Source organism: Capsicum annuum, chromosome 10 (genome assembly GCF_002878395.1).
Source record: "Capsicum annuum cultivar UCD-10X-F1 chromosome 10, UCD10Xv1.1, whole genome shotgun sequence".
NCBI lineage: Eukaryota > Viridiplantae > Streptophyta > Magnoliopsida > Solanales > Solanaceae > Capsicum > Capsicum annuum.
In genome coordinates, this window is record NC_061120.1 from 99,509,946 (window position 1) to 99,654,124 (window position 144,179).

General features: G+C 36.5%; 1 protein-coding gene and 1 long non-coding RNA gene across 25 annotated transcripts in view; one reads left to right on the forward strand and one right to left on the reverse strand.

Annotated features, from left to right (window-relative positions):
* Positions 1-33,837: 33,837 nt before the first annotated feature.
* Positions 33,838-112,338, reverse strand: LOC107845531 (DNA mismatch repair protein MSH5). 24 transcript variants are annotated; one of them, XM_016689905.2, is made up of 35 exons: positions 112,089-112,337; positions 111,885-111,952; positions 110,746-110,777; positions 110,297-110,391; positions 110,075-110,155; positions 109,929-110,001; positions 109,343-109,406; positions 105,019-105,173; positions 104,782-104,883; positions 104,683-104,710; positions 104,548-104,579; positions 104,401-104,458; positions 104,096-104,182; positions 103,617-103,673; positions 102,908-103,009; positions 102,772-102,816; positions 102,099-102,176; positions 101,942-101,992; positions 101,768-101,849; positions 80,048-80,121; positions 79,862-79,961; positions 79,484-79,580; positions 79,321-79,410; positions 79,149-79,213; positions 78,998-79,056; positions 70,384-70,460; positions 69,942-70,028; positions 55,783-55,844; positions 55,367-55,428; positions 53,085-53,138; positions 52,898-52,983; positions 40,834-40,865; positions 40,739-40,762; positions 34,274-34,389; positions 33,838-34,206 (listed from the first exon to the last, which is right to left on the reverse strand). In XM_016689905.2, exons 1-35 carry the CDS (start codon positions 112,114-112,116, stop codon positions 34,120-34,122), a joined length of 2,490 nt encoding a protein of 829 aa, XP_016545391.2. In that variant the 5' UTR covers positions 112,117-112,337; the 3' UTR covers positions 33,838-34,119. The 24 variants fall into 24 exon arrangements, 14 of the variants coding, with proteins under 14 accessions (XP_016545391.2, XP_016545388.2, XP_016545387.2 ...); XM_016689902.2 differs by having other exon boundaries at positions 69,942-70,079; XR_007045814.1 differs by lacking the exon at positions 40,834-40,865 and adding an exon at positions 34,674-34,745 and having other exon boundaries at positions 69,942-70,079; positions 104,782-105,173; positions 112,089-112,338.
* A 31,054-nt stretch (positions 112,339-143,392) lies between these two features.
* LOC107845796 overlaps positions 143,393-144,179 on the forward strand; it is a 3,650-nt gene continuing 2,863 nt past the window's right edge. Inside the window, exon 1 of the long non-coding RNA XR_007045822.1 lies at positions 143,393-143,633. This is a non-coding gene — a long non-coding RNA (uncharacterized LOC107845796). The remainder of the gene's footprint in view (positions 143,634-144,179) is intronic.

Here is a 144,179-nt window from a genome sequence, read left to right on the forward strand (position 1 = left end):
ATTTTTCACTCCTAACCACGACACATCAATTTTAAACACCAATAACTATTTCTTTTGGGGATTCAATTTCACCTTTTTCTTCTTGTTTCTCAAAGTCCTTAATCAGTTAATTTTTCATTAAAGCACTTAAAAGCTTTTTGGATCAAATTATGGTCTATCAAAAAAGGGATTAGGCTACTTGTGCGATTAGGCTACTTATGCGGTTTCCAAAGAAAAAACTAAAGGCTCAACGGGGCTTACTAGGATTATGCAAAAGGGTAGGTAAAAAAGAAGGTATAAAACTAGGCTATCAAAGAAATGCCTAAATCATCTCCTAAACTCACCTTCTTTATTTTGCTTCACACACACACCAGGCAAGTTCTAGACATCACATGCAATACGGAATATATAAATACATCACACGCACATGGAACATGCTCAACTCACATAGGATCATCATAGACTCCCAACCAAATAATAGCATAAATTTAAATTTAAGCCAACAAGTACAAGAGACACAAACATGAGCCTAAGAGTCTCAAAAATAACAATTCACTAATTCAACATGCTTTTATCAAACATAACACTTGCACCATATAATCAAAAATAGCACCAACAAGAATATCTTCTTTATTCCTAAACCAAAAAAAAATTAAATTAAGCCCAAAATTTGGAAATTTTCCCACCCCACACTTAAAAATCCACTTTGTACCCCCAAGTGAACTTTTAAAGTATGAGATAGAAATACTCCCTGAGGCCTCTAGGACTAGCTAGTAGCATCTTTAAATATCAAAAAGGTCTGGGAACCCCATACTCAGTCTTCACCATGTTCCTTAGCTCAGGTTTTTGGTATTCAGACTTCCCATCAACCTGGGACTCAATCAAAATAAAAACTAAGTGAAGTAAAACTAAAAACTAAAAACTAAAAATAAAACATACCTTCGCTTGGATTGTCTCTCAAGAAGCACCTAATTTAGTATCGCGGCATGACCCAATCAACTTTTTCCTCCACCTTGAGGATATAAATTTCACCCCCAATATTGTATCCATCTTTTTGCCTCGATCATAAGGAGGTGGTACAAATACTAAGGAATCGAGTAATAGAATGTGCATGGTAAACCACTCGACCTTAAAGTGATGTCTATTTTTACGTTGCTTGTTTGGTGCAAAATCAAGAATATAGGATTCTTGTTCCTCATCTTCACTCTTTTACTATTTTAAATGATTCCACAGACAAGATATCATCTAAACATAATGTCAAAAAGTGCTTTGAATGAGGCCCAATCAATCCCACGTCTAATTTTACACAATCAATAACACACTCACTCTTATTCACCTGCTCAATTTCAGTCTCAAAAGAAAGATGACAACTGAACGGCTGAGATTCATATGGTGATGGTAGTATCTCTTTAACTTGTTCAATAATTTTAGTTTTCAAGTATTCAGACTTCCTTGAATTATCAGTAACTTTATCTTCAATAGGTTGGGAAGTCAACCCTATATCTACCTCCTTAATTATCTTTGGAGGTTCTTTATTGAGCTTTGTACCATTCCTCAAAGTGATTGCAGTTACTTGTTCACTGTCACTTGGAAAATCACCTTAATGTCTGGTATTATGTACCTATTGCACTTTACCTATCTGCATTAGCAAGTTCCTCATGACAATTTGCTGATGTTCTAAATTTTCCCTATAACTCTTTATATCTGTTGACAATTGTGCTTGATTAGCTAAAATTTGTTTCAACATCTCTTCCAAATTACTCGTTTGAAATAGGGCCTGGTAATTCTGAACCTGTGGATGTTGAAACTGTTGTTGCTGATTTTAGGAATTCATATAGTATTGCTTTGATCATAGCCCACAAACATTACTGAATCGGGGTTGACAACACATATATCTTCAGAATGACCACTATTTCCACAAACCATACACCATGAAAAATTGTCATCACTCGCAAACCATCTATCCCAAGCTGCCATGTCAAGAAGTGTGATAAAAAATAAAATAAAAAGCTAAAAAAAACCTAAAAAACTGAACTATTTACAACTCAATGTAGCTAAACTAAAAATAAGATAGTTGTCAATCTATAAGTCCCCGGCAATGGCGCCAAAAACTTATAGCATCCAAGCACACATGCAAGTGTACATGGTCTACCAAGTAATATAGTGGCCTTTAAAAAATCTGAACATCATTTCCACAAGGACTTGGTTTCACCAACTATCCAATTCTAGTTTAGCGATTGAGAAAAAGTAAACAAGAGAGTTTTAGAATATTGTAAACTAAAAATAAACTAAACTAATGCGGAAAAGTAAATGACTTTGGGCAATCAATAGATAGAGACCCAGGATTAAGGCTTAAGAACAATCATACTATGCTATTGAACTCCATTCGTTCGATTGCTTACCGTGGTTGTTGATTTGTAGGGTTAATCGCATGATCATGGTCTCCCGACCTCTAACCGTTTACCTAATATGGAAATTACAACAATATCATTGAGTGGGGAAGTAATAATCTAATTAAGTGTTTTAAAGCTATCTTCCTAAGTTTGAATCAAGTAAGGCTTCTAGGTACATCCCTGTCCTAGATGCTAATTTGAAATCCTTATTTTATAAAGGACTACGAACCTTACCTTGCTTATCCCCATATTCTATCTTCTTATTCCCCCTCCCGAGATCATAAGATCGACAATGAATATATTCTGAGGATAGCTAATCCTTAAAATAGTTAAAATAAGGATTAACAAACTACCATAATGATAAGCGAATTAACAAACTTAATTCAAAACAAAATTATTCATGATCTTGGCCTTAACCCCAAAAAAGAAGCTTTTAATGGAAATATTCATCAACCAATCCCTTGGATTGATGATACAAACCATAAAGAAACTAAATTGAAGAATGATAAAACCTAAAAAAAAGTTGTGGTAGCCTCCAATATCTTCCAAGAACGTCCAAAAGTGAATAATAATGTTTACAAAGATGTATTTATAGTGGAAAATAAGTCCCAACCTGTGTAGGAGTTATAGTGAAACTTTTACCTTATTTAGAGAGTGTTCACGCCACACTGGCTACAAACGGGAGTGGAAGTCACGACACACAAGCTGGAAACGAGAGTGGAGGTTGTGTCGTGAGGCTTAAAAATGGGTGTGGAGGTCGCGACGCGCCCGAATCGCGAGGACACTATTTTGGTCCATTTTAAATCTTTTGGATAATAGCACACACCTATTGGCCTATCCTACTATCCTCACACTCACTGATCTCATTATTTTTCAGTCATTAGGTCATTTAGGTTTGGATTTTGAGTGTTTTGTGTATCCATTGGGTCCATTTTTTGTCTAATAAATTTCGTTTTGCAGTTTGATTCTTGTTTTGTTGTTAATTTTTAATTTGAAAGTTGTTTTTATCTTTCTAACTCTATAGAAGCATGTCTATGAAGACAAACCGTGCTGAATACTTTATTGATCCTAATGATTGGATGAAATCAGACCCTCGTTAGAGAGGGAATTAAAATTATCATACAATTATAATGAGCTTTTGAATGACAATCAGTTGTCATTGTTAGAGAAAGGTGTTTTTGGGAATTTGATGCAATTAGGTAATCTAAATTCATCAGGTATGCTTTTACATTACATGCTTTTATCAAAAGTAAGATGTAATAAGAAGAATTCGATGGCATTTTATGTCCAGGGAAGTTACATTGAGTTACACTTGATGTATTTGGTCTTGTTACTGGGTTGTCGACTAAAAGTTCAAGTAATGTATTATCATCAATTAGGGAAAAAAAGGTGGTAGGCGTCTGTTGAACACTTACTTTGATGGTCCTAAAAAATTTAAAATGGAGAACTTGAAAAATTTTATGGAAACAAGGAAAGGTGAAGTGTAAAATGATTTAGACGTTGTCAAGCTAGCTGAAATATATATTTTAGTACGCGTGTTGTTGGGGGGAGGCCTACCAAGGTCATCTATGATAATTTTATTATGATGTTGGAGGATGCAGATTTATGTAGAGAGTATGGATGGGGTGAATTGTCTTTCGATGAAACTATAAGTTCATTGAAAAGCTCACTAAAACCAACAAAAACCACTATCTGATAATCATATCAGCTTGTTGGTTTTCCATATGCATTTATGGTATGGACATGGGATATTTTTCCCAAATACAGAGAAAAAAATGTGCAGATAGTCTCTGAAAAAAATATCCTTTGATGTTGCGTTATGTGGCATGTACTACTCCATAATACACAACAGTAGTCAAGTTTTTTAAGTCAAAAAAATCAAAATCTCCGGTAAGTATGTACACCTATTTTATTTTTATTTTTATTTGTTTAATTAGTGTGTGTGTATTGTAATTTCTGTTATTTTTTTTTTTGTTAATAGAAAGGTGCGGTTGAGGCATTCTCATTGGAGCATGAGCTGCCAAGTAATAATGATAGTGAAGACAAGCAATTTAGGGGTTGGTTAGTAGGGTGTATACGAATAATGAAAAATAAGGTGTATTAGTAATGATTTATTAGCAATGCTTGTATTTTCCTTATGCATTGTTTGGTTCGATGTACTAAAAATAACGTGAATTACATAATTTCTAAGAATTTTTTTTTACATAATACTTTCAATATATATGTTAAAAAGGATGTGAAATTTTTTTTGAGGGATAATAGTGTCTTTAAGCATGTTAATGCATGCATTAGATCCATTGCATTACTAATGCCATGGATTTTGACGTATTAGTAATGCACATCTAAATACACAATAGAATGTATGACTAATCCAAGCATTAGTTATACATAGGGTAAAACGATATACCAAAAAAGGTACTACTAATACACATTAAACTAATGCATGCATTAATCTTCCAATACACTTTACCAAACGAACCCTTATTGTGTTAAATCAGAAACTTGATGTATGCATCGGTTCTTTCTGTCTAATCCATCTTATAAACTTCTCTGTTAAATAGATTATTTTTAATTTTTCATGTATTGTGTATGCAGAAACTTCAAAGCACATGTTCGAAGAATTTTAAAAAGATTCTTGATGAGAACAAATTTTTGAAGTCCGAGTTATCTGAAATCAAAACATTACTGTTGAGAAAGTGTAACGCCCCGATTCTGTACTCCGGCCACTACATAGTGCTCATAATCCCAAAGGAACACAAGCTAACCCATGAATAGTACCTGCTGCATTAACTGAATAACAATACTGTAATTATGTGAAAATTAGGTAAAAACTTACCATAAGGTTTAAAGCTATAAATAAATATTGAGTATGGTACATCAATACTAAAACTGAACATATGTCTATAAATACTCAATGTCTGAAAAACCTCTACTATCTGAACAAGGAGTGGATGGGACAAGTCCCCAACTAACTCTAACTACTGAAATAAACTGAGTACTGAAATAATAAATTTATACTCGAATAATGAGGACTCACTACTAGTCTGCTGCTGATGGATCAGGCTTCTATGTATGATCGGGAGCCCGTGCATCTGAAATTATGATATAAGACATCATAGCATAAAAGAAAGGTATGCGTCCATACTTAGAATGTACTGGTATGCTAAGTGAGATAGGCTGAGATACATGGGTTCATATACATGAACAATACTGACAGATTAACATGCGTGTAACTGAAAGACAGTACATGCATAAAATACATAAACCGTAATTGAGGTCATGGTAACACTGGATACTACATTCAGAATCACAAGTTTACTAATACTGTATTACTATTAACTAAGTGACTGTATCTGACAGTCTTGATTCTGTGGAGCTATTTTGAGTTCCGTACTAAACTGAGTAACTGTATCTGATAGTCCTGATTCCTGTAGAACTAAACTGAGTTCTATTCTAAAGACTAAAACTGAGAATATAGGAGGTAATCATCTAACCAACATACCTTTTTCTGAATGAATTAGGGTCCAACCTGTAACCCAGTTGGAAGGGTATTAGTATCGTGCCACGGGTAAAGACAAACTGAGTCACCCTCATTTGGAAGGTGCTTTAAATGAGAACGGTGGTACCCTCAACTGGCAGGTAGGACACTTTATCAATCCTCAACTGAAAGGTTGATGTCTCAACCTATGCTAGCTACATATTTTTGGAACACAAGGACTGCTTCTAAGGATCACACCCCCTGCTGGCAGGTGAGTCCCCATCCTTGGGTTTACTCGGTGCTAAATCCTACTCCCAACTGAATAGACACTGCACTGAATTCTAAACTGTGCTAGGCTAGACTGATCTATTACTGATTCATACTATTTGACTGAACTGAACTGAGTTCTCTGGATTCCACTAACTAACGAAATATTACTGAATTCAGTTAACTGACTAAACTCTACTGGGTTCTGAACTGATTACTAAACTACTGATCATGATACTACCGAGTCCATTCTGTAGCTACTATAGCTCTAGGTAAACAACTAGATTTTTGGGTATTATATACCCCAGGACGCAATAGCATAGACTATAAGACATAGCACAATCTTGACACATGATAACTAAGTACTTGATCACCATTCATTTATTGAAGCATTTTGACAAACACTTGCATAACATAAACTTGTATACATGCTAATATGATGGGACTTAACTATTCAACTCACATGAACGATCCACCAAACACTTGGAGGGCATAGTATATGCACACAATACTTAACAACATGGGGGAATTATAATTTCAAATACCAAATTCATAATTTAAAGGTTTTAACATGAATTATCATGACGCAAACACACATAATAAACAATTTCATACAAATCTTGCAACTAATCATGGATTAGGGACTCCATTAACATGGAAATCATGATCACATTCAAACCCAACTTGCAATTCATCAAACTCATGAGCTTGTAGTAAAAATGGTTTCTTGAACTCCAAGGGTGGAAGGAAACCCTTGGATGAACATTTGACATACCTCAATGCCTGGATTCTTGAAGATTGGTGGTGCAATCCTTGGGAATTGACTCTTGGGTTAATAGCCCTAGGGTTTGTTCTTGAATGATTTTGAGAGAAAAGAGTGTAATTTGCTTTGTGAGGGCTGAATTTCGTGTTTTAGGGGTTAATTCGAAATGGGGAAATGTCCCAAATACCTCTTTGGATGCTATTTTAATTACTAAAAAATGTGCCCAGCAATGCACAGACCTACGCATCGCATCAAGTCTGCATTGGCTCACTGTAATTTGTAATAGGATCTAGAAAAGTACTCATCAACGTGATGGGTGATGCGGCGCATCAAGATCGCATCGATCCACTGGTTTGGACTTCCAGACGTGCCTCAAACAAAGTCTGTAAAATCCAAAACTTATCTGAGAACACCTACTGATATTCCTGATCATGAATTAACCTAAAATTTGATATTGAAAGGTCATAAGGGTTGTGAAAAAGGATCACCAACTTACGAATGCTAGAATAACTCTAAGTATGAACACTTAGCTGAATTTTTCTAAGTCTGGGACCCCTTACTAGCTTTTACAGGACTGAATCAAGCTTAGGATTTTATGGGGTCTTACAATATGTCCCTCTTGGGAACAGTCATCCTCGAATGAGACTGACTAAGCTGAGAATACTGATAGACTAAATTTAGATACGAGACCTGTATAACTGAAGCATGATTTCATGACTAAAAATTACTGATAAACTGAAATTTCATACTAAACATGCATATCTGATGCATGAGTACATAGATGAACATGATTCATGAATGTAGGACTGGGATTGTTAATAAGTGGAGTTTCTCATGATGAACAAGTATATCTGATGCATGAAGACATAACTGAATATCAAACGGTAACTGGTACCAAGTCTATAAAGGAAAATTTGAGCATGGAACTGAGTAAGTTCAAGGAAAAACTGTTACCTTGGGCTGAGTCTGAGTTTGTAAAGAAGAGGTGAGGATACTCGATCCACATATCTTCCTCTGCTTCCCAAGTAGCTCCCTCACCCGACTGGTTACGCCAAAGAACTTTGACTAGAGGTGTTTCTTTATTCCTTAGTCTGCGAATCTGATAGTCAAGGATTTTGATGAGAATCTTCTCATAAAAGAGGCTGTTATGAACGTCTATACCCCTATAGGGACTACAACTGCTGGGTCACCTATGCATTTATTTAGCAAGGAGACATGGAACACTGGATAGTCTAAAGCTAAATTTGAAGGCAACTCAAGATCGTAAGATACCTTTCCAAAATGACTGAGAATTCGGTAAGGACCGGTATATCGGGGACTGAGCTTCCCCTTCTTGCCAAAAATCTTCACTCCTTTCATAGAAGAGATCTTTAAATACATATAATCACCAATCTCAAACTCGAGATCCTTTCTCTGCATATCTGCGTATAATTTCTGTTAGCTCTAAGCTATCTTAAGCCATTCCCTAATCAACTAAACCTTCTCTAAGGTGTCAAACACCAAGTCAGGCCCTACCATTGTGGCCCCTTCTACTTCAAACCAACCAATGAGAGACCTATATCTCCTCCTATAGAGCACCTAAAATGGAGCCATCTGAATGCTGGAATAATAGCTGTTGTTATATGCGAACTCAATCAATGACAAGTTGTCATCCCAACTACCTTTAAAGTCTATCGCACATATTCGCAGCATATCCTCTAAAATCTGAATGGTCCTTTCTGCTTGACCATCTGTCTGAGGGTTAAAGATTGTACTGAGGTAAACTTAGGTACTAAGACCCTTCTGAAATACCTTCCAGAAATGAGAGGTGAACTGCGTACCTCTATATGAGATAATAGATAATGAAACTCCATGCAATCTGACCAACTCTCTGACATAGAGTTTGGCATAGTCCTCAGCTAAAAAGGAGGTATGGACTTGTCACAAAATGTATATTCACCCTCTCCCACTTCCTAGTGGGGATACTAAACTGTTGCATAAGCCTACTAGGACTCTGATGCTCAATTTTAACCTACTGACATGTTGAGTACTTGGCTACAAACTCTACAATGTCTCTCTTCATCCCACTCCACCAATAGATCTCCGACAAATCATGGTACATCTTAGTCGCCCCTGGATGAATAGAGTAATGTACACCATATGCTTCTGCAAGAATCCGTTGTCTTAGGTCATCTATACCCGGGATACATAGGCGACCCTGACAATGCAGAACACTGTCTCCTTCTTGGAAGAAAACCTCTATCTTCTGATCTCTGGTTGATTCTTTCAACTTAACTAGACTGGAATCCCTATCCTGCTTTTCCTTTACTTCAGAATCCAGGGATGATTCTTAACTATTTTGCACCCATACACTACCTTCTGCTGAATCGACTAAGCGAACACCTAACAGGCAAGCTGATGAACTTCCTAAGCTAACTTCTTCCTACCATCATCCATGTGAGTAATACTACTATAGACATCCTACTAAAAGCATCAACCACTATATTGGCCTTGCTCGGATGATACAGGACACTCATGTCATAGTCTTTTAATAACTCCAACCACCTTCTTTGATAAAGATTTAGGTCTTTCTAAGAGAATACATACTGCAGGCTCTTATGGTCAGTGAACACATCAACGTGCACTCCATACAAATAGTGTCTTTAAATCTTTAAGGCAAATTCTACTATTGCTAACTCAAGATCATGAGTTGGATAGTTTTTTTCATGAGGCTTAAGTTGTCTAGATACATAGGCTATGACCTTATCTCTTTTCATCAAGACATACCTCAAGCCAACTATGGAAGCATCATAATACACAACAAAGCTATCTGAACCATCTGGAAGAGTCAAAATTAGGGCAGTAGTGAGTCGAGTATTCAACTCCTGAAAACTCTTCTTACAAGAATCTGACCACTGAAATTTGACCTTTTTCCGAGTCAATCTGGACATAAGGGATGCAATAGACAAAAATCCCTCAACAAACATCGGTAATAGCCAGACAAACCTAAAAAACTCTAAATATCTAATGGATAGATGGATCTGGGCCAGTTTCTTATTGCTTTGGTCTTTTGGGGATCAACTCTAATGCCATCACCGGAAATGATATGGACGAGAAAAGCTACTGACCTTAGCCAAAATTTACACATACTAAATTTAGTGAATAGTTAATGGTTTCTAAGAGTTTGTAATACTATTCTGAGATGGTCTACATGATTATGCTCACTACGAGAGTAGACAAAGATGTCATCTATGAAAACTATGAAGAACATATCCAAGTACTGCTTGAACACACGGTTCATCAAGTTCATGAAAGCTGTTGGGGAATTAGTAAGACCAAATGGCATGACTAAGAATTTGATGTGACCATACCGAGTTCTAAAAGATATTTTCAGAATGTCACATTCTCTGACTCTGACCTGATGATAGCTTGATCTAAGGTCTATCTTAGAAAAGTAATTGGCACCCTAAAGTTGGTCAAACAAGTCATTAATTTTTGGAAGTGGATAATTGTTCTTGATCATGACTTTATTTAGTTGACCGTAGTCTATACATATTCTGAGAGAACAATATTTCTTATGCACAAATAAAATTGTTGCACCCCACGGGGACACACTGGGTCAGATGAATCCCTTATCTAGGAGATTTTTCAATTGTTCTTTTAATTCTTTAAGTTCTGTTGAAGCCATTCTATATGGCAGAATGAAGATAGTCTGGGTATCAGGAAAAAGGTCTATTCCGAAGTCAACTTCCCTTTTGGGAGGAACTCTGAGAAGATCTTTGGGAAATACGTCTAGGAATTCACACGCTACTGACAGTGATTCAAGATTAGGGGTTTCTAAACTATAGTCTTGGACTCGAACGAGATGGTAGACACATCCCTTAGATATTATTTTCCTTTCCCTAAGGTAGGAAACAAGATGACCCCTAAGGGCTGAAGTACTACCCCTCCACTCTAGGACGAGCTCATTTAAAAACTAAAACTGAACAATTCTATTTCTGCAGTCAACTAAGGCATAGCATGAATGAAGCCAATCCGTGCCAAGAATGACATCAAAATTTGTCATCTCTAATTCTACTAAATTTGCTGAAGTAACTCTCTAAGATACCATAATCAGACAATTTTTGTATACCCACTGGGGTTTAATGGATTTACCCACTAGGGTGGAGTTTGAGAAAGGCTCTTCTAGGATTTTGGGACTGACTCCAAAGTTGACACCTATATATGAAGTTACAAAGGATAAAAAAGCTCCTGAATCTAGCAAAGCATAAACATGTAAATGATAAACTTGTAACGTACCAGTGACTACATCAGGAGAACTTTCTTGATCCTGTCGAGACTGAAGGGCATAGATTCTATTTAGGCATTGCCTACTGGTAGCACTGGAAGCGGCACCCTACTGATTTGGGCTACCAGACTGAGCTGAGGGGCGGTTATGCTGACTCTGGGAACCTGACTAGGGACAATCTTTAACTCTGTGACCTAGCTTTCCATACCCAAAATATATATCACTGCCAGCCCAGTAGATACCCTAGTGGTTTCTACCACATATCTAGCAAAGGGGATTGGTTTGGGCACTGCTGACACTACCCTGAGGCTTAGGGCCTGGCGCCCTATCTCTGTTGCCATCTCTGAATTTCGGCACTGGAGTACTGGCTGAGGATGGATCTGGAACTAAGGATTTCAAGTGGAACTGAGAATGATTCCCACCCTCTAACCTAGGCTGAGTAAAGTTGAAACTGTCGGTTCTTTCTCTCTTATTCTCCTTTTCCTTCTCCCTATTCTTATCCTCCTTTATCTACTGAGTATGGAACATGAGCTTGGATATGTCCATCTTCTTAATCAGCATTGCTATTCTACACTCCATGACCACACTGCTAGAAACCCCAGACACAAACTTACTCACCCTGGACCTGTCATCTGCCACCACATGAGGAGCTTATCTAGCTAATTAAGTAAACTTGAGAGAATACTCTTTCAATGTATTGTTTCCCTACTTCAGATTAACAAATTATATAACCTTCACCTCCCTTAACTCCAACGGGAAGAACCTATCCAGAAAAGCAGTGGAAAACTCCTTCTACCCTATGGGCCCTGCATCTGTGGCCCTTTCTGCTTTTCACTATTTAAACCATGAGTGAGCCATATCCTACAAATATATGTGGCCAACTCAGCACTCTTAATAGCAGTCACCCCCATAATATCTATAACTTTTTGCACCTGATCAAGAAATTCCTGAGGGCCCTTATTTGACTTAGACCCAGTAAAATAGGAGGGTTCATTCAGGTGAATTCTTGAACCTTGGCTATAATAGTATTGGCCATTGGGTTGGTCAGAACGGCAGCTGGGCATTCATTTTGGGCTACCACAAGACTCTACTAAATGTGTCTTTTAGACTTCCTAGTACTCTGTTGAACCTTAGACTCTGATACCAAACTTGTAATGCCCCGAGTCTGTACCCTGGGCATTATACGGTGCTGAAATCCCAAAGGACCACAAGCTAACCCATGACTGGTACCTACTACATTAACTAAATAAGAATATCGTAATTAGTAAAAAAATTAGGCAGAAACTTGCCATAAGGTTCAAAGATGAAAATACATACTGAGTACGGTACATCAATACCAAAACTGAATGTCTGCCTATAAATACTCTATGTTTGAAAAGCCTCTACTATCTGAATAAGGATTGGATGGGACAAGTTTCCAACAAACTTTGACTACTAAAATACTGGAATAGTAACTCTGTCCTCAAATAATAAGGACTCACCACTAGTCGGCTGCTGATAGATCAGGCTGCTAAGTATGATTGAGAGCTCGTGCGTCTGAACCTATGATATAAGACATCATAGAGCAAAAGAAAGGTATGTGTCGGTACTTTAAATGTATTGGTATGCTAAGTGAGGTAGGCTAAGATGCATGGGTTCCTATGCATGAACAATACTGACATATTAACATGAGTATAACTGAATGAAAGTACATGCATGAAATACGTAAACTGTAACTGAGGTCATGGTAACACTGGATACTGTGTTCATAATTACTGGTTTACTGATATCTGAGTTTACTGATACTGTATTACTGTTAACTGAGTGACTATATCTGACAGTCCTAATTTTGTAAAACTATTCTGAGTTTTGTACTGAATTGAGTGACTGTGTCTGACAGTCCTAATTCCTGTAGAACTAAATTGAGTTATATTTTGAAGACTAAAATTGAGACTGTAGGAGGTAATCATCTAATCGATATGCCCCTTTCTGAATGAACTAGGGTCCAACCTGTAACCCAAGTTGGAAAGGTCTTATTACCGTGCCATGGGTAAAAACAAGCTGAGTCACCCTCATCTGGCAGGTGCTCTAAATGAGAATGGTGTTACCCTCAACTGGCAGGTAGGACACCTCTTCAACCCTCAACTGGAAGGTTGATGTCTCAACCTACGCTGGCTACGTAGTTTTGGAACACAAGGACTGCTTTTAAGGATCACACCCTCTGCTGGCAGGTAAGTCCCCATCTTTGGGTTTAATCAGTGTTGAATCCTACTTCCAACTGAACAGACATTGGAATGAATTCTAAACTATGCTAGGTTAGACTGATTTGTTACTATAAGACATAGCACAATCTTGACACATGATAACTAATTACTTGATCACCATTCATTCGTTGGAGCATTTTGACAAACACTTGTATAACATAACTTGTATACATGCTAATATGATGGAACTTAACTATTCAACTCACATGAACAATCCACCAAACACTTAGAGGGCATAGTATATGCACACAATACTAAACAACATGGGGACATTACAATTTCAAATTCCAAATTCCTAATTCAAAGGTTTTAACATGAATTCTCATAATGCAAACACATATAATAAATAATTTCATACAAATCTTGCAACTAATCATGGATTAGGAACTCCATTAACATGGAAATCATTATCACATTAAAACTCAATCATGAAATTCATCAAACTCATGAACTTGTAGTAAAAAGGGTTTATTGAACTCCAAGAGTGGAAGAAAACCCTTGGATGAGCAATTGACACACCTCAATGCCTGGATTCTTGAAGATTTGTGGTACAATCCTTGGGAATTAAATCTTGGGTTGATAGCCATAGGGTTTGTTCTTGAATGATTTTGAGAGAAAAGAGTGTAATTTGATTTGTGGGGGCTGAAATTTGTGTTTTAGGGGTTAATTTGAAATGGAGAAATGTCCCAAATACCCCTCTGAACGTTGTTTTAATTACTGAAAAATATGCCCAGCAATGCGCAGAACGATGCATTGCATTGATGGTGTCGATGCTATGGATGACACACCACATCAAGTCTACAAAGGCTCACTAGAATTGCACTGAGAGCAGGGAAAAATACTCATCGACGTGATGGGCGATGCGACGTGTCGAGATCGCGTCAATCCACTGGTTTGGACTTCCAGACGTGCCTCAAATGAAGTCCAAAAAATTTAAAACTTGTCCGAGAATACTTACTGACATTCCTGATCATAAATTAACCTAAAAATAATATTTAAAGGTCATAAGGGTCATGAAAAAGGATCGTAAACTTACGAATCAAGCTTAGGATTTTATGGGGTCTTATAGAAAGCTTAAAGCAGATGGGGATATTCTATCCCATAAACAACTGGATAATCTCTAAGGTGAACCAAGTCATAATAAAATAGTTGATGATCAATCTGATGATCCTCACAGACCTAAAAAAAATAAGAGATCTATAAGTAAATAGTTTTCTGCCTTATCTTTTTTTGTTCTTGTGGGAGTTGGGGAACATGCTATCATTATTGTGAAGAGGGTCACACTGCATCTAACTATACTTCAGCTAGATGTAATAAACCATGTTTTATTTGTGGGAGTTTCGAATATAATGCTAAACAGTGTGCAAAGGTTAGTGAAGAAAATTGCTTACTCTTCAATTGGTCTATGTGACCTTATACTGCTTATGCTATCCTAATTAGTAGTCTTATAAACATCCGTTAAATTGGTCAAGGTGAATCTATCATACTTATATTCTATTATCAACTGTAAAAGATATTCTGTACCTTCTCAATCTATTCTCCAATAGTTAAGTCCTCCAATGAGATTTCGTAATCCAAGTAGTCAGTATCCATGTCCACCTTACTAACAACAGTAATGTTGGTGCTTCCATAGCTACTAACACTGCTTGTGTTGTTAATATTAAATGAAGACCAAGACCCTAGAGCTTCACTAGTGGTTTTCTGATGAGTTTCAATAACATAATTGTATGGTCTAAATATATTAGAATTGTTAATATGATTTAAATAACATGATTGTATGGTTTAAATGTATTAGAACTGTCAATATGATTTAACCCATTGTCTTGGTCATGATTAAGCCAAGGTTACACAGATCGTGTAGTTATTGACTCTTTCTCATTGCCTTTCCATGGCCATGATAAGCTATTCTTCGACATTCATGCCTCTTCCTTCGAGGTAATAATCTTAGAAATCACTTGTTTTCCCTCACTATTATCCCCAGAATCTCTTGAGAACTTTCCTGAGAAGTTATCTACTTTTAAAAAATTAGAAAATACTCTAAATGGAGATGGGTTAACATCTCCCATAGTTGTACTCGCTCCACTTGAATTTGCATCCTCTCGGTGATCTGAGAGAGAAATATTAAAAGGTGCATGGTCAGAATAATCAATGACCTAGGTTCCTGGAAAGAAAGATTTGGTAATACATACGTCTTGCTCTAATTTTTTTATCACGACCCGAACTGAGGCCCTGGTCATGAGGAGCATCCCGAACCATGAAGGCCTGGAAACCCTTCTAACTTGAAATCATATTCACCATTCATACACAAATAAGAAAATAGAAAAATTATTACAAACGGAATCATGGTCATAAATCTGATATAAAGTTAGCAATGGAGAATGAAATCCAAAACCATCTAACAATATCTGCAAACCGTTTACGAAATCTCTACTACATGATCACTAACACAATCTAAAAATTGGGACAAGACCCCCAGTAGACCAAAACCATAACTAATAATAATTTTCGGAAAGTAAACAAGCATTCTGAAATATAGAAGGCTCACCAACTGAACACTGTAACTCTGTCTGATGAAATCTACTACTTATCTGGACCCCTAGACTGAGCCTCAGAACCTGAGAGGTAGGGGGAAGGGGTCAATACAGATGCACTAGTATGCAAAGAAATCCAAAATAACAAGTTTGCATAAATATAAAATATTTGAGAGCGGGTTACAAAACGGCATGTATAAAATAGTTTCAAAACACATGGGCACTTTTCTCCAAATCATAAACCATTCTTGACAATACCGTTTTTGATCTTTGTATTACTTCTGAGTTAGGTGGAACTCTCCTAAAAGTCTAATATTCCATGGGCTATATGAAATCTGCCATTGACTCGGTGAGGAAGCCCCCAACCCAAGTGTGCCGCAAGGGTTGGAGTGTCTGAGTCTGATATGCCGTAGGGCACTAGGAGAGCGTATAATAATATACCTGGATTGGCAAATTGTGATTTTGGGAAATGAGTTATCTGAACTCATGTCTTATTCGGGGAACTACCTAAGCTCTCTTTATGCCCAATTTTATCCTGTTCTGAATCATGAATATTTTTAGTTTCAACATCTAAAAATCAGATTTCAAACATGTGTTCTATTCTGTTCTGAATTACTATGGCTTTAACTGAGTTGGTGTCCTCACACCAAGACTTGGAAGTCCTAATTCTAAGCCACATTGTACCATGCATGATTCTTTCATGAAAACTCAATTCAGACCACCCAAACATGCAAATAGTTTAAGAGATTTCATGTTCCAAAACATAAATCAAAACTATGCAAGAATCCTTCAAATATATGGTGGTCATGTGCTTTTGGAAAAATCATGCACTCTTTCGTTATATGAATATTTTCAACATTTATCAACATAACTACCCTCTCTTTTGAAATCAAAATCACAGTCCAATTATAATAATACTTATGGCATTTCATATAATGCTTTTCAATAGTGCATTCAAGATAATTCATAGCATATGATAAGTAAACAAAATCATAACAAGAGATGAATTTTTACATGAATCATGCTCTCAATTCAATCATCAACATTAAAACACGTACATATATACATATATCAATTCAAATCAATTTGGGAAGGCCTAAAGACTAAAACAATATCATCAATGTTTCTAAAACATGAATATATTCATAAATCCGAAACTCTTTTCTTAAAATCATGATTTCTATGCCCATGAGATTTTTAGGAAAACCCGCGTACCTTAAATTAAAAGCTTTCGAATGAACTCTCGCGTTAGGGATGCTATACGAACAATTGATGGGTGCTTCTTGTAGACTTCGCAAATGGGGATTTTGAATCTTAAATAAATTTTGAAATTTTACGGTTGAATTTTGAGGGATCCTGATTTTTATTTTAGGACTAAGGGGTTTGATTCTTGAGCAATTGGAAGAAAATGACCATATTTTGATTAATTGAGGATTAAATCTCATTTTAGTGTATTATAGGGGATGGGAGATGTCCATTTTACCCCTAAATAAATAAAAAATATTGCAGAAATTTCTGCCAGTTGACAGGCTGATATATTGAAGTAAAACGGGCATAACTTTTGACTGAGATGTTGGATTTGGATAAAATCAGTGGCATTGGAAAGAAGACTCAAACAGATTTTGTTGGATATATAGCATCTCTCTCAGTTTATTATACACAAAAATTTATAATTGTTTGAAGTTGACCCTGAATCTGCCCCTGAAATGCGCCCTAACTGCTAGAGCATTTCAAAGTCATTTCAAACCAGTATGTTTTTCCCCTAAAATGCACCCAAGACGTACTATTGACTTGCCCCATCGTATATTAACAAAAAAAATTAAGAAACGAAGGTCGGGAAGGTCGAAAATAAAATCCTCAAGGATAGGGAATTCAAAATGAGAATAAGTCTCTTTGACACTTAGAAAAAAAATTTTAAGTCTTCAACTCTATAAGAAAGCTCTACGATATAACACATAGAGGATTTTTACGGGGCGTTACATTATTCTTCTTTAATTTTACCTTTTTTGGTTGTCTGCTTTATTACGCATGTTTTTTTCTCTTATTGATTCTTCCTCGTAGGAAAAAAAAAGCAACGAGCTGAAGAAGGTAAGAATGTGGAAGGTCATACAGATGAGAAAGAAAAAGCCACAGAAGAAAGAGTAATTAATTTGGGGCCTCTAAACATGGAAGACATGAGACAGACAAAGAATCAAGTAACCCAGTCCTTATATTGGCAGTCCATTGAGTATTTATAAAACACAAGGATGTTGAACCACATCACAAAGATATTCATGTTCTCGTTTGATTAGACCATACGAAGAACTTAGATCTTTCTTTAGTTTTATTTTGGTCCTCGTCTGATCTCATAGATACTCTTTGCCCATATTGGATAAGAAATTGTAATTTTTGCTACACGAACTTTTTTGGATAGACTATCTTTATAAAGAAAATAAGGTTCCTTGTACTCTCTCATGAATAATACAATATATCTTTGATTTTGAAATTAAGTTTCATGTTGGTAGTTTTACCCACAGAAGTTGCAATCAGCTATTCTACTTTTTTATTAGTGATAATATTTGGCTGATTATAGGATCATGATAGAATCTCAAACAAAAACAAAAGTTATGAAAAGAAGTGAGGTTCTAATCCCTGTATTAGTCCAGACTGCTTTGTAGCCTGATCTCATGGGAAAAACCCTAAAGTTTCCAGAGAAAAGTCTTGTGGAGCGGTAAGGGCAACCTCTTACCTCCACACATAGATAAAGGAGATGGCCAAAAACATGAAAGAAAAGATAGGTTCCAACAGATATTCAAGGAGCTTAGTTGTAGATGAAAAATATCTAAAACCCAAAAAGAAATTTCTTTCAATTATTTGGACATCTGGTTTAAAAATTTGAGATGTTACAATGGCAATTTTGAGCAAATCAATAACCTGGGTTCCTAGGAAGAAAGATTTGGTAATACATGCATCTAGCTCCTAATTGTTCTTCTTCAACTTTACCTTATTGTGATTGTCTACTTTATTACGCATACTTTTTGTTCTCTTATTGATTCTTCTTCCTTATAGGAAAAGAATGTGGGAGCTGAAGATCTTCTACCTTTTCCTTTAGAAGAAGAGTTCTCAAAATCTTCTCTCTATTCTCAGCTGCAAGTAAACTGACCATAATTCTGCTCGATAAAAAATCAAATTTTGAAAAAATATGTCATGGTAAGTCTTCCCAAAAAAAACCATAATTCTGTAACTCATCATATATTGAAAAAGTTTGTGATATTTATAAATATTTCCTTAATGTCAAACTATAAATATGAACCATTGTACACAGTAATATATCTGCAAAATAAATTTATTTTTAATAAACCTTCAAATGAGGCAAGGCTTCCTAACAAAGTTATTTGTGTAAGCAACATATCTCCAATGATAGATGACTTCTTATCACTAAGAAAAAATGATAATTATTCCACTAGTCTATTTGTTTAAACTGATGCACAACTTGTTGATGTTGTCCAATAGGGCGTTGGTGGTATTAAAGTTGATGGGGAAATATTGATGGAACTAAGAACTGTGGGGATGTTGATTCAATAATCAATAATGTTATTTCTAGTGTGTTTGTAGCCTCTTCTAGTTTGCCAACATCTCTTGATGTCAAAAATACTCAAGCTGAGAGATCTATAAGTGTCTCAAATTCCAATTTACATGCTTCTTTGCTTAAACTAATTCACTATAATATGTTTGTGATTTTCAACAGGAGTTTGGTGGTATTAATGTTGATACAAAAGACATGGTTTCTTATGTTGATGGAACTAAGAAGGTTGTGAATGTTGATTTAACAACTTGTGATGTTGAGATATCTGTAAGATCTATCTTTTCATTTTCTTTATTAACTTGTGGTTTTTTTGTATCAATTTTAATTTTTCCTCTGTTTTCCATCATGAGGAACAACAAAATACTCATGTTTCTCCTATGAAAATTAAAGACTCTCTCAACTAAAACCTAAAGGCTCTTCAATGAAAAAACAAACGTACCTTAGGAGAAAAAAGGGCAGTAAATTAGCCATTAGTATTGTTGCTTCTGAGTTGAATTCAAGGCAATCTTCTATGGAAGCAAAAGTAAATGATGCCACTCCTAAAAAATTAGTTAGACAGAAATTTGTAGGACAGTTAGCCAATTCTTTATATATGACAGATTTTGATTTGGGTACATCCCAATCCATTTTTTATCAAAAGCATCCTTTCAGTTGTGACATTAAAGCATTTGATAACCTGTCAAGATTGAACAGTGATTTTTGAGCATTCATCAAGTGTGGATTGAATAAGTCAAAATAGTAGGTTTACTATCTTTAAGCTTTTTATTTTGTCATTTTTGTACTTATGGTAATGCATATATTCTGATTGTATTTATTTTTCATGTATTTTAAGTGCCAAAAATATATACATTAAAGAAAAAGATGTGTTGCACAAATTTTTAATGTTTGGCTCTTGTGCTGTGGATTCGAAGGAATGGTTTTATTCGTTTGCAGCTTGTGGTCGGCCTTTGAATGACACGGTATTATCACTTGCTATCCTAATCTATATTTGTAATGTGTGCCTGCCTGTTCTATTCAACCTTATTGTTCTTTATATCATATGTGATTATTTGCGGTTAATGTATTTTGGCTTGTCCTTTGTTTTGTTCCCCCCTTTCTGATAGTAGGTTGAACATGCTTACAGTATTTCTTGTTTGGCTATTTGTAATGGTTTCATTTATTCTGGTTCTTGGGGTAAGAGTTTGAAAGTGTGGAGAACTTCTGATTTGAAGTGTTTAGAGTCAATTAAGGCTCATGACACTGGTTTTGTTTGTTGTAATACTAGATCTCCTATGCCAGAACGAGTTACTTTTTGCCTTTCATTTGAGCCCATTGACATTGTTGTTTTCTGTGTCTCTCTTTTGGAAACACCAGATACATCCTCCATTAGGTCATTCTTGATATTATATATACATCTCAATGTCTGATAAATCTGTCATGAAAAAGTGCTCGTTGTTCCATTTGAATAGATGAGAACAAGAGTATTATGTATTGTCAGTACATACTTGTTCTTACCCAAAGTATATAGATAAAGGTTGTTTTGGGTTTTGCACGAACATTGTAACAATGATCCTTCCAGTGATATAGAGTTTATAAAAAAACTACATAAATATCACAATGTGTATGGACAAATAGACTTTCTATTCCATAATGCCAAGAGGTTTCCTCATATATAGACTGAAATAGGATTCAATGACTTCAAATCCCCCACACGAATAGATCTAAAATACTACTATATGCTCGAAGAATTTCACGCTCACTTGTGCAACATGCTTTTCTTTGTCAACTTTGTTTTCTTTGGAGATGCATTCAATTACAACATTCAATAAGAAACTGATCAGTGAGTATCAGAATTTGTAATGCAAATTGCTGATGCACTGATTAGTGAAAAAGGCACACTAACCTTCTGTTTTACCAAAGCTTCATAGTCGATCCTATCTTTTCACTTGCTATTCAAAAGTTGAATTGGTCGGTTTCTAACATATTTCCCTGGAACCAGAATAATGTGTACCTCATCAATTAGAAATTCGAGCTATATGTGTCTGGTAGTGTGCTGCGGGTTAAATAACTTACACAACAACGCATGCTTCCAGTTAGCAAAAAAAGCCTAAGAGAATCACTCTGCTCAAATACTCACTAAAGATCCCCTCTCTTATTTTTCTTTACCTAATTTGACTTGGTGCTGGTCATCCAGTTAGTCTTCTCGCGTGGAGAGAATGTAAGCAAATCTTACCCTACCTTTGTGTGGGGTAGAGTCGTAGAGATGTTGTTTCTTGTACACCCTCAAATCAAAAAACATGGTGCTGACAAAATCATGTGTAACAATTAAAAGAATCCACTATTGGAAAACATAAAATATTCTAAAGAACTTACCCTGGCCATGTTAAAGGAATGAAATCTTGAAAATTCTTTTGTTTAAACATCATCATTCATCTCATTCCCAAGGTTGCCACAGGATAGACGAAAATCATCTGCATGACCCCAATAATCAACTTAGTCAACTGTGTAATAGAACTGAGTCAACTAACAACCATCTTATAACAAAAACAGAAGAAGACAAGACTATAAAAAAACATGTAACATGGTAGATCAATATGAGGTCATGTAATCACAATGCGATTAGTTTTTTTTTTTTAATTTGTACTACTTAACTTGTAATTTACATCGATTGAAAATAATAACATTTTTCAATCTTGAGAATGGTGCTTGTGGCAGTTTTAACTGTTGCACAATGTGTTGTTAGCTCGAGATGGAAGTTGTGAAGGTTTAAGTGTTCTAATTGTTTGAGGTTTTTGATTATCTTACTTTCGTTACTTCTTTATGTAATGAATGTGTTGTAATGCTCTTATTCAGTGTTCTTTTTATTTTATTGCAGCATTTGGACTCAATATTCTACTACATGAGGAAGAAGGCAAAATATGAACCTAATATTGTTGTGAATTTCACTACAACTGATTTGGTATTTAGAAACAAGATTGATGCTCTTTATCAAAATTTTGTGGAAAATGGGAAAGATTTTTATACCATCCCCAAGAAACATGAGGTTGAGGAGTATATCAGAGGCTTCTATTATGATGCAAACATACTGTGGAACAAGGTTAACTATGTGTTATTTCCAATTTATGTTCCACAAGAAAAATCTGAGCTTGGATACTGGATTTTGGGAGTTTTTGACTTTACTGATTGGTGCATTTATGTATACGAATCCCAACCGTATTGGCGTAGTGATAAAGTTGTTCAAAAAGTGATGTTACCTTACCAAACACTGATACTGTATTTTCTGTAAAAGGTCAATTTCTATCTTGAGAAGGGCATTGACAAATCTGAAAATAACACTTTGCTGATTAAAATGATTGATGAGCTGCCACAACAAACTCAATGGTATCTTATTGCATTTATTTTTTAAATGTTCATTTCACTTCTTTTTTTGTTGTTTTCATATATTCATGTAATATATTTATTTTGTATCACAGTGATTGTGGAGCATTTGTTTGTGCGTTTGCTGAATATGTCATTCATGGTAGAAATATTCCTAAAGAGATTGACATTGGTTATGTTCGCATGAGGTATGGAGCTTTGTTGTGGGATTATGGAAAGAGAAAACTACAAGCTGGTACAAAAGACAACACTACAGAAAAAGTTGGTGGATAATTTGGAAAGGAAAAGAGGAAGAGGATGCACCAGGAGGAGTAGTTTAGTTTTGTAGTTATTGAAAATCACTGCACATGAAGCATTTTTAGCTATTTTTATGCGATTATGTAAAGTTTAAACAATCTTTTAAAATTGAATCGGCTATTTTTGATGTGATAACGTAAAGTATACAATGTAGAATCGCTACTGATTCATTTGTTAGTATCTTTATATATTTATGTTTTATTATCGAAGAATATTTTTTTCTTCTCCTTGTGGAAAGTCTTGCCCTGAGGAAAGAGTTATTGAGTATCTTCTAAATTAGTAAACAATATGGCAGGGCCAATTCATGCCTATGAGGTATAACTTATTCCTATGGGGGCTGTCTTATCATTAATTATGTGCGACTGCTACATGAGTAGTTTGATCATTATGAACTTTTCAATCACATTTGTCCTCAATTAAATGACATAAAATAAGAAACCGTTTAGACCTTGTAATCTAAGCGTCATCTACTCCTCCTCAGTTGTTGGTTCTCTACTTTTATTTATTTGGTTAGATGTTTGGTTTGTTGATTGGTATCATATTTTTTTCTACTCTTAATTGAATACTCTCCTATGTTTTTCTTTTGGTAAATTTTAATAGTTATTGCTTTTGTTCTTGGTTTATAGTATTTTAGTTTTTGGTCTAGAAGATTGATTCTCATGTGGTTGTAAGATTGTAATATTCCTATAAACATATTTTGTATAGTAGGGAAAGAATGTTCTTTAAAAAATTGTGAGTTGAACCACCTTTGATATTTAAGTCTTGCCTCTAGGGCAAGAGTTATAGATCATCTGCCAGATCATTATAGACTATGCTAATGTCAACTCTTTCCCATGGGGCATAACTTGTTCCTTTGGGGTCTAAAAATCTTGCCTCTTGGGCAAGACTTATAAATTATCTACCAAATCATTACATATTAATCTAGTATCAACGCTTGCCCATGGGGCATAACTTATTCGTTTGTTGTATTAATTTTTGCCTCTAGGGCACAAGCGGTAGACATTTGCCACGTTATTACACACTAAGCTAGTGTAAAATCTTTCCCATAGGGCATAACTTGTTTCTTTGGGGCTAAAGTCTTGCCTCTAGGGCGAGTTTTGTAGATCATCTGCCAAATAATTACAGAATAAGCTAGTGTCAATTCTTGCCCATGGGGCATAACTTGTTCTGCATCTTTCCTTCAAGGCAAATTTTAAAGTGTATCCCATGAAATTATTTACATCACATCTCTTGGGGGTGTGGTCCTTCCCTGAATCCTGTTAATATAACATATTTTTACACATCAATATATAAAAAATCTAACATGCTAAGTAATTTTTATGAATAATCAATAAGAAGGTATTGAGTTAAATACTTCACCACAAGTTAAAACTTTAAATAAATAAGAAGACATTCGTGATTGAAAGTCAAAAGTACTTGTAACTAACTAAAATAGCGAATCAAAGAATCCTATTATAACTGCTATTTTGATCCAACTTCTCGGATAAAAAGTAAAACTAAAGATTTTTTTTATTTTTCTTTCTGTGTCTTCTTACATATGGATGAAGGATAGGAGTGTAGTGACAATTTGATCTGTTGTGCCCGGTTGTTTTGCATCTCAAACATCTGTAGTTATTTCTTGAAGATTCGGTTCTGGAAGGATATCTAGCTGTTTATCTTTTCCCAAGCAGAACCTTGGTATCTGAGGGTTTTGTGATCAGATCCTTTATGCTATCTGGAACAATCCATGATGTTGTGCTTCAACTGGTAGGATTTCTCCTTGGTATGTTTGTAGCCAAGATTGTCTTGAGAACCAATAAGAACAATAGCTAGACTTGTTCAAATGTTTACTGTTTATCGCTACAATTGCATGGGTGCATCGCATCTCAACTGTTTGAAATACCAAGCATTGACAAGTCCTATTCTTTAAGTCTACAATATATTCAACTCCTTCTCTTACAACAAATCTTGTTGCATCAATGGGGTCTACCTATAGATAAAATGATAAATAAATGACAACTTATATTTATTGTAATCTTGAAATCTATAGGATATGATTAAGAAAAGAGAAGAGAAGAGTGATTTAGTCATCTATTTACAGGAGCAGACCAATTATACAGAGCTTCAGCAATCAAATAGATAAAGCATAAAATCATAAACAATCACACATCTAACCTATGAGCAGAATCAACATTGAGGACATCCAACCTGTGAGCAGAATCTCAACTATAGAAAATCTCAGATATACAACCAACACTAAATCACAAATAAACATGTTTCTAGCATATGAGCAGATAGTCAACTACATAAAATTCACGATCAAACATCTAACATCAAATCATAAACAATCACACATCTAACCTATGAGTAGGAATCCACTATAAAAAAAAAAACTAACATCCAATGCACATGTTTGCAGTTTCTATATACGTGGCCAATGCACACGAAGTTTGGAGTGCCCTTATAGGCATGAGATGCCAGAGATCGAGGAGCTGTTAGAGCAAAACATTAAGGACCATTACTATGGGTATGTACAACTGAATCTTTATCCTATTAATTTGAACGTTTTTTGTGTTCTTAGGTGCTCATATGACAATTTTGATATTTAATCTCCTGATGGAAAATTGTCAATATATGCAGGCTGTTTATGGTATATTCTCTCATTACTTGTTTAAGCTACTGTGTTACATATGGAATGGTCATCCAAGAAATAAGCTTTCAGAGTCAAATTCCTTGTATTATATGAAAAAAATAGAAGCTTGCTCAGGAACATCAGCTGATTCAATAGTGTGTTTCCCATATATGAGCAGGAGAATCGACTACAAATAAACCGAGATAAAACAGATATTGCATCTAACCTATGAGTAAAATCAACTATGATGGTGAAACATCTAGTATATGAGCAGAATCAGCCATAAGAGCAATCAACCATACATAGGGGACGAATCTTGAGGCAACTAAAAAATAGCTACAATCAAGCATACAACATCAAATCACAAATCAAATACAACCAATGAGCACAATCAATTCAGTTGTGGAGGTTATCCTTTTGTAAAGATCATATTTTTAATAGCATGTGGAGGTTATTCTTCTCAATTATCTATTAATTTGGTTGTATATTTCCCTATTATCAAAATACAATTTCAATTACTTACTTTTAATTTCAAGGCGGCCTGAATCTTGTCAGTCACCTCCACTTCCACCCAATATGTGATGTCATGAAAGTTGCTTAGCACTTTCATTTTTCTTTCATAAAACCATCTTTGTAACTTGTTCTGAATGTAATCGATCAGTCCCAGTATTGGCAGTTGCCTTGCTTTTCTCAGTACCACATTCATGGACTCCACATTGTTAGTCATAAGCATATTGTACCTTTTATTGGTATGAAACGAACGAGCCTATCTTTATAGTTCTTCTTCTTTCAATTACTCTGCAACAACTTTATCAACTTTTTCTATCTCATCCATGAAAGTATAAAATTCAGTGCGTTTGTATGTTATTTCTGCGTTGTGGAAGAGTGATAGAACCACAGCTGAGAAGTATCTTTTTCTTAAATTCGTCTCCATGTGATAGATGCATATCCCGTGTGGACACTCTAGATAGACATTTGCAATGGATGGGTGACGATCTGATAGAATAAATAATATTTCACATACCCCAATTGCATTTCTTAACTGGTTGAAAAATCAGTTATAAGACTTATTATTTTCTGAGTCTGCAATTCCAAAAGCCATAGAAAATATGTTGTTGTTTCCGTCCTTTGACACTGCTATCATGAGAACACCACGATATTTTGACTTTACAAATATTCCATCTACTATTATTATCGGACTACAGTTGGTCCATCTAATGATTGAAGTGCGATAAGCAAAAAATGCATCCTGAAACCTATGTTGAGCAAAAGAATATTAGTAACAATTTGCATTTGATATTTATAATCACAGCACAACAATTTTCTGAACTAAGTCTTGCCCATGAGGCAAGAGTTGCGTATATGTTAATAATCTAAGCAGTGCAATTAAAGAATAACCTTTTGCCTCTTTGGCAAAAGCTTTCAATTTCAACAGTATGTAGTTGTTCTAAACTAAGTCTTGCCCATGAGGCAAGAGTTGTATATATGTTAATAATCTAAGAAGTGCAATTAAAGAATAATCGTTTGCCTCTTGGGCAAAAGTTTTCAATTTCAACAGTATAACATTTGTACCTATTCTAAACTAAGACTTGCTCATGAGGCAAGAGTTGCATATATGTTAATAATCTAAGCATGCAATTAAAGAATAAATTTTTACCTCTTGGGCAAAAGTTTCAATTTCAACAGTATAGCATTTGTACCTATTCTAAACTAAGTTTTGCCCATGAGGTAAGAGTTGCATATATGTTAATAATCTAATCAGTGTAATTAAAGAATAAACTTTTGCCTCTTGGGCAAAAGTTTTTAATTTCGATAGTATAGCATTTGTACCTATTCTAAACTAAGTCTTGCCCATAAGGCCAGATTTGCATATATATTAATAATCTAATCAGTGCAATTAAAGAATAACCTTTTGCCTCTTAGGCAAAAGTTTTCAATTTCAATAGTATGGCATTTGTACCTGTTCTTATCATCCCTCTTTATGTTTATGTACGTGTCTGGGTTATTTTCTTATATCATGTGAAGATACGATGGCAACCTGTTGTAGTTCTCTTCTGCAGTTCCTCTTGTCATCGTATAGGCATGTTGTATCACTCGCCATCCTTTGTTGTAGGATATGATTATTCTGTATTTCCTTCACATTTCATCTACCACAAAGTTTGGTGTGATTACATTACTAGAGTTACGCACAAGCTCTAGTATGTTGTCACATATGACCTTTGATGCTGCATTCCAGTGGTTGGACATTATGAAATCAACCGAGCAACTGTGAGCCTTTTCATATATAGTAACTTGAGAAGGCAAAGAATCGGCAATCTTCGAGGCATGAAACGGCCACATGCAGTTGTCGTCCAAACATCTCATTAAATATTTTGGTGTGCTTGATTTGATAACCTTAAATTAGATGTTGCATGTAATTGGAATGTTTGACATCCACGTCACCATATTTTGTTTGTCAAGGAAGATTGACTTGACATTTACCTCATTTAAAGAGGCATTGTGTCTCAGGAGAGTAGTCTCGATATCAATTATCCTCTTCTTTTTTTTGTCGTACCCTCTTAATCTTGGATGGCTGCCCTATTTCTTCAGCTATTTCAGTCTCCAACATTGGTTAAATAACCATTAGCTCATTATTTCTATCGATACTTTCAATTGATTGTCCCATATTGTATTGCTCAATACTCATTTTTTTTCATCCATTCTGAGCACAATCCCTGTGAAAAATGAAATAACAAAAGATTATATATATATATATATATATATATATATATCTTCAATAAGTAAAGTCATTAAAGAGTAAGGCATAGTCAACTATTGCCCATGGGGCATAACTTTCTAAGTCTTGCCTCTAGGGAAAGAGTATAGGGCATCTACCAAATCATTACAGACTAAGGCAGTGGCAACTATTGCCCATGGAGCATAACTGTCTAAGTCTTGCCTCTAGGGCAAGAGTTATAGGTCATCTGCCAAATCATTACAGACTACGCCAGTGTCAACTCTTGCTCATGGGGTATAACTGTTTAAGTGTTGCCTCTAGGGTAAGAGTTATCGCCTATCTGTCAAATTATTACAGACTAAGGCAGTGTCAACTTTTGCCTATGGGGCATAACTTGTTCATTTGCTGTCTAAGTCTTGCCTCTAGGGCAAGAGTTATAGATCATCTGTTAAATCTTTATAGACATGCAGTGTCAACTTTTGGCCATGGGCCATAAATTCTTTTGTGATCTAAAAGTCTTGCCTCTTATTCAAGAGTTATAGATCATCTACCAAATATTACGCACTAAGCTAGTGTCAACAACTGCCCATGGGGCATAACTTATTCGTTTGGCGGATTAATTTTTGCCTGTCGGGCAAAAGTTGTAGATCATCTTCTAATGCTAATTATACCATTAGTTTGAAATACTCAAAACTAATTTTTTGTATCGCCTTGACCTTATACGTTTGGCCTTCCCAAAAATATTGTGATCAACATTAACTCCCATATTAACGGTATTTCCCTCCAAGACCACCCCCCGCGACTACTCAAACACAATTATAACCCCAATAACAAAATCCGCACAACCTGTTCGGCATAATTCCTCATCATCTTCTAATGCTAATTATACCACTAGTTTGAAATACTCGAAACTAGTTTTTTGTACCATCTTGACCTTATACATTTGGTCTTCCCAAAAAAAGTTGCGATCAATGTTAACTCCCATGTTAATGGCCTTTCCCTCCAAGACCAAACCCCCGCAACTACTCAAACACAATTATAACCGCAATAACAAACTCCCCATAACTTGTTCAATAAAGTTTCTCATCATCTTCTAATGCTAGTTATACCACTAGTTTGAAATAATTGGAACTAAATTTTTGTACCACCTTAACCTTATAAGTTTGGCCTTCTCAAAAAATATTGCGATCAACGTTAACTCCCATATTAACGGTCTTTCCCTCCAAGATCAAACCCCCGCAACTACTCAGACATAATTATAACTGCAATAACAAACTCCCAATAACCTGTTCGGCAGAATTCTTCATCATCTTCTAATGCTAGTTATACCACTAGTTTGAAATACTTGGGACTAATTTTTTGTACCACCTTGACCTTATACGTTTGGCCTTCCCAAAAAATATTGCGATCAATGTTAACTCTCATATTAATGGTCTTTCCTTCCAATACCAACCCCATGCAACTACTCAAACACAATTATAGCCACAATAACAAAATCTACACAACCTGTTTGACACAATTCCTCAATGGAAAACATGTTACTACAACAACAGCATAGCCCAACTTCAGCTTACGTTCACCTCCCCAAAAATCAAATCAATATGCTAATTATATAACAAACTAAAATTTTACCGCAATGCATCAATAAGCTACAATTTACTGCAAATTATATGTGTGCTTCAACAATGTATAAATTTGTTGCAAATTAAATGTGAATTTTGTTTACACAGAGCTAAAATCCACCCAACCACCCCCAAAGAATTAGAGAATTTCAATGATGAAGTTCTTATCTGGAAGAAACCTTGCGGCTAGGAATTTGTTTGAAAATCGATTGTTTTGTTTTGAAGAAAGAGAGATCAATCACTTTGTTTTGGAAGAAAGTTGATTGTTTTGTTTCGAAAAAAAAGAAACTAAAAGTGAATATATTGGAGGGGAAATTTTGTCAAAAAAATATGAGTTAATAGGTAAATGCTATTTTAAGAAAGTTTTTTTATTTGAGGCTAAAATTTGAAAGTCACCTTGATTTGGGTCTATTTTTTAGATTCACCCTCCAAGTCCAACTCGGTTGACCCAAGCTTATATGACATATAATCCTTGTAGGGTTTCCTAAAAAGTCACTCTTCTATCCTCTTCACTATCCCTAACACCTAAACTAATGTTGCCGCCGTATTTCAATGCTGAGCTCCTCCTTCTCCTCTTGTGGGTGATCAATATCTGTGGTCTTCTTTCTTTGATTGTAGATGTTGTCTTCTCAACTATCAAGAGTGATTTCTGCTCTTCCTTGCTCTGCCTAGCTATAGTTCTTTTCTTATGTTTTTCATTTTTCTTGCAACTGTGTTCTCTGATAAATGGTGTAGGCTCACTCTTCAACTCTATAGGATCTTGTATACGGTTACTTCTTCTTATCAACTAGTAATACACTAACCAACCTTTACCTCTTAAGGTTGCATGTACTTAGCTTATTGATTCTTCAAGTGGAGCTGGAATGGAGTGCAAAGGTAGCTTCAATCCACCACCCCAATTGCTGAGATGTTTGGTAACAGGTTCTTCATACCCAATTTGACCTCAGATCCTTTCATTTTGCCTGGTCCTTTTTGTTGGCTGATGTATATAGGCTAACTAGCATATCACTATTTTTGTCGGATCCTTCTCTGCGTCATGTGGAAGTGTTGCCAAAAAAGAAAACAAAAATTAATTGGACTAAAAAAAATAAGTAAAACAAAATAAACAAAGCAAATAAGTTAAACCTATATTTTTTTTTGTTTTCTTGTTAAGTGTTTGACATTGAAGCCCAACTATTCTGGATTGACACATTATAATGCCCATTCTAGGGGCAACACTCCCAACATAATTTTTTTCATATAGAATGCTCAAACTCAAGACCTCTAATTAAAGATAAAAATCACAATTTACAATTATCCCATTACAAATCATGAAGGTAAACCAATGTTATTTAACTTACGATGTTCGGCTACTTCGACCTATCACGAGAAATATATTGTCAACAAGGGATGATTGAGTGGTTGGGAGGTGGGTTTCTCATGTCAAAGGCCAGGAATCAAATTCAACCTCCATCTTCCACTCGCCATGAGCTCATCACATGTGGCTTGCCTAGTGCGGTTTACATCTTTCATGTGGTTTACGAGTTATTGCAAAGTGAACATATTACCACAAGGGGGAAGGACAAAAATAACACCTAACACTAAAATAATTCCACAAAACTAGCCCCTAAATTTAAAAACCTAGTAAATAGCCATTAAGCATCACAATTCAACTTTTCCTTTTGCAAAGCAAATGTGTGGATTTTGCATGCTAGTTACTTCTGGTTTTTTCTCTTTTTATTTTCAAACGCTAGTTCATTTTACTTTAAAATTTTGCTGTTTTTTTTATGTTTTATTTTTAAAAAAAAAATTGATGTTTCATTCTATTATAAAAAATCACTGCTCTTTTGTGTTTTTTCATTATTTTTATACTTTTTTTTTTGCAGCTTTTTTATTTTTTTTTTAAAATCCGTTCCTTTTTTGAAATTCGCATAACCACAATTGTTATACGTTGAAACATGCATTATGTATATTTATGGAATGATGACATTGACTATCAAAAAAGCCATGTGAAAGTTTTATTATAACAAACTTTGTTTTACCAAAACAAATACATAGGATTTTGAGGAGCAAATAATGCAACTCAGACTCAAAATGAAAAACCTAATTCCAACTTTCTTCAACAGTTCAATTGCAATTCCCCAAATCCAAAAACGAAGCCCCAACATTATTGCTAGTCCAAAAGAGGAACTATAAATAAAACAAGTCAGACATCAAAAAGAAAATAGATATATACATTTTATACAATTTTTAACTACAATTATTATTTAGATTCATATTTTATACGACTCTATGTAGTTTCTACATGCATTCTAAAAAATGTATCAATCTAGTATAAGAGAGTATCAATTGAGTATATGAACACTGCAAGTGTATCAATGCAGTATAAAAGTATATTAATGTGGTATAAAAGAATATCAATTGGGTATAGGGACTGCATGTGCTTGCATAAAATTTTCTTTCTCTTTTTTAAAAAGTGTACCAATATAGTATAAAAGTGTATCAATGTGGTATAAAAATGTATCAATTGAGTATAGAGATTGCATGTGCTCAATTGGACCAAATGGCTAAAAAGGAAAATTACTTTAGCTAACTGGCTATATCATGTCCGCCTTTTCAATTATGGGTCATTTTTTTTTAAAATAACCATGCCATGTCCTTTCCCCTTACCACAAAGTGCTGACCCAAAGGACGGAAGTTGTGACAGAGGTGGTGAATTTCCGTGGGTTTCAAAAGGGGGGAAAAAAAAGCCATTCATTTTTTGGTTTTGAGTCTAGTTTAGGACGCATGGAAATTAAAATAACTTGTCAAAAATTAAAAGAAATAAAAATCTAGTCTTGTTCTGGTATAAAACACTTTAACGTCGCTCTGATAGTCTAGAAAATAAGTGTGTTTCTTCATAAATTTATAACCACCGTCATCCCTCAAAATAGTTGCTAAAACTTACAATAGGTTTTATAATCACGTTAATTCACAAAGCTACCCAATTACCAATTTGAATTAACTTTCAAGAGTTCGCAAGTAGCATTTGAGATAACGATTATATATAAGACACTACAAATAGGGGTGGACATTCAATTTGTTCGGTTTGATTGTTGAATATCAATTCATTTTTTCGATTTTCGGATTGACGAAAATGAAAACCATAACCAAACCAAAATTATTTCAATTTGGTTCGATTTTTACAAATTCGGTTCGGTAATTTCGGATTTTTATTTCGGTTTTAAAGATTAAAGTAGTGAGCATTTAAAATTGGTGATTTTTCTAAAAAAAATAATCTTTTTTTCAAACCTATTTTTCATTCCCAAATATAATTAATTCAACATGCATGAAATAACCATAAATATCAACCTCGCTAAGTCATCACAGCTGGCGTGATGGCAGCGACTGCCGACGGCAGTGACGAACTGAGCAAATGAACTGAGCAAACGACTATCGTTGGCGATTTTGAAATTTCAAATGAATTGACGAACTGAAGATAGTTGAGCGTTGCTGCAGCCTTCACGTTAATGTTAGGGTCTAAAGCAAAGCAGTATATTAGGATTGAGGGTTACTAAATGATTACAATTTATATATTTATATGTTATATCAGATTATATTATATTTTTAGTATATTTACATATATATATATATATATATATATATATATATATATTATTTATATAATTTTGGTTTTTCGGTTTATCCGAATTCTTTTTTTATAAATCCAAAAACCTAACCGTTTAACCAAATTTCTAAAATTTAAAACCGGAACCAATCCAAAAAACCAAAAAATCAAACCAAAATTAAATTTCGATTCAGTTTTTTCGATAAGTAAATGAGAGCCATCAGCCATGCTGACGAAATTAGTCTCCTTTATCAAAGTAGCCAATTTCTTTGCCTTCCAAAGCTCAAAGAGACTCAAGAGAAAAGATACCGACTACGCCTTACACTGTTACACATTATAATTCCACAAAAGGTCTCATGGATACAGTTGCATTATTGATCACATATATAACCGAGTCACAACGGAATGTGAAAGAGAACTCAAAGAAGTACGATACCCCTCCTTTTAGGACTGGCTAGAAAAGATCTCTTCGAAGAAATGGAACAGATCACCTTTTTGAGCATTGAAGGCTATCAACTTCTCCACTGCATCCTGCATCCAATTTGTAAATGATGGTTTGGAATTGATACAACCATTGTTGTTTAAAATGATATTATACCTTGTACTGCTGATCCTGAGCTATTATGTTCTCACTGCCAAGTTTCTCAACTTGGTTGTCATTCTTGAGAGTATCCAATATTACGGCTGCTCGCTCTAGAACTTCATCAGGTAATCCTGCAGGAACAAGTACACGAATTATGAAATGAAATTTTTTGATCATAAAGGACGTGCAAATACTATTCCAAGACACTACAAGGGATAACAATTATGTACAGTGACAAAACACTTTGAGTGCAAAAGACGTTTAGTTCCACTATAGGACTGTTTCCATAAATCTGATTATGATATGTATTCTTCATTTTATTTCGCAAGGCATATGTTCATACTACTGATTCTGCTAATATGAGAAAGATGATCAAAATCATATATGCAAGAGAAGAATCAAACTTTCATATCACCTTCCACATAGAGTTGTAACCTGTTGTTGTGCTTCAATTATTACAGTATTGTTGGAAGTTGTATTATTGCACCTACATTCAAGCAGAAAATAAATGTTGGAAGAATAAATTGCTAAGTTTTAGCTGTTTCTCTTTCCTAGTTTGTTTAAAACTCTATTAGCTATTTTTATGTTCAGTTCCTTATTTTCAGCTAGCGGTAATCAGTTAGCAACTTTTTTAGGAGTAGTTTACTGCATCTTTTAGTTAAGCCGATATATATATATATATATATATATTTAAGTTTCTGATGATCAATAAAACTGCTTTCCAAGTCAAGTCGCTTTTTTTTCTGATCAATAAAACAGCTTTCCAAGTCAAGTCGCTTTTTTTTCTTCTTTACTTCTTTTCTCCTCTGTTAAACACTAACATTGACATCAGAGCCCTTTAAACATTAATTAGACCATTCCAAAAAATCAGATTGCAGAATTATGGAAGGTGAGAGCAGTTTTTCATCAATTGCTCCGCCAATTTTTGATGGAGAAAATTATCAGGTTTGGGCTGTTAGGATAGAAGCCTACATGGATGCATGTGACCGCTGGGAAGCAGTAGAGGATTATGAAGTTTTTCCTTTACCGGGCAATCCTACAGCGACTCAGATAAAAACTCACAAAGAGAAGAAGACCAGGAAGGCAAAGGCGTTTGTCTATGCTGCAGTATCTCCTAATATTTTTTCAAGAATCATGACTCGTAATTAAGGCAATATGGGACTTTCTGAAAAAAGAATATCATGGAGATGAAAGAATTCGAGGTATGAAGGTATTAAACCTGGTGAGGGAATTTGAAATGCAAAAATTGAAGAAATCTGAGACAATTAAAGAGTACTCAGATAAACTGATAGTCTGGCCAATAAGGTAAAATTACTTGGTGCAGAACTTTCTGATACAAGGATTGTGCATAAAATCCTTGTTACTTTACCTGAAAAGTTTTAAGAAACAAGTGTTTCACTGAAAAATATGAAAGATCTGTCAAATATTACTTTGGCGGAACTTTTGAACTCCTTGCAAGCATAGGAACAAAGAAGAATGATGAGAAACAAGGCAGCTGTTGAAGGAACGCTGCAAGCAACGCAACAATTCAATACTGGAGGCAAAGCAAGAAGCAAAAGTTCAAGAAGGGCTATGCTACGTCAACAGAAGGTGATGCAAGTGATAGCAATTTTAGTAGCGACAATAAGACGGAAAATTTCCACCTTGTCAGCATTGTGGGAAGAGAAATCATCCTCACTTCAAGTATTGGAGAAAACCTGATATGAAATGCATAGAGTGTCATAAACTCGGCCACGCTGAGATTATTTGCAAAGAAAGGACCACAACAATTCAATGAAGTAAAAATTGCAGATCAACAAGAAGAAGAGGAATTGCTTGTGGCTATTTGTTTTGCAAGTAAAAGTTCTAGCGAAAGTTGGTTAATTGACATCAATTGTACAAATCACATGACTCATGATGAGGAGATTTTTATAGAGTTAGACAGATATGCAATCTCTAAAGTCAGAATTGGTAATGGTGATTATCTCCCAGCCAAAGGGAAAGGCACAGTAGCTATTGAAAGCCACTCAAGTACACAGTTAATTTTAGATGTACTTTTTGCTACTGAACTTCATAAAAATTTGTTGCGTGTGAGGCAGCTTTTGGAAAAGGCTTCAAGCTTAAGTTTGGGGACAAAAGTGTGTGATATTTGATCCAAAGGATCAAGAAATCTGTCAAGTTAAAATGAGAGGAAAATGTTTTTTCCTTTGATCCAATGGAGGGAAAGTCAGGTGCCTATTAGAGTCAATGGTGACAACAAATGTATGGCACAAGAGATCGGACATTTCCATCATAGGGCACTCTTGTATATGTTGAAGAACGATATGGTTCAAGGACTATCATCTATGGAGGATGAGCACGCAAGCCGCAACACATGTCAATTCGAAAAGCAAAGTGGAATCCCTTTTGCCAAGGCATCCAACCTGGAAAGCACCGTAGAAGCTTCAATTAGTCCATACTGATTTACGTGGACCACATAAGACTGCTTTTCCTAATGGAAGTAAGTATTTTATAGCATTCATTGATGACATAACAAGAATATGTTGGATTTATTTTCTCTAGTTCAAATCTGAAGTACCTGAAATGTTCTGGAAGTTCAACGCTTTGGTAGAAAATCAAAGTGGTTACAAGATGCAAATACTTGGATCAGATAATGGTACTGAGTACACATTTAATCAGCTTAAAAAGTTTTGTGAAAATGCAGGGATTGAGCATTATTAACTTACTGCCCCATAAACTCCGAAATAGAATAGTGTCAATGAAAGAAAGAATAAGACGATAATGGAGATGTCGAGGTGCTTATAGTATGAGAAGGGCCTACCAGAGAAGTTATGGGTAGAAGCACTAACACTGCTATTTTTTTGCTGAACAGGTTGCCTACCAAAGCAGTGGAGGGAAAGACACCTTTTGAGGCATGGCATGGGTATAAGTCATCCTTACAAAACTTGAAATCTTCGGTTGTTTGTGTTTCTCTCATATTCCACAGGTTAAAAGGGACAAGTTAGACAAGAAAGCTGAACCTTGAGTCTTTATTGGTTACACTACAATCTCTAAAGCTTACCGAATTTTCAGCCTTATACTGGAAAAATTATGGTAAGCAAAGATGTATTTTTTATGGAGAATGAACAATGGGACTGGGAGGAAGTTAAGCAGAAGCAGATTACAAGCAATCTATCAGATTTTGATGAGAACATTGATGTCAACCAATGAAAGGAACAAGGTTGCTCTCTGACATATATCAGAGATGCAATGTGGCCATTTTAGAACCTTCTGGATTTGAGGAAGCTATTTTAGATCCCAAGTGGCAAGCTGCAATGGAGGAGGAGCTTGAAATGATTAAGAAGAACAAGACTTGGCAGCTTGTGGAAAAACCTCAAGATAGGAAGGTCACTGGTGTGAAGTGGGTTTACCGCACAAAATTGAATGCTGATGGTTGTGTTACCAAGCTCAAGGCAAGACTTGTAAAAATTTATTCACAAATTTTGGAGTTGATTATTCAGAAACATTAGGTTGTTCGACTTGACACTATAAGGCTATTGCTAGCTGTTACTTCTCAGAAAGGTTGGAAAATCTTTCAATTTAGATGTCAAGTCAGCTTTTTTAAATGGTTTTCTGCAGGAGCAAATCTACATGGAGCAACCTCAATGCTTTTCTGTAAAGGGACAAGAAGATAAAGTCTATCTATTGAAGAAGGCCCTTTATGGTTTAAAACAGACTCCAAAGGCTTGGTACAGTCAAATTGATGAGCATTTACAAGGCTTAGGTTTTAAGAAACGCCTAAGTGATTCAACTCTTTTTATTAAAAAAAAAAAAGGAGATTCTGATATTGTGGTTCTCTCACTATATTTTGATGATCTTATCCTAACAGGTGACAACTTGAGTTGATAGAGGAATTCAGGGAAGAAATGGAAGCATTTGAGATGACAGACTTCGGAGAAATGTCTTACATTCTTGGAGTGCAGATTCATCAAACTCAAAATGAAGTGTTTGTGTGCCAAAAGAAGTATGCAAGAGAGACAATGAAGAAGTTCAAAATGGAAGATCGCAAGTCTATGAACACTCCAATGAATCAGAAAGAGAAGTTGGTTAAGGATGATGGCAGTAACAAGGTTGATGAAGCAAGTTATAGCAGTGTGATTGGATGTCTCATGTATCTCATTGCGACAAGATCTGACATTCTGCAAGCAGTAAGTGTCTTGTCTAGATTTCTGGATTGTGCAAGTGAAATACACATGAAAGCTGTTAAAAGAGTGATAAAGCATGTCAAAGAAACTTAGAATATGGTGTTAAGTTCAGTAAAAGTCAGGATTCCAAGTTACAAGGTTATTCTGACAGTGATTGGGGAGGATCAGGTGATGAGATGAAAAGCACTTCAGGTTATTCAGGATATTTTTCATGGTGCTCAAAGATGCAAGATATCGCGGCACAGTCAACTGCAGAAGCTGACTTTATAGCTGCAACAGCAGCCATAAAACAAGCTCTTTGGCTAAGGAAGATCCTGATAGATCTTGATTTAGAACAACAAGAAAGCACTGAAGTGTTTCTTGGCAATCAGGCAGCCATAGCCACTTCTCATAATCCTGTTTTTCATGCAAGAACCAAGCATTTTAATATCCGATTATACTTTTTTAGGGAAGTGCAAGAAGTAGGACAGGTGAAGCTAGTGTATTGCGGGTCAGAAGATCAAGTTGCTGATCTGTTTACAAAGCCGTTTCATGTTAGCAGATTTGAGTTTCTCAGAAGAAAACTCAAGAGTCTGCAATTCTTGAAGCAGGAGTGTTGTTGTGCCTCAATTATTGCAGTGTTGTTTTGGATTATTGCACCTATATTCAAGGCAGAAAATAAATGTTGGCAGAATAAATTGCTAAGTATTAACTGTTTTGTCTTTCCTAGTTTGTTTAAAACTCTATTAGCTATTTTTGTATTTAGTTCCTTATTTTCAGCCAGCAGTAATCAGTTAGCAGTTTTTAGTAGTTTCATACTGTGAGAAATATAGGAGAAAAACTATTATTGACTTGTTGTAACTACATTATTATATTGAGGCCCTATTTATAGACAATACATTCCAATCCTTTTCCTAATAGGACACTACATTGCAATCCTTTTCCAAGTAGGATTTTATATGTTATTCTTATTCCTACTCATATTCTAACACTCCCCCTCAAGCTGGTGCATAGAAGACATATTTACCAAGCTTGTTATGGATGTAACTAATATGAGAATCGGTGAGGGACTTGATGAAGATTCTGCAAGAAAACTGATAAGGACTGCTTTGGACGTCTGGGAGACCTCAATTGAAACGGAACAAACAGAAAAAATGATCCGAAAAGTAGTAAATATAGTCGTAAAGTCGATGTGTCGCTGGAAAATTGCCGAAAACTGGTATAAAATATACGGGTCATCTCGAAATCAAGAGACGAGTAGATCTTGAACATGAATGTCACTGGAAACTTAGCCGAAACATGCTCACACGCCGGAATGATAACACGACCCTACTAAAAAAGAGAAATATGTGTAGGGTCGGAATGATGGAACGACCCTATTGAGAAATAGAAATTATATGAGTAGGGTCGGAATGACAGCACGATCCTACTGGAAACGAGAAATTATATGGGAAGGATCAGAATGATGGCACGACCCTACTGAAAAAAATCTGAGGAGTCACCGGAAAGACATACGGAACTATGTAAATTAAATCTGAGGAGTCACCAAAAAAATGCATGGTGCTATGCAACTCAGATTGAAAGATGCACGGTGCTACGCAAATCAGATATGAGAAAATAGTCACCGAAAAGAAGTACGGCGCTAAGAAAAATAGATATGAAAAAGTAGTCACCGAACAGATGCATGGTGTTACGCAAAGATACGAGAAAATAGTCACTAGAAAGATACACAGTGAGTCAGTGACCCAACTTTTACTAACATAATCATTGGCCAGACGGGCGGCATATATGGATTATAGCCGCCCGCCGGCAGCGGAAACTCTTTGATTCTTTACCAAGATCGTGGAAGCTCTGATACCATGTGAGAAATATAGGAGAAAAAGTATTATTGAATTGTTGTAACTACATTATTACATTGAGGCCCTATTTATAGACAATACATTCTAACCCTTTTCCTAATAGGACACTACATTACAATCCTTTTCCAAGTAGGATTTTATATGTTATTCCTATTCCTACTCATATTCTAACACATACATCTTTTAGTTAAGCCGATGTATATATTTCAATTTCTGATGATCAATAAAACAACTTTCCAAGTCAAGTCTCTTTGTTTTTCTTCTTTACTTCTTTTCTCCTCTGTTAAACCCTAACATAACCAAATACCTATCTTCTTACTTACCCAAATGTAAAGATATAATAACATTAAGCAACAATAAAAGTAGTCAGACACCGTTAAAAATAAATTACAAATATTTGGTGCTCATAGTCTTAGGCCAAAGGAGCATATTACTACCCTATCAACATGTGGAATTTTTCAAGTTATGTTTTAACGTACCAGCTAGCTGAGCACAATGCAACCCTGCAGAACAAAGCAGTGCATTAGAAGTTTATAATTTGTATGTGCTTTCGAGGTATGAAAGTTGCTCTTACCATAACTAAGGAGAGCACGTCCAGGGACCAACCTACCACGCATAAAAGATAAGTGATAATACCTTTTCCAGAGAAGAAATAACAACCACAAAAACTTAATCCGACATGTGGACATGGTAAAAGTTGAAAGATCATCAAGCAATGTGTAGCCCATAATGTACTAAAGCGAAAAACAGAATAGTCAATTGTAAATTATGCAATGCCAGGAACCTTAAGTCAAAAGTGTCATTTAGGTTGAATGTAAAATACTACAACAATGAAGACAAGAGCATATCCAGCATAATCCCACAAGTGGAGTCTGGGGAGGGTGGTGTGTACGCAACCTTACTCCTACCCTATTAAGGTAGAGAGGTAGCAGAGGTTGTTTCCAATAGAATGTAAAATACTAATACTGAAATTTTGGCTAGTGACATCTAAGTTTATCCATCAGAAGGTCACTTCTCCTCAAGTGGGTAAATACAAGTTGCATATATGTAGCTAGTTGGAGCACTGGTAATGAACTTGGTGAATATATTTGCAAGCTGATCATTTGATTTATGAAACTTGAAATTATGCTCCTGGGAGCATCATTTCCTTATTTTCACAAAATGTTGGTCTATTTTTGTGTTCTTATCTTCAAATGAAGTATTGGATTGAATACAAGATGAAGTGTATCTTGCTTATTACACAAGCTTAATCCAACCAATCTCGTGAAACTTTAATTCTTTGAGTAGTTTAATTCATTTATATGAGATCATACTAGTCATCGCCATGACTGGTAATCCAACTGATACACCAAATTTGACGATCACATTTTTTTATGCCAGTCGTGTCCAAGCCAGCTTCTGTGCACCTCGACTAATTCCATGGGATACATGCCGCCTCCCACCAACAGTAGCAGCATATATCAGGTAACTCTGTCCACCAAACCTAAGACAGATGGGAAGAAATCACACAGTTTTTTTTGTCTCTGTTGGGATTTGAACTTGAGACCTCATGGTTCTCAACCCACTTCATTAACAATCACATATTTTTCTTACCGTTCTAAGACACCAATAATATCTCCAACTAGAACACTATCCAAAGATACATTGTCCATCAAAGGTAACTTTGCAAAATTTGTGTTGTATACCGAACAATCTATTTGTACGTAATCCTTGTAAACTAAACTTTTCCCTAGAGTAATTCCACATAAAGAATCCAAAAACTAAGTTACAGTACTCAACTAGAAGGCAACCAGTTCGGAAGTACCAGTAAGATAGTTCAACTCGTCAACCAACCTTCTTTATTTTTTGCAATCACTAAGAGCATCCCAAACCAATTAAGAGCTTAACGTCTGGATCCAGGCGAGCATCATTACATGTACAATCTCTCACCCTATCTCCTCATGGACGTCAAGAATATACATATGTTGTGAATTGACAAAGGCAGATCTATATTGAGCTAGCTCAATGCCTAAGAGACATCACAACTCATTTTGGTCCTTGATCTGAGAATGTTTAAAGTGTGACCATCTCATCCAAAAACTTAAGTTGTTAGAAAGAGCACACTTTTATTTACTAAATATATCAACTCAACAAGCGTCTCATGTATGGGCCTCATTCATTTACATGGTCCAAAAGCATGTGAAAATTCTTTTTTGATAATAGACGGTTATGAGACTCGAACCTGAGACCTTTGCCTGCTTTGATACCATTGAATTAAGATTGCCTTGTTTTTCATTTTTGGTTTACCAGTCTGGAACCCGCTTTGGACAGCAATTAATCTAGATTTGGCCCGAGAGGTAGCACTTTGAGGGGTTAAACGCTTCCTAAAGGTATGCTTCTTATTCATGATGCGCTAAACACTTTCAATACAACAGATGCACGAATAATAACTCTGCATCAAAGTCATTGACACCCTGTATTAATCATCTGTTCATTGCCATGGGCAATCAAGTCATGAAAAACACTATTGAATAGTTAGTTTGCACAACAATTAGTTTGATGGCTTCGGATTAACAACCATTTTCTAGTCATTATTATTTTGTCGGCTAAACTAACATGGATAGTGAGGACTTTGTTCCCTGGAAAGATCAATCACTACAATAGACTAACTAGATAATTTTTCATTCTGTGATACTTCTAGGTGCAGTCTGTAAAAGGGAAAAGATTGGCATGTGACTTGTTGTAACGCCCCGGGTTTTTGGTCCTCGAAATTTTTTTTGAGTTCTGAGTTTTCTGCCCTGGCAACGATTCATCTAACGAGTCGTAATGTATCTTGACGGGTCAGGTGGCCCTAGTCGTAGGTGCCAAATGAATGGTGCTTGAGTTACTGTACTGAATACGACGTGGGGGTACAAGTCGTTGGGGGTCTTGAGGGTCCAATGGGCCCAATCGTAACCAAATCAGAAATTAAGTGGCTAAGTTCTACTCAGAGCACGAGTCGCTCACTGAGTCGTAAGGACTCGTTACGAGTAATTAGTTACAAATCGTAGGATGTCCAGTGTTTACCCAATTGGGTTCTATGTTGACTAAGACTGGACCCTACGAGTCGTAGGTTCTCATTACAAGGGGTACCAGTCGAGTCGTAGGGTCAACAATGTGTGGGGGTCCTAGAAACTGTCTTGGTTACGACTCATCACCATGAGTCGTAAGGGGTGGCTACGAGTCAACAGTTGACCCGCAGTCAATGACGACACTTGTTATGATTCCGTGTTCCATGTTTTATTACGAATCTGTGTGCTTTCCTCTGTTTTCTAATACTTATGGGTGCCGTATTTATGTTATGTAATCTAGTTCTGTGCTTTACTATGAGTTTGTATGGTATCTCGTGACTTGAGCCGGGGGTCTATCGGAAACAGCCTTTCTACTTCTTTAGAGGTAGAGGTATGGACTGCGTACAGCTTACCCCCCCCAGACCCCACTAGGTGGGAATACACTGGGTTTGTTGTTGTTGTAAGTTAAGGGAATTCTGGACATTTTTTCTTTTAACCAAATTGAAACCCACGTCTTATAACCCCTTTAAGGTGTCATTAGCAGTCAGAAAAAAATCTAAGTAATTTCTCAAACACTCTAAAAGGCTCTCTAAATTCTCTCAAGCAAATCAAGCTAGGGTTTCATCAAGTTGGTCATCTAAGGGCTCAAAAGTCGATTTCTCTCCAAATTTCTTGGTGTTTAAGGCATGTTACTCATCCCTCATTGTTAATTTGTTAAAAGCACATGTTTTAAAGTATTGTTCATGAGATATTCATGTTGGTTTTATAACAAGGGTTGAGGGTTTTGCATGCTTGTTATTGAACAATGTTTTCCCATGGTTTACATATGGTTTTTCAAGCTTTAATTATGGTTTTGAACTTGTGGGTGCATGGGTATGGTGAATGACCTAGGGAATTGTGATTTTCCCAAACTTGTGACTTTTGAAGTGGTAATAACCCCAACCTATAATGTGAAACTGGTTTTAATTATGAGAAACATGGGAATTTTGTAAAATTGAAACAAAGGATTGTGAATTTCCCCAAGTGATGTAATTGTTTTGGCATATTGATTATTACCTTGCAAGTGTAGTTGGTATGACAATACCAACAATGTATGCCTTAATGTGAAATATGGTTCAATAAATAGGATTATGTGAGAAATGTTTTAATTGAGCTTTAATAAGGGTTGTGTCGTTGTCGTGAAAATGGAGGTCCGAGTGATCGATACTGAAAACGTCAACGTGACCAGGGAGGTTCGAGTCCCTCTCATTATTATTTCATGATTAGGGAGGTTCGAGTCCCCCGTAAATCACCACATGATCGGGTGCTTAAGTCACCTTAGAATATGATTGGGAGGTTTGAGTCCCCGTGCATATATATGAGATTATTCTCCGATTCGTGTGGCTACATGCATTGGGGCCCAACTAGGGGGTGAGAGTTGGGACCCATATAGCCCGTGGGTACATGTTATGACAGTTGAGCTACACAATCCAGGCTAAAGTTTTAAAATGCATATTAAGCCTTGTTCCTTATCCCGACAAGTGATATATCTATGTATATGCATTCAATTATGTACATTGGATTGAAATTGTTGACTATGACATTATGTTATCCTTATCCCTGAGTTACATGCTAGCGTTCACCCTGCTAACCATCTTCGGACGTTGTATCCCCACGCGATGCAAGAATTGGTCATACTTCTACTCCTCTTGCTTAGTGATTAGAATTCGAGATTAGTTCGTGAGTTGACATTGAAGTGATGAGCTTTCATACATCGAAAGTCTACATTTCATGTCTTGGTCTCTTATTTGAAGTCTACATTTCATGTCTTGGTCTCTTATTTCTCAGACTGTTCAGACTTTTTTTGGCTATGTTCGGGGGCATATCCCGACACTTTATTGATATTCAGTCTTGGCTCTTAGTTTAGAAGGCTCTGTTTGGATTACTGTGGTTATTGGGAGGTGTCGGTCAGTTGTTTGGCCGATCGTCGGTCGTTGGTTATGAACTTGTTTTGAATTTCCTTAAGCTTGTTGCACGCAATCTTGTTATATGTTCGGAATTCATCCGACCTTGGGGGATAATGTGTTTGGTTTGGTTAGGTGCAGGGGGTAATCTCCGGTCCACGTGGGACTTGAGATACACATCACCGCCAGGCCCTGGTTCGGGTCGTGACAGAGATGGTATCAGAGCCTAGGTTTGGTGTCATTGGGTGTCCAACAAAGTCGTGTCGAGTAGAGTCTCATTTATGGGTTTGTAGCATGCCACACAAAGGCTATGAGACATTTAGGAATATTTTCCTTTCTTGTTATTCTATTTCAAGCTACAGAGTCTAAGGTCCTGAATCTCTTCTAATTCCCGTGCATTCGTTTTTCAGATCATGCCTCCTAGAATATCTGATACTCACAGCAACTCTTCTGTCCTGTCCGAGGACAATGTGGACGAAACTCGTCCAACTCTAAGAGTTCAAACCTGATCGAGGGTCGCTGCTTTTAATTGCCCTGAGGGAGCTCCACCAGTTCCTTCTATCCATCCTCAGGCACCTCGAGCTGATATGTCTAATGCTGAGTTTCGCCAGTCGATTCAATTGCTAACCCAGTTGGTGGCCTCCCAGACTGAGCGGGTTGCTTTTGTTGCTACATCCTCTGAGACCACTAGGGTTGGCCAATTTATGAGGGTGAGCCCTCCTATTTTCACTGGTTCTAAAGTTGAGGAAGATCCTCAAAACTTTATTGATGAAATGAAAAAGATCTTCTGTATGATGCATGCTACTGATGTGAAGGATGTAGAGTTTGCAACTTATTAGTTGAAGGATGTAGCATAGCAATGGTATGAGAAGTACGACCAGTCTAGGGGTGATGATGCTAAGTCCGCTTTGTGGGATGATTTTCTAGTGCTTTCCTTGACCGCTTCATTCCTCCGGAGTTGAGGAAGGCGAAGGCCGAGGAATTCGTGAACTTGAAGCAAGGCAGGATGTCCGTTAAGGAGTATGCCTTGAAGTTTCATCAGTTGTCGCATTACTCTCCTGAATTAGTGTCTAGCATGAGGGCTAGAATGAGGAAGTTTACTTCTAGATTGTCCCGTGAGTTGATCTTGGAGCGCAAGGTTGCCTTGTTGAACAAGGATATGGACATCTCTAGACTTGTGGTGTATATGCAACAAGTTGAGGAAGAAAAGAAGAAGCAAGCGGAGAAGAGTGAAAGGCAAAGTAAGAATCGCTATTCGGATCAGGGTGGAGGTCAGCAACAAAGTGGTAGAGACGGTGGGAAGTGGTCTAAGAAGAAATGGGGCCACTTTAGTTCCTACTTTACGGGTAGTGCTCCTTATTTGAAGTCGTCAAGTGACCGTCGTTCTCAGTATGATAATGAGTTTAGAGCACTATGGGCCCACTCGCAAGCCAGTGGGGCTCACTCAGCTCCATTGTATCCTCCTTGTAGATTTTGTGGTCAGGTGCATGGTGATTTTGGCGAGGAAGAGAGGAATAAGTGTTTTAAATGTGGTCAGACTGATCATCTGCTAAGGGATTGTCCTTCTAAGGTTGCATCTGGGGCGAATAAGATCTCTGTTGCTACTTCATCCGCTCCTGCACCAAAGGGTGCTACTTCTGTTTCTAGCTCAGGCACTGGTCGGAACCGTCTGTATGCTCTTACCATTCGCTAGGATTCTGAGGCGACCCCCGATGTTGTTATTGGTACGCTTAAACTCTTTTCTCGTGATGTATATTGTCTACTTGATCTTGGGTCTACTCTCTCTTATGTAACCCCTTATGTGGCTATTCATTTTGACTTTGATCCTAAACGTATTCCAGATTCCTTTTTTGTGTCCACCCCGGTGGGTAACTCCGTTGTGGCTAGAAGGGTCTATAGGGGTTGTGTGATGTTGGTCCATGGAAGAGAGACCTTGGTGGATATAATAGAGTTAGACATGTTAGACTTTGATGTGATTTTGGGGATAGATTGATTGCATTCATGCTATGCATCCCCTGATTATCGGACCCGAAGGGTCAGATTTCATTTTCCAAATGAGTCGGTAATCGAATGGGAAGGTAGTTCTCTAGTGCCTAAGGGAAAATTCATCTCGCATATTACTACCTTAGAGCCCGAAAATTGGTTTCCAAAGGGTGCCTCTATCACTTAGTGCATGTTACGGATTCTAGAGCCGAAGATCCTTCTTTGCAGACTGTCCCTGTGGTCTGTGAATTTCCTGAAGTCTTCTCTGATGATCTTTCTGGTGTTCCTCCCGATAGAGAAATTGATTTTGGGATTGATCTTCTTCCAGACACTCGTCCTATTTCTATTCCTCCTAATAAGATGGCTCCGGCTGAGTTGAAGGAACTCAAGGAACAGTTGAAAGATGAAAGATTTTCTTGACAAGGGTTTTATCCACCCTAGTGTGTCTCTGTGGGATGCTCCTATTCTCTTCATGCGTAAGAAGGATGGTTCCCTTCGGATGTGTATTAATTACCGCCAATTGAATAAAGTAATTGTGAAGAATACGTATCCACTTCCGACTATTGATGATCTCTTTGATCAACTTTAGGGTGCTAAGTTCTTTTTCAAGATTAATCAGTTGAAGATTAGGGAGGCGGATATCCCTAAGACTGCTTTTCGAACTCGGTATGGTCATTTTGAGTTTTTGGTGATGTCCTTTGGTTTGATCAATGCCCCGGTCACGTTTATAGATCTTATGAATCAGGTTTTCCGTCAGTTCTTAGACTTGTTTGTCATTGTTTTTATTAACGATATTTTGGTGTATTCTAAGAGTGAGGCGAATCATACCGATCACCTCCGCCTTGTGTTGCAGACCCTTAAGGAACAACAGTTATATGCAAAGTTTTCTAAGTGTGAGTTCTAGTTGAATGTTATGACTTATTTGGGTCATGTTGTTTTTAGTGAACGGATCATGGTGGATCCACAGAAGGTTGTCATGATGGATCCACAAAAGGCTGTGGTGGTTAAGTAGCATAGACCCACAACTCCATCCGATATTCGAAGCTTCTTGGGTTTAGCCGATTACTATAGAAGGTTTGTAGAGAGTTTCTCTTCTATTGCGGCCCCATTGACTAAGATGACTCAGAAGAAGGTGAAGTTCTTGTGGTCTGACGCTTGTGAGGGTAGTTTCGAGAAGCTGAAGGATAAGTTGACTTCGGCTCCGGTCTTGACTCTACCTGAGGGCACTGATGGTTTTGTTATCTATTGTGATGCGTCTCGGGTAGGGCTGGGTTATGTGTTAATGCAGCATGACAAGGTGGTTGCATATGTTTCTAGATAGTTGAAAGTTCATGAGAAGAACTATCCTACCCATGACTTGGAATTGTTAGCTGTGATGTTTGCATTAAAGATCTGGCGACATTATTTGTAAATGGTCCGTGTTGATATTTATTCTGATCATAAGAACCTGCATGTTCACCCAGAAAGAATTGAATCTCAGGCAAAGGAGGTGGCTTGGTTTTGAAGAAGGTTGGAAGTGTCGCATATGAATTGGAGTTGCCCTCTAGTTTGAGCTCCATTCATCCTATGTTTCATGTTTTGATGTTGAGAATGTGTGTGGACGATCCTTTGACGGTTGTTCTTTTGAAGGAGGTGGGTATTTCCGACTCCTTATCTTATAAGGAAGTCCCAGTTGAGATTTTGGATCGGCAAGTCTATTGGTTGCGGACCAAGGAGGTGGAATCGGTAAAGGTTCTTTGGAGGAACCAAAAGGTTAAGGAAGCTACGTGGGAAACCGAGAAGGACATGACGTCCAAGTACCCGTTCTTGTTTCCCGTTCCAGATAATTGTGCTTAAGGTATGTGTATTCTTTGACATCCTTGTTTTCTGACTTTGTTAAAGGAAATGGTGATTTCCTTGGCATCTTTGTTTTCTGTCTCTGTTAAAGGTAAGAGTAGTGGTATGCAAAGTCAAATCGTGCTAATAAATGTCTTGTCCTATCATTCGAGGACGAATGATCCTAAGGGGGAAGTATGTAACGCCCCGAGTTTTTGGTCCTCGAAAAATTTTCTGAGTTCTAAGCTTTCTGCCTTGCCAACGACTCATCTAACAAGTCGTAATGTGTCTTGACGGATCAGGTGGCCCTAGTCGTAAGGTGTCAAGTGAATGGTGCTTAAGTCATTGTCCAAAGTACGACTTGGGGGAACGAGTCATTGGGGGTCTTGACAGGTCCTATGGGCCCAATCCTAACCAAATCAGAAATTAAGTGGCTAAGTTCTGCTCTGAGTACGAGCGGCTCACTATGAGCCGTAAGGACTTGTTACAAGTCGTTGGGTGCAAATCGTAGAATGTCCAGTGTTTACTCAATTGGATTCTGTATTGACTACGACTGGACCTTACAAGTCGTAGGGTCTCATTACGAGTGGTACCAGTCGAGTCGTAGGGTCAGCAATGTGTGGGGGTCCCAGAAATTGTCTTGGTTACGACTTGTGGTAATGAGTCGTAAGGAGTGGCTACGAGTCAACGGTTGACCCGTAGTCAATGGCGGCACTTTTTCACCTTTTAAGTTAAGGGCATTTTGGACATTTTCCTTTTAACCCAAATTGAAACCCATGCCTTATAACCTCTTTAGGGTGTCATTAGCACTCAGAAACAAATCAAAGTAATTTCCCAAACACTCCAAAAGGCTCTCTAAATTCCCTTAAGCAAGTCAAGCTAGGGTTCCATCAAGTTGGTCATCTAAGGGCTCAAAAGTTGATTTCTCTCCAAATTTCTTGGTGTTTAAGGCATGGTACTTTTCCCTCATTGTTAATTTGTTAAAAGCACATGTTTTAAAGTATTGTTCATGAGATATTCATGTTGGTTTTATAACAAGGGTTGAGGGTTTTGAATGCTTGTTATTGAACAATGTTTGCCCATGGTTTACATATGTTTTTTCATGCTTTAATTATGGTTTTTAACTTGTGGGTGCATGGGTATGGTGAATGAACTAGGGAAATGTGATTTTCCCAAACCTATGACTTCTGACGAAGTTATGACCCCAACCCCATAATGCGAAACTGGTTTTAATTATGAGAAACATGGGAATTTGTAAAATTGAACCAACGGGATTATGAATTTCCCCAAGTGATGTAATTGTTTTGGCATGTTGATTATTACCTTGCAAGTGTAGTTGGTATGACGATACCAACAATGTATGCCTTAATGTGAAATATGGTTCAATAAATGGGATTGTGTGATAAATGTTTTAATTGGGCTTTAATAAAGGTTGTGTGGTTGAGTCGTAAAAGTGAAGGTCCGAGTGACGGATATTGGAAACCGTGTTTGCCGACGCGGAGGTCAAAGTGACCAAGGAAGTTCGAGTCTCCCACGTTATTATTTCATGATTAGGCAGGTTTAAGTCACCCGTAAATCATCACATGATCGGGTGATTAAGTCACCTTAGTATATGATTGGGAGTTTCGAGTCCCCCGTGCATATATATGAGATTATTCTCTGGTTCGTACAGCTACACGCACTGGGGCCCGACTAGGGGGTGAGAGCTGGGGCACATATAGCCCGTGGGTACATGTTATGACGATTGAGCTACACAATCCAGGTTAAAGTTTTAAAATGCAAATTAAGCCTTGTTCCTTATCCCGACATGTGATATATCTATGTATATGCATTCGATTCTGTACCATTGGATTGAAACTGTTGACTAAGACATTATGTTATCCTTATCCCTGAGTTACATGCTAATGTTCACTCCGCTAACCATCTTCGGACGTTGTATCCCCACGCGGTGCCGAAATTGGTCATACTTCTACTCCTCTTGCTTAGTGATTAGTGTAAAGAATGGATCTTGGGCCTTACTCAACCTCAAAAGCTAGCTCAAGAGGAGAGGATTGCCCAAGTCCATATAAGGAGACCAATTACCCATCCATTTTCCTATGTAGGATACTTAACACTCCCCGCACGCCCAGGCCTCGTCAACTGGAGCGTGGACAATAGAATATGGGGCCCAACATCGGTGAACAAAGATTTGGGATGGGCCTGACTCTGATACAATATAAAGAATGAATCTTGGGCCTAACTCAACCTCAAAAGCTAACTCAAGAGGAGAGGATTGTCTAAGTCCATATAAGGAGACCAATTACCTATCCATTTTCCTATGTGGGATACTTAACAATTAGGATTCAGAATCAGCTCGTGAGTTGACATTGAAGTGATGAACTTCCATACATCGGAAGTCTACATTTCATGTTTTGGTATCTTATGTCTCAGACTGTTCAGACTTGTTTATAGCTATAGTCGGGGGCATGTCCCGGCACTTTATTGATATTGAGTCTTGGCTCTTGGTTTAGAAGGCTTTGTTTGGATTACTGTGGTTATTAGGCAGTGTCGGTCGGTTGTTTGGCCGGTCATCGATCATTGGTTATGGACTTGTTTTGAATTCCTTAAGCTTGTTGCACGCTATCTTGTTATATGTTTAAAATTCATCCGACCTTGGGGGATGATGTGTTTGGTTTGGTTGAGGCAGTGGGTGATCTCCGGTCTACGTGGGACTTGAGATACCCGTCACGGTCAAGCCCTGGTTTGGGTCGTGACACTTCTCCTTTTTGTGCAACAATACAGTGCTAGATTTCCTATATGATTGTATTTTAAATTTATTTTATACTTCAATGTGGTTACATAATAGTTTGTTTCTAGGAATACATCTCGGGAACCATTGTCACCGGGTGATCCTACGGCCTGTGCTATACTACACAGGGGGTTTTGTGACTAACCCTAATGTTACTTCACCATTTAGAGTTAATGGTACCCGAGAGATCAAAGGTACAAGACCTGAAAAATAGATCAACATAAATCACTATTATTGCAAACTAAGCATACTTTTATTTTTGGCATAATACATAAATATGACCCTAAACTTGACACCAAATTATAACATTGACTTTAAACTTTGACAGTGCACAAGTAGGCCATTTGACTATACAAAACCTGAACAAATAAACACTCCAATCCTATGTGGAAAAATGTGTGTATACACTCAAAACCACACGCGTCGGAGTTAGAATTGAAGGATGTTTTTGTTCAGCTTTTGTATAATTAAAGGGCCTACTTGTGCACTGGCAAAGTTAAAGGTCATAGTTATAATGTATCTTTTTTATTAGGTGGTAGCATCTGAGTGGATAACTAATCCACGTAGGCGCAAGTGAGGTACACGCGTGTAAGTTGCAAAATCAGAGTGTTTATTTGTTCGGGTTTTGTATAGTTAAAGGGCTTACTTGTGCACTGTCAAAATTTAAGGTCAATGTTATAATTTGGTGTCAAGTTTAGGGTTATATTTATGTATTATGCCTTTATTTTTTCAAAAATAAATTATTAGAAGAAACAAGAAAAGAGAGATAGTAATTGATGCTTCAATGGACCCAAATTAATGAATAATTTTGAGGTTACAAGGGTTGACTTGATCTTATGAACCTACTATCTGTCACTAACTTTTAAAATTAGAGATCTGTATGAATAGATTATAAAAGTGTCACTGATAACTAATTGTGGAGTTGAAAAGGAAATAAAATAAATTTTAAGAAAACATAGTCAAAAATAATTTGTTTCAAGACCATAGGATCAAATAAACGGTAAACAAGGAATAATGCGCATTTCTTGCAATAGTTTGATTTTTAGTTGGAATCAGGTAAAAAGTGCAGCATGTGCATACCTATAAAGAAATACAAGGTCTTCAACATTGGCACAATCTTTATCCGGGCTTAGCACACTCATAGTGTAACACTTGATTCTGTCTAACTGAAAATTATCAAATTACGGATTTTGTTGGTTCCAACAACTTGGAAAACTTTAAAATGACTTCAAATAAGAAACATCAGGCAAAAGCATTGACATACTACCTCCAGTAAACAACTATTATCAAATATCTCCGTCAGGTGAGTACAAACCAGGACCTGCAAAAAGACCATTATGACTACAGACTTCCATTAACATAGTAGTACACAAGTTCAAGACATGTAGTGAGGGACAACTTTTATCAAGAAACTAGGTTACTGCATTTCCAAGAACCTTTGCTGTCTAAACTCGTCACTAGACCTGTAGCAAAATATGTAAAGTGGCAACTGAAAAACGAGCTGGAAGCTCCCGAGAGTTGGTGGCTGTTGGTCACCACTACAATCAAAAAGCTCATCGCGTTGGTTTTTTTCTTGAAATATTGTGATGCAGCACTTTTGTATCTTTTGTGGTGGACATATCGGTTGGTGTTGAGGGGATGGACTGGTGGAGGTGTTGCTGGTAATTTACCGGCAATGGCTTAAGCTAGAAATAACTGTTTTGGAGTGCAAAAGGAAGGGAAAAGATGCTCGCTCTGTTTGAAGAGTAAGTCAAATTTGATTACTAAACTAGGATAGTGACAGAGTGTCAAAAAGGTCTGGGGTCTGCAATTTACATTTTGTTGCTTTTCATGAATTGAGCATTTGGTCCTAAGCATCCATAAAACACTCAATTTCTTTGTAGCCTCAAGAAAATGTCAAAACAACTGTGACTGGTTTTCCCAGAAGAAGAGAAACAATGCCGTTAAATGAAGCAGAGATATGTACGACGGCGCATAGACTCGTGTGAGGACGGTCGAAGGAGATTCGGAGCACTTTCCCTTTTTGACAGGGTTGCACCAGGGATCGACTCTTAGCCTATTTTTATTTATCTTGGTGATGGATGTTTTGACGTGGCGTATTTGGGGGGGAGGGGGTTCCGTGGTGTATGTTATTTGCTGATGATGTTGTACTGATTGATGAGACCTGGGGAGGAGTTAATGATAAGTTGGAGGTTTGGAGACAGACCCTTAAGTCTAAAGGATTTAGATTGAGCAGGACCAAGAAGGAGTACTTGGAATGTAAGTTTAGCGATTTGTTGCATAAGGCTGACGTAGTAGTGAAGCTAGATTCTTAGGCCATTCAGAAGAGGGAGAGTTTCAAGTATCTTGGGTCTATGATTCAAGGGAATGGTGAGATTGACGAGGATGTCACGCACCTTATTGGTGCAGGGTGGTTGAAATGGAGGCTCGCTTTAGGAGTCTTGTGTGATAAGAAAAGAATGTGCCTACTAAGCTTAAAGGTAAGTTTTACAAAGTGGCAGTCCGACCAGTTATATTGTATGGAGCGGAGTGTTGGCCAGTTAAGGACTCCCACATCCAAAAGTTAAAGGTGGCGGGTATGAGGATATTGTGATGGATGTGTGGACTTACAAAGAGAGATAGGGTTAGAAATGAGATTGTTCAAAAGAAGGTGGGAGTGACGTTGGTAGAGTACAAGATACGGGAAGTAAGGTTCCGATGGTTCGGGTATGTGATGAGGAGGGGCACGGATGCTCTAATACGGTGGTGTGAGGCAAGAATGCTCCAGTACGAAGGTGTGAGAAGCTTTCTATGGATGGTTTTAGGTGGGGTGAAGGTGGGCCGAAGAAATATTGGAGGGAGGTGATTAGGCATGAGATGGAACAGTTACACCGTACGGAGGACATGACCCTTGATAGGAAGGTGTAGAGGACACGGATTAGGGTAGAGGTTTAGTAGGTACGCATACATTAGTACTAGTAGGGAAGAGTGTTTTATTTGTGTCTGTGCCATTAGTTTCTTGTAGTCTCTTGTTCATCATGTTCTGGTGATGCCTATGGTTTTGAATAGCTAGTTTATAGTATTACCTTGTGAGTGTCTTGTTTCCTTTATTATCTAGCGGTGTGATATCCCTTCTTATAGTTTGCTTTTATGATTTTTTCCGGTTTGTTATACTGTTATCTGTCCTGAGCCGGGGATCTACCGAAAACAGCCTCTCTACTTCATATGAGGTAGTGGTATAGACTGCGTACACTTTACCCCCCTCCCCTCCCCCCATCAACCCCCTAGACCTGACTTGTGAGAATGCACTGGGTAGGTTGTTGTTGTTGTTACTATCAAATGATGACACAAGCAAACCATACGGTTTTCAGAAAGTAATAAACTTCAGTTCTGTCAGTACAATATCCATGCAGATGACAATATATTGTCAATTCTTTTTCATTCTCATATTATTTTATTGTACCTAAAAAGCTATCAATGCTTAACCATTACCAGCACAATTCTCACGAGCATTAGGAAAATCACTTACGCTCATCCATCCGATGTAAATAAAGGGCAGTGGTACCAGACCTTTGGAGGGTCATAGCATGATGCAAAGTGATTTATGGTTCCACCAAGGAGACCGATACCATCTGAAAGGAATAACCAAAAAGACTATGAGACAACCAACAAAAATAGATAGCCTGTGAGCTAAAACAAAGATTACTACTTTATTTGGTTGTTTAATCCTTTTACAAGAGGCAAAAAATCCTCAAGTCATTATGCAGAAGCCCATATGAAAGGACAAGTTAGATCACTGGGTAGGTATTTAAATGTCTATGAAAACCAGTACAAAACAGCTGGAGATCAGCATGAACCAGCAGATCAATCCAATTGGTTTTAGGTTAGTATCATGTTTCAAAAGATTTTCTACATCATTTCAACATTCAATTTAAATGAAAGATTTAGAATCAGAAACAGAAATGCCAGACATTTGGAAGACCAACCTTCTGTAAGGGTGCCTTTACCAAACTCATCCATTAAACATAAGGACCGAGGACTTGCATGCCTGAAAATGATTTTCACATGTGTCAGATTGGTTCCAAAAGTGTACATTTTATTCATTTCAAAGCTACAAATTTATAGTACAGGAAAGCAAACACACACAGAACCAAATCGCTTGATTCTAGTAGATATGAGAATCAAGATATAATTATTTGATCGAATTACCTAACCTATCTATAGCAAAGCAGATCTGATTTTATTAAATCAATTAAGATCATACAAAATCAAATCTTAAATATTCACAAATCAACACTCCCTCTCAAGTTGGCATGTAAATATATGTCATGCCTAACTTGCTTACAAGAATTTCAAATTTTGGTTTAAACAAGCCTTTTGTGAAAATATCTGCAATTTGCTGATTTGTTGGGACGAAAGGCATATACAAGCTCCCTTCTTCAGTCTTCTCTTTTATGAAGTGCCTATCCACTTTAACATGTTTTGTTCTATCATGTTGAATTGAATTGTGAGCAATACTTAAGGCCGCTTTATTATCACAACACAACTTTATAGGTATACCAAATGTTTTTTTGAGTTCTTCCATCATTTTCTTGAGCCAATCATTTCACAAATCCAATGGGTCATAGATTGGTATTCAGCTTCAGCACTGCTGCGGATACAACATTCTACCTTTTACTCCTCCAGGTAACAAGAATTCCCCAGATAAATGTACAGTATCCAGTGTAGACCTCCTATCGGTAGTAGAACCTGCCCAGTCTGCATTTGTAAAGCTTTTAATGCCCCTATGCTAACTTTTTCTGAAAAACAATCCTTTCCTCGAAGAATTTTTAAGATATCTTAGGATTTTGCAGACCGCTTCTTGGTGCTCTTCCTTTAGAGAGTGCATAAATTAACTGACTCAGCTTACAGCAAAAGCTATATCAGGTCGAATATGTGACAAGTAGATAAACTTCCCCAATAGTCTTTGATATTGACTGTGGTCACATAAATATCCTTCTTAATTTCCGAATTTTGTATTCGGATCAATAGGTGTTTCAGCGGGACGACAACCACTCATCCCTGTCTCTTTTAGAAGATCTAGTACATACTTTCTTTGTGACAGCATAATTCCTTTTGATTTCGCTACTTCCATGCCAAGAAAATTATTCAACTAGCCCAAATTTTAATGTCAAATTCCGTGGCCAACTGATTCTTTAAATTCTTCATCTCGAACAAGTCATCTCCTGTTGTTATAATATCATCAACATACAAACTGTCAAATGAACATGGTATGATCTGCTTGCCTTGAGTGTACCCTTGTTTTTTCACAAACTGAGTAAACCTCTCAAACCAAACACTTGAAGATTGTTTGAGTCCGCAGAGAGATTTCTTTAGCCTGCACACTCTAGTTCCATACCTTTCTTTGAAACCTGGAGGAGGGTCTATGTAGACTCCTTCGAGTTTTCCATTCAAGAATGCATTCTTCACGTCTAGTTGTTGGAGAGGCCAATCAAGGTTGGGAGCAATGGTCAAAAGAACCCTTATTGAATTCAACTTGGCAACTGAAGCAAATGTCTCAAGATAGTCAATCCCGTAAGTCTGAGTGAATCCTTTTGCTACCAAACATGTTTTATACCTCTCTAGGGACTATTTGATTTAAATTTAATGGTGAACACCCACTTGCAACCCACTATTTTCTTTCCATGTGGTAGTTCTACCATTTTCCAGGTTCCATTTCTCTCCAGAGCGTTCATCTTCTCAAGAATTACCTCTTTCCACTTGGGAGTGTTCAAAGCAACCTGTACATTTCTCGGTATCTCCATTCCAGATAATTGAGATACAAAAGCTATATTGGAAGGGCACAAGTTTCTATATGACACAAAATTTGACACAGAATGGTTGGCGACTTTTCTTACCCTTTTACGTTTAGCAATTGGAAGATCAAGGTCTAAACCAACAACGGGTAAATCAGAATTAGGTTTTGGAGAATTACCTTGTGGATCAGTGAGATCTTGTGGGGCGGACATTTAGTTCTGATGAGAGTCCTTGATCTCTTTTTCTTGGTTTCAGTTTCTTCTTAAGTAAACCTGTAATTCCTTTGTTTGTTCCCAGTTCTTGTCATTGATAGTATCATGAAAATGCTCTATTGTCTTAATATCTTTATTTTCATTATTTAAGTTGGGATCTCTTACCTTATCTAGGTTGGTATTACCCCAAAACTACTTCCTGTATCTATCATAAAACCTAGATCCTTTGTTACTCACATGTGAGGTCAAGATCTTTGTCATCCCTCGAATTTTCAATATGTTTCTCCCCATGAAGATGGGTTTCAAAAACAATTGTGATTTAAAAAAGGTGAGATCATTGTAACAATAACCTTCTAGTAATTGGGTCATAACATTTGTAACCCTTTTGCCTAGGGGAATAGCCAACAAAAACACATTTTTTAGCACGTGGATAAAGTTTACTTCTATTATGATCATGAACATGAACAAATACACTACACCAAAAAACTCTTAAAGATAAATCAGTTGTCAATCTAGAAGTAGGGAAGTATGTCTTGAACATACTGAAAGGGGTTTTAAAATCTAGAATACGGGAAGGCATCCTATTAATAAGATAGGTGGATGTCAAAAGAGCTTTTCCCTAAAGAAATTTAGGGACGTTGCTTGTGAATATTAAGACTCTAGTTACTTCCATAAGATACCTATTTTTTCTCCACTACTCCATTTTGTTGGGGTGTATCAGCATATGAACTTTGGTGCACTATTCCCTGAGAAGTGAAAAATTGCTTAAGTAGTCATTAAAAAACTCTCTCCCGTTATCACTCCGAAAAATTTGAATCTTCTCCTGAAATTGTGTCTCAACCATAACATAAAAGGCCTCAAATATATGTTTTATTTCCCTTTATCTTTCAATAGGCGCACCTAAGTTAGTCTAGTATGATCATCTATGAAACTCACAAACCACCTTTTTCCATTTACGGTTGCTATCCGAGAAGGTCCCCAAACATCACTATGGATTAACTTAAAGGGTTTGTGGCATGGTAACTCTGGGATGAAAAAGATGAACGTTGTATTTAGCCATTTCACAAAATTCTCATTGAAAAGTGGATGCAGTTTTATTCATAAACAATTGTGGTAACAAGAGTTTCAAATAATGAAAACTAGGATGACCAAGTCTATAGTGTCATAACATGACTTTATTATCAACTAGAACAAAGTTCAAACAAGCTGAACTAAATTTTACTAAATGGTCGTAATCTTCAGAAAAATAGAGACCTTCAGACTCTCCAGCATTGTCAATCATCCTCCCCGAAACCTTGTCATGAAACACACACATGAAATATCGTTAAAAATGGCACGACAATTAAGGTTTTGAGTCAATTTGTTGATGGACAAAAGATTATGAGACAATTTTAGAACATGAAGGACATCAAAAAGAGTCAAAAAGAGGTTAGTTTGACCGTCCCTTTCCCAACAATTGCTGAGAAGGAACCATCAGCAAATTTGACTTTTTTATTCCTGCTAAAGGAGTATAAATCGAGAAAAAATGGGAGTTTCATGTCATGTGATCACTAGCCCCTGAATTTATGATCCAAGAGCTTATACTATTAGAATCTGTACTCAAAAAACACATGGTACATTACCCGTTTGGATAAACGAACAAGCAGGAGTAGAAAGATTAGATTTACTGGATTGGAGTTAAGATAAGAGAAGTTTGTGCAGTAGCTCTAGTTGTTCCTTAGTGAATGGTGCCATTTCTGAAGAAGATTTCAGCCCCGATTCTTCACTGGTGCACTGAAAGGCCTGGTTGCCATGGTTTTCTGGCCTTTTTTCTGTTCTAGTTGGGCGGTTTTCCATGGATTTTCCAACAAGTCTCAAGAGTGTGCCAGAAGCTTTTGAAAAAATCACATCAAGGCTTCTTCTTCTTACCATTCTCATTTTTCACAGCAACTAAAGCAAATGACTTTATATTTTTTGCTTCCAGATTGGAATTTATTTTTAGCATAACATTCCTCTTTGTTTCTTCACGCCTAGTTTTAGACAATGTTTTCCTCAGAGTGGGTAGTGGATTTTTCCCAAGAAGTCGAGAACGCAGTTTGTCAAAATCTTGGTTCAACCCTGCTAAAAACAGATAAACCCTCCCACTTTCTTCCTTTTTCATTGGTTTTACGCTATTCTTCGAACACTCTCATTCATCATTATAGCATTGATCTATTTCTTGCCGCAGGGAAACCATCTCATTATAGTAAAGAATAACACTTCTCTCCCCCTGCCTCGTTTTCTACAATTTAATTTTTAATTCAAAAATCTGAGAAACATTTTCTACATCAGAATAAGTCTCTTGGGAAGAAATAAATATGGTTTACCTATGGTAGATTCCATGGAGTTAGTAGCCAAGCAATTACCATCGAGTTTTCTGAACGTTAGGCCTTCATTTTCAGGGCTCCTGGTTCAAGCTTTCTCGTTTCTCCAGTCAAGTGCCTAAGTTTTCTCGACCATCAATTGCCAAACTGACAAATTGCGGCCATTCCAAATAATTCTTTCTATTCAGCTTGTGAGAAGTAACCTGAAAGGAGAAATGAGAAGAATTGCCGCATTGGTTCATCGTTGTCTTGGACGAAACTTTATTAACGGAACTCTCGTCTTCTATTAATGTCGTTGGGTGACGTAGTCCAGTAAATGTTGTTTTAGTCATCAGCAACATAAGAATAAAGCAAAAATGTTGGCTCTGATACCATGTGAAATTGGTACCAAAGGTGTATATTTTATTCATCTCAGAGCTAAAAGTTTATAGCACAGGAAAGCAAATACATGCAGAATCAAATCACTTGATTCTAGCAGATATGAGAATCAACAAAAACTAGCAACAAAAAAGGTTGGCTTCTATTGCTCTCTGGCACGACTCCCAAGATCCCTTCTCTCCTACTTTCTAGCAGGAAGGACAATCCCTTTTCCGGCCTTCCTTGCAGGAAACATCCGTTCTTTCTATTTTAAGCTTCCGCTTCCCATGGTAGCTAACCCTTCTTCTTCTCTTTTCTTTTCATTCTTAATTCTTTAAGACCACTGATGGGAGAAAATAGGATCTACTTCAATGGCGACTTCAAGTCTTTCGATAACAGTAGATGGACAGTGGGGAGAGATGTCTGGTTTGAATGGGCAAAGAGAAGCCACAATATAATGAGATCTTCCATGAGTGTGTAAGTCATGAAATGGCTCTGTACTATCCTCAAGGAAGCATCTAAGGACAAGGAGAAAGGGATCAGAAGATGGAAATACAAAGAAAAATTTTCTAAGACTTTTTGCACAAGGAAAGTGAATGAATATGGTAGATTCATGAGCATTCTTACTCTAAATGGTCTGGAAAGGTCAGTATTAATAGTCCCAGAGCTAGCTTTAAATGAGGGATGGAGTGAGGTAGCTTTTAAGATAGAGAGGTTCATTCAATGCCCTCACCAACTGAAGAATGTTGTACAACCCAGACTATTTAAGAGGGATCTGCCATATGTCAAAGCTGTCGGGGAAAGCAAATGGAAGTCAAATACCTTGGGAGAGACAACGATCTCGTACAACGAAGGCGACCTTCAAGTTACAGTGTCACCTGGGGCAAAAGACACTAGACTTTCCAGGAGATGCACTGTGGATTCTTTCAAAAAGGGAGAAACAGAGCTTCCATCCTTATTAGACATGAGGAGGTGGAGTGCAGTCACTTGGAAAGCTATATTTAGGATCAATATCTACGAAATGGCCAGAAACATGTTCCTTTTCGAATTTCTGAACAGGAACATGGTTGAACAAATCATTCAGAGGGAATGGAGATAGGAGAGATCAGAATCAATCTTCAACGGTGGAACCCACTAATAGGATATGAAAACTCCAATAAAAACCCCAAAACCACTTGGATAAGAGCTTTGGGAGTGCCACTACAGATATGATCACAATGCATCTTCACAAAAATTGGGAACCTCTGTGGAGATTGGGTTGAAACTGAGGAGGAGACAGGTTTGAAGAACCACTTGAAGTGGGCAAGAACCAAAATTAGAGGTGATGGCCAAAGTTTCCCTAATGAGGTATCGATTGTAAGAGACGGAATAGAATTTTTTATTCCTATTTGGGTGGAAAAGAAAGTTCGATTTTAGAACTTGACACAGGCAGGGGGAAGAAATCATCAATTGGAGTTGCCGGAGCTGGGGAGTATAGCAAAGAGTCCAAAGGTCCTCCATCTACATCAGACCAATGGGTAAAAGATTTGTCTTCTACTGGAAAAGGACAAAAGTCTGTTCTGAACTCTGATAGATCAGAGTTCAGAAAAGTAACATGGGGCACTTTTGACAGGTGGGGTTTCTTAAAATGAACCCCTAGAGTCACGTGTTAAGGACATGGAGACCCAAGTCCTTTCTAGAAATTGTTTGGGTCGGGACAACAGAGTAGTGCAAATGTCATTTTCAATGACTTATCAGGCCCAAGAGAGGAAGGTTTTTTTGATCCATTAGGTTTTGAAACAAAGGAGCAAGTTCCAACTCTTATAAGAAGTTTTCTGGAATCAGAAATAGTAGTAGATGTAGTCTATGTAGGCCAGGGTACTCCAGTTGCAGACCCAAGAGACAATGCAATACGTCTACCTGAGACGGAAGCGATGGAGGAAAGCAGTGGTAAGACTGATCTCTCTCTAGAAATTCAGGAGGAACAACACTTCATACTAGAGATGCAGAGTGACAAGCAAATAGAAGAGTGATTGGTGGAGGATGTTGAACCAATTCAAAATGAGCTGACTCTTACAATTCAAAATGAAAAAGAGATATCTATGTGGGTAAGGAAGAATTTAGTTAAGCTGGGGAAGATATTTGGTATTGATTTTCGGGGGCATGAGGAGGAGTCATTAGAGCTTCTTATGCAAACTGACAGCTGCAGACAGGCTTAAAAAATGGAAAGTGATTCCATCAGTAAAAGGCCTAGGTACAAGGGGGTTCGGGAACTGAAAAGTCTTGCTTCTTTTGACATTAATTTCAAAAGTGATGGGAAAATAGAGAAGGGGAAAGAGATCAAAGCTCTACAATGAAGGTGAAACTTATGTCCTGGAATGATAGGGGATTGAATAGTGGGAAAAGAGGAGATTTGTGAAGAGTTTAATATTCAACTGGAAGGCAGATATCATTTGCTTTCAAGAATCTAAGTTAGAGGGGGGGATGCAAGATATCATGAAAGAAATATGGGGAGGAAAATGGGTCAAATATGCTTGTCTGCAGGCGAGTGGCACCAGAGGGGGCATATTGATGATATGGGATAGTAGATCTTGGAGAGGGGAACTACTAGAAATAGGATCGTACACTATTACCTGCATTTTGGAGGCAGTTCTGCAGGATTATAAATGTCACATAACGGGAGTCTATGCTCCAAACTATAGATGAGAGAGAGAGCATGTATGGGAGAAAATAGGTGTTGTCAGAGTCTTTTTGAGGGACCATGGCAGTGTGTGGAGACCAACATCAAAAGATACCCCTCAAAAAGGAGAAATTGCAGAAGGAGACCACCTGCGCAAGTCACTCTATAGTTTGAAACAGTCCCCACGAGCCTGGTTTGGAAAGTTTAGCACAGTGATACAAGAGTTTGGCATGATTCGTAGTGGAGCAGATCATTCAGTGTTTTGTCGCCATTCTGAACCAAATTTATGTATTTATTTGGTGGTTTATGTTGACGATATTGTTATCACCGGCAATAATCAAGAGGGTATCACTAACTTGAAGCAACATCTCTTTTAGCATTTCTAGACTAAAGACCTTGGCAAATTGAAATGCTTTCTAGGTATTGAGGTTGCTCAGTCCAAATCAGGTATTATTATTTCTCAACGCAAGTATGCTTTAGACATTCTTAAGGAGACAGGAATGATGGGATGTCGACCCATTGACACTCCTATGGATCAAAATGCTAAATTTTTGCCAGGACAGGGAGAGTCACTCAGTGATACTGGAAGGTATAGGCGGTTGGTTGGAAAGTTGAATTATCTCACAGTGACTAGACCTGGCATCTCTTTTTCTGTAAGTGTTGTACGTCAGTTTATGACTTCCCCCTGTGATAGTCATTGGGATGCAGTTATTCGTATTTTGTGATATACGAAGTCATCTCCAAATAAAGGACTACTCTTAGAGGATCAAGGCCATGAGCATATCGTTGGATATACAGATGTTGATTGGGCAGGATCACCCTCTGATAGACGTTCTACCTCTGGATATTGTGTTTTAGTAGGAGGTAATTTGGTGTCCTAGAAGAGTAAGAAACAGAGTGTAGTTGCTCGATCTAGTGCCGAAGCAGAATATCGAGCAATGGCTGCAGCAACTTGCAAGCTGGTTTGAATCAAACAATTGTTGAGAGAACTAAAATTTGGAGAAACTGGTAAGATGGAACTTGTATGTGATAATCAAGCAGCTCTTCATATTGATAATCTTTAGTTCTCTAAAGACAGTCAAAACTCAACTACTGGCTCTTCCAATAGCATTTGTTTATAGCCAGGATTCTTCCATCATAATGGGCTCACTCGATCTAGGATCAAATAGGGTATCGACTTCTTTATGTTTAAGTGACTAAATTTATTTAGCACTTTCTCAATGTAATGAGGTTAACTCAACACATTACCCCCACTATTTTATTTAATCTTGATACCCAACATACTACCAATTTCTCCAAGATCCTCTATTTAAAATGTGTACATAAAATCTCTTATGATTTCTTTCGATCACACAATATGACAATACTCATTAAGAATTCTAAAGCGAAGGCATATTAACTATCTCAAATAGTTTATGCTCTTCAAATATATGTTAACTAATTTTAAGTGTAATTTTGACTTCTAATCACGTGTCAGACGCCCCCACACATTTTAAATATTTCAAGAGTCATAACCATCACACATGGAAACTCAATTCCCAATTAGGTAAACTACACAAAATTATTGTGCTTCTTTTAAAAACATCAAACTCATAAAGTTCTTTAACCTTTAAACGACATCAAACAATAAATACCATCTATTCTCATGATCTCAAAATTATAAAAATATTTTTCAAGTATTAACATGACCCTCATAAATAAAATACTTCATATTATCTCATGACTTGAAATAAACTACACATATGATCTTTATGCAAGAATAATGATCCACAATGAACACATAAGTAAATATAATTCCTAAAATTATCAAGCATTGGAAGATCATCACAAAATCATCTACCCTACCATTTATGAAAGTAATTCACAAAATCACAAAGGATAAAACTCATAAAATAATAAATAGGGTTAAGTAAATAGAACCCGATTTTTATTGCCGCTTCTTCAGACATATATTGCCTCTTTAACCACAATCTTCATCTATTAGTTCACATATATTTTTCCGTTCTTGATGTTGTTTCTCTCCAATCAGTGGTTTGACACAATAAAATTTTTGCCTTGGGAAAGTTTTCAAGTGAGAGCCTTCCTTTGCCCCTCAACATAAACTGATATTGTTGCATATCAAACCGAACAAAGCACACATTTTATTTTTAATACCATCTGCAACACATCATCTTCTTATTGTTAAACAAAATGTCCTTTGACTCATTCAAGAGTAAAGCCACCCAGAAAAGATCTTCCCATTGTGCAACTTTTTTTAAAAAAAAAGTTTAATCATAATATCTCCAACTATTCTTCTAAATTTCTTTCTACATAGACAACACACTACACCAACCAGTAGACGAAATTCTCCAAATTTTGGTATCTCTTGGCAATAACACATCTGCACATGGCCACCATAATAGGATGACATAAAGATATAGTATGGACACCTGCTCAGCCACCATGTAAATTTTCTAAACACAACACCAAATTTAGTCAAGTACAGGTCTGAAATCAATTTTCACTTTTACTACACCAGTCAATCTATCAGAGTCTTCTCCACATTGCAGAAATTGAATTTTCTTCGTATATAGCAAGTATCGTTTTTAGATTATTGGAATATATGTTCCATGAATACAAAATATATAAAGAACACAAGATGAAGGGTTGATAACATGAACACCGAAAACAAAATTCGAGGCTTGAAACACGCACGAAATGCTTTCCTAAAAATGATATTTACTCCTCCTCTACGAGATTGCTATGGGATTTAACGTAAATAGTTTAACGGCGGGGTTAGAGGAGAAAGACGGGGAAAAGAGGTTGTATAGGCTTGCTAAGGCTAGGGAGCGAAAGGGTCATGACTTCGATCAAGTGAAGTGCATTAAGGGGGAGGATGGTAGTGTTTTGGTGGAGGATAGCGGTGTGCATCGTTCGGTTCGGTTCGATTTTATGTATTATTGGTTCGGTTTGTCTGTTTTCGGTTTTTAAATATGTAAAACCAATAACCAACCAATAAGATATTTTCTTATCGGTTTTGGTCCTTAACGGTTCGATTTTCTGTTTAACCAATAAGAAAATACTTATAAAATAGAAATAGTAACAACTAACATTAAAAAATGAAATCTTAGTTACGCAAAAATCCTATGCAATGCATTTTAGTTTACAAGAATCTTCAAAATTAAACTGAATGTTAGTTAAAAAAAGATTGAATCCTTATTGTTGGAAGATACTAAATGCTTCAAGCTTTCCAATACGATAATACCCGTGCTTTTGTTGCCCTGAATAGGTTAATACTTTGTGAATCACAAAATTGAGAATAAGAAGTGTATATATATATATATATATATATATATATATATATATATATATATATATCCTAATTTTTTGCCTTACGTCTTTGTCAAAAGCGTCGGCTTTTTCAATAAGATTATTTATTCTTATTGGTGAATTATCTTTAAGGATTTTGATATATATATATAAATAATATAAATAGGGGTAAAAAAATAACTTAGTGTATCCTTATTGGGTTATCGGTTTAACCAATAACCAAATAAGCTAAAATCGAAACCGAATCGTTTACCCAATAAAATTTTTAATAAAATCAATAAAAAACCTTAACCCAATAACCCGATACTGATAACCCAATAGCATTTTTATCGGTTCGGTTTATCGGACGGTTCGATTTTTACGCACCCCTAGTGGAGGATGTCTATATTAAGAAGAGATGGTAGGAGTACTTTCATAGACTTTTGAATGAGGAGGGAGACAGAGGCATTGAGTTAGGGGAGTTGGAGCACTCGGAGAAGAGCCGTGTTTTCAGTTACTGTAGGCGTTTTAAGGTTGAGAAGGTCAGAGAGACTATTCGTAGGATGCGGAGGGGTAGGGCAACGGGGCCTGACGAGATTCTGGTGGATTTTTAGAAGTATGTTGGTGGGGCAGGTTTAAGGTGGTTGACTGATTTGTTTAACCGCATTTTCAAGACTGCGAGAATGTCTTTAGGCTTGGAGATGGAGTACGACGATTCCGTTATATAAAAACAAGGGCGACATTCAGAGTTGCAACAACTATAGGGGTATTAAGCTGTTGACGCGGAGTATTCAAGGCGAGGTGCCTTGGTGTATGTTATTTGCGGATGATGTAGTGCTGATTGATGAGACGCGGGGGGGGTGCATGACAAATTGGAGGTTTGGAGGCAAACCCTTGAGTCTAAGGGGTTCAGGTTGAATAGGTCCAAGACGGAGTATTTGGAATGCAAGTTTAGTGACTTGAGGTAGGAGGACGAAGTGGTGGTGAGGTTGGACTCCCAGGAGATTTGTAAGAGGGATAGTTTTAAGTATTTTGGGTCTATGATTCAGGGGAATGGTGAGATTGATGAGGATGTCTCTAACGTATTGGAGCAGGTTGGATGAAGTGAAGGCTCGCTTCGGGAGTGTTGTGTGATAAGAAGGTGCCCTTAAGCTTAAAGGCAAATTCTATAGAGTGGTAGTCCGGCCTGCCATGTTGTATGGAGCGGAGTGTTGGCCAATCAAGCACTCCCACATCCAAAAATTGAAGGTGGCGAAAATGAGAATGTTGTGTTAGATGTATGGGCTTACTAGAGGGGACAGAATTAGGAATGAGATTATCCGGGAGAAGGTGGGAGTGGCTTTGGTGGAGGACAAGATGCGGGAATAAAGGCTGAGATGGTTTGGGCATGTAATAAGGAGGGGCGTGGATGCCCCAGTTCGTAGGTATGAGAGGCTAGCTTTGGATGGCTTCAGGAGGGGTAGAGGTAGGCCGAAGAAATACTGGAGGGAGGTGATTAGACATGACATGGAGCAGCTTCAGCTTACTGAGGACATGACCCTAGATAGGAAGGTGTGGAGGGCGCGGATAAGGGTAGAAGGCTAGTGTGAGTGTGGGTTGTAGCAAGCAGTCAGGAGAGATCTTGTGTAGCCGGGTTAGTAATCCTAGGGCTGTGTACATAAGTGTCCTTGGTATGTGATATATGTTACTACTAGGTGGGTGTCCTATTTCTTATTTCGTGTTGCCCTTATTTCTTGTATTTCGTATTTCTCTAATTTCTATTTTCTTATTCCTTATTTTTGTTATATCATCCATCCCCTTATTTACTATTTTTTATCTTGAGCCGGGGGTCTATCGGAAACAGCCTATCTACTTCTTCGGAGGTAGCGGTATGGACTGCGTACATCTTACTCTCCCCAGACCCCACTTTGTGGGAATACACTGGGTTTGTTGTTGTTGTTGTAGTTTTAGCAGATATGACAAGCCTACTGAATTCTGCACTACACAAATAATGAAGAAATTCTTCTGAAAAGCAAGAAGTCAAGACTTGATCTTTTGGGGAAGAAGAAAAGCTTTGGGGAAAGCTCTGTAAAAATACGTTGTAAAGTTATGATTGAAATCTGCAAAGTTGGATTTAAATAGAATTAAGGTAACCAAAGATGAAAGGACACAACCTTTCACTAAAAGATACTTTTTCATAAAACACACAAACTTTTATCTAAGAGGCAACTTGAAGAGTTGCAGTGGGTTGCTCCTCAACTCAGGGACCAGTTCCCAAATGAACTTACATAATAAGAACTAGGAGAAATATAAACTAAGAAGTGCAAGAATGAAGTAAATAGCAGACACAAAGTTTTTACGTAAAAACTCTTTGCTCAAGGGAGAAAAAACACGACCTGCCTCCAGTATTTCTAAGCTCCACTATATCCAAGCAACTTTTTGAATACAGACTCTACGGATTAACCTCCTAATCCTTTGTCTCCTAGAAATAATTCTATTACAAGGAAACACAAACAGTAACTCTACTGCTTCAACCTCCAGCTAACTCTAACTGAACACACCACGCTAACTCTAGCTTGAACAATCACCTAACTCTATATGATTACAAAGGAAAGCTTTGCACCTCAACACCTACTAACAATCATAAGCAAATGTAGGCAAATGTTTAAGAGCAAAGTACAAAGACTCAAATACAACAAGGAAATAAAAATACAACTCGATGAACGATCAGTTCCCTGTTGCAAACTGAAGTCTTTGATTCACAGCTTCAGAGAGATATTTTGTTGTAAGAATATAAGTGTTGGTTTTCTTGTTGAGGAAGATGAGCAATATATATTATGACACAAGAAAAACTAGGAGAGATAACATTGGTTGAGGCAAAAATGTGGCAGCAGCTTTTCCACCAACTTTCGTACTTTGTGCCAGCTGTGACAGTTGACCGTGATAGTGACAGGTGAGCCCAACCTGTTCCCTAAGCGACAGCAGCTTTGTCATCACAATACCTCCAAGAAACAGGTCCCAAACTATAAGTTTGTCAATCATCAAAACTAAGGACTTAACACAACTCTTCATCTAAAAGACACATCTTATTAAAAAGACACCTCTTCACTAAATACTTATAATTATTAATTTAATTTTAAATAAAAATCCAACACTACCGATGCATTGGCTCAGTTAATATATACAAATGTTATCTTCTCAAAAAAAAAAAGCAGATATGAGAATCAAGAAATAATCTTATTTGATCTAATTACCTAACTTATCTATAGCAAATCACATCAACAACATGAAACGAGATACAAATTAATTATGTGATCTGTACATGTAAATATCATGTATATGTGTGTGTCCCTTTACATACTTGTATAATATCATGGCTATGCATATTGTTGATAATAAACATAGATACATAAATCAGCATTCTGAATTTCAGAATTACTGATCAACCATGGCTTTGTGTTCAGATGAAATATATTGCAGTCCTTCAATATGCAAAATTTCTGAAAGCATACCTTAACATAATTCCTACTTGATGGAGATCAATCATAAATGTCGATTGTTCAGCAGCCATAAACTTACTCCCCATGGCACAAAATATCCTGCTTGTCAGTGTTATCACTCTCTCACATATTAGGCAACAAACAGATGACCTAAAATATAATCAACGCAAAGTAGATGATCCTTATAACTTATGTGCTCATGTTGAAGAATGCAGATGAATATAATTTTTTTACAGACAAATGGTGCTGCATCTATTTAAATTGAACTAAAAACAGTAGAAGTGCAGAAACCTGTCAGTAAGCGGATGACCTAAAATATAACCAACGCAAAGTTGATAATTCTTAGAGATTATGTGCTCGTGTTGAAGAATGCAGTTGAATATAAATTTTTTACAGATGAATGGTGCTGCATCAAATTAAATTGAACTAAAAATAGTAGAAGAAGGGCGGAAACCTGTCAGTTAAACCCACTGTGGCAGCATCTGCTGGTACATAACTTCCAATGTGGGAAAGGAAAACTATCAAGGCAACCTAAAAGAATTATTGAAATAAATGCTTAAGTGGATGAAAATATGGAAATTGCATTAGTTACAGTTATAAGTATTTATTAGATGAACAAAATTGGTAAATACCAAGGATAGATGACCTGCCTCATTGGTGTTTACATCATTACGAGGTTGAGAGTAAGTTTAAACACCAGTATATTAGTGTTACTTATAAAAAAGGATAAAATTCAACACCAGTGAGGGAACCATATCCTTGGCTGATTCCTGTAAAATGAAATATATTTTAAGGAGATTTAATATTCAAAATTACAAAGTATAACATCTTGCGCTCTAGTGGTTCAATGAAGTTGGATTGAGCTCGGGTTCAATTCCCAACAGAGACAAAGACTCAGTGGTTTCTTCGCATCTATTCTAGCCTTGGTGGACAGAGCTACCAGGTACCTGTTGTTGGTGGGAGGTAGAAGGTACCTCATGGAATTAGTCGAGGTGTGCACAAGCTGGCCCGGACACTACGGTTATCAAAATAAAAACATCTTGCCTCAGATCAGAGAACTACGGTTAATCAAACTTGGAAACTAAGACATGAACTTTGGAGTGCGAAACTGATTATAACCAGAAAATCAAGACTACAGGTGGGAGTTGCAGCAACTCTTCCACTTCGGATGGTTCTGAAATGAATGAATGGTTTAGAGGGTCTAAAGATCTTCACTTCACTAGGTGAACAAGGACAGATCACCAAGTTGTTTGGGGTTATAGTGAGACCTTAGTCATTCTACATATTTTGTCCTTACTGTATGTTAATGTCTAGTTTATCACTTCTCCTGTAAAATTCAAAAAAAAATATCACCCACTAGAAAAGGGTCTTTTTCATCTAAAACATACATATTGGGATTTGCTATGGTAAATAGAGTTGAAACGTGAGGGGGAATTGTTGGGCTTCTCTCGACAAGATAAAAAAGATCAGATGTTAATGATAGCATTGTCGACATCTGTCCCTTGAAAAAGAGTAAGATAGGCCAAAAGGCACAGAGACAGCCTTTATACGGCTTGGCTTCACTATCGCTCATAATGGTCGACAATATTCCATCTAATAACTTGAGTTGTTAGTGAGAAAACATATTTATTTACTTAATTATTTCTGCAACACACCCCTTCATGTGCTGGTCTGATTCCTTTTTATAGGCCAAACACATGGAACTTCTTTTCTAATAATGGGCGGCGGTAAGATTCGAACCGAGGATTTCGGCCTGCTCTATGACCATGTTAAAAAGTGTGACTATCTCATCGAAAAGCTTAAGCTATTAGAGAGAACATATTTTTATTTAGTTAATTCTAATTTCAACAAAAATATATTCATAAGTTAAAGAATAAATAAACTAATTACCTCTGTGATATAACCTAGTTTTCCAATTAAAAAAAAAGGACAGCCCGGTGCACTAAAGCTACCGCTATGCGCTGTGTCCAGGAAAGGGCCCCACCACAAGGGTGTATCGTACGCAGTCTTACCTTGCATTTCTGCTAGAGGTTGTTTCCAAAGCTTGAACCCGTGACCTAGTTTTCCAATATACCTCTAAATTTCAAAGTCAAACACAAACATAATGGAAATCACTATAGTAGATAGATTCATAAATAGATACTTATTTGTCTGGGATTTTCCTAACATCGGGAGAGTTGAGTGTTTGGCTTCAAAAATAAGGGTTTACTAGAACGTTTCTCTAGTGTTCCATCTTTTGGTTGACTTCGTAGCTAGTTTCATCAGTTAATTCAATATCATCTACACGTAACACATGAATGGAATGTCATATTTTGTATTAGCTGGTAATTTGATTAGCCCATTGTTGATTTGTGAATATTTGAGATTTGATTTTGTAGGATCTTAATTGATTTGATAAAATCATATCTGATTTGTTGTAGGTAATTAGGTATTAGATAAAAGAGATCACATCTTGATTGTCATATCTACTAGAATCAAGCGATTTGATTCTATTATGTTTGCTTTCCTATACTATAAATTGCAGCTCTCAGATAAATAAAATGTACACTTTTGATACCAATCTTACATGGTATCAAAGCAGCTTTATTCTTATGTTGCTGATGAATAAAACAGCATTTACTGGGCTACGTCACACAGCGGCATTAACAGAAGCCGAAAGTTCTGTTAACAAAGTCCTAACCGAGACAACAATGAATGAAGACGGCGATTCTTCTCATTTTTCTTTTCAGATTACTTCTCACAAGCTGAATGGAAAAAATTATTTGGAATGGGCGCAATCTGTCTGTTTGGCAATTGATGATCGAGAAAAACTTGGGCACTTGACTGGAGAAACGAGAAAGCCTGAACCAGGAGCACCGAAAATGAATGCCCAGAGTTCAAAAAACTCAATGGTAATTGCTTGGCTACTAACTCCATAGAATCTACCATAGGTAAACCATATTTCTTCCCACTACTAGGGTTGTCTGGGAGGTTGTTAGAGAGACTTATTCTGATATAGAAAATGTCTCTCAGATTTTTGAATTAAAAATTAAACTGTAGAAAATGAGGCAGGGGAAAGAAGTGTTATTCTTTACTATAATAAGATGGTTTCCCTGTGGCAAGAATTAGATCAATGCTATAACGATGAATGGGAGTGTTCGAAGGATAGCGTAAAAGCAATGAAAAAGGAAGAAAGTGAGAGGGTGTATCTATTTTTAGCAGGGTTAAACCAAGATTTTGACAAACATCGTTCTAGACTTCTTGGGAAAAATCCGCTGCCTGCTTTGAGGGAAACATTTTCTGAAATGAGGCGTGAATAAACAAGGAGGAATGTTATGCTAAAACAAAAAGATTTCAATCTGGAATAAAAAAATATAGAGTCATCTGCTTTAGTTGTTGTGAAAAATGAGAATGATAAGAAAAAAAGTTGTGTGATTTTAGCAAAAAATACTAGCAGACTCATGAGACTTGCTGGAAGATCCATGGAAAACCGCCCATCTGGAACAAAAAAAGGACAAAAAAGCATGGCAATCAAGCCTTTCAGTGTACCAGCAAAGAACCGGGGCTGAAATCTTCTTCAGAAAAGCCACCATTCACCAAGGAACAGCTAGAGCTACTGGACAAACTTCTCCAATCCAGTATACCTAGTCCTTCTACTCCCACTTGTTCTTTTACCCAAACAGGTAATGTGCCACACATTTTTTTAGTACAGATTCTACTAATATAAGCTCTTAGATAATAGATTCAAGGGCTAGTGATCACATGACATGGAACTCTCATTTTTTCTCGACTTATACTTCTTTAGTAGGAAATAAAAAAGTCAAATTTGTTGATGGTTCCTTCTCAGCAATTGCTGGGAAAGGGACAGTCAAACTAACCCTTTTTATGACTCTTTTTGAAGTCTTTCATATTCCAAAATTGTCTCATAATCTTTTATCCATCAGCAAGTTGATTCAAAACCTTAATTGTCATGCTATCTTTGACAATATTTCATGTGTATTTCAGGACAAGGTCTCGAGGAGGATGATTGGCAATGCTAGAAAGTCTGAAGGTCTCTATTTTCTTACAGATGGCGACAATTCAGTAAATTTTAGTTCAACTTGTTTGAACTTTGTTCTAGTTGATAATAAAATCATAATATTGCACTATCACCTTGGTCATCCTAGTTTTCATTATTTGAAACTACATCCTTTTTTCAATGTAAATTTTGTGAAATGGCTAAACACAAACGTTCATCTTTTTCATCCCAAAGTTACCATGCCACAAAACCCTTTAAGTTAATCCATAGTGATGTTTGGGGACCTTCTAAGATAGCAACCGTAAATGGAAAAAGGTGGTTCGTATGTTTCATAGATGATCACACTAGACTAACTTGGGTGTACCTATTGAAAGACATGGGGGAAGTAAAACATATATTTGAGGCTTTTTATGTTATGGTTGATACACAATTTCATAATAAGATTCAAATATTTTGGAGTGATAATGGGAGAGAGTTTTTTAATAACCACCTAAGCAATTTTTTCACTTCTAAGGGAATAGTGCACCAAAGTTCATGTTCCGATATACCCCAATAAAATGGAGTAGCAGAGAGAAAAATAGGCACCTTATAGAAGTAACTAGAGACTTAATGTTCACAATTGGAGTCCCTAAATTTCTTTAGGGAGAAGCTCTTCTGACATCCACCTATCTTATTAATAGGATGCCTTCCCGTATTCTAAGTTTTAAAACCCCTTTCAATATGTTCAAGACATACTTCCCTACTTCTAGATTGACAACTGATCTATCTTTGAGAGTTTTTGGGTATAGTGTATTTGTTCATGTTCATGATCATAATAGGAGTAAACTTGATCCACGTGCTAAAAAATGTGTGTTTGTTGGTTATGCCCCTAGTTAAAAGGGTTACAAGTGTTATGACTCAATTACTAGAAAGGTTATTGTCTCAATGGATGTCACCTTTTTGAATCACAACAATTTTTTGAAGCTCATCTTTAGGGGGAGAAACATAGTGAAGATTCGAGGGATGATAAAGATCTTCTTGACCTCACATGTGAGGAACAAAAGGATCCAAAATTTATAATAGATATAGGAAATAGTTTTTTAGTATTAGCAACCTAGATAAGGTAAGAGATCCTAACTTAAATAATGAAAATAAGGATACTGAGGCAATAGAGCATTTTCGTGAAACAATTAATGACAAGAACAGGGAACAAACAAAGGAATTATAGGTTTACATGAGAAGAAACTGAAATCAAGAAAAAGAGATCAAGGACTCTCATCAGAACCAAATGTCCTCCCCACAAGATCTTATTGATACACAAGGTAATTCTCCAGAACCTAACTCTGATTTACCCCTTGTTAGTTTAGACCTTGATCTTCTAATTGCCGAACGTAAAGTGGTAAGAAAAGTCATCAACTATCCCATGCCAAATTTTGTGTCATATAGAAACTTATCCCCTTCCTATATAGATTTTCTTTCTCAATTGACTGGAATGGAGATACCAAGAAATGTGCAAGATGCTTTGAACATTCTCGAGTGGAAGGAGGCAATTCTTGAGGAAATGACCGCTCTGGAGAGAAATGAAACCTCGAAAATAGTGGAACTACCTCGTGGAAAGAAAATAGTGGGCTGCAAGTGGATGTTCACCATCAAATTTTAATCAGATGGGTCCCAAGAGAGGTATAAGGCACGTTTGGTATCAAAAGGATTCGCTCAAACTTATAGGATTGACTATCTTGAGACATTTGCTCCAGTTGCCAAATTGAAGTCAATAAGGGTTCTTTTGATCATTACGGCCAACCTTGATTGGACCCTCCAACAACTAGACGTGAAGAATGCATTCTTGAATGGAAAACTCGAAGAAGAAGTCTACATGGAACCTCCTCCAGGTTTGAAGAAAGGTATGGAACTAGAATGTGCAAGCTAAAGAAATCACTCTACGGGCTCAAACAATCTCCAAGAGCTTGGTTTGAGAGGTTTACTCAATTCATGAAAAAACAAGGGTACACTCAAGGGCAAGCAAATCACACCATGTTCATTCGACATTCTCTTGAGGGAATGACAACCATTTTGCTAGTGTATGTTGATAATATTATACTTACAGGAGATGACTTGTCCGAAATGGAGAATTTAAAGAAACAGTTGGCCTCGGAGTTTGAGAGTAAAGATCTGGGCCAGCTGAAATATTTTCTTGGCATGGAAGTAGTGAGATCAAAAGAAGGCATTATGGTGTCACAAAGTAAGTATGTACTAGATCTTCTATGAGAGGGAATGAGTGGTTGTCGTCCAGCTGAAACACCCATTGATCCGAATATAAAATTCGAAAATAAAGAAGAAAATTCAGTTGACCACAGTCAATATAAAATACTAGGAGGGAAGTTGATCTACTTGTCACATACTCGACCTGATATAGCTTTTTCTATAAGCTTAGTCAGTCAGTTTATGTACTCTTCAAAGGAAAAGCACCAAGAAGCGGTCTACAGGATCCTTAGATATCTTAAAAGTTCTCCGGGGAAGGGATTGTTTTTCAGAAAAAGTCAACATAGGGGCATTGAAAGCTTTACAGATGCAGACTGGGTAGGTTCTACTACTGACAAGAGGTCTACATCTGGATATTGTACATTTATCTAGCCTAGAGGAGTAAAAATAAGAATGTTGTAGCCCGCAGCAGTGCTGAAGCTGAATACCGATCTATGGCCCATGGGATTTGTGAAATGATTTGGCTCAAGAAGATGATGGAAGAACTCAAAAAAACGTTTGGTTTACCAATGAAGTTGTGTTGTGACAATAAAGCGGTCATAAGTATTGCTCACAATCCAATTCAACATGATAGAACAAAACATGTTGAAGTGGATAGGCACTTCATAAATGAGAAGATTGAAGAAGGAAGTGTGTGCATGTCTTTCATCCCAACATATCAGCAAATTGCAGATATTTTCACAAAAGGCTTGTTTAAATCGAAATTTGAAATTCTTGTAAGCAAGTTAGGCATAACAGATATTTACATGCCAACTTGAGGGGGAGTGTTGATTTGTGAATATTTAAGATTTGATTTAGTAGGATCTTAATTGACTTGATAAAATCATATCTGATTTATTGTAGATAGTTTAGGTAATTAGATCAAAAAGATCACATCTTGATTGTCATATCTGCTAGAATCAAGCGATTTGATTTTGTTATGTTTGCTTTTCTATACTATATATTTGTAGCTCTCAGATGAATAAAATGTGGTACCAATCTTACACCCATATATAACTAGGATAAACAAGTACAAATTCAAGATAGAGTTGTAAACCATGGCTATAGAAACTTCTAAGTTCTATGTATCTTCTTAGCTCTCACATTTATAACCACTTCTTCATATGTATGGAAAGTTATATATTAGGTATAAATTGTTCTCTTTATCCACCAAAAGACGTTTCTTGATACTTTATTGTACTCTTTATCTAAGCCAACAAATATCAAATAGAGATTCTTCTTTCTCTCGTAAATTTCATTCAATCTTCTTAGAAAATTATTACATCGCTTGTAGATACATGACATGAATATGAACTAGTTATGTCATTGTTGTAATATCCCCAAGTTTACGTTCTATCATTTTTTTTTCTCCAAATTTCGTCATATACTCCACTTGTCCATACACATTTTAAATATCTCCTCTAGCCATATAAATTGGAACTAAGGTACTTGTAACAGACAAGGTATATAAGACGAATTGATCTTTTATTCCATGAAGTAACAGGTATATATACATCTATGTTGATAGATATTGATCAGTTTCCTATATCCTAGCTTAACTATAGGAGTAGAATAACCTAAGGGGGAATGTGATGATTTGGCCATATTTGATGTAAACCTCCCAATTTATCGAATGATAGGTGTGACTAGTGAGAGGGCTACTCAAAAGTTTGAACTATGGATATAGAGTGAGGGTTTAAGTTTAGTAGAAGTAAGATTGAATGTATGTGGTGTATGTTTTGCCAACACAAGAAAAGTGAAGTATCAGTGAGATTGGACTAGATTGTGGTGCCTAAATACAAACAATTCAAATACCTAAGATTGATAAAAAAAAAGGGCAGCCCGGCGCACTAAAGCTACCGCTATATGCAGTGTCCGGGGAAGGGGCCCACCACAACAGTGTATTGTGCGCAGCCTTACCTTGCATTTCTGCCAGAGGCTGTTTCCAAGGCTTGAACCGTGACCTCCTGGTCATATGGCAGCAACTTTACTAGATACTCCAAGGCTCCCCTTCAAATACCTAAGATTGATGTTCCCGTAAAATGGTATATACAATCAAAAAGGATAGTTGAATTGAAGAAGCATTAGTGGAGTGTTTATGCTATAGGAGGATACCTACTAAAGTAAAATGCAGATTTTATAAAACCTTTGTAAACCAACAATGTTATATGGGAGTATACATATTCAGAAGCCCATCATATCCACAAAGTGAATGTTTTAAAAATGTGTATGTTAAGATAAATCACAGTCATACAAGATAAGACAAAATTTAGAAATGACCACATTCTCTAGAAGATAGAAGTAGCATACATAGAGGATAAAGTGAGAGAAGGTCACTTGAGACGATCTGCTCACATCCTACGTCGACTTGCAGACTGTGTGTGAAACCATAATGAATGGAAGTGTTAAAATCAGGCCCGATAGACCTAAAATCTAAAAAAGGGAAGTTGTTTTGAGAGATTTACAGTCTCTTCAAATCCATGCAGACTTGGTGCATGTAGGGTACACCGGAAGAAAATCATATAGGCGATGTCGTTAGAATTTTAATTTCTAGTGTCAAAGAACCTAAACTTTTAGATATTGGACTGACAGAGTCTAAATGGAGTGACGCGGCTAGACAGGATTCATAGAGCTGACTCGTATGAGTTTGGAATTGAGGCCCTAGTTGTTGTTTGTTGTGTTTACCTAATAGTAAAAACTATTATTAAAGGACAAAGATGGTGAAAAATAGCATAACGAAGAAAGATATGTAATCTACAACCGATTATATGAGAAACTAGAAGGTTCTTAGTCAGTTAACACTCCAAAGCACCAAATTAACATTGTGTGTAGTGAAAGAAAGAGAGAGTTCTACCTGCTTGATGTAGATGCTTTTTCCCGAATAATTAGGGCCTGTGATGATATTAATTCTTCCTGGAAGGTTCATAACGTTCAGCCACAGGATATAGTGCTTGGCAAGAATTAGTGAGTTCAAAATGGCTTCTTCAATGGACATTCCTCTATACCTTCATGAGAAATTTTTGTGTCGTTTGGAATAAATGTGTCTACTGTCATCTCCTGCAAAACATGTCTGTAAAAAGAATTATATAAAACGGAACCCCTTGGCAGATGCCCTAATGGTAAACCTTACTGCATTGCATTTAAAAGGATAGTTCCAGTTATTCACATGTTTCTTACCTTCCACTCCTTATATCAAGCAAATCTTCTGCAGTCAAATTTGGTCTTACATAGTTATTTTGACGTGCAACCAAGGCTAATGCTAAAATGCTACGCAGAAGCAGAAAATAAATGTTAAGCGGGAATAGAAGAAAACAGAAAAAAATTGTATCAAAATGCTCACCAGTCAAGCTCAGCTGCAAAACTAACAGCCTTGTGCACATGCACTGAGAATTGATGAATATGTGACACTAAGTCTCTTGTTATAGCTCTCTCCATATCTTCAAGAAAGCTCAAAAGAGTAACAAAGAGGAAAATAAAGCAAAATAAACTACGAGAGAAACTCTATTCTAACTGAATCTAAATATTCGGGCCATGAAAAAGTTGGTGCTCGGTAGTGAAAAAGTTTCACGGTTTGGCTATCATACACGGTGATTGCAGGCAGCATTCAAATTTGTTTATCTGTTACTATTGAACTTTGTCAGAATGAACCATATTTCTTTTTGCTTCAAGTCTTTGAGGAAGTATAATGTGAAAGCTAAGGACAAGAATCAAGGAATACCCAGGATTTTATGATATATATCTCCAAGAAGGTTATCCATTTCTTTTGTCTTTGCGGTATGATAAAAGAACCTCCTGTGTTCTCCCTCCTCATCAGCAAACTAGACATTTGATAACCCATTCCTAATATAGATCAGAAGATGTCTAGTGATTTCATACACTGCTTTATAAATCAGCAATTACATACCGCAAACTCATAGTCCTGAAGACTCTCTAGCATTTCTTCATCAAGTTTTTCATTGAAAATGCACATTAAGTAACCTGTAAGAGGAAAGGCACAGATATTGATCCCAACTATAGATGACAGTTTTATCATAGGTTTAATATGTGTTGAGAGATAATTCCGCAAAATTGACATGGTATAAGAGCCTTCTTTTCAGCTTTGATTCTTAGTGTCTTTCACCTGTGGTTCCCTTCAGAATTTTTTTTTTAAAGTCTTGGTTCTGCTTATTGCTTACTTTTACCAGTCAATCCTAAGCATCTTAGGAATTTCATCTTGGTCATTCTAGTATCATTGTGTTTCTGTCTCCCTTAGCTAGTCAAGAACATGGCGTCACATTAGTTTGAGTCCTTCCATGTTCGTTTCACCGGAAAAATTACTCGAGAATTTCAATTTCAACTATTTGTCACCGGAAAAGAATTATGGGGACATATAGATGGAAGTGATCTTGCTCTTACCGATTCTACAAAGATCGATGAATGAAAGATTAAAGATGCTCGGGTGATGTCATGGATTTTAGGGTCAATTGACCCTCTTATTGTTCTTAATCTCAGGCCATACAAGACATCAAAGGCTAAGTGAGATTACTTACAAAAGGTTTACAACCAAGACCGTAGCGCAAGGCGCTTTCAGCTAGAGCATGAAATTGCTAATTACTCTCAAGGAGGTCTCTCTTTTCAAGATTATTTTTCAGGATTTTAGAACTTATGGGCTGAATTACTGATATTATTTATGCTAAACTACCTGGTGAATCTGTCTCTGTAATTCAAGCAGTTTATGAGCAAAGAAAGAGAGACCAATTTTTGATGAAATTGCGATCTGAATTTGAGAGTGTTCGCTCTAACTTGATGAATCGAGACTCATCTCCCTCTTTAGATATTTTTTTAAGGAATACTTCGTGAAAAGCAGCGTCTTTTCACACAAAATGCTTTCAATCAAGAAAACATCCAGACTGTTGCATTTGCTGCAGGGAAAAGGAAAAGGTAGGGATATGAGCAAAATTCAATGCTATAGTTGCAAGCAATGTGGCCATATTGCGCGCAATTGTGGTAAGAAGTTCTGTAATTATTGTAAACAACACGGGCATATAATCAAGGATTGTACCACACGTCCTCAAAATCGTAGGATCAATGCCTTCCAAGCGGAGATAAATGGTTCCACTTCTGATAACTCATATTCAACAGGAACTAACAACCAATTTGCTACTCCGGCAACTGGACAAGTTCTTACTACTGAAACGGTACAACAAATGATTGTGTCAGCCTTTTCAGCCTTGGGGCTACAAGGTAACGATATTACATCTAATTTTTGGCTTGTTGATTCTGGCGCTTCCAATCATATGACCAACTCAACTAGTGAGCTAAAAAATGTTCGTAATTATCATGGTCTCTCACAAATTCAGGTGGTCAATGGTAGTAATTTACCCATTACCAAAGTTGGAGATATTACTTAAACTTTCAAGAATGTTTTTGTATCACCAAAGCTCTCCACTAGTCTTATTTCAGTTGGTCCATTAGTAGATGACAATTATGATGTGAAATTTTCTCGTAATGGTTGCATTGTGCAGGATCAGGTGTCGGAGACGATAATCGCAAAAGGGCCTAAAGTTGGAAGATTGTTTCCTATACATTTTTCCATTCCTTGTGTTCTATCTTTTGCTTGTACTCCTACAACCAGTAAGACGGAGGTTTGGCATAAGCGTCTAGGACGTCCTAATTCTATTGTGTTGTCTCATTTATCAAATTCTGGTCTATTAGGAAATAAAAATCAATTTTCAGTTGCTTACTTTGATTGTTCTACTTGTAAATTAGGCAAAAGTAAAATTGTTCTTTTTCCTAATTTTGGTAGTCGTGCTATGAACTGTTTTGATGTAATTCATAGTGATGTTTGGGGCATTTAACCAATTGTTTCACATGCTCATTTGAAGTACTTTATGACATTCATAGATGATTATAATTGGTTTACATGGGAGCATTTTCTTCGATCCAAATCTGCAGTGTTTTCCATGTTCAAAAAATTTTTGGCTTACATTGAGAATCAATTTTCCACATGTATCAAAATATTAAGATCTGATTCTGGTGAAGAATATATGTCTTATGAATTCAATAATTTCTTACTTGAGAAAGGGATCATCTCACAACGCTCTTGCCCATATACACCACAACATAATGGGGTGGCTGAGCGTAAAAAACGTCATCTTTTAGATGTTACTCGTACTTTATTGATTGAGTCATTTGTACCATCTAAATACTGGGTGGAAGCTTGTCTACTACTGTTTATTTGATTAATAGACTATCATCTAAAGTGTTAAATCTTGAATCTCGATATTATCATCTTTATCACAAGTATCCTAACTACCACAGTTTTCATACATTTGGTTGTATTTGTTTTGTGCACCTACCTCCATCTCAACACAATAAACTTTCTGTTCAGCCTACTAAATGTGCTTTTATGGGTTATAGTACTTCACGAAAAGGTTTTATTTGTTATGATCCAAGTTCTAACAAATTTCATGTTTCTAGAAATGTTGTGTTCTTTGAAAATCAGTCTTTCTTTCCTAACCATATTGAGTCATCTTCTGTTTCTCTTCTTCCGACTTTTGAGGATTTGCCATTTTCTTCTAAGCGGTTTAAACCTGGATTTGTGTATGAATGACGTCGGCCAACTTTACCCCATTCCGAAACGGATCCGCCACCTGAGACTGCTCCACAACGAGAATCTGAGATTTCTTCAAGGTCTACTCCACTTGACCCTTCTCGACGATCTACCAGAGTGTCTCATACTCCTAAATGGTATGGTTTTTCTTCTACTTTATCCACCATCTCTATTACAACAAGTTACTCACAAGCCTCCAAGCTTGAATGTTGGTAGAAAGCAATGAAAGAGGAATTTTTGGCTTTTAAAGAAAATAACACATACGATATTGTTCCTTGTCCTTCAAATGTCTGTCCAATTGGATGTAAATAGGTTTATTCAATTAAACTTCATTCTGATGGAACTCTTGATTGGTACAAGGCTCGACTAGTGATTCTTGGAAACAAACAAGAGTATGGTGTGGACTATGAGGAGACTTTTTGCACCTATAGCAAAAATAACTATGGTGCGCACTATTATTGCCATTATTGCGTCACAAAATTGGCCTCTTCATCAAATGGATGTCAAAAATGTTTTTCTCCACGGTGATCTCAAAGAAGATATTTATATGAAACCTCCACCTGGTTTGTTCTCATCACCTACATCAGATGCATGCAAGTTGAAGCAGTCTTTATATGGATTAAAACAAGCTCCTAGAGCTTGGTTTGACAAGTTTCAGTCTACTTTGCTTCAATTCTCTTTTGAGCAGAGCAAAAATAAATCATCTTTGTTTCTTCGACAAACATCTGCAGGTTGTGTTCTTCTTCTAGTGTATGTAAATGGTATTATTATCACAGGAACTGACTCTTCACTAATCACTAGCATCTAACAGCAACTAAAGGATTGTTTTCATATGAAAGATTTTGGTACTCTTACATACTTTTTAGGGTTGGAAGTTCATTATGATTCTTTAGGTGTGTTCTTGAACCAACAAAAATATACACAAGATTTGATTACTTTGGCTAGTCTTCAAGAATCTTCATCTGTAAATACTCTATTGGAACTGAATGTAAAGTATCATCGTGAGGAAGGAGATCTTCTTCCTGATCCAACTTTGTAACGGAAATTAGTTAGGAGCCTAAATTATCTTACTATTACTCGGCCTGATATCTCTGTTGCAGTTCAACAAGTGAGACAATTTATGCAGGCTCCCTGTCATCTATATTTGGTGGTTGTCCATTGCATCATTCGATATCTCTTGGGAACACCTACTCATGGATTATTCTTTCCTAGTCGTTCTCCAATTCAGCTTAATGCATTTAGTGATTCTGATTGGGCTGGATATCCTGACACCCGTCACTCCGTCACGGGTTGGTGCATGTTTCTCAGAGATACTTTAATATGTTGGAAGAGCAAGAAGCAAGACTGTGTTTCAAAATCTTCAACCGAATCTGAATATCGAGCAATGTCTACTGCTTACTCCGAGATTGTTTGGCTTCGTGGTTTACTTGCAAAAATTGGATTTCCCCAATCTAATCTCACTCCTCTCCACACCGACAACACAAGTGTTATTTAGATTGCCACCAATCCAGTTTTTCATGAAAGGACCAAACACATTGAAGTGGACTATCATTATATTAGAGAGATAAGAGAGTCATTACTCTTCCACATGTATCCAGTGATCTCCAAATCACCGATGCGTTTACAAAATCCATGGCACGGCAACGCCATCAATTTCTAGTGGGCAAATTAATGTTTCTTGATTCACTGGCATCAATTTGAGGGGGGGTGTTAGGATAATAGACATCATTTCTGTCCAGCAGATTTTCTGGACAAATTTCAATGATAGACAGATATACAGCTATTTGGACGGATTTTTTGGACAGATTTCAACACATAGATTTCAGTTATAAATGCGTAATATTTGTAAATATTTGTGTAAATAGCTTTTAATACTTAGATATAGGAGATATTCTTAGAGATGTAATAGTTAGGAATGATAGATATTAAGGGATACATGGCAGATATTAGGAGATTCATGGCAGATCTTTAGGGATGTACAAGAAGAAGTCTTTCTATTTAATGATAGAACTCTCAACTTGAGAAATCATTCAGCAAAATTGACAAGCATAACAAGTGGTATAAGAGCTCAGATCATGAGACCTATGTGGTAAGGATGGCAGAGGGCACTTGTTGGAAATTGACTGATAAGAAGCTAACTCGTCATGATGAAATGCTAACAGATCTATTAAATTCGCAGCAAGAGGTGAAGAACACGAAAGTTGGAATACAAGGAACACTAGAATTAATCCTCGATCATTCGGGTGCTTTGGAAAGAGGTCCAGCAGGCCAGAACATTGGTGGTGGAGAATTGCCTAATCCAGTTCACGACATCAGAAACAGGCATCCACCAGCTCCAGTTTTGCCACCCAAGTGGGAGCTACCTCAATTAGAAGGTCATGAACCCAAGGTATGGATTCGAAAATGCAGAAGGTATTTCACGCAGTATAGAATTGTTGATGAGAATAAAGTGGAAACTGTTGCACTTTATTTGAATGGATCTACTGAGGTGTGGTATTATTCACTAGTGCTGAGTCGAGGAGTAGTGAATTGGGTAGATTTTAAGGGGGGAATTGGTCAGCAGGTTTGGTGAGATACTAGTTGAAGATGTGGAAGAACTCAATAAACTAAGCCAAACAGGTACAGATGATGAATTTCTGGGTAGATTTGAAGATCTAAAGGGAAAGATGCTCATCAGGAACCTAGCCCTGAATGAGGCTCACTTCTTATCTAGCTTCATACGTGCCTTGAAGGAAGAAATCAGGTTGTTGTTACGATGTTTAGACCAACCATACTGAAAGGGGCGATTGAAAAAAGGCTAAGATGCAGGAAATGGCTATTGAGGCTGCCTTAAAAGAGAAACAAGTCCACTATCAAGAGTAACCAAACAATTAGTGCTAACAAAACACTTAGTAACCCTACTATAAGGAATAACACCTTCAGAATCAGTCCTGAAGTGTATAACTACAGGAAGGCCAACCATTTGTGTTTTAGATGTGGTGATAAGTACGGGCTTGGGCATATCTGCAAGAAGAAGGAACTCAATTGTTTGGCGGGAGAAGTAGAGGTTGAACCTATACTAGATGAGGTTGAACCTGTGTTAGATGCAGCTGAAATTACTGAGAAACCACCTGAATTATTAATTGAAGGTGTACTAGAGCAAGAGATACAACAAATTGTGTGTCTCAATACTTAAACAGGCCATAATAGAGAAGAAAATACCATCTTAGTGGGGTATACTGTGTAGAAGAGGCAGTTATCCTTGTTGGTTGACTCAGGTAGCACACATTTATTGATGAGCACACAGTTCAAGTTATTGGCCATCAATCTAGCATTTGCCCGCCAGTAAGAGTGACTGACTATGGCAGATGGTAATTATGTGCTTTGCACTTCACATTTTAAGGGATTCATGTGGAAAATGCAAGGAAGGTTCTTTGTGGAAAATTTGCTTATTATTCCTCTTGGAGGCAAGGACATTGTGTTGGGAAATGACTGGATGAAGAAGCATAATCCTACAAAATTTGACCATGAAAGGAGGTGTGTGACTACAGGTAGGAGGAGCAACAAACTTGTGCTACCAAGTTTACCTGAGGAGGGTAGTTTGAGTATGACATCAAGCAGTCCATGAGCAAGATGTTGAAGAAAGGTCAAGCACTCATTGCTCATTTGTTTATGATGACCACAGTCCCACATGAGGTTGAGCTGACCATTGATGCAGGAATTTAAGAAGTATTAGATGAGTACGATGAAGTGTTTGCTGAGCCTAAGTCCCTACCACCTGCTAGAGCCTTGGATCATTCTATCCCTCTTAAATCTGGGGCTATGCCAGTCAATTTAAGACCTTACAGGTACGACTACCATCAAAAGGATAAGCTGGAGAAACAAGTGAAGGACATGCTTACTAGTGGAGTGATCCAGCATAGTCAGCCCCTTTTTCATCACCTGCTCTCTTGGTCAAGAAGAAGGATGGCACATGGAGGTTCTGTGTAGATTATAGAGGCTTAAATGATATTACTATCAAAGAAAAGTACCCTATTCCAATACTGGATGACTTGTTGGATGGATTATGTGGTGCTATGGTTATCACCAAATCAAGATAAGAGTAGAGGAAGTGTTTAAAACAGCTTTCAGAACTCAGGAGGAATATTATGAGTTCAGGGTGATGCCCTTTGGGCTCACTAATGCTCCAACAACCATCTAAGCTTTAATGAATAAGATTTTCAAACCCTTCTTGAGAAAATTTGTGCTAGTATTTTTTGATGACATCCTAATCTACAGCCTCACTATAGATGATCATATTCAACACTTGAGAGTGGTGTTTGCTACCCTTAAAACTCATTCATTGTTTGCAAAGAAGCCTAAGTGTTCTTTTGGTCAGCCACAAGTGGAGTACTTGGGGCACATCATTAATTAAGATGGAGTAGCTATTGATCGTGAAAGGATTCAGGCCATGGTAGACTGGCCTAGACCTACAACACTCAGGGCTCTCAGAGGGTTCCTTGGTCTCACTGGTTACTGTAAGAGATATGTTAAGAACTATGGTACCATTTACAGGCCTCTTACTGACCTATTAAAGGACTTCTTTAAGTGGAATCCAGAAGAAGAGATAGCATTTAAGGCACTCAAGGTGGCCATGACCACCATCCCAGTATTAGCTCTTCCTAACTACACACAGGAGTTTGTGGTTGAGACAGATACTAGTCACAGAGGCATTGAGGTTGTGTTGTTGAAGAAAGGTAAACCAATAGCTTATTTCAGTAAAGTGTTAGCATTAAAGCATAGAGGGAGGTCAATGTATGAAAAGGAATACATGGCACTTCTAAGGGCTATTGATAAGTGGAGACACTATCTTCAATTCAAGCATTTTATAGTGAGAACTGACCATCACAGCTTGAAGTACCTACTAGAACAAAAGATGACTTCAGCTATGCAGCAGAAGGGATTGACCAAGCTCTTGGGACTTGATTATGAGGTTCAATATAAAAAGGGAGCTAGGGTGGCTAATGCATTGTCCAAGCAGTAGGAAGGGCTACAAGGAATAGAGGCTTAAACTCCAGCTCAGCTGTTTGTTGTCAGCACTTGTACTTCTGTATGGATTCAAGAAGTGACAACAGTCACATAGATGATGCTCAGGTGCAAAACATTGTGACACTATTGGCAATAGACACTAATGGGCCTAGCTTATGGCATTACTAAGCTGGAATTCTCAAAAGAAAGAGTAAGGTGTATATAGGATCAAATGGCAACTTGAGACAAAAGTTGATTTCCTCATTTCATGGCACACCACTTGGAGGTCATTCTGGACAATTAGGGACATTGAAGAGATTAACTTAGTGATTTTATTGGCCAAACATGAAATTGATGGTGAATGATTACGTTTCAAGTTATGACATTTGCCACTAAAACAAAGATGACAGGTCAGCTTATCCTGGACTCTTGCAACCATTGCCCATCCCAAATCAAGCTTGGAGCCATACCATTATGGACTTTATAGAAGGCTTACCAAAATCCAAGTTTAAAGATGCCATCTGGGTAACAGTTGACAGGTTTACTAAGCATGCTCATTTCCTCACTTTGTCGCATCCTTTTACTGCAGCTACAGTTGCTAACATTTTTTGGAAGAAGATTCATAGCTTACATGGAATACCTGAGTCCATAGTTACTGATAGAGACAAGATTTTTGTGAGCAACTTTTGGCAGGCATTGTTTGATACCAAATTGAGGTATCAAGGACTAAAAGTGAGGGAAAAGGGAAATACAGTTATGAAGAAGAAGAGGGAAATAGGAGAAGAGAAGAAGAATTAGGGAAGAGAACAGAGAGAGTAGAGTTTTCACCTTCCAAACTGAGTAATGCTAGTACAATTGAGCTACTTATACTACTGAAATGTAAATGACATGCTAAACATGTGAATGAATTAAATGTGCACAAAACCAAGGCGTAACGACTTTTCCCGCCAACTAACTGTAATTTGAATTTGTCTATGTGGCAGCTGAGTCATCAGCTAAGTCATCAGTACTACTATTTCGTGTATCAATACCCCCGCTATGAAGATCATCCTTTTCCTCAAGGATAAAGGAAGGAAATCTGGACCTCAATGCAGCAGCAAATTCCCAAGTAGCGTAAGATACATCCAAGTCAGACCACCTAATCAAACACTGAACCACAGTTTTATTACCTCGTTTGACCAATAACCTGTCGAGAATCGATTTAGGGAAGGGACACAAAGGACTGGAAAGGTGGATTATGGGAGGATGAATAATGTCAGAAGGAATAGCATGGCAGAATTTGAGTTGAGAAATGTGGAAGGTAGGGTGAATCAAAACCTCTGGAGGAAACAGAAGAGTGTAAGCTACAGCACCCACCTTAGCAATAATGGGATAAGGACCAAAATACCTAGAGGCAAGCTTGTAATAAGGAAAAGAGGTCATAGATGATTGTCGATAGGGTTGAAGCTTGACAAAGACCCAATCACCAACCTGAAATTGCTTATCAATTCTATGGGTATTAGCCTGAGATTACATTCTTTGTTAAGCTCTAGTGAGATGGTGTTTGGCGAGCTGAAGTTAAAATTCTCTCAGCAGCAGAATATCATCTAGAGTAGAAATATCAAACTCATGAGAATGTAAAGAAGATGTAAAGGAAGAGGGTAGTCATAGAGGAGTTCAAAAGGAGAGGTTTGGATGGAGGAATGATGGGTTGAGTTATACCACCATTCAGCTAATGGAAGAAAGAAAGAAAGTCCAATCAAAAGGGGAGTCGGTGCAAAAGCACCTAAGATATGTTTCAAGGCACCTATTAAGGACCTCAGATTGCCCATCCGTTTGGGGGTGATAGGCAGTGGAAGTTTGAAGTGTGACACCTTGAGAAGTAAGGAAGGATTGCCAAAAGGAACTAATAAAGATGGGATCTCGATCACTAGTGATAGAAGCAGGGAAACCATGGAGTTTAAAAACCGAGTCTGAGAATATAGGGACTAAGGTTTGAGCAGAGAATGGATGGGAGAGAGCAAGAAAATGGTCATACTTAGTGAGTCTGTCAACAATAACCCAAATAACAGTTTTTCCATGAGACTTGGAAAGACCTTCTATGAAATCCATGGTAATATCTGACTAGGGTAATTGAGGAATAGGAAGTGGTTGTAATAATCCAGGGTAGGCTGCAGTGTCATATTTATTTCTTTGACAAATGGAACAATTGTGCACAAACTGGAGAATGTCCTTCCTGATGCCCTTCCAGTAGAAATAAGTCAACACCTTCCTTGTGGTAGAATCTATACCAGCATGACCACCTGAGGCAGTAGAGTGCCATAGAAAAATAATCTTAAGTCTGAGATCAGCATCCTTGCCCACCACTAGCTTACCCTTCCTTCTTAATTGATTATTGATCCAAGTATACTGCTTCTGAGGAGTAACTTGAAGTGATGTAATGAGAGTCTGGAGATCAGTATCAATAGACCAACTTGTTTCGAATCTCAGTCCATAAATCAGACTGAACTGAAGAGATCATCATAGTCATCACCTCAGCTCCATGCACTCTGGATAAAGAATCAGCAACCACATTTTCCTTACCCTTCTTATATTGGATTTCAAAATCAAAGAAAAGGAGCTTAGCTAAAACCATCTAACTTGCCCATCAGTGTGTATCTTCTGCTCCAACAAGTACTTAAGGGCTTTTTGATCAGTCTTAACAACAAAATGTTGTCCTAGCAGATAATGGGACCATTTGGATACTGCAAAAACTAAGGCTAATAACTCCTTCTCATATACAGATAAGACCATATGTTTAGGTGCAAGACCCTTACTCAGAAAAGCTATAGGATGGTCATTTTGAAGCAACACTGCACCAATACCATAACCACTAGCATCTGTCTCAACTACAAAAAGAAGAGAATAATCTGGTAAGGCTAAAACAGGAGATGAAACCAAGGCAACCTTAAGAGCATGAAAGGCTTGAGTAGCAATATCTGTCCATTGAAAGTTGTCCTTTTTCAACAGCTCAGTCAGTGGTCTGCTTATGTGACCATAACCTTTTATGAATTTCCTGTATTAACCAGCTAGGCCAAGGAACCCTCTCAACTGCTTAAGAGTAGTGGGAATAGGCCATTGTTGCACTGCACTAATTTTCCTAGGATCAGTAGAAACACCAGCTTCAGAAATGAAATGTCCAAGATACTCAACCTTGGAAACACCAAAAACACATTTGGATCTCTTTGCAAGAAGCTTGTTATGAACCATAACATCAAATACCTGTTGTAAATGCTCCACGTGATCTTGTACACCTCTACTATATACAAGAATATCATCAAAAAAGACTAAAACAAACATCCTTAAAAAAGGTAAGAACAGATGATTCATGAGTCCTTGAAAGGTTAAGGGAGTATTGGTTAAGCCAAAAGGCATGACCAAATATTCATAATGACCCATGTGAGTTTTGAAAGCTATTTTGTGAACATCTGAAGCAACCATCCTGATCTGGTGATAACCAGACCTAAGATCAATTTTTGAAAAAATGACTGCGCCTGCTAACTCATCCAACAAATCATCAATAATGGGGATGGGAAACTTGTCCTTCACAGTCTTCTGATTTAACTCTCTGTAGTCTACACACAATCTCCAACTTCCATCTTTTTTTCCAACCAAGACCACAGGTGAAGCAAATGGACTATTGTTGTATTGAATGATACCTTGCTGCAGCATGTCTTGGATCAGTTTTTCAATAATCTCCTTTTTTAACAACCTTGGAGCCTGGTTGCAGCGGGAGACTATGATCAAATGGACCTCTAGAAGGTGGTAGGGAAGTTGGTTCCGCAAATAATTCATGATAGTGATCAAGTAAAGTATCTAAAGGTTCTGATAGAACTGCATCCTTAGTCATCTGTAGAGCATATAACTGATCCTGTATCTAACCACCTACAGAGGCATTGACTAGGTGCAGCATGAACAATTGATATTTGTCATCATTCAACCTATTCACAGCTTTAGAACTGGTCATACTACATTTCTCAGAAACTCCTTTCAGCAGATGGAATTTCCCTTGGAAGTGAAAGGACATAGTTAACTCATTGAAATCCGTAGTCACTGGTCTCAGAGTTTTCATCCACAGAGCTCCCAAGACAATGCCATATTTTCCCATAGGAAAAGCTATCAGATCAGAAACAAAAGTAGTACCCTGAAGCATCTACTGGAACCCCTTTACTACACCTGTAGTGGCTTTTAATGAATTATTTCCCAGACTCACATAACTAACTTTGCTAGAATCCACTTGACATCCTAACTTCCTTGCAGATTCCACATCAATGAACTTATGTGTACTACTTCCATCTAATAAAATTTGTACTGGTCTGGTCTTGTGATAACCAACTACATGAATAGTTCGAGCACCTTCTATCCCACTTAGACCACATAATGAAATCACAGGGTTTCTGCAGATGATCTAATCACCTCATCAAAATTTGTGTCATACAACTTAACCACTGTTCCTGCAACTACTTTATCCTCATTACTCAAGTGTTCTTCTAATTCCAACACAAATATTTGTTTAGGTAATGCGCACTTATGGCCCTGTGTATATTTTTCATCACAAAAATAACACAAACCTTGAGCTATCCTCGCCTGCATTTTAGCTGGAGAAATGGTTCTTCTATTTCTGTTGACTACATTCGATGGAATAGGAGGTAGAGCTTGCCTGGTAGAATTAGAAGGGTTGTAAGCAGGTGGTTTAGAAGTTGTATCTCAAAATTAGTTTTCCTGGTTGCTCCTACAGGTCCAGATGTCAAACCCTGCCTTAAAGCTCTATTGTTAGCAGCCATTGTTGCCTCTGCTAACCTGGCCAACCTATAGGTCTTAGGTGATACAAGTATAGTCGTGATTGTGGACCAATACGTAAAGGCTCGAGCTCGGGTGGATGGCCAACCAACGAAAAAGCTTTGAAGTGTAGAGAACAAGTCTCCAACACTCCAAAGCCGTCCAATATGCACACTCCAAGGCCGCCCCTTTGTCTTGGTTCATTAAGGGCATTATAGTCCTTTTGTAATAAGTTATAACCTAGACTATAAATAGAAAATATTAGATCTTTTGTTCATAACTTTGATGATATATTTGAGAAATCTAGATAGAGTCTTGCAAGGTGGATTCCTTGTAAACAAGTGTGGAATCACTTGTGTTGGTAGCTAGTTTGAGACGTTGATTGCTTGGGAATCCCGTTCCCTTGAGGTCACGTAAGAGATAGGTTTATGTTGTGTGTAGTATTAAAGGTCCGAGAGTAGAATAAGCTCTTGGGTTGTTAATATTATACCATCAATTTGTCTATCTTTCTATCTTTGTCTTGTTGTAATCTTGTAATCGACTCTATGTTGTTATTGTGAAGCCGTGTATGTGTTGTTATTCTTCACATTGTTATTGTTCATTTTACTCTTCATAAATTGTTGTTAACATTAGTTTGGGTTGCTTTTTTGGTGCCAAAGACACCACTAATTCTTGTATTCTTGTTGTTATTAGCGAATCCGAGAGTGGTCTCCGTCTTGGTCCTCAGATCCTTAAGATTGTGGACTGATTTGGTGTATGTTTTTGTGTCTTCCTTGTCGTTCTTGTATCATTTGGTATCAGAGCATGGCATGATTTTGTTCCCACAAGATCAATCTTGGGCTAGCTTGGTTGAAAATACAAAAAAAAAAAGTAGTGTTCTTGAGTTTGGATCTTGGCCGAAAGTTTGTTGTGTTCTTGTTGTGTTTGGCTGAGACTTGAACATTAGATCTAGGAGTCATTTTGTTTGTCTTGGTGTTTCAAGCGTTAGTTTTCTGCATCACTAACACTCTTGAGTCAAGATCTAAATTTGAGCTTGCATTTGTTGTGAACTTGAAGCCTTAGCCGATTGTGTTGTCATCTTGGTGGACTTGGCCGTGATTTATTGGCCTTGTTGTTGTTGGAATTGGTTGTTAGGATTGTTGTGTTCTTGGTGATTGTTAAAGTTGTTCTTGATGTTCTTCATCCCTTTCAAGAGTTAAAATAAAGTGAATACTAGATCTATAAAGTTGAAAAGAAAAAGGTGAAAGCTTGTTAGTCTTGAAAGACTTTCCATTACCCATCAACTAGTCAATCACTTCTCAACAACTCTCCTTGTTTTAAGGGCCTTGTTTTAAGGGGGATGAAAAGTCTAGTTTTCCACTTTTGAATTTGACAACAGGATTTCAAGACTTGTTTCCCTCCTAAATCAATTCCCACCAATTCCAAATCACAAATTGTTCAAGACTTCCAATTTTAGAAAATAAAATGTGTTAAAACCGTGACCAATTACGTGGCTGCCACGTCATCATGTTTTACTGTTCACGCAACATAATTAAGCTCAAATTTTTTATTTCTTAGTTTCTAATCTTTGTCTCTTAGTTGCCTTTTGTTGATTCTATTACTAATTAACAAACTAGTAATTGTCTACTAGGTTGTAAGTTAGTTTTGGGTCCATTTATTTGTGTCTACGTTTCTTTGTGTGCTTTTATCTTTATGAAATTCGTTGTAGTTTCTTGATTCAAGTCCGTACGTATTTTCTTTGAGTTGTTTCAAAAAAGTATCTATTCCAACCTCGAGCCCCAATTGGTACCAAGCAATCTCCTTTGAGTATAAACGAGTTACCAACACTTGTGAGGCCAATTGAGAGACATTTCAAAGTGTGAGAGCTTGTGAGGATGTTTTCTTTTCTAACATTAACTAGTTTGTTATTTTTTGTGTTTTTGTTTTAGAATTTCTCTTGTTAGGTACTATGGCATTGGAAAAGGTGACCATGAATGATTTGATGGCTGCCATAATGGGTATGAAACATGACTTTAGTACTCGAATGGAGAGAATGGAAAGAATAATGGACCGAGTGGAAGGAAAAATGGAAGGGACGGAAAGCTCTCTTTGCAAGGAGTTAGATAACTTGATAGAGCATCCAAGCCTTCCTAATCAAGTTCCCGTGAGTGGACATGCTCCACATGAGCTACAAGGTAATCAAACTAACTCTTGCACTCTAGTGAATGAGGCTAGTAGCCAACTAAGTGTGAATGATAGTTTGTCTTTAAGTGAGCCAAATGTGCCTCCATTTGGTGATGATAATGTACAACTTGATTGTGGAAACACTAGTTGATCCATCTAGTGTTGAAGCCATTGTGGCAAGTGATAGTACATTGTCTTATGGAAGTCATGAAGACCAACTTGCGTGTGAAAATAGTGATGTTGAACATGTTGGCCGATTGACTGTGGATGACCCTCTAGTTGTTTTTGTTGTAGACCATGCTAGTATAGAGGAGATATATGATTGTACTAGTGGTAGTATTGGGAAAAGGAAATGCATCCTAAACCCGAGTCCATGGACACTCCACCCATTTGATCCCGGTGATCATTTGAAGCATGGTGATGAGGATGTCTTTTGGAATGGCTTGAATGTGCATGGAATGTATGGCCTTCCTATCTCGGCTTTCAGGCATATTTGTTGTTCCAGGAAGAGTATGTTTTTCACTTGATGAGCAACTCTTGATACTTGTTTCTTGTCACACTTATGTGGATACACTAGTTGACTCTTTCTTGGGAGGGTATTCGGTAAGAGGGATGTTTGGGGGTATGTGAAGTTTGAGCTACCTTGGCAAGATGCTATGTTTGATTACATTTTTTCTTTGTCTTGTTTCTTGCCACACTTTGATGGATAGACAAGTACTTCTTTTGGTGCTTAAAAGGGTATCCTATTCCCTAAGGTCCCACGGAATGTGTAGAATGTACACTCATAGTTTGATTAAAAAAAATTGTTGTTGATTGTGCTAACGTTAACCCTCATGTCATGAGGAATATGTGTTCTTTGGTCTCTTCTATTGTTTTGCAAGGTTTGGATTCGGGGTCGAATCCTTTTCAAGAAAAAGAGGATGATACAAGTACAATCGTGAGTGTGGACCAATACGTAAAGGCTCAAGCTCGGGTGGCTGGCCAACCAACGGAAAAAGCTTTGAAGTGTAGAGAACAAGTCTCCAACACTCCAAAGCCGTCCAATATGCACACTCCAAGGCCGCCCCTTTGTCTTGGTTCATTAAGGGCATTATAATCCTTTTGTAATAAGTTATAACCTAGACTATAAATAGAAAATATTAGGTCTTTTGTTCATAACTTTGATGATATATTTGAGAACTCTAGAGAGAGTCTTGCAAGGTGGATTCCTTGTAAACAAGTGTGGAATCACTTGTGTTGGTAGCTAGTTTGAGACGTTGATTGCTTGGGAATCCCGTTCCCTTGAGGTCACGTAAGAGATAGGTTTATGTTGTGTGTGGTATTAAAGGTCCAAGAGTGGAATAAGCTCTTGGGTTGCTAATATTATACCATCCATTTGTCTATCTTTCTATCTTTGTCTTGTTGTAATCTTGTAATCGATTCTATGTTGTTATTGTGAAGCCGTGTATGTGTTGTTATTCTTCACATTGTTATTGTTCATTTTACTCTTCATAAATTGTTGTTAACATTAGTTTGGGTTGCTGTTTTGGTGCCAAAGACACCACTAATTCTTGTATTCTTGTTGTTGGTAGCGAATCCGAGAGTGGTCTCCATCTTGGTCCTCGGATCCTTAAAATTGTGGACTGATTTGGTGTATGTTTTTGTGTCTTCCTTGTCGTTCTTGTATCATTAGGTAAAGTCTAAGGATCATGCATCATAATGGGATTAACCAGTTCCTCTTTTAGTCCACCCAAATAGCAATAGATTGCTTGATTAGTTGTAAGGTTTCATTGAGATGACAACCTATCAAAAACGAATTGAAATTCCTTGACAGAACCTATTTGTTTCAATTGTTTTAAAGCCAACATAGGATTAGCAAAATCATCCCCAAATGTTTCTGTTAATGCAGCCAAATACACATTCCAAGTAGGCATGACAGAATTATCCCTGCATTTCATATAGGACTAATGCCAAACCAAAGCTTCATCTTCTCAATGCATAGTTACCAATATCACCCTCTGAATCAGGGGAGTTTCATCCACACTGAAATACTGCTCTATACGATATAGCCAAGTGCGCAAATCAATTCCATTAAAACAAGGAAACACCAAATTATGACCACGATTATACTGATTTTGGAATGGATTTGGTCCTAAAATCTCGGTACCAGCCTGTGAACTAGGTTCCTTACCAGTAGAAGTCGAGGTATTATTCGGAGCAGGTGAATGCACTTGGAGTCCGTCTAGCGTTGATTTCAACATTTGCACCAACTCAGTTTTCCTGCGATCCATATCCTCACGTAATTCACGGTGTCTTTGCTCAACCAGAGACCTCAAATCCAATTACTGAGCAGCTAAGTCCTCGAACTGCTCTTGCAGCTTAGTAGTTGGTAGGGGTGGTTGTGTTTCTATAGTTTTGCGGAGAGGCATGGCATAACCTGTCGCTGATACCAATTGATACCAAATTGAGGTATCAAGGACTAAGAGTGAGGCAAAAGGGAAATACAGTTATGAAGAAGAAGAGGGAAATAGGAGAAGAGAAGAAGAATTAGGGAAGAGAACAGAGAGATTAGAGTTTTCACCTTCCAAACTGAGAATGCTAGTACAATTGAGCTACTTATACTACTGAAATGTAAATGGCATGCTAAACATGTGAATGAATTGAAATGTGCACCAAACTGAGGTGTAACTACTTTTCCCGCCAACTAACTGTAATTTGAATTTGTCTATGTGGCAGCTGAGTCATCAGTACTAGTATTTCGTGTATCATTGTTTAAGCTGTTGGAACTCAATTGCACTTTAGTTCTGCTTACCATCCATAGAGTGATGGACAGTGCCTTGAGAATTACTTAGAGGTACATGGTGGCTAATAGGCCACATCAGTGAAAGCAGTGGTTACTAGTTACAGAGTGGTAGTATAATACTTTCACATTGGGTAGTAATGTATACCACTTGAGGCTTTGTATGGTTACACCCCTCAACAACTATCTCTTGGTCCACTCTTGGAGAACATAGTTCAAGCTACTGAAGATATGGTGATGCAGAGGCAACAATTTCTACAATTACTCAAGGACAATTTCACCAAGGCACAAGCAAGAATGAAGTACTATGTTGATAAATGGAGGACAAATAGGGAATTTGCAGCTAGTGATATGATATAATTGAAACTACAACCATACAGACAAACCTCTTTAGCTCTGAGAATAAATATCAAACTTAGCTCCAAATATTATGGGCCTTATGCAATTACTGCTAGAATTGGTTTTGTTACCTACATGATGCACCTTAGCACTAAGGTGCATAGTGTTTCATATGTCCCTCCTCAAGAAGAAAGTAGGTGATTGCGTAGTGGTTTAATCTAGATTTCCTTCTACTGGTTCAGATGGCCAATTCTTAGTTTAACCAGTGGCTATTCTACAAAGGCAAATAGTGAAGAAGAAGAAGAATACAGTTGTTGTCCAAGTGTTGGTACTATGGTCTAACCTTCTACCTAAAGATGCGATTTGGGAAGATTATCAGTTTCTGCGTGCTAAGTTCCCTAATTTCGATCCTAATCCTTCAGGTGAAGGATTCCTTCAAGGGGAGGGGTATGTTATGATCCCAAAAATAAGGAATAATTATGTGTAGTTAGCGGGGCTCGAAGTGAGGCAGGAGTTTTATTTGAATTGGACGGCTTGCGAATGGACGGCTAGGATTAGAAATTATTAAAAAGAAAGCGATGATCGTGATAGAGCCACGTGGCATGGTAGTTACAAATACCCATCAGAGGAGAGAGAAACGGCTACCAAAAAATTATTACTCATTTTTCTCACCTCTTTCACTGGTTCTCTCTCCTTCTCTCTCTCTCCCAAATTTCTTCTAATTCTCTCCTCATCTAACTCTGCAGGTTCTCGTGGGTTCAACGGCACTTTTTCTATCCATTTTCAGTTTTAGTTTTCTTTTTCGTTGTATTTGAGATCCATTTGTCTATTTTTCGATTAATGAGAAGAAATCAAAAATCCCCAAAATTGTTGTTGAGTTGATTTAATTTTCATAATTTGATTTTAGATCTTAGTCGAGACCATAACACCACATTGGAGAATATGTATTGGGTAAAATAGAGGTATAAATAGGGCTCAGTGTATGACAATAGTTAATATTCATCCCATAATATTTTATCTCTTGCCTTTATTTCTTCTATGGAATCAGAGTGGTTGTGAGAAAAATTCGGTGAAGAGAACACGGTGAGAGGGTCATTGTGACTCAGTTTCAATGACTTTCTAGGGTTGTTCCGCATCGCCTTCTAGGGTCATTTGTAGCTGGTTAGGAGGTGAGTTATGCAGGTATGACATATCCTTCAGAAGTAACATCACATTTGGTAACTATTAGGAGGATTGCCCAAGACCATATAAGGAGACCAAATTCCCACCCCACAAATGGTAAGGGACTCCAAGTAATCAAACATGTCTTTCGGGTTTGATGTTTTTGGTTCCAGAAACACAAAAACAGAAAATTCAAATCTTATGATTACCACAAAGACCCTCAATGGGAAGTTCAAACTATTTAACGTGGACTTTCTTAATTGAGTTCTGGTGCAAGGGCCAAGATGTTCATGATACTTAACTAGCTACCGAGGGAGATGAAAAGACTAGAACAAATTGATAGAGGGTTGATGTTCAATTATGTAGCCCCTTGGGGAGGTCTTTGATTTCATCTTGATGCCTTTGTTTCGTCTATTCCAAATATGTTATTCAATTTGGGAAAAGGTTTGCACTTTATACACTAATTACTTATCTCGTTTTTATGATGTGATTTATCAGATGACTAACATTCCAGCCATGTTATTCAATTTGGGATAAGGTTTGCACTATACACACTTGACATAACTCATTTTTATGATGTGATTTACCGATGACTAACTTAAAGATGCAAGAATTGGATATCTTCTTATTTGGGATAGGGACATACAATCATGGAGAAATTTGAGAAGTTGATACCATTCACTACTAGTGCTGAAAAACATAGAAGCAACGACAATAAAATTTTCTTGGTTCTTAGACTTGCTAGACTTCTTAATTACATTGATTCAGTGTGTGACAAGATTTTGGCTAGTCCTACTGTTCCTATAGCCTACTGTTCCTATAGTGGATGAACTATTCTCTGGTTTACTTCTCCTTATTCCGCTAGCCGGTCATACAGTAGTCCCATCACCCATTGCTAACTCTTAAACTGCATGTCGTATATCCCTAGCCATATTGCCACCACTCTTGACTTATTATCACTATGCATCCAGCATCAGACCCAGATAATTCATGTTCTACACTAGACCCTACATCTACTGTGAACTTATCTCCTCCTAGTACACCGATTGCACTTTGAAAAGGTACACGATCTACTCGTAATACTAACCGAATTACACATTTTAAAGTTATGATCAACTCTATTAGAATATGAGTAGGGACATGAATAGTTTATAGAATCCTACTTGGAAAAGGATTGTAATGTAGTGTCCTACTTGGAAAAGGATTGGAATATAGTCTCTATAAATAGGGTGTCAATGTAATAATGTAGATACAACAAAATTCAACTATATTTTTCTCTTTTATTTCTCACTTAGTATCAGAGCCTCTACAAGTAGAGAATTAAAGATCTTCCGCTGCAGACGAGTGACTATTACCCGTAAATGTCGTCCGTCCGCCCAATGATCATGTTAGCCAAAGTTGGGGCACCGTGCTTCTTTCCTGTGGCTTCTCATGTCTAATTTGTATAGCACCATGCATTTCCCCGGACTACTTTCTCATATTTAATTTGTGTAGTATCATGCATCTTCCCGGACTACTTTCTCATATCTGAGTTGTGTGGCATCGTGCGTCTTTCCATTGACTACTCAGACTTGATTTGCATAGGGTCGTGCCATCATTCCAACCCTACCAATATAATTTCTCTTTTTCAAAAGGGTCGTGCCATCATTTCGACTCTACCCACATAATTTCTCTTTTTCAATAGGGCCGTACCATCATTCCAACCCACTTTTCAGCCGTCAAATATAATAATACGGCGCGTGAGCATGATCTCGAGATGACCCATATATTTTATACCAGTTTTCAAAAAATTTCTCGGGACAGGTCGACTTTTCGACAGCGTTTACTACTTTTTCGACCACCTTTTCATTTTTTTTTCTTTTCAACTAAGGTCGCCCAGACGTCATGAGAAGTCCTTACCAATTTTCTTGCAGATATCTTCACCAAGTCCCTCACTGATCCTAGTATTAATTACATCTATAACAAGCTCGATACATGCGACGTGTATGCACCAGCTTGAGGGTGAGTATTAGAATATGAGTAGGAACATGAATAGTTATACATAGGGTGTCAATGTAATGTAGTGTCCTACTTGGAAAATGATTAGAATGTAGCGTCTATAAATAGGGTGTCAATGTAATAATGTGGACACAATAACTCAATAATATTCTTCTCTTTTATTTCTCACAACCACATTATATTTTTGTATCATCTTTGTCCTCTATCTCTATTCCTAAGCCTACAGGTGAAGCACTCTCTCATCCAGGATGACAACAAGCTATGATTGACAAGATGTCTACTTTACATGAAAGTGGTGCATGAGGAGTTTGTCCCTCTTTCGGACATATTGTTATAAGACTTGTGAAGTTAAACAACTAGATTGCAGATACTTTCACCAGGTACCTCAATATCTTAGTATTAGTTACAATTGTTGCAAGCTCGGTACATATGATTTATATGTACCAGTTTGAGGAGTGTTAGTTATATGTATTAGGTAATGTGCAAAGTTTAGATATAATAAATAGGACTCAATGTAAGGCAATAATTAACACACATCTCAATAATATTTTATCTCATGCCTTTATTTCCATGTCATATTAAACTGCCTCAATAAAAGCAAATAGCTGTCAATATTATTAAGAAACGGCCAAGTTCCTACAAAAGGGAAAAGGGTTTAAAAGCTAAATCCGCCTTTATATACAAGTGAGACTGATATCTAACAAAAGGAAGCATCCAAGGATCTAAGTGGGCATCAGCAGTTATCAATTTAAAGTTGAATTACCTATGTAGCTTCAAAATACCTATGAAACATTAAAGGATGAACAGACCTATCTGATGTATGTAAATTATAGAAGGAACCCCCTCGTCTCCATACATGCAAGGAAGTCGTGCAAGTTCCAAGGCCGAAACCTACAAACAAATGCTAATATCAAATTCAATAGCCTGCTGCCTTAACTTCAACAGCAAGTGGTTAAGTTGAGAAAAAACAAAAGTTAGAGAACCTCTTCAAGAAATTCTGGCAATCCGTCATATATCTGCCTCAGTTCGTCCAGCTAGACAAACAAGATTACACTCATAATGTCATAAAGTAAATGAAGATGACAAAACCAATGCAGAGAAGATATTAAACCCACAAGTTACTGCAGTTGTATATCCTACCTCATCACAGAAACCCTCTTTTATTATGGTCTCATAACCCTTCTCTTTACTTCTATCAACATCAATGATGCCAATTACCTGCACATTACAGGCACACACACATGAAAAAACTCTTGCTGGTGTACTAATGGCTATGTTGCTCGGACTCGTCAAAAATTTCAATGGGCGTGTGTCGGATTCGCCAAAATTAGTGTATTTTTGAAGAATCCGACACGGGTACGGCATCAAAAATAAAGAGTCCGCGAAACTTAGACTAATGGTACTATTATACCCACAAGAAATTCGACATATCTTTATGACAGAAACGAGGACTATGGGTGAAAATCTAAGCTCATTTTGGCTTGATCATAATTCAAGCTCCAAATAAAATGTCACTAAATTGAAGAAGTTTCCAGAATACGAGTAGTCAGATTTCCTTACCTAAAACCAGAAAATAAATGCATTCTTGGGAAGGGATAGAGGTCAAAGTTGTGGAAAGTTTTTTGAAGAAAATCAATGCTCATTTGGCTTTTTGGCGTCTCTATAGAATCAAGCTGATAATTATGGATGATAAGGCAAAAGATTTTCTTCATAGATTTTAAACTTCCACTTATGAAGCTGTTCCTATTCAATAAAGTCCCAGTGTGGGAGCCTTACATATTGTAACTAGTATTATACCGATAACAATACTAACCAATTCACAGACATAGGCTAGATCGACTGAAATGAAAAATCCAGCCTGCATAAAGAGAAAGCGGAGTATGTAGATAAGGATGGTTGTAAATATCGAAATTACAGTGGAACATAATAATTGTGGTGAAGTTTGATACCCGTTCAATAATATCCAAGTTCAAATACTTCAATTCTTCTAGCAGAGATCCGGAAATGCCAACTTCAAATATTTTGCGTATGTGCAGGAGAGCACAAACAGTCTGCATGAAATTGAATTCTAAAATCAGGGTAAAGCACACCAATGGGGACTAATAAGAAAGCAATAATATAGATTTAGAAGCAAAATGTTTTTTTTTTCAAAAGGGTACACCGAAAACGGGAATGGCGCTCCTATCTCATTTCATGTGCTAATTTGAGGTTAAAGGCTAACTTTAATCGTATAAAGTACATCTAAAATAACCGATGATAAAACACTTAGTCAGACTATTATGCTCAAATTCAGGTAAATGACAAAGTGTAGCAAACATGCAATACTACTTTTCTTGTCTAAACAAAAAAGAAATATGGAACTTTTTTAGGTTAACCTCCAAAGAGGAGTAGACATTGCACAGCCATGACCCAGCATACACCTATGTTTGTTCCTAAATGTTGTGCTACTTTTGCTCAAATGGCATGTAACTATAAACTTCAAATACTTTAAAGTAAAAAATCTTGATGGATGAGAAGCTAGAGGAAAGAAGCACACAAAATAATAAGAGGTAAAGTTTAATTGGCAGCATGTTCAATCAAACGGGTGATTTTCTCTCTGACTACAGATCCACATTGAATGGGTCAATAAAGTATAACGGAAGGAATGGACATATCTACCTTCAGAAAAGCTGCCCAGTCTGCACTTGTAGATATAGAACTTGGACAGTTGAATTTCTGCAGAATCAAGGAAAGGAGGAAAACAATAAGAAACAAGAAGAAAAAAGGATGAAAGCTGATAATGATACAATGCTTTCAAACTCATTACGAAGAGAATAGAACTTGCATGAAACAGACAATCAGTTTATATTCAGGCTTGAGGCATGTACAGAAAACCCATCTTATAGATATTTTATGTACACACAAATTTAAGAAATAGATTGTGGTTTAGTTTGATTTAATTTTATACATTTGGACTAAGAAAATAGTTCAAAATTTGAACAAATTGTAGAAGGCGGTTAATGGTTTCGTGCAGTTATGAATTCCATCCTCTTACTTATTCCGAAAGATTGTTTCTTTGAGTGATACTACAAGCAAACACAATGACAAAACTTGAAAAATACGTATATGGAAGAGAAAAAGACAATGGAAATATGAACCTTGAGAATGCGGGGAATATCTTTTACAGACTTCAGTGTTTCACGTAAAGAGGCAGAAATTTCTTCAGCAGACAAGAAGAATGATATCTTCAAAAGTCAGGGGGGAAAAATCATTTTTCATGTGTTTTATGAATATAAAATCAATTACACAGGAAGTCACAACGTTTCAGGTTTCAGGTTTTGAGAATACTCCCACAAAAAAATATAACTCATGTATTCAGATACTGAATTGATGCAAAAAAGCCTTTTCAGCTGCAGTATGAAAATGATCAAAGCTTCCATGACAAAAAATTTGGTAAGGATACAGTATCAAGACGTCGATTCAGGTTATCAAGATCCAATATAGGCCTCAGAAACCAGTTCCTGATGAAAGATGAACTATTAGATCAGAAGGCATCACGTTCACTTTATCATTGCAAAAAACACATCAAACTGTTTCAAACAAAACTAACCGCAAGAGACGTCTACCCATTGGAGTTACACACTGAGAAAAGTAAACAAAATATTAGTCCAATGTTTTTCTGCAGTTGCTTAAGAACCATTAAAAGAAAATGGCTACAGATTTAAAACTGCCATCCTCCTCAAACCTTATTCATCATCCCAAATACAGAGAACCTGCATAAAATTTTTGATTAGTCAAAACTTCCATGGTTGACTAAACATAGAGAGTGTGATGCGTCATTGACCCTTCTTTTGCTCTGCCTATCCCCATATGGCTAGGATGCTTATCTATTTGGAATATTTGTAATGCTTCATGAGCAGCTGAATCAACTTTGAGAAATTTGTCACTTAAAGTGATAGTTAAGGCCCACATCATTGCGCAAATTTTATCCCCGATACAAAACAAAGATATATGAATGAGGAGAGAAATGATTAAAAAAGGGTTAAGCCATTCCCGGAAAAACTTATAGCTTAGAAGATACAGAGAAATTTCACAGATGCAGTCAATTGCAATTGATGCGCTCCCACATTCATTTAGTTCTAGGGTGTCTATGATCCGCTCATTTTCTAGCACAGCTAACAGGCCACCACTTGCACGAACTTGAACATCACTGCTGACGTCCATCATAGAACTTAGCTGCAATTTCGGAAAGAGCCAAATCTTTAGACTAATATTTGTTGAGACAGAAATGTTGCCTCCTAAGAGAACAAACAACAAGAATAAAGTAAGCAATTGAACAATCATTCACTGTTTGCTAGCATATTTTATGCATAGCTAACTATTTTTGTAAACGTGTACGCCTAACTAAAGTAAAAGATATGCAACAGAAAAAACATACCCTAAACACTAGCAAACCTGAATAACCTGTATATCAAGCTTGAGTTTCCAACCACAAGATCGATTAACTAAATAGAGGTGATTTGCAGTTAAAGAGGACGAGAAAATGCTACTGAAGCAAAACTAAAACAAGGATATCAGCTAAGTGGAAGTAAAGCATGTTTGTCAACATTGTATATTAATGGTTTTGTACTTGAAAAGAACAATTAAGATAATACTGGAAAGGAACGAGTTTCTATAGCAATAATCTAAGACGACGAATATTGGTGAAGTCTACTTGTGATGGGCATACAAATTTGCCAAGAGAAACCTCATGGAATTTTAGGTTTGTCTCACATGGCTAGAATCCAAATGAAGACAAGTGTTAGTTTTGATTCAACGCTGCAGTTCCTGATATTCTTTTTCCAATATATCAGTTTGCAAATATAATTTACTATTTCTAGTTAATGATTAGTAACATCTGTATAAATGATATTCCTATAGCATACTAGAAATAAACTTTATTTTTTGAGAAATCATTCAAGAGAATAGAAAGATAGATGAAGAGAAGTTCTATTAGAGTGTTATGTGATAGAAGGATGCCTACTAAAGTGAAAGTTAAGGTCTATAGAACAGCTCTTAGACAACCAATATTTTATGGTAGTAAATGATGGGTTGCTAAGTCCAACATATCCACAAGATGAGTGATGCAAAGATGGAACGCTAAGATAGATGTGCGACCATAGCAGATTAGATAAGATTAAAAATGAACTACATTAACCAAAAGGTGCAAGTAGCACACATTGAGGATAAAATGTGAGAAGGACGTCTGAGATGGTTTGGACATGTTCCGCATACCGACGCACCCGTCAAATAGGTGCGAAACTATGATAAGTGAAGGTGTTCAAAGGAGACAGGGTAGACCTAAAATTCCATGGAAGGAACAACAACAACATACCCAATATATTCCCACCAAGTGAGATCTGGGGAGGGTAAGTGTGCGCAGTCCATACCACTACCCCAGATGCGAGATAGAGAGGTTGTTTCCGGTAGACCCCTGGCTCAAAATAAAACAATCTAGACAAGGAATAGTAAAAGAACAAGATATAATAGAAATCAACATATCCAATAATACCATAAACAAGATACACCGAGTAATACAATAAAAGATATAACATCCTAAACTCATACTAACCTTCTACCCTATCCGTCTCCTCCACAACTTCCTATCTAGGGTCATGTCCTTGGTAAGCTGTAGTTGCTCCATGTCATGTCTAATCACCTCCCTCCAATATTTCTTGGTCTACCTCTACCTCGCTTGAAACCATCATTTGCCAACCTCTCGCACCTCTGCACTAGGGCATCCATGCCCCTCCTCGTCATATGACCGAACCATCTCGACCTCGCTTTCCACATCTTGACTTCCACCAAAGCCACACCTACCTTATCTTGAATAACCTCATTTCTAATTCTATCTTTCCTAGTACACCCACACATCCACCGAAGCATTCTCATCTCTGCCACCTTCATCTTCTGTATGTGGGCCTTCTTAGTAGGCCAACACTCCGCCCCATACAATAAAGCCAGTCTAACCACCACTCTATAGAACTTGTTTTTAAATTTAGGCGGTACCTTTTTGTCACATAGGATTCCAATTCGATGAGTGACATCTTCTTCAATCTCTCCATTCTCCTGAATCATAGATCCAGAATACTTGAAACTATCTCTCTTATTGATAGAATGAGTATCAAGCTTCACAACCAAATCGGACTCATGAGACACCTCGCTAAATTTACACTCCAAATATTCCGTCTTGAACCTACTCAACCTAAACCCTTTAGACATAAGGGTTTGCCTCCACAAACCTCCAATTTAGCATTAACTCCACAACGTATCTCATCAATCAAGACCACATCATCCGCGAAAAGCAAACGGTAAGGCACCTCACTTTGAATTTGTCGTGTCAAAACATTTATCACCAAAGCAAAAAGAAATGGACTAAGCGTCGATCCTTGGCTTAACCCCATCAAGACGGGAAACTGCTCCAAGTCCCCTCCCCCAGTCCTAACCCGAGTCTTGGCTCCATCGTACATATCCTTAATCGCCCTAACATACACCATAGGTACGTCTCTAGCCTCCAAACACCTCTGAAGAACCTCCCTGGGAACTCTATCATAGCCCTTCTCTAAATGGATAAATACCATGTGCAAATCCTTCCTTCTTTTCTTATACTGCTCCACCAGTCTCCTAACGAGATGGATTGCTTCAGTGGTCAAGCGCGCTGGCATAGACCTGCATATGCTTGGCAATGTGACTTACTAAAGATAGGGAACAATGGAAAAAAGATATCAAATAGGTGATTGCTACTAGTTGAGAATAGGTTTTAGACTTGGTAGATAACTTCTAACATTATTATTATTATTATTTAACTTATTTTTCACCTTTATTTTATTTAGTATGAAAATGGTGCAAATGAGCTTGAATGAAAGTGGAGATTCATATAGCCAACCCCAACTTGTTTAGGACTGAGTTGTTGTATTTTATTGCATTAACAATCAGAAAGAAAATCTCATTGCACATGAATGCAAGTGTTGGAAACATTAAGTATTTAAGCATCCACAGTTGGCAGAGATAAAAGTATGTCATAAGATAAGATTGTTGTATGGACTTCTGGACTAAAAATTGAGTATGTCACCTGTTTTTCACAGATCCACATCCACAACGCAGTTCAAATCATAATATTTTCAAACTGTACAATTCCCTCGCTATGGAGCCAATAACTCCAGATTATATTATGAAGTTCTACCAGATCAGCAAAAACTACTTGGAAGTAAATTTGGTAATATTATCTTGATGAGAACAGATGATGAAGTTGGGAGCATCCGTGTACCAAGGTTCTTACACGACTGTAAATCAACAATTTGAAAAAAGGGAAATATGTAAGACTTGACAGGTGATTCTAGCAATCCTAATAATCAACAGAACTTTCTCACGATTCACGGAACCCATGTCATATAATCCATGTATCAATGGTGACCAATACAACTGTATTGTCACAGGAGAGATGATTTCCTACAGTTTTTATCAGATAGCAGAAAACTAAAACATATGCTGAAGAGTGAAGATCAAGATGCTTTATGATAAGTATTCTCCAAGGGATAATAATTCTTCGCTTGTCTTCAATGTTATTTTGTTTTAGCTAAGAACTAACTTAAAAGAAAGTTGTAATTGGTAAAAGATGACACGGCTGTGGAAAACCATATGACCATCCTGCTTATATCCAAGTCATGTTTCCTTTGAGAGCTGCCTTCTCCTTTTATTTCTCATTCTGAGGCATGTATCCGTTGGAAGGAGAAATTTTCGGCGATGACAACCAAGACAGCATTTCCAAACATTGCAGATCAAGTCAACAACAACTAAAGAAGGTAGAGTTTACTATGTTTTCCCATTCTTTCTTGCTGTTAATCGTTCAAGTACATACCGTACTTCCACAAATGCTCTTGTCATATATGGATCTGAAAGTACCATTGTGAATGTGTCACTATGCACCTTTCTTTATAAGTGTAATGAGTTACTACGCATCTTAGCACTCCCTTTCCATTGAAAGTCTCAATCAAATTTTGTCCCCGCTTGACTAAAACATAGACTGGAGAAGCCAAATCCCATGATTGTTCACTTGAAGAACCAAATATATATATATATATATATATATATGTATATATATATGTATGTATGTGTGTGTGTGTGTGCGCGCGTGCGCGCATCTGTGTTCTTAAATACTACTCTCAGTAGTAATTGTTACAGATTGTACATGAGATATTTTTGTCTCAGGAAGTTCTCAAACCAAGGTGGTAACCATAAGACACCATATTTGGCAGAAACAACAAAATAGCACCTATCGTAACCACACCTTGTGTCAACAAGAAGAAACACGTATTCAGAGAATATAAAGATGCATACTGAATTAAGGCAGTAACCGTTTGACTCACAAAAGTAGCTCTCTCTTTTATGTTCAAACCATCATCCATCCCTGTGACTTGAAGGTACATCAATCTGTGATCCATAAACAGCTTTCATAGTAAAATTATTCAAAAGGAAACACTGAGAAACAGGTCAATCCATCAAATCACAAAGCTAACCTATAAGTTGATGAAGCAAATTAGGAAAAAACAAATAATATGTGCATTGATTCCCTCTACCATGGTATTAATCTACCTATAGAACTCTATATGAAAGAGAAAAGACTTCAATTCGAAGGCTGCACCTCCTTTAAGAAAAATATAGAAATCCTACACTCCCCAATTATCCCCTACCAGATATGTTCTGAGATACTTTATTGTCCAAGGAACTACTGAAAGGAGCATTGAGATAGTTTGTCACGTAGTACTTCTGTCAGCCAGGTACAAACATTTTTAATGGCATCCTAATCTCATATGATTTACCAGATAGCTACTGCTTTTGATGCAGCAAGGACTTTCCTTGCCAGAACTATATCCAACTTGGACAAGTAAACACAAAAAGACTTGGAAATAAAGCAAATGAAATTAGCTGCAATATTCTTCGACTGTTTCATACCTGTGCCATGCTTGCTCATGGCTGAAAAGTGAACTTTTCACAAGCTTTATAGAGGGAGCGTCGCTTGTACCATCTGTGTCACATTAGATAGTAGATAATGCTTCCACAAGTAGAAAGATCATGCCAATAATAAACTGAACACATACCACTTCTCTGTAAGGCTGCCAAAAATGATTCCTCACTTTTAGTACTGGTATAGATTGTTCCAGGTTTAGCCTGATATTTAACTGAAAACGAATCCAACTTTCAGCAAACGTCGCATGAAATGCATAAGACAAGAAGTCAAGCAAGCTTTAGAACAGTTTCTTTTGAATATTTTATGTGGGTGATTTAATGTTTCCTCAAGAATGTAAAACAAGATTTCATACCCATATCAACCAAGGAAAAATCTTGACTTCCATCTTCCCAGATTTCCAGCACATGGAGTTGGCGTGTACTTGCATCATAATAGGAAACTCCAATCCTTGAAGAATAATTTAATTGATAGTCAATTACTAATCCGGCATTAGACTCTATTGCTAGCATCTCTTTTTTGTTTGCCCATCCAACAGGCCTTTTTTTCTACAATCAAGTTCAAGAGAGATTTCCCTTTCCTAATATTGATTGTTTTTCCCTTTTGTTTTTAATCAAATATCAATCATACAATTCAAATTATCCGATTGCAACTTGTTTTTAAAGATATATATATATATATATATATATACATATATAACAAATGAAGATGGTATATCATCATTGACATTGTTCCTCTCTTCATTCAAGAAGGTCCCAAAGTAATTGCCGACATTCTAATAGTCTCGTAAACATCACCAATCACCTGTGTCCGTGCATAACACATGCCATATAGACCTGCATTATAAGCCACAATGACAAAAGTTATATACATCAGGTCACTTGTAATTACATATCAGTTAGATTAAATGTAGGAAAGAGAATCGGAGTTTTTCAAGAACTGAAGTAGCAAATGTTGTTCCTATGAGTATAGCAAGCACCGATATTTGTGCTCCAAAACATAAAAAGCATAACTCTTGTGAACATCAAGAAAACCATTACCATAGATTCAAAGACTTGCAAATGAATAGACATAGAAGACAATGAGCTTCAACTCTCCAAAGTGAGTGGTAAGGAAAAAATTACATCATATCCATTAATATTATCATCTAAAATCAATTAAGTAGAAACTTCTCAGTTATCAATCAAACATGCAATGGAAGTAAGCGTATCATAAGAATTTTTTTTTTGTTTTTTTTTCTAACCGTGATATCTGGGCCAACTTGCACGCACCTCGACTAACTCCACGAGATACCTGCCACTCCCCACCATCAACAGGTGTGGTAACTCTATCCATCAAGGCTAGGACAGATGGGAAGAGGAGATTTGACACTGGGACATCATGGTTCTCAACCATTTCATTGACCACTACTCACTAGGCCACACCTTAGGTGCTTATCATTGAAATTTTCAAATGCTTTGGTTTATTTAGCCTGTAAATTGGACGATCCACGGTGATGAAATTGCACACAAATTAAATGAACATATATCCTTATAAGAAAGCCTCAATTGTCAATTCAAACAACATTTGATTATCTAACTCAATCCAGTTCTTGATAAACAGAGACAATAACAATCGTTAGATATTAGGACCAATCCAATAACCCTTCCTCTGGCAGATTTCGTATCTACTTGTTGAACAGATGCTCACTTACATAATGCAATCTAATTTCAGTACACTAAACAGCTAGTTGACGGCTAATTTTAGTTGATTTATTCAAGTACCTTATCTACAACAACAGACACAAACACAAAACTCAAACCTCGGATCACAAATTTGTCTTCAAAATATATTAAATTATATCTTATATTGATGACGAAGAGCAAAATGTCTTACATTCCTCTTTCTACTAAGCAATTTTCACAATGAAATAGGTCATGAACTCCAGACAAACATATACTTACCATGGACGACTCCTCCTCTTCTGCAAATTCAGGCATAGATGATCTTATCTGTGATTGCTGGTTACAATCTTCTCACATGACAGTTCAATTATTTGATCCAATTTTCAGCAACACATAGAAACAAGTTACGTCAAAGAAAAATTTGCTGTAGAAATGCATCGAAAATGGAAAAAGATTTAACTGTAGTAGATGATTGTTTGGTACCTCGATCATGTGCAAAGGACGCCTCCATTTGTTTAACCAGGAAAGCGAGTAAAATGCAGGAGCGAAATTTAACTTGGAAGGAAGAAACGGAGGGCAAATGGTAGTGACTACTGGTGAGGGAGAGGAAATGGCGGTAAGAATAAATTGGAGTTTGTGAAAGTTAAATGTGGTGATTTGTGACTATCATGGACTTGGGATTTGAATTTATTTTAGAGCGGTATAAATGGGAATATTTGTGACTATCATGGAGATTTGAATTTTATTTTACTTATATATAGTATTATAAGAGGCAGGTGAGGAGCTTCCGGTGCCGACCAATTCTCATTTCTAATTAATTATTATATATTATTTAAATATTTAAAAAAAATAAAATAGACATAAAATGATAAATTAATTCTTGATATTTTAAATTAACTTTCAATTTTATATGATGTCTCCTTAAACTTTTTTCACAAGTATTTTTTTATAGCAATTTGTTGTATCACTTCTAATTAGTGTTATTATGAGTCATTTAAGACATGTGTACTTCGTTACTTCAACCGTGATATTTGGTTGATTCTCAAAATTATATCAGTGTCACTTAAATTGAAATAGAAGAAAAAGTATTATAAACTAATAATTAAAAACTTAAAATAATTTTAAAATATAATTCACTATCAGTGCCATAAAAGTTTAGACAAAGAGAGTATTATAAATTACAAATAGTTAGCGGCTTAAAATGGTAAATTATAGTGCCAAAAAGGTATTATAAATTACAATTTCTAACAACTTAAGATATTTGAAAATATATTAAAAAATAAATAATTATTTAATTTTTATTTGTGTCACATAAATTGAGACAAAAAGCATATGTAAAACATAATTTAAATCATAACAATTAATAACTTAAATAATTTAAAGAATATAAAATATTTGTCGAACTCTTGAAATTATATGAGTACCACTTAAATTGGAATATAAAAAAAAATATTATAAATTATAATAATTAAAAATCAAAATTATTTTAAATATATAGTTAAACTATCAACGTCAAAAAAGTTTAGACAAGGAGAGTAACATATATTAATTAAAAACTACATAAAAAGTATTATAAATTATAATAGTAAAAAAATAAATAAAAATACTGTAAATCGCAATAATTAACGACTTAAAAAAACTAAAAGATATAACATATTTGGTTGATTATCGAAATTATATCAGCATCACTTAAATTGGAATAGAAGAAAAAGTATTATAAATATCAATAATTAAAAATTAAAATTATTCTTACATAACTGACTATCAATTCCTCAAAAGTTTGAACAATGAGAATAATATATATTATTTTAAAATACATAAAATTATTATAAATTACAATAGTTAACAACTTTAAATATTTACAGATATATTAAAAATATGATTGATTATATAAATTCTATTTATGTTACATAACTTGAGACAAAAAATAACATATCTAGCACGGGCCCTCGGCGTCTAGTATTTTATAGAGAGAGCGGTATAAATGGAAATTTTATTAAATGACATCTTTAATGAGAAAATACTCAATTATCCCCCTGAACTAAACTCAAAAAGGTTATGACACACCTCAACTTAAATCAAAAGTGACATGTATGTGCCACTTAGGCACTAAAGGTGTCAAAATTACACTTTTAATTAGTTTAGGGATAATAGGACCCTTTAAGTTGAGGTGTGTCATAACCCTTTTGGGTATAGTTCAGGGGGTAATTGGGTATTCTCTCTTTTTAAATTAAAAAAACTGTAATTTTTTTTTAAAAAATGACCTATTTTTGAAAATTTAAATTTATTTTTGATTTAAAATTTATTTAAAGTTATAAATTAGTCCATAAATCACCAACTTACAGAATTTAAACAAAATTCATCCCACCAAAATCTTTTACACATTTTACAAATTAGTTCAAACTTGATTTGCGATGGACAGATATTTTATCGATCCGATCGATATATGAACAGATCGATTATCGATATATGAACAGATCGATTATCGATCTAATATATGGACAAATTGATTACAGATTTGACAAATCAATTATCTATCCAAATGATATATGGACAGATTGATTATCAATTTAATCAATATATGGACAGATCGATTATTGATCCGACCGATTACGTATATATACGTAAATCTTTTTCTTTATTTAAAAAATAGACTAAAATTAAAGGAGAGTAGAAAACTAACAAATTTGGGAGGAGATAGAATATTTAGAAATAAAATACTAGCTTCAAAAATGAGAAAGTTGAAGAAACAATGAGTTTTTAGTAAGAATGAAAGAGAAAAAAGTTAGAGAAAGGGATGTGAAATAGTACAAAAATGTCTTCCGTCTATTTATTGAGTCTAAAATGTCCTTTCCGTCAACCTTTTAGGCCTAAAATATCCTTTTCGCCTACCTATTAGTCTAAAATACACTTATCATCTACCTATTGGGGCTATTTTGCCCTTTCTTTTATTTGATAGATCAATTTAGCCCCAATTCATCAATGACATGGCTTTTTTATTGGCCAACTAATATTTAATTAAAATAATTAATCTCCCCCTAAAATCTCAACCCATCCAAACCTAATAACCCAGTTCGCTGATATTTCAGATTATTAATCTCACCCTCAAGGAGGGATAAGAAAAATACTATAATCCTGGGATAACTAATCCCGGGATGAGTTATTCCATTCAGTTTGTCTCAACCAAACATGAGATAAACTCATCTTCTAAATTGATTCCGAGAATAATTATCATTATCCCTCCTACCAAATGATCCCTTAGTTCAGGGATTAGTCCAAGACTATGCTTTATGGCTCACCTTTGAGGTAAAACATATAGTCCCATTTGTAGTCTTTCGCTCATCATTTCTTTCTATTTTTAGATATAAGGTTGTAGGTTACTGAGATAAGTCTCTGTGCTTGATTATTTTAATTCTGTTTGTAAGTCACATTAAGATGTGAACAAGAAAACTTCCCTGTGTATACATCTCAACCTCAGTTTTGCTTATTGAAATATGTTTTTGTGAAAATAATTTAGCAAGTATTGTATATTTTCAACCACTAATAATACTATCAATCTAATAATTAAGCTTAGTTCATAATATTTTCAAATTATGCCTCACAAGCTTGTAGTGAGATTGTGACTTACTGTTTCATCTAACTAATATTTATTAACGTGCAAGTAATGAAAACTACCACGGTATATGTAACCCCCCGTATTTATTTTAGCTAGAAATCAATCTATTGTTCCTACGTGTGAAACCTCTAATCTTGTTATTCATATTTGAGTACATGACTTACAATGAGTATCCTAGTGAGAAGAGAGCTTATGATATGTTAAACATGTTCATAAGAGTCACTTAAAGTAATGCAAGCTGAGAGTTTTTGAACCTATCAAGCTTTAGTGTTTGATTTCGTAAGGGTCATCTTTGAACGAGCATAACTTGGTGTATATGTGGAATTTTGGAAGATTGAGACCCACCAAATTATAGATGATCGAATTAGCTTTCCAACGATACTAATTTTGCCTTAATCCAGTACTTGAGCAAAAAGTTATGCCTATTTTCGTGAGAGGCAGTAAGGGTATGCGATTGGTTAGGCGCCGCCCAACCAAACTTAGGCGATTGAAAAGGTGTCACCCACCTTAAATTAGGTGATTGCCTAGGCGCCGCCTAAGTCATCGCCAAGTGCTAAAACTCTGTTTTGACCTAGATCAAGGGTGTTAAAGTCATTTCACACCCTTAAACCACCGTCCCTAATCACTTCAAAATATTTTTATGATATATTAATCACATAAAATCCTCTCTATTAACCCTAAGAAGTTAGTAAACAAATCAAAACCCTTCCCTTCTTCCCAAAAACAAAATCCAAGTGTCATCCCTCAAGAATCAAGAAGTTAAGCTCCAAATTCAAATTTATCTACAAGAATTCTTTCAATCAAGCTTAAAGGTCCAATCTTTCAACAATTTCATCAACATTAAGGTATATTAGATGTTGATTCATGGATTCCTTCCACCCCTGAAGTTCAAGAATCTTTTTTAAATTATAAAGATTGTGTATTTATGATTTTCATGATTATGATTGAATTGAAGTTCATGTTTATATTGTTGTTGGGATATAATTCATGTTCTAGATTACAAGTTGCAAGCTTTGATCCTAATATGTGATGACTTACATGATATTCATGATAAACCCCTTTAAATTGCATGTGGATTGACGTAGCCATGTTATTTAGATATAATGTGTGTTGTATAACCAAAGCATGCTCCCCATACATTTGATTAAATGCCTAGGTGAATGAAGTAGTGCCATTATAGCATGTTAATATGAAATTTCCATTTGTGTACAAGTTAATGTATGTTAAGTGTTTGTCGAAAGGATTGGGTGAATGAATAATGAGACATTAGTATGCATGCCTATACGTCAACAAGTTTATGACTGCAAATATTTGAAAAGATGCTTCAGTGATTGTATTGTGAATGATAGACGATTGACATGTTATTCAAGAATTGTTATGCTTTACTTTATGCTATCGAGTCCTGAGGGTATTTAATACCTGATAATTTAGCTGTGTGCCTAGAGACAGTGTCAGTCATAGTACTCTCAGTCACGTCACAATCAGTAGTATTCTCAGTCAGTTACAGTATTCAATAGAACTTAGTCAGCTTCATGACTTAGGAAAACTCAGTAATCTCATTATCAGTCCAACTCATCTCAGTAATTAATTAAGAACTCAGTAGTATTCAGCCAGTTAACGAAATTTATTAGTTTTTCGTCAGTCTACGAAACTCAGTAACTCAATTCAGCTTAGTTAAATAGTATGATCAGTAACAGCTCAGTTAGGCCTAGTAAGAATTAGCGAATCAGTTCAGTGTCATTCAATTGGGAGTAGGACTCAGCACCGAGCGAGCCTAGGGATGGGGGCTCACCCGTTAGATAGGACTGAAATCCCTAGAAGCAATTCCTAAGTTTCAAAACTACATAGCTAGGATAGGTTATGAGACGTCACCTGTTAGATAGGACTGGCATACTCAGGGATCACCCGCTAGTACAGGATTGATCCCAGGGGTCACCCGCTAGACACCCTTTCAGCTGGGGTTATAGGTTGGACCCTACTAGTTTAGAGTCGAGGCATGCCGGTTAGATGACTACTTCCTACAGTCTCAGTTTCAGTCTCAGTTTTCAGAATAGAACTCAGATCAATATTACGAAAATCAGGATTTTAGATACAGTCACTCATATTAGTAAAGAACTTAGATAGTTCCATAGATCCAGAGATCACCCGCTAGATAGGACTGATATCAGATTAAGTCAATTATTTTCATTATAAGCAGATTCGGAGATCACCCGCTAGATAGGACTGATCTCAGCTTCAGTCAATCAGATATCAGTATTAGTAGACTCAGACATCAGAAATCCAGTTATTAGAATTCAGTATTCAGTATTCAGTATTATTACGATTTCAATTATAGTTTATGCACTCATGCATGTATCCTTATTCAGTAGTCTCATGATATTTAGTCAGTATTGTTCATGCATGTAAACCCTTGCATTCAGCCTTACCTCATCTAGCATACCAGTACATTATCACATACTGACACATACTTTTCTCTTGCGCTATGATGTCTTATACCATAGATTCAGAAGCACAGGATCCAGAGCACCCTTAGCAGTTCAGATTTAGCCAGTAGCAGTAGACTTAGCAGTGATTCCTCATCATTCTAGAATATTCCTTATTTTATTATTGCACTAGATTTAGCATTTTAGTAGATAGAGTTAGTTGGGGGATTGTCCCATCAACTCCTTATTTAGACAGTTTAGAGGCTTTTTCCAAATAGAGTATTTTCAGACAGTTGTTTTATTTTTGGTATTATTATACTTTATTTAGTTTTATTTAAGTATTGAATCTTATGGCAAGTTTTCGCCAGTTTTCCACAATTTTACAGTATATTATTCAGTGCTCGTTACAGATATCAGTCATGGGTTAGCTTGTGGTCCTTCGGGGTCATAAGCACCGTGTAACGTCCGGAGTTCAGAATTCGGGGTGTTACAGTATAGTAGTATGAGACTCCCTGCAACTGTTCCACAGTAATGAACTTTTACATTATGACTAGACAAATAGTATTGAGCTCAGATTCAGATAAACCTGAGCCTTCCCTTTTTCCTCTTTTGGAAGACTATATTAATCAAATAAATAGAGCACAATATCAATTTTTCGGCGTTCTAAATTGATCTATTAAATAAAAGGGCAAAATAGGCCCAATAAGTAGACGATAAGGACATTTTAGGCCTAATAGATAGGTGAAAAGGGCATTTTAGGCTCAATAGATAGACGAATAACGTTTTTGCACCATTTCACATAGTTGAAGGGCATTTTAGACCTTTTTTTGTTGAAAAAATGAGTTTGGATTTTATGTTTTAAGTATATTCGTAAATAACTCCCATATTTTTTAATTTGTTATTGTAGTCCAATTCTTCCTTAAAGTTATTCTTTTATTTTGTTTTAAAATGAGAAAAATGAAAGTAGGTCATTTTGCTAATTAAAAACTTAAAGAGGCCTATTAGTCAAATTTTCTGGGTAGAAATGCAATCCTTTAATCTGTTGTTCCATAATCACTCCCTTTGAAAAAAATTAGTGTGTTACATTCTGATAGACAAGGGGAAAAAAATTACGTGGTATAGCTCGATAGTAGATGGTTTACCTTTTTTGTCCCTCATTAAAAAGGCTTTAAACATTTGTCTTACTTTCTTTTTATACAAAGTATAAATATAGTCTTGTCCCTCTGCACCTCAAATATTTTTAATTTGCCCCTCATTTTTTATTTTTATTTCTTTTTGTTTTTTCTTAATTTTTATTTTTTCCCTTTTTTTTCTTATTTAATTCGTTTGTCTCAACCTTTGTTTTTCTTTTATTTTTTTTTCTCTTTTCTCAAATATTATCTATTTCTTTATTTCTTTTTTTTTTAAATAAAGCATTTGTCTCAACTTTTATTTATTTTTTTTTTTTCTCAAACTTTATTTTTATTTTTTCTTCTCATTTTTATTTTTCTCAATCTTTTTTTTATTCTTCTCTTTTTCTAACCTTTATTTTTTTTCTTCTCCTTTTTTTATTTGCTCTGTTTTTTCTTCTTTTTTTTATTCTTTCAAAACTTCTATTATTTTGCTAATAAATAGAAAGTTGGATAATTTGCAAAGAAATTTCTTTTTTTAACATCAAAGTAAATTTTAGGGCATGACTTGTTGTTTAAAAGTCTTTGGGATAAGTCTTGTCTTTAAGGCAAGAGTTATTAAACATCTCATAAATGAAAAAACAACGTGGTGGTGTCAATACTTGCACAGTGGACATAACTTCTATTTTTGGGAGATTCCTGGGATAAGTCTTGTCTTAGAGGCAAGACTAATATAACATTTCATAAATCAAGACACACTGTGGTAGTGCCAATTCTCGCCTATGAGACGTAACTTGTGCACTAAGCCTTGCCTTTAAGACAAAAGTTATAGAACATCTCATAATTCAACACACGATGTGGTACTGCTAATTCTTGTCCATGGGGCATAACTTATTGTTTGAAAGTCTTTGGACTAAGTCGTATATCTAAGAAAAGAGTTATAGAATATCTCATAAATCAAGACACAATGTGGTAGTGTCAGATCTTACCCATGGTGGATAACTTGTTGTTTTGATGTCCTTTATTTATAAAATATCTCACAAATTAAGACACAATGTAGTAGTGTTAACTCTTGCCCACGGGGCGTTGCTTGTTGTCTAAAATTTTTTAGGCTAAGTCTTTTTCTAACGTAAGAGTTATAGATCATCTCATAAATAAAAAAATAATGTGTTAGTGTCAACTCTTACCCATGCAACACAACTTGTTGTTTGAAAGTCTTTGAGTTAGGTCTTGCCTCTAAGGTAAGAGTTATAAAATATCTCATAAATCAAAACACAATGTGGTAGTGTCAACTCTTCCCCATAGGGCATAATTTTTGCCTAAAAGCCCTTACACTAAGTCTTACCTCTAAGGTAAGAGTTATAGAACATCTCATACATCAATACACAATGTAGTAGTGTCAACTCCTGCCCATAGGGCATAACTTGTTGTCTGAAAGTCCTTGGGCTAAGTCTTGTCTCTAAGGTAAGAGTTATAGAACATCTCATAAATCAAAACACAATGTGGCAGTATCAACTCTTGCCCATGAAATGTAACTTATTGTTTGAAAGTTCTAAGTCTTGCCTCTAAGGCAAGATTTATAGACATATCACAAATCAGGATACAATGTAGTAGTGCCAACTCTTGTCCATGGGCATAACTTGTTGTTTGAAAGGAATCAAAGAAAAAATAATAATAAACATTGTGAACAAACAAAAAATAAAGAAAATATTTTTTAAAAATAAAAATCATAGAAAATAAAAAAGAGAAAAATAGAAGTTGAGAGGAGAAAAAAATAAATGTTGAAAAAAAGACAAAACAAAAATAAAGGGTGAGCAAATTTAAAAAATAAAATAAAAAAGATCAAAGAAAAATAAAAAAAAAATAGAAGTTGAGATAAGAAAAGGAAAAAGTAAGGATTGAGAAAAACTTTTTAAAAAAAAAAAGACAAAAGAAAAAAATTAAAGTAAAATAAAAAAATAAAAATCAAAGTTGAGAGGAAAAAAGGAAAAAAAAAGTAATGGTTGAGAAAAATAAAAAATAAAAAAATAAAAATCAAAGTAAAATAAAAAGAAGAAAATAAAAGTTGAAAGATAATAAGTATGAAGTTGTTTAGAAATATTCGAGATATAGAGGGGCAAATAGGTATTTGTCTTATACATAAAAAGAAGAAAGACTAGTTTTATTTCTTTTTTAAAAAAATTAAAAATGGGCATATGGGCCATTTTATTAAAACAAAAGAAGGTAATATGTACAAAACATAAATTGGGCCTAGCTGATTCAAGCCCAAAAATAACACTAAAAGAAGATGAAAAGCCAAAAATAATATCTAATCCTAGAGCCCAATTAGAAAACTGGAAAGTGGAGATAACTATCTTTTTCTTCAAATCTCCGATCCATTCTGTTCACCTTTGTTGATTTCTTCAATGCCATCGACTTTTGCTTCAAACTCAGAAGCTCAAGTAGTCTTCAACCATCTACTTTTATTATGTTACATCGTTGTTCCTCTTTCCTATTCAATCTAAGCTTCAAACAAGCTAAAAATTTAAAACAAGTTGCTTTGAACCAAATACAACTCAAGTCACCTTAAACTCTCACCAGGTGCTATGTATTCAGGTTTGATTGGAGCTAGTTCTAAGCTGTGCTTATTAATTTTTGGATGTTTAAGCTCAGATCTATTGATAGAGGCACTATTCTAAAGTACTACACTCATAAATTCATTTATTATTTGCAAGGAGTTGAACCCCATTTGGGGTTGATACCACCCTATTAGACTCTAAAGAATTACTTATGTATACCTATTTTTTCCTCCACCCCTTGTTCTGCTTTACTATATTTCTTGTATCTACTAATTGTTATTGTCAAAGACTCTTGAATATCCCTTCTATTGCTTAGAAGTCCCATTTGTGTCTTGAATCTGTATGTGTTATTAATCTGGAGCTTTGTTCTTCATTGTCTTGATTCTCAAGTGTGGGACTTGTTGCTTGTCTATATAGCTATGCCTTTTGCCTCTTGTGGTAGCTCTGGAAATGAACTATAAATCTGAGTACCTGTAAAACTAAAACACTTGTTAGTTAAAAAATCTTCCAATGTGTTTCCCTCTCTGAACGTGTGTAGAATCTATAATTTTCCTCCCTTAATACAATTTTTTACCCTCCTAATTAACACTACAGTGCTCCATGAGCATTCCCATTATCCTCTAACTATCTTTGTTAATGCTAAGGAGTCAGTTTCTAGGATAAGTGGCAAGAGATGGTGTTCAACACGGTAATCACATTCCTTTCTCATAGCCAATGCTTCTGCATATAAACTAGTTGATTCTTCTATTTGCTTACACTAAGCAAACTGTAGATAACCCTCATAATACCTAACACAAAAACTATTGAACTTGGACCAGGATTGCCCTTAAAGGCCCTATTCAAGTTATATTTAAACCAGTTTCTGATAGAAAAATTCCAGCACACATGTATAGATCTCACTACATGTGTATAGTTTTGAATAAATTCCACCAGTAATGGTCATCCATGTGGGATTCCTTGTATCTAAGACTACAAAACTATCATACCCCGTATTTTTCTAGCTTAATTTAAGTCTTAGTATATGAGTAATCCTATGTAAATTTTTTGAAATACTTAGTATTTTTCAGTTTAGAGCCTGCCATTGCATAGGAAATTCAATTAGTATCCAATGAAATAAAATTCGCCCAAATCCAATACCCGGGTGAAGAGTTAGAGTCATTTTAGTGAAATAATGTACCACCCGGTACTTCAGTGCATCGCAGAGGCAGTCTAAATGGCAATTGTCATTTTTTAGTGAGCCAACGCGATTCCACTGCATCGCGCCACTGGCTAATTTCTCAATTATCACTTTTTCAGTGTTACTTTACGATAATGGTGCGTCACGCCAAGGCCCAGTTTCCCATTCAGTGAGGCACCGCGATAGCACCACGTTGCGCCATCAGTCTAGTTCCTAGTTGTCCACTTTCCAGTAAACCGACGCGATAAGATATTTTCGATGGAAATCCAAAGTTTTGTCCAAGGTTAAATTAGTCTTTTCCCATTGTTTTATTACTTCCATATATGGGATTAAAGCCCTAAAAACATTTTAAGTCATTCATTATTCAATTTTTCCCCAAAAATCAATAGTTTTCTCTCTACAATACAAAAGCCTAACTTCAAGAAACTAAGAGTAATATCAAGAAATCCTCCAAGAACTCTTCTTCTTAGGTATGTTAGTTGTTCATTCATGTGTCTCTTTCACCCATGAAGTCTAAGAACCCTTTTTAAACATTCAAGATCTCAGATTAATAATTTCCATGTTTGAATTAGATTGAATTCATGTTCGTGATATTAGTTAGGTTTCAATCCATGATTTATTTGCAAGATTCATGTAAATTGAATAGTATGTGTGATGAATGTGTGATTATCTTGATAAACCCTTGAATTTACAAATTGATTAATTTATCATGATGTTCATATGTTGGCCATTATCATGTAAATAATTCATTCTCCCCAAGTGTTTGTTAAATTGCCTATGTAAAGTAAATAGTGGAATAATGACATGTTATTATGTGGTCCCAATCATGTACAAGCTTCTGCCCTACAAGTGTTTGATGAAATGCTTATATGATTTGACTAGTGAAAGCATGACATGTTATTAGGTGATCCCATTCATGCACAAGTTCATGTATATCAAGTGTTTGAAAAAATGTCTAAATGAGTGCATTGTTAGCAAGCAGGTATTGTTATGCCTTTATGATTATGTTATGTCTTTCTTTTTATGTTATCGAGTCCTGGGGGTATTTAATACCCGACAATCTAGTTGTTTACCTAGAGCCAGTGTCAGTTATAGAATAGTATCAGTCATGTTATGATCAATAGCACTCAGTCAGTTATAGAAATCAGGAAAACTCTGTAGACTCAGTATCAGTCCAGTCCAGTTTAGAATAATCAGTTCAGTGTCTATTTAGTTGGGAGTAGGATTCAGCACCGAGCGAGCCTAGGGATGGGAGCTCATCTGTTAGTTAGGATTGGGTCCCTAGAAATAATCCCTAAGTTCCAGAACTACGTAGCCAGCGTAGGTTATGAGATGTCACCCGTTAGATAGGACTGACATACTTAAGTATCACCCGCTAGTTTAGGACTGAACTCAGGGGTCACCCGTTACATAGGACTGACTCCACGGCAGATATTAGTACTCGTGGCACAGTATTAGCACCATTCCAATTAGCGTTATAGATTGTACCCCAACTCAGTTATCTCATCTTATTTGGGGCATGTCGGTAAGATGATTACCTCCCACAGTTTCAGTTTCAGTCTTCAGTTTAGAACTTAGTTCATTTTACAGAATCAGGACTGTCAGATATAATTAATCAATATCAGTAAAACAGTTATCAGTAACTTCAGATATCGGTTACTTAGTTATCAGAACTCAGTGCTCAACTTTAGAAAAGCTTAGTTACAGTCTATACGTATATGTACAGTATTGCATACTTAGTGATTTCCATATTATCAGTTATCCACGTATTCTTATATTCAGTTACTTTATATGATTCAGTCAGTTTTTGTTCATACATATGAACCTTTGTATTCAGCCTTACCTCATCTAACATACTAGTATATTTCATGTACTGATCGTATACTTTTTTTTGTGCTATGATGTCTCATATCATAGGTTCAGATGCTCAAGATCCCAACCGCGTTTAGACAGATCCAGTCAGCAGTTGCAGATATAGTAGTGAGTTCTCATCTATTAGGGATATGATTTATTTCAGTTTATTAGTAGTTCAGTAGTTAGAGTTAGTTGGGGGCTTGTTCTATCAACTCCATATTTAGACAATTTAGTTAGAGGCTTTCAGACTAGACCGGTTCAGACAATGTTTAGTTTTTAGATTTTTTACTAGATATTATTATTTATCAGTGCTTAGATTTTGAACCTTATGGTAATTCAGCCTAATTTCGCGTTTATTTCAGTATTATTATTCAGTTCTCACAACAGATATCAGTCATGGGTTAGCTTGTGGTCCTCCAGGGTCGTAAGCACCGTGTAGCGTCCAGGTTATAGACTCGGGGCGTTACAAACTTGGTATCAGAGCCTAAGGTTCAATAGAGTCCTAGGGAGTCTGAAAGCCATATCGTGTAGAGTCTTGTGCATGGGTGTATAGCGCGTCATACCTATGGACAGGGGGCTATGAGATATTTTTAGAAAAAGTTTTCCTTCTTTTAGTATTCATGTCATGCGAGTGAGCGTGAGCTTAAGTAAAACTCCCAGTCTAATCTGTTCTTTCATTTTTATTTATAGAACATGCTTCCCAAAAAAACTAACGAAAGGATAGCTGGAAATCAGCCAGAACCTCAACCCATTTAGGCAGATCCCCTACATGAGCATGTCTCTTATGCTGAATTTAGAGATGTTTTTGCTACCTTCGATTATTTTGTAGTTGTTCATAATAATTTACAGATGGTTGTCCTATCTAGGCTTTTAACTTGCACTCAGAAGAGTGAGAGAGGGTAGTGTAGGAAGAATAAGAGGGCCATAATGAATAATTCTAAGCCAAGATCAGGGGGTAGTAACCACTCCCAGTTCCATCAGAGCTTCTCAGCACCAGTTTCGCTTTCAGTCCAAACATGTCTAAGAATGTTAGTATGTGTAGAAAATCAGTGGGAGAGGTTGATGCCCAACCCATCCTTACCTCAGTGAAAAGTATTGCACTTCAGCTATCGCGATATCTACTCATGCAGTACATGTCGGTTCTATGATCATAGCTATTATACGTGCACGTTATATTAAATCATGTATGCTTACAGTTCCCAGTATGAGCAGTTCCAGTTCACTCAGTGTTACAAATCACGTTTCCTGAACATAAAAATTCCAAACTCAGGTCATGCATCTCATGACTCATGTACTCATGCCTTACATTGTGCCTAGTTTCCATGACTTATGCTATACTCCTAATAATCAGCTAAATTCGGATTTCATTGTGTATATCCTCAATTTAGATCTTTTGATAAAGTCCAGGATGTTGATGTTCTATTCCTCAAGCCTTAGTTAAGTGTCAAGTTCAGTATAGTGTCCATTCATGCTTTAGGTCCCCATGTTTTAACCTTCAGTGAACTCTCCTTATGAATAATGTAGTGATGAGAAGTTTCTTAGAAGGGAGAGGGTAAATGTTTCATGTTAAGACAAGATTGTTACATGCTAGTTTTACACGACGCTATAGTTGTGAAGATAGACTTGAGTGTCATGATGATATGTAAGGGGCTAAATGTATTTCCTAGATTTAAGTAGGATTGAACATAGTGGTAGAATTCTGTCCAGATCAGAACTCAGTAGATAGAGTTATTAGTGCCCATATTACATAATTTTAGCCATGTTGTGATTTCTTATTTAGGTGTCTCATTCAGATCATGCTAAGATTTTCTTGCTCCTTAAAGTCAATAGAACTTTATATAAAGAGTGTTAAGAAGTGCTCCAGTTGAGTATAAGTTCTTAATATGAGTTAGTTCATAAAGCCATAAATTTAGTTTAGCAGCCAGGCAGATAAGTTCGTATGGTTTCCCATCTTTTCGCCAGTCGCCCTATCTAAACTCTCCCAAATATGCCCATTACAAGATGGAGCATCCTTGTAGTTACGAGTTTAGCCCAGTTCATGTGTCATGCCTCAGTTTTAGATCCCAAATACTTAGTCACGATTCAGTTCGTAGGTGCCCCATGCAATATCTCGGCATTTCCTCAGTATCTCAGCCAAGTCAGCATTCTTCGAGGGACATAATATCCCAAGGGGGAGATGCACTATAACCCCTTTGCTTTTATGTCCTAAAACTTTTAGTTTCTCTTCGTGTAACAAATCCAGTTTGGAGTAATGGGTACTTATAAGTTGACTCTCTCGTTCCAATCTCAGCCGTATGAACATTCCCATGGTATGACATATATATTCAAGGAATTAATTAAGTTCATGATATTCAGTTCATGTATCATGTTTCAGACTAAGTCATGTTCTCATGTTCCTGTTCATACATGTTCATTAAATGATCTCAGGTTCATTAATATTCTCAGCTTAAGGTGATGGTCTTCCTTAGATTTACTTAGTTCCATAATGCAGCTACAGTTATAAACTTCGTATCCATTACCATTGCATATTCAGTCATGCATTCATAAATCAATTCAGTCATGTATTTTATGAATCAAATATGTGTGGTTAGCATGTAAACTCAGTGTATCAGTAGTTTCAGTCAAATAGTCATGTTGCAGTCGTTCATGTTTAATGTGTAAACTCAGTCTATCTGCATTTCTCATCTTGATTAGTCTCATTCAAGGACGAATGTTCCCATGGGGGAGATATTATAATATCTCGTATTTTCCTAGCTTAATTTAAGTCTTAGTACATGATTAATCCCATATAAATATTTTGAAATACTTAGTTTCTTTTAGTTTAGAGCCTGCCATTGTGTAGAAAATTCATTTAGCTTTCCAACGATATAAAATTCGCCCAAATTCGATACCCAGGTGAATAGTTAGAGTCATTTTAGTGAAATAGTGTACCACATAGTACTTCAGCGTGTCGCGGAGACAGTCCAAATGGTAATTGTCATTTTCTAGTGAGCCAAAGTAATACCACCGCATCGTGCCACCAACCAATTTCCCAGTTATTATTTTTCCAGTATTGCTTCGCGATAATGGTGCATCGCGCCAAGACTCAGTTTCCCATTCAGTGAGGCACCGTGATGGAACCGTATCACGCCATCTGCCCAGTTCCCAGTTGTCCACTTTCCAGTAAGCCAGCGCGATTGTACCGGTTCGCGTCAGAGGGTAGTTTCAAAATTTTTTGACAGAAATCCAAAGTTTCATCCAGGGTTAAATTAGACTTTTCCCATGGTTTTATTACATCCATATATGGGATTAAAGCCCTAAAAATGTTTTAAGTCATTCATTATTCAATTTTCTCCCCAAAATCAAGAGTTTTCTCTCTACAATACAAAACCCAAACTTCCAAAAACCAAGAGCAATCTCAAGAATTCCTTTAAGAACCTTCAAGAACTCTTCTTCTCAGGTATGTTAGGTTTTCATTCATGGGTCCCTTTCACCCATGAAGTCCAAGAACCCTTTTTAAACATACAAGATATCATATTCATATTTTCCATGTTTGAATTATATTGAATTCTTGTTCATGATATTAGTTGGGTTTCAATCCATGATTTAATTGCAAGTTTCATGAAAATTGAATAACATGTGTCATGAATATGTGATTATCTTGATAAACCCTTGAATTTACAAATTGATTAATGTGTCATGATGTTCATGTGTTGGCCATTATCATGTAAATAATCCATACTCCCCAAGTGTTTGCTAAATTATCTATGTGAAGTAAATAGTGGAATCATGACATGTTATTATGTGGTCCTAATCATGTACAAGCTTCTTTCCTACAAGTGTTTGATGAAATGCTTATGTGATTTGACTAGGGAAAGCATGACATGTTATTAGGTGATCCCATTCATGCATAAGTTCATGTATATCAAGTGTTTGACAAAATGTCTAAATGAGTGCATTGTTAGCAAACAAGTATTGTTATGCCTTTATGATCATGTTATGTCTTTCTTTTTATGTTATCGAGTCCTGTGGGTATTTAATATGCAACAATCTAGTTATTTACCTAGATCCATTATCAGTTAAAGAATAGTATCAGTCCTATCACGATCAGTAGAACTCAGTCAGTTACAGATCTCCGAAAAACTCAGTAGACTCAGTATCATTCCAGTCCAGTATAGTATAATCAGTTCAGTGTTTATTCATTTGGGAGTAGGATTCAGCACCGAGCGAGCCTACGGATAGGGGCTCATCTGTTAGTTAGGACTGGGTCCTTAAAAATAATCCCTAAATTCCAAAACTATGTAGCCAGCGTAGGTTATAAGATATCACCCATTAGATAGGACTGACATACTCAGGGATCACCCGCTAGTTTAGGACTGATCTCAGGGGTCACCCATTAGATAGGACTGAATCCACGGCAGATGTTAGTACTCATGGCATGGTATTGTCACTCTTCTAATTAGGTCTACAGATTGGAACCCCACTCAGTTATCTTATCTTATTTGGGGAATGTTTAGATGATTACCTCCCACAGTTTAAGTTTCAATCTTCAGTTTAGAACTTAGTTCATTTTACAAAATTAGGACTTTCAGACACAGTCAATCAGTATCAGTAAATTAATTATCAGCAACTTCAGATATTAGTTACTTAGTTATTTAACTCAGTGCTTAGTTTAGAAAAGCTTAGTTACAGTCTATACGTATATGCACAGTATTGCATACTCAGTGATTTTCGTAGTATCAGTTATCCACGTACTCTTATATTTAGTTACTCTATATCATTCAGTTAGTTCTTATTCATGCATATGAGACCTTGCATTCAGAATTACCTCATCTAGCATACCAATACATTCCACGTACTGACTGCATACTCTTTTTTTGCGCTATGATGTCTCATATCATTGGTTCGAACGCTCAAGATCCCAACCACGTTTAGACATATATAGTCAGCAGTTGCAGATTTAGTAGTGAGTCCTCATCTATCAGGGATATAACTTATTTCAGTTTATCAGTAGTTCAATAGTTTGAGTTAGTTGGGGGCTTGTCCCATCAACTCCATATTCAGACAGTTCAGTTAGAGGCTTTCAGACTAAACTAGTTCAGATAGTGTTTAGTTTTTAGATATTTTTATCAGATGTTATTATTTATCAGTATTTAGATTTTGAACTTTATGGTAATTCAGCCTAATTTCTCATTTATTTCAGTATTATTATTTAGTGCTCGTTGCAGATATCAGTCATGGGTTAGCTTGTGGTCCTCCAAGATCATAAGCACCGTGTAGCATCCGGGGTACAGACTCGGGCGTTACAAAAATAGTGGCCAAGAGTTGTAAACTTCTTGCTATCTTTTATATTACACTTCTCCTATGCACAACACCTCCACGATTCACCTTATTCCTACTCTTCCATATATGCCAGTAAATCATTCTTGGTAGAATACAAATAACTAGTTTTAATATGGTAGAGCATTCTACATTCCACCACTTATTGATTGTTTGATGGCATTGATCAAAAGGCCCATCCGCTCCGAATCGAACAGCAAAATATCTCCAAATTCTTTATGCAAATTCACTAGTGACAAACACATGATGAACAGTCTCTAAATGGGATGTTGAACAACACCTACACCTTGAAAATATATTGATACCATACCTTTGTAAAACTTCATCAATAGGAATCTTGAACTTCCACAACCTCCAAATAAAGAAGTTAATTTTAAAAGGCATTCCCTCAGACCATATACTTTGCAATCCTCAAAAGGAATTTTCTTCTACCTACACAACTAAAAAGTACTTGCCATAATAAATTTGTATGTGTTGGTAGGCATCCACCATGGTGGATCCCCCTTGTAGATAGAAATGTACTCCTGTACATGCTGGATATTATCATAAGGGAGTAACTCAATTATCTTTTAAATATTCCACCTCTCTTCATCTATAAGAGGATATAAATCTTTTTATTCTTTCTTTATTCCAAAATCATGCTCTACAACATGGTACAAAGCCCAAAGTTTTGTTGACTTTTCAAACCAAATTCTAGATGAACCAAAAGTAGGCTCCTACCAAATATCTTGTTCCATGGAATCTCTAGCGTCAAGCATTTTCTTCCAAATTTAAGACCTTTCTTTCGATTGTACTAGCATGGGAATGATCTTTTTACTATATTTGTTCCACATATAATCAGTCTAAAGCTATGTAGTGGTCCTGAAAGTACGCTATAACTTATAACACATATCTTAGATATTATTTATCTAAAACCTAATCCTCTTCCTTCTTTGGATATTACATTTTGTTCCAAGCAACAAAGTGCTTGCTTTTACCTTCTTACTCACTACTCCATAAGAACCTATAAAGATTTTTTGCAGTTCATACAAAATAAACTTTGGAGGGATAACAACAACAGAGGGACCACAACATACAATAAATACAAAGGAATGCTCTAAAGAACACTGCAATCGATATAACCTTGCCACCATATGATAGCAACTTTCGTTTCCAATTCTGAAGCCTCCCTTTCACTTTCTTAATCAATTCATTGTATTATAATTTTCTTTTCCTTGCATGTGTGATTGGACAACCCAGCTATATAAAAGGAAAAACTCCATGTTTAAAACCTGTAATAACTTTCACCTCATTCTGCAAATTTATAGCAAAATTTTTGTACACATACAACTATATTTTGGCCATTTATTAGTTGTTCGAATATCTGCTGATACTCTTAAAGAACTGCCATCAGCTTCTCTAAATAGTACCTATCATTTGATGTAAATATGATAGTATCATTTGCATAATCCAGGTATTTTATCTCCCTCATCCACTTAGGCAATAATCAACTCTAAAGACCCATATTCCTCATCATTCTTGTTTGAAATAACCAAGAAACCCTATAATAAGCCTTAGACATATCTAACTTTATCATACATTAGCTGGCTTCCCTCTTAATCTTGTGTCAAAACTATCTCTTAGGTCAATAAAACATTCTCAATATGCTCCTACCGTCGATAAAGCTTGACGAATTTTTAGAAATCAATTTAGGTAATAAACCTTCTAATCTCTCATGCAGCATTGTATAAATTACTTTATCAATAAAATTACTGAGACTGATTGGTCTCATATATGTGAATCCTTTAATTATTTTCTACTTTGGAATAAGCACCATATTGGTATGAGTAACATTCTTACGAAGGATATTACCTTTAAAGAACTCTTTCCTATTTCAAACACATCATATTTCACTATCTCCCAGCAGTGTTGGTAAAATAATCCTAAAAAACCATCTGTACTATATGCACTGCTTCCATTTAAACTAAAAATAACCTTATGCACTTCCTCTAATGTTGGTATTTCAATCAAAGTACTATTTTCTTCACTGTTACCATTTTTGGGAAGTGGTTTAGTAATTCAAAATTACCGCCTTGCTCCTCTTGACTAAACTAATTTTTGCAAATTTTGAATGCTTCATCTACAACCTCTTTAGCATTATCAATCCAATTACCTTAGCATCCTTAAATTTGTAATATTTTCCTTTTTCCCTTCACAAGGTTATGGAAATACTTTATGTTTTAATCTTATTTATTAAATCGTGTGATTCCTGCTTTTTGCCTCCAAAATTCCTCTTTAAAATAGAGGTACTTCTTGATCTCAACTTGAGATTTCTGTGTAACCATTCTATTAATAGATGAGTCTTACTCAAATAATTACTCCTTTAACTTCATGATTTCTTCCTTGATTTCCAGTTGGTGAAAAATATCACTGAATCTTTCTTTGCTCCAATATCTCAAGTCCCTTTTAAGATTTTTTTTGCTTATTTTTGAATAGTTTAAAACTGTTCCCACTTTCAGTTGTGTGCTAGTTTTTATACACTATGTGCTTCAAAGATTCATCTTTCACCTAAAAGGAGAAGAACTTGAAAGGCCTTAAGATTGAAAGTCCTTAAGATGTATTGAGCATCTGCATTCATTGTCAAGAACAATGAGGCATGATCTGACCCAGTTTTTTGACAAGTGTTCCACTTTCATAGTGGGAAACTATTCTAGTACGTGAGAGTTGACCATAAGTTTGTCTAACCCCTCAAAAATAAAGTCAGCTCCTGCCCTACCATTCCATAAGTAAAGGGCTTTCTTTAAAAGGAATTTCTTCTAAGTAGCAGGAATTCACACAAAATGCAAAGTCTTCCATTTTATGTAAAGTAGCTAGTAAACCTCCAATTTTTCTTCTTTATTTAAAATCACATTATAATCCCTCCTATAAACCGTGGTAGATTAGAATCAGCAAGCCTATAGATGCCATTCCACAGATCCAATCTCTTTTCTTCTATACACTTGGCATATATAATTGTTATCAACATGTGTTTCTTCTTTCCAAGAATGCAGCTTTTATGGTTAAATGTTGTTCTTCATCACTTATTTCCTCCATATATATTCCAAATTTTGATAAAAAACCTTATCTTGTTGTTAGTATTTTCTCCTGCTATCCTATATTCAACTTTCTTTTATAACCCTGTATATGTCTCCTATTTTGAAAAGGCTCCATAAGAGCTATTAAGACATATTTATGGTGTCTATTAAGAATATGCAACCTATTGAAGGCTTGTCGAGTATTACTAAATCTAATATTCCAAAAAATAGCCTTCATAATCATCTAATAAGCTTGTCTGAAATTCCTCTTTTGGGACCACTCTTTTGGTTGCTAATTTTCTAAATCTACTTGCTTTTTACCCTTTTTCTTGTTCCTTGTTGTTGTTTTTAGAGATAAATCACCTTTTTTACCCACTTTTTCCTATACAACATCACTATCTTCTCCATACTTAATAACATCCTCTATTGATTTGTCTACTAAAATCATTGTATTATCTGCAATAATTGTGCCCTATACATCATCCAACTGGTGAGTAACAATATCATACAGTGCTTGTGTGGACTCTTTTGTTATGGTGTCACCTCTAAATTGAACTGTGAGTTATTTTCCTTTTACCCCATGTCTTTTATTTCTTTAATTCATCCTATAACATATCTGACTAAATATCCTTCATCTATGTTTTTGATATATCATTAGGATCATTTAATAATGTCAAGGCAATAAGCTAGGAGAAAAGCACCACATCTTTACAAACACCTGCAGACCCTGCCATAATTTCTCCCTCTTCAGCCTATAGTTTATCTTCTTTATCCACTCTATCACTCCATATAGAACTATTTTCATTATCTTTTATTGATATCTTCTCCTTAATAATGTTAGGTATGATATTATCCCCCCTTTTCCCTATAGAGCTGCTTATTGTAGCCGTTTTTGGTGAGTTGAAGGCTTTCTCCACCTAGTCCCTTGTTGACTCTTCTTTAATATTGTCATTATTTTTTGTTGCATCCTTTTTGTTGTCTAATTCTTTCCCTGTTTCTTATGTGTTCTCTACTAGAACATCAAAGGAATTACTGATACTGATTGTTTCTTCCTTCTCCAATACCTTATCACTTATACTTTCTCCATTTTTTTTGTGAAAAATCTATCTACAGGGTTCCATCTGCTAACCATAGGTCTTTTCCCATATATTTAATGGTTTTGTTGATCTAGTGCATCTGTCTCTACAGGTGTTTCAACCTCCTTTCTTAACTCCAGATGTAACACTCTCATTCGTCCTCACTGTGATCCTAAAGTTTTTACTTCTCACAGTATACAGGTATGGAATCATATTAAATCTTAACTTTCACTGCTCTTCTTGCCTTATTAACTCCATCTTCTATTTATATTTGAACAAATTATGGTTTATCTGCTAACAAATCCAATTGGACCTTTACCCTTGCACAACTTGGGTGAGTTTTATTTACAGTTGCTAAATCAATATGAAGAGGCTTTCCCACAACTGAGGCTAATAAAGATAGATCTTCTTTGACAAAAAGGTGTTGAAGAGGTTTGGGAATGATATCCATGCAGTTTCTTAACCAATAATTTAACCAATAGTCGTGCCTATTGTGCCAGATTGCTTAAGCAGTCGAGGAGTCGCTTAAGTGACTGGGTGACCGCTTAAGAGACACCTGGGATCTTTTAAATCCCCTCTTCCCCACCCGATTTTCCTCTATTTCTTCCATTATTTCACACTAATTTAAGAGCTCAAATAGAGGAAAAAGGGGAAAATCATCCATTGAAACTAAGGTAAGCTAGCCTAATATTCCTTTCTCATTTTTCATTAATTTTCCCTTTAATTTCCATCCTAATTCATGGTAGATTCTTAAAAAATAGGTCTTAAATCCCTAATCTTTAAGGGTTGATTGAGACCTAATTTACGCCCTGTTTGTTCTCAACTTTTGAGCACATATTCCTTGTCCTTTAAGGGACCTCATGACGAATCAATTTTAGATTTTTTTTGAGAACCACGTGGGACCGTTCTTGACCTAGATTTTGACCCAACCCTTAATATAGCAATATGGTTCTCATTTTCTCCTATAACATATAGATTTTTATTTTGATAGGGTAGTAGCATTTTAGGATCGTGGAGTAAAAGAAAATGGTTTATGGGTGATTTAAGGACTTGTGATTCGGAATAGAGGTATGCTTCTGTCTACTATTATTCCTTAGATAAATGTATATATGTTACATGTTAGATAGGGTTGTTAGGATGTGATATTGAGTAGAACACCGTGACTTACCCTAAATTATGAGTTCAGGGATTAGAAGGGTGAATCGAGCCTTAGGATGAAATACGTATTATGCTTTTAGGATTCCATTACCCTAGGGTTATAGCATGTCAATCATAGTTGAGGTTAATAAAATTTTCATTTAAGGTTTACTACATTACTCGATGGATTATGATGGTTTCCCAAATTATGATATGGATATGTCGAATATGTATTATTGGGCCCAAGGTCATGATTATGATATTAGTTGGATTTCGAGTGAGTGACTTATCCTTGTAGATGTAGTGGTTTAGTTTATTGACATTTAGATGCTTATATTATATTGTTTGGATACTGGTGATGGAATGTATAGATTCGGTACATTTATGCTCACTTAATTGTATGATTCCAACTAAAAATATGGTTTTACTATTGTTCTCCTAAAAAGAGATAGTATCCCACTTTTTAATTTAAAATAAATTCTCTTATAATGGGAATCAAACTACTCTAATGAATGATTTATGAGACTTTTATATTGAAAATGATGTTTTAGAGATTAGACCAAGTTATATTCTGGTCCATAATTTTACTACTACTATTTACTTTAGTCAAGAGGGACTTCTACCTTTTCTACATATTTTTGATGATTTAGTCTCAGAGTTTACCTAGGGCAATTAATTTATGGACTTACACTTTTTTAGCCATGGTACGAGTTCGTGTATATATATATCTAGTATTTGATGAAGTAGATTGATTATGAGGTTGATTATTGAAAATCTATGATAGGTACTACATCGATGTCTACGGATACTCCTAAACACCCTAAGGGCCCCTTTATTTGTGAGACTTTATAGTGGAGGAGAGAGGTCTCCATATGTCTTATGTAAGACCCTACAAAGTTCCCTTGTAGTCTGGGCCTTAGAGCGTGTCAAGTGAAGTGTAATCTCAACCCTAAAAGATTGAAAAGTGACTTTCCAACTGATTGGTATTTAAACTATATATAATTTTCATAAATTTGAATTTTTTCATGTATATAATTGAATTAGCTTTCCAACGATACCGATTTCATCCAAATCCGGTATCGGGGTGAGAAGTTATGGCCGTTTTACTAAGAGTTGTCAGAACTACCCAGGTATGATGGATGATCCGACGGACCATCGCAACCAAGGCAGTAACTCCCTTTCCTAGACCAAGTACGATGGCAAGGATGACGGATGCCACTGAGGCAGTGTGGTCTCATCCTGGCCAACGTGCGACGGATGATCTTACGGACCATCAAGACTGCAACAAACCGTCGCTTCAACCATCATACTAAGGCAGTGTCTTCCTTTTTTGACCATCGTGCAATGGACGATCCGACGGACCATTTGACTAGCGACGGACCATCGCTTCAACCGTCGCAGCCCCCGTTCATTATTTTTAACTCGTTTTAAAAAGGGTTTTTCGGTCTTCTTCACTCTTTATCAATCAGATATATTCCAAATGAAGCAAATGGCTTCATTCATCATCCAAAACACAAGAGAGCTAGGGTTTCTCCCTTAAGATTAAATCTAAAATCCTTCTCCAAGAAATCCAAGAACTCACCATAGATTCTACAAAGTTAGTTGAGATTTGAGTTTCCCATGTTCAAGGGTTGTAAGAAACCTCTCTCAAGAGTAAGAAAAAGAGTTTAAAGCAAGCTTGTTCATCCAATTTCATAATCTAAGGTATGTAGGGTTTTGAACATGGGTAATCCTTTCACCCTTGTGCCCAAAGGCTTATTTAAACTACAATTTTCTGCAACTTATGAGATTTTACATGAAATTGAATTAGGGTTTTTCACCCATTGTTATTGGTTGTAAGCTTTTGATGTTTCCCATGAATTGAGAGTCTAATAGTATGATTTTACATGTTTTCTTAAGAAATTAAAGTTGGGTTTATACCTTATGTTGTTATTCCTTTAGAATTTAAGAGTTCCAATGTTCTAGAAATTAAAGTATATAGTATGTTGATATTTTGAGACAAATTGCTATAACTTCCAGATTTCTACATAAATTATGAATCTATATTCTATCTATTATACATTATGATGAGTTTTAACTTGAGATTGAATTATGGGTCTTTAAGCCCTACTTGAGACTTGCAATTTTATGAACTATTGTGCTATAAGCATCCATGATTTGAGTATTTTGAGATTATTAAGAAATGTTTTGACCTAATGGTCATAGAGTTTTGAAATCTACTCTACCATATGAGATTATAGATTTGATTATTGGGTTCTCATGAACCATGAGATTATTTTGAAATTGGATTTTCGTGAGATAACCTAGATAAACTAAATGGAATAGTATTTAACATCGAGTTAGGTAAGTTACCATGGTTTCTTACCCCAGAACTACGTGTCACCATAGGTTTGATATTTTGGGCCTGAGGCCAAGATGATTGGGCCCGAGGCCGAGATAAGTGATCACTGAATTGAGGTTGTACTCCTTGGCAAGAGTATGACGCCTCTACCCAACGTGAGGTTTCTTTTTTAAAAGGAATAGACGTTGGACTCCATGTAGCTTGCATGGTTTATGTTGGTCAAGAGAACCTCCCTAAACTAAAGTATTTTCCATTGAGATAGAATATTTTCCCTAAAGCTTTGAGATGAGATATTTTCTAAAGTGAACGAATTGCTTTTGAGTATTTTCCAAAGAAGGAAGTAGTTTTCTCTACTAATAAGATTTGATCATAAATTTTTAATCCAAAGTCATATGATTTTGAGTTTCAAGTGTTTGAGTTCAAAAAAGTTATAAGTACTTGAGCAATAAAGAAGTTTTACTTTCCATGAGATATTTGCATGAGTAGAAAGTATTATTTAAAGCTTTCTTCATCCTATGAGTAATGAGAATAAGAGGAGAGCATAAATTTTAAATCCAAAGTATAATGACTCATGAGATTTGTGTTATACATGCTTCATTCTACATGATTTATGAGCTTTACATTTTAGACTTATTCAAGCCATGTGAGTCATTCCTATTTGCATACATTATTTGATTAAAAAGTATTGATATTGTTTTATGTAAATGGATACACCCCTATATACTCAATACATTCCCAAGTGCTGATCCACATATACGTCTATGTGCTACATTGTCTTATAATGTAGGTAAGGTGCTTAGTCCCAGTCTCGTCAGCGATTCTTGAGTACCTTCGTCTATATTTATACAGTGGTGAGTGCTCATAGTTTGAGGACCTATCTTTAAACGTTTCAGTATTCGAGTGTTTATGTTATTACTTTCAGTTCAGTTTGAGTCAGTTGTGGACCTGTCCCTACGGTTCTCGAGTTCATGGAGTAGTAAAGGATTTGTTAGACTAGTTATTAGAGTATGGTTGTGTTGAGATTTCCAGTATTGTGGTCATTTGGACCTAGTATTACCTTTGTATTTTCTTTCATTTGATATGACAGTGCCAGTGTTTTGTATATTTCTTCTTGAATGAGTTATTATGAGAAGTGATAGGTTCAAAGGGTTAACTTGGGGCTACTTGTAGCCCTAAGCACCGCGTGACATCTCAGGAGGTGATTTTGGGTCGTTACAAATTTGGTATCAGAGCCTAAGGTTTTAAAGGAGTCCTAGGGAGTCTGACAAGCCGCGTTGAGTAGAGTCTTGATCATCGGTGTGTAGCGCGCCACATCTATAAGTAAGAGGCTATAAGACATTTTAGGAAAACTTTGTTTCTTTCTTTTAGATTCTATCGTTCCTAAAGGTTTCCCTCTTATCTAATAATTCATGCTCTCCTATTTCAGAAAATGCCTCTCCGAAGAGCGAATGCCCGCAGAAACAATGATGAGCAACCCCCACCTGTTGATTCTTTGAATGCGACTGTGTCTCATGCTGAGTTTTGGTCAGCCTTTCAGGCATTATCCCAAGCAGTCACCACTAATATTTGGGCCAATAACCAGGCCATAGTTGCAAATTAACAGGGAGGTAATGTAGCTGCTTCTAAGATCCATGATTTCATGTAAATGAATCCGCTAGAGTTTTATGGGTCCAAAGTAGGTGAGGATCGACAGTTGTACCTTGAGGAGTTGATAAGGATCATGCATGTGATGCATGTTTCTGAGGAAAAAGTATTGAGTTTGCGTCTTACAAGTTGAAGGACATAGCTTATGACTGGATTGTATCGTGGAAGAAGGTTAGAGGTGAGGATGCTTCTCTTATGACTTTGCAGGTGTTCCAAGATGAATTCCTTGACAAGTTCTTTCCACTTGAGATGAGGAAAGCAAAGATTGAGGAGTTTATAAACTTAAGGCAGGGCTCCATAACTGTTAAGGAGTACTGCTTGAAGTTCAACCAATTGGCCAAGTATGCTCCTGATTTGATTTCTGACACTCGAGCTAGTATGAGCAAGTTCATGGTAGGTCTTTCTGGTTTGGTGATGAAAGAGTATAGAACTGCGATGCTGTATAAAGATATGGATCTATCTAGGTTGATAACGCATGCACAGCAGATAGAGGTGGATAATATTAGAGAGAGAGATAGAGTGAGGGGTAACAAGAAGGCTAGATTTGAGTAGTATGAGTATAGTCGGCCTAGGTTCTATGGAGGAAACCGCCCTTAGTTTCAAAGACTTCTGTCTATTCCAGCGCCTTTATTAGCTAGTGCTCCCCCAACTAGAGGTAAGCAGTAGCAAGGGAGCAAGTCTTTTATGTATAGATCGCAGAACAATATTGGTAACAGGCCTCGTTATCCTCCTTGTGCAAAGTGTGGTAGGAATCATCAAGGTGAGTGTTTTGCAGATTTGAGGGGTTGTTTGGTTGTGGAAAGCATGGCCACAGACTTAGAGATTGTCTGCATGCTAGGTAGGGGACCAGAGATACCCAACCTCTGGCACAGACTACTAGTATACAAAATCCTGTCCCTCGTCTCTTCTTTGTTCAGGGCTCTTCATCTAGCACTGCTGGCGGTCAGTGCCAGAACAAATTCTATGCCTTAACATCCCATCAAGAGCAGGAGGACTCTCCTAATGTTGTTACTGGTATGCTCCGCATCTTTTGTTTTGATGTTTATGTGTTGTTGGACCCCGGGTCAAGTCTCTCCTATGTGACCCTACTTGTGGCTGTGAATTTCAAAATGAGTCCAAAAAGGATTCCTGAGCCTTTCCTAGTCTCCACACCAGTAGGGAAGTCAGTTGTCGCTAAACAAGTATATAGAGATTGTCCTGTTACTGTTCTTTATAGAGTCATACTTTTCTGATTTGATAGAGTTAGACATGATGGATTTTGACGTTATTCTGGGTATGGATTGGCTTCATTTTTGTTATGCATCTATAGACTGTCGTACCCATGTTGTCAAGTTTTAGTTCCCTGATGAGCCAGTTTTTGAGTAGTCCGGGAGTTTGGTATCTCCCAAGAGTGATTTTATCTCCTATCTCAAAGCCAAAAAGCTAATATCTACGGGTTGCATCTATCACCTAGTTAGAGTCAAAGACACTAAGTTCGAGGCTTCAACTATTCAGTCAGTCAATATTATTAATGAGTTTCCAGATGTTTTTCCAGAAGATCTCCCAAGGGTACCTTCCGATAGAGAGATAGAATTTAGGATTGACCTTCTTCCTAACACTCGCCCTATTTCTATTCTGCCATACCGTATGGTATTTACTGAGCTTAATTAGTTAAAAGAGCAACTCAAAGATCTTTTTGACAAATGTTTCATAAGGTCCAGTATTTCTCCTTAGGGCACACCTATTCTATTCATGCGAAAAAAAGATGGTTCTTTGCGTATGTGCATTGACTATCGTCAGCTTAACAAAGTCACAGTAAAAAATAAGCACTCTTTTTCGAGAATTGATGACCTGTTTGATCAATTGTAAGGTGAAAGTTATTTCTCCAAGATAGACCTTTGATCCGGCTATCATCAACTTAAAGTGAGGGAATGTGATATTCCAAAGACAGCCTTCCAAACCCATTATGGTCACTTTGAGTTTCTAGTCATGTCTTTCGGGCTAACCAATGCCCCAACAACTTTTATGGACCTCATGAATCGAGTGTTCAAGCAATATCTTGATACATTTGTCATATTGTTCATAGATGACATCCTTGTCTACTCCCGTAGTGAGCATGATCATGCAGATCACCTTAGAATTATCTTACAAACTCTTAGAGGTCACCAATTGTTATCCAAATTCAATAAGTGTGAATTTTGGCTAAGGTTTGTAGCCTTTCTGGGTCATATTATTTCAGCCAAAGGTATTAGAGTTGAACCCCAAAAGACAGAATCTATAAGAAATTAGCCTAGACCTATCTCTCCATCTGACATTAGAAGTTTCTTGGGTATAGAGACCTACTACCACTGTTTTGTTGAAGGTTTCTCTTCTATTGCGTCTACCATGTCCCGGTTGACCCAAAAGAAAGTTAAGTTCCAGTGGTTTTATTCCTGTGAGAAGAGTTTTCAGAAGTTGAAGACTTGACTTACCTCAGCCCCTGTGTTAACTTTGCTTGATGGTACAGATGGTTTTATGGTGCATTGTGATGCCTCTAGAATTTGTTTGGGTTATGTGTTGATGCAAATAGGTAAGGTTATAGCCTATTCCTCTAGACAGTTAAAGCCGCATGAGAAATATTACCCAACCCATGATCTTGAGTTAGCTGTTGTGGTCTTTGCTTTGAAAATCTAGAGACACTATCTTTATGGTGTTTATGTTGATGTGTTTACTGCTCATAGTATATGTTTACTCAAAGGGAGTTGAATCTTAGGCATAAGAGGTGGTTAGAGTTGTTAAAAGACTATGATATAAGTGTGTTGTATCACTTGGGCAAGGCCAATGTAGTGGCGGATGCCCTTAGCAGATTGTCTATGGGTAGTGTTGCTCATGTAAAGGAAGGTAAGAAAGAGTTAGCTCATGATGTGGATTGTCTGGCTAGATTGGGTGTTAGGTTTCTTGATTCAGCTGAGGGAAATACTTTTGTGCAAAGTAGTTCTAAATCCTGTTTAGTTTCAGAAGTAAAGGAGAAGCAAGATAGAGATCCTAGTTTGGTCAGACTGAAGGAGGTAGTTAAGGACTAAAAGGTAGAGGTTTTCTCCCAAGGGGGAGATGACATGTTGAGAATGCAGGGTAGATTGTGTGTTTCGTGTGTTGATGATCTAAGGCAGAGGATTATGGTTGAAGCGCATGGCGCGTGGTATTCTATTCATCCTGGCACTACTAAGATATACCGTGACTTACAGTAAATCTATTGGTGAAATGGTATGAAGAAGGATATAGCTGAATTTGTATCAAAGTGTGCAACGTGCCAACAGGTTAAGGTAGAGCACCAAAGACTTGGTGGTGTGATACAAGAGTTTGGTATACCCACTTAGAAGTAGGAGGTGGTGAATACGGACTTCGTGACCGGGTTACCTTTTTTGCGTCGTCATCATGATTCTATTTGGGTTGTTGTAAATAGGCTGACTAAGTCCACTCACTTCTTGCTCGTGCATACATCTTATACAACTGAGGATTATACTAGATTGTATATCTAGGAGTTAGTCAAGCTGTACGGAGTTCCCTCATCTATCATTTCAGATAGGGGTACTCAATATACTTCTCAGTTTTGAAGGGCGTTTCAACCGGGTCTTGGTACCCAAGTCCTTTTGAGTTTTGTTTTTCATCCGTAGATAGATGGGCAGGCTGAAAGGACCATTCAGACCCTAAAAGATATTTGAGGGCGTGTGCTCTTGATTTCAAAGGTAGTTGGGATGATCATTTGCCATTGGTAGAGTTTGAATATAACAATAGTTACCATGCTAGCATCGAGATGACACCATTTGAGGCCTTGTATGGTAGAAGATGTAGATCACCGATAGGTTGGTTTGAAGTGGGTGAAGCTGCCGTGATTGGGCCTGATGCAGTGTTTGAAGCTATGGAGAAAGTTAAGTTGATTAGAGAGAAGTTAAAGATAGCTCAGAGTCATCAAAAGTCATATGCCGATGTGAGGAGAAGAGATCTTGAGTTTGAAGTGGGTGATTTGGTGTACTTGAAGATTTCACCCATGAAAGGAGTAAAGAGGTTTGGTAAAAAGGGAAAGCTAAGTCCACGTTATGTTGGCCCGTATAGAGTTTTGAGCCGTGTTGGGAAAGTAGCCTATGATTATGTTAGCACTAATTCCTACTATGATTAAAAGGCCTTGAGATGCTAGAATAACTACTTTAGGTGGTACCTTTGAGTTAGCCCTGTTATTGTATATATCTATATTTTATTATATACATATATATAGTTATGATATTATCATAAATCCCTCCCTTCCTTCCTTCATTCATGTTGTATACCCATTCCATAGACTTGTATACTATTATGTCTCCTTCTTCTGCTCTTTATTTGTATATTGCTCAGCGATATATGGTATAATGCGTAGGTCCCTGGGTATAGTTAGAATAGGATAGTTTATCTAAATTGCCTCCTTAGCTTTACTATATTAGTTTTGTTTAAGTGAAAAGGACTAGAAAGGCGTTTCATTAGTAAAAGAAATACGTACAATACCAAAACCCAATTTGGTAACGCCCAAAATAGATTTGGCAATAAAAGAAATAAAATCAAAAAGCTAAAACAAAGCTGAAAAGGAAATATAAAATGAGCTAAGAGTCCTCTAGAACATGCCGACATTCTTCATCTTCTTCATTGATACAACAATTACGGCTACTCTGAAGACTGGTTAGGTGTACGAAAGAACTACTGAGCTAAGAAAACCAAGTCAGAGGAACTCTAAAGTTAAGTCATGGTTGATTTTATTTTGCACATTTACAGCATTCTCACAAATGCTATGGGATTAATCCATAGGAAGACTCCTTCAACTTTTCTTTTACAGGATCTGGTTGGATAATCCTGTAGTAAGAAGTATTCTTACCCCAATCCTTTTATTACTTATAATTTATAGAATCTAAATCGACCAAATCATCCCTTTGCCAAATTGAGCTCAACCGGGAGCTGATACTACTTACTAAAAGTACTAATTTAACTTATTTGAGTAACCACATTAAAGGTAAGATGTTATACTTATTCTGTATCTTGAAATGAACCATGTTGCATGTCTTTGTGCTGAAGTTAATCACTAACGTATTCTGTCTAACCAATTTTGTTGTTAATTTCCATGCGGTCTGTTGTTTTGCTCTTTGAATTAGGATCAACTATATGTTTGTTGAAATATGTTGTCCTAAATCTATTTTGTGGCTTGTCTTGATTGCATTTATGTATGAAAATTTTTGCTTTGGCATTTGACAATCCTTAATACTGGTATTTGTTGCTTGTCCAATTCA

Coding starts and splice junctions, on each gene's coding strand:
- LOC107845531 (XM_016689899.2), bottom strand. CDS start 112,116: ATGGAGGCGTCCTTTGCACATGATCGAG. Junction 110,778..111,884: donor AAGAGGAGGAGTCGTCCATG/GTAAGTATATGT, acceptor CTTATAATGCAG/GTCTATATGGCATGTGTTAT. Junction 79,411..79,483: donor TTTGCAGCTGAGCTTGACTG/GTGAGCATTTTG, acceptor GCTTCTGCGTAG/CATTTTAGCATTAGCCTTGG.